The 128,753-nt window shown below is 42.3% G+C and overlaps 1 protein-coding gene, 1 long non-coding RNA gene and 1 other non-coding gene across 3 annotated transcripts; 1 reads left to right on the top strand and 2 right to left on the bottom strand.

Annotated features, from left to right (window-relative positions):
* Nucleotides 1-3,265: 3,265 nt before the first annotated feature.
* On the top strand, nucleotides 3,266-67,988 carry SPAG6 (sperm associated antigen 6). The gene is made up of 11 exons (XM_030322089.1): nucleotides 3,266-3,317; nucleotides 3,403-3,498; nucleotides 22,673-22,839; nucleotides 26,898-27,081; nucleotides 45,026-45,231; nucleotides 46,428-46,601; nucleotides 47,893-48,045; nucleotides 51,420-51,611; nucleotides 59,798-59,914; nucleotides 62,086-62,231; nucleotides 67,005-67,988. Exons 1-11 carry the CDS (start codon nucleotides 3,293-3,295, stop codon nucleotides 67,072-67,074), a joined length of 1,530 nt encoding a protein of 509 aa, XP_030177949.1. The 5' UTR covers nucleotides 3,266-3,292; the 3' UTR covers nucleotides 67,075-67,988.
* Nucleotides 67,989-72,993: 5,005 nt separating this feature from the next.
* Nucleotides 72,994-89,322, bottom strand: LOC115518891. Its single transcript, XR_003970344.1, has 3 exons — nucleotides 89,202-89,322; nucleotides 80,620-80,675; nucleotides 72,994-74,739 (listed from the first exon to the last, which is right to left on the bottom strand). It is a non-coding gene; the product is annotated as an uncharacterized LOC115518891 (long non-coding RNA).
* A 28,180-nt stretch (nucleotides 89,323-117,502) lies between these two features.
* LOC115519524 lies at nucleotides 117,503-117,609 on the bottom strand. The gene has a single exon (XR_003970534.1). It is a non-coding gene; the product is annotated as a U6 spliceosomal RNA (small nuclear RNA).
* Between the last annotated feature and the right edge of the window lie 11,144 nt (nucleotides 117,610-128,753).

A 128,753-nucleotide genomic window follows, 5' to 3' on the forward strand; every position in this document is an offset into this window, starting at 1 on the left:
AGATAATACTTTGAGTCCCCTAATTTGGTTATGGGGGTATGTAGTGCCTTTATTTTTAATTCAAGTATGCAAATATGGAGTTATTTCAGTAATTTTAGACTTGTTGGGAAAATGATTATTGTATTCTATAACTTGAATGATTACATGCAATTGCCAAGTGAATGCCTACTTCAATGCTAACAGTGTTTTAATCCTTTGAGGGAGGGGAGAGGGAGATTTCCTGTCTAGATAAAACCCAGTTAATTTTTCTTAAAGACAAGAAGGCTTTTATTATTTAGGTGATGTAGATATTCTCATTTCTTCACCCAGGTTCCCCTAAGTCCCTTGTCTTTGCTTCCAAAGCACTTATGTGGTTTAGAGCAATTACCGCTCTTAAAACAGGGGCAGGCTGCAATGTATACTTGTTGAATGAATTAACACTTTGTTTACATGTCTTTCTCCTACCTGATTTCATGTGCTAGGAGACAGGCACATTCTGTTATTAGCAATTGTCTGGCACACATTGATACTTAATAGGTGTTTGGCTTGGTAGAGGAACACACACACTTGATTCACCTCCACAATTTTTTAAATGTGGATGTTAATATCTAATTAGCACATATAAAGCCTTAACTTTTAAAATTCGGCTAGGAGCTGAAGAAAAAAAAATATATGTATGCTAAAATTAGCAAAATTTCTTTTAGGCATGGGTGGAATATATTCCCATGATAGTGGGATTTTTCTGAATTCCCTAAGCAGATTTTAGAGAAAAAGAACAGGATATTTAAACTGGCTTTATAATGTTGTGTTTTTAAGTCTAATTTTCATAAGTAAAAAAATTAAATGCAAAAGTGAATTTAAAGTTACACATGACTAGCTTTTTACAAAAGGAGCCACAGGCTTCCAAAAAAATCTTTCATAGAAACACTTTTGCCATTTCTTCAGAGAACATGTTTCATCCTCAATCAAATGTATAGTTTAATAGATCAAGTACAGTGTATATCTGTATTTAAGGTCAGATGGTACTTTAAGAACAGTCATCTTAAATAGCACTTTTTTAAAACCTGAACTATCCTTTTGAACAGTTTTCTTTCTCATTACTTAACTGTTACAGGTGTGTATGTGATCATGGGGCATTCAATTAGCTTTGAAAAACAGAAGGTGTTTTATTTTGAAGTTGAAAAGTGGGTCAGAAAATATAGATTGGCTTTCTTGTCAGTAAAAGTAACCTGCTGCCATATTTTATATTTGAATTGCTGATACTTCATTTATATGTATATTATAATCATTCTGTTACATTTCTCCATTTAATTTTAAAGACTGTTTTTCAAAAAAATCTAGAATAAAGAGCGAAGATCTACTTCTTTAATGTGTCCAATTTCAGATATAAACTAGGAATCCTATACTATGTTTTATTAGAAACAATACAGTTTAACCCAGAGACACTGTTAATGACAGATATTCAGAACCTATAGTTAAAAATAATTTATGTACCATTTGAACTGAAGCTTTTAAACTTTGTAGCATTCCAGAAGTAGACTTGTATACGTAGTATAAGACTTAGACATTTTTTTTCACTATCAAGTTCCTATCTCAACACTTTTAAAGTAGAAATCATACTAAAACAATTACTAAAAATGGCAGCTTTGGTAGCTTAGGAGTTTGAATTATTTAAGGACTGAAACCAAATATGGAACCTTTTAGTTTTACGGGGATTTTTTTTTCATAATGCAACAAGGAACTGAAAACAAAATTACAGTGAAGGTTTTATTTGCCATTTTAATTATTTGCTCAATCTGTTTTCCCCTATGTCTCTAAATGGGAACATACAAAAACTTTAACTTTAAAGGACCTCTTTCCTTGGAGAAGTGTGGAGATCATTGTGAAACTGATGACTTTGGAGTTAGGTGAAGGGATTGTGAGTATCACTGACTTCTGAACTTGCGGAGCAAAAGACCTCCACCTGCTCGGGGCAGAGCAGAGACCCGAGTGAACACACTTACTCTTCTCTCTTATTACTGGTCCTTTCCCTAACTACCTGCGGCTCCACTAAATATCAGGACTGCGTCAGAAAACCCAAGTCAGGGTGAGATCTTAAAGATTATAGAGGACGCACCCCAAATATGAGAACAGCTAAGTCTGCCTACTCCCTTCTATGGATGAGATATCAGGAAGTTTCCTGCCTTGTCACTACTCAGCAGCAGCTGTGGCTATCTATTCCATTGGCACCTGGAGAAATTGTAGTTTCTGATGGAGAAACATTTAAACTTGACACCTGTCATTGAAACATTTCCTATACACTTTTCAGGCAAGCTAGAAACCAGTGACAAGACTAAGTGCTTAATTTTTGTTAAAAGAAACTGGGTAAAAAAAAAAAAATTAAAGTTCTACAAGCTAGGGAAGTCTGGTTAAGATAATTAGAATCAAGACTTCCCAGGTGAAGATTCTCTCTCTCTTTCTTTTGGAGATGTCATTTAGGCAACAAAATGAAGGCTAAATTTAAAAGACAAAGACAAACGTTTAAAAGTCACAAAAGTGAGGAAACCGCAAACTTAGTAGTAACTAGGAGAAAGTCACGAAGACAGGACATTTATCCTACTGTTTTCCCGTCTGCTTTTCTCATTGAATCTCTAGGAGTTGCTCATCACATACTTTTAAAGCAGTATAATTAAAGTTACGAGCATGGTTGGTCTCGACCCTCCGGGAATCCTGAAGCCAGAAATGCCAGGTGACATGAAAGCTGGATTAAAGGGGAAAACCATCCGGCTTTAAGGTTGCACTGACAATGTCTGCATCAGATGACACAAGGTCACACGTGAGACGTCTCTTGACCGTCTAAGCCAAGACGACTCCCCTGGCGTAGCTTTCTGGCCTCTCGGGGTTCTCTTGGGGGCTCTCCCCCACCCCCAACCGGGACCCAGTCGGCGCCGCAGTCTGGAAGCTTCGCGGCTGGGGGCTCGGTGAGCACCGACGCCCGCACTCCTGGCGGACGCCCGTGGCCCGCAGCACAGCGACATCCACGGTGCACGACTGCCACGGCGTCTGGGCGACTGCGGCTCGGCCCCCCGGGGCCCCTGCAGGCGCAGTTCCCCCGGGGCTGGCCGCCGGCGCCCGGGACCGCGGCTGTGACGTCACGCCCGGGCCGGCCGTTGCCGCGAGACGGTCGCGTTCCGGTTCCGGTCGGTTGCCCGGGAGACGCGGGTACACAGAGAGACCCGGCTCCCGTCGGAGGCCGAGGCGTCGCGGCGGTCGCCCCCTCGGCGTCCTCGCAGGCCGGGCGCGGACCGGCCGCGTCGCCGCCGGGTTTGTCGCCATGAGTCAGAGGCAGGTGTTGCAAGGTAGGGCCCGGGGCGCCCCGACGGGGCTGGCGGCGGGGACGGCGGGGACGGCGGCTGCACCGTGTCTCTCCCCCCACCCCCGCAGTGTTCGAGCAGTACCAGAAAGCCCGGACCCAGTTCGTGCAGATGGTGGCGGAGCTGGCGACCAGACCCCAAAACATCGAGAGCCTGCAGAACGCGGGTGAGCCCGCGCCCTGACCGCGCGTCGCTCCGCGCCCCCGGCCTCGCCCCTGCACCTCGAGGTCCTGGTCCCCGCGGTGCCCCCTGGCCTCCCTCCCCTCACCCCGGATCCCGGGCCCCTCGTCGGCCAGTGTCCCCGGCCGCCTGCCTCAACCCCGGGCTCCCCCGTCGCCCCGCTCCCCTGCCGGCTGAGCTTTGGGAGAGGAGCAGGGTGGGGACCGGAGGGCGGCGTCCCTAAGTTCCAACAGCCCACCGCGGAAGCTGTAGGTGGAGGGATTCGTTCTCTTAGCGGGTCTTTCTGGGCGTGAGGCCGAGAGGGCAGAGCCTCCAGACGGGCGCGAGAGGGGCCCGGCGTCCCCCCCTTGCATCTTTCTCACAACCAGGCAAGTGTCAGGCTGAAAGTCAAGGCCGTACGAACTGCCTGGAAGTCATTTTACACGAATGGGAATCCGCCTTAATCAGACCCATTTTAGGCGGGTGCCGTTGCCTGTCACCCTGCCTTTGATCACCTTCGACTTCCTCACACCAAAGGAATTCCAGAGCCGTGGACACATTATTTCTCGTCTTGCATTAGTGACAGAGCAGAGGTTTGCTTGAATAATTTCCAAGACATTCCAAGTAGGCAGAGTGTTAGCTTTGAGAGGTCCTTGTGGTGCTGTCATTCCACCCACCCCCCCAGCCCGAGCTCAGGCAACCCCTAGAAAGAGGAAGGGGGTGGGGGGGGGGAGAGGGAGGTTTGCTTCTTATCAATTAACATAAGCAGATGGAGAAGGTAATGGTGGATTAAGGACGATTCCACCACCATCTGAACTCAAACTAAGGTAGCATTTTATCGCTACTGTGTTGTAAGAAGCGTTCAATTTATAGGACGTGATCTTTAAAATTCATTCAAATGAACACGGAATTAAAAGAACTTTAAGAATGCATTGACAAGGCAAGAGTGTTTAGACATAACGTTTACTCTGGCTTCTTTGAGGGGAATGACTGTTGCACCTAGACGGCAGTTTCTTCTGTCCCTGAGAGGGATTTGGGTGTTTATTCCGTGTATGTTTTTGTAGGGGGAGGGGTTGTATTTGGAATAGAGAAAGTGTATTTGATAATCATGTTTTAAAACTCTTTGTTTTGGGATAATTGTGGATTTACATGCAGTTGTAAGAAATCATAGAGCTCCCCTGTGCCTCAGAAGTGTGTATGGTAGGACAGTTGGCACTGACAAAAGTCCATCAGTTTTATTCGGTTTTTCCCAGTTTTGCTTGTACTTATTTGTGTGTGTGTGTGTGTGTGTGTGTGTGTGTGTGCATTTAGTTCTATAGTTTTATCCCGTGTGTATCCATCCAGATAGAGAACACTTTCTTACTGCCAGGATCATTTTTTTTTTGCCCTTTTAGAACCACACCCACGTTCTTCTTGTCCCTAACCCTGGACAACCACTAATCTGTTCTCCTTTTGAAAATGTCAAAGTTGGTAATCTTTTGTTCTGTGTTTGTTTCATGTGGATTGTCTTCTGCGTGTGTGTGTGTGTGTGTGTGTGTGTGTGTGCGCTTATGAGCAAGAGTATGTACTCCTCAAAGTACCCATAGCAGTGTTGGGCACAGTATTTCATATATACTGACTAATATAAGTTTATAAGAGCATATTATATTTTTAAATGCACTTAAGTTTTAGTTTTTCCCCCCTCTCAGTCCTACTCAGTTGCTTTTGTGAATGGGCACTTACTTTTTACACATATGTAATTTCTGAACTATGTGTATACCATATTTTAGCTAAACTAAAACATTTTTTGAAAGGGAAAATGACTGGCATTATTTTAAAAATTTGATACTGAAATACAGGGGTATAAATAACACTTAAGATACAGAGCATCACATTTTAGTATAACAGTGCCAGGTTATCTCTTCCTGTATGTGTACAATGTAGAATATGTTATGGAATTTAATCATTAGGCTAAGTGATCATCAAAGTATAAGTGACTTAGATATGACATCTTAAATAGCCACCTATTTCCACTCATGGTCTGGCTTATGAAGGAATGGAATACAAAAGGAATATAACAGTGTTTTGAAGTTGTCTGCAATGTTGATAGAATGCTAAGATTGTTTTTCTTGAGGAAAAATATTTTTAACATATTTCATGTTACGTAGATTCAACTTAAGCACTCCTTTAATAATTTTACATTAAGACAGTTAATGGATATTCCAATATATTTATTCTTTTAATTAAAATAATCATAATCTGTAAGCTTTTGTTATGAGCACTTACTGGTCTATAAACCATTCAGATGGTTTGTTCTTAAAAAAAAAAAATCATGGATTTTAAAATACTTTCGAAAGAGCCACAATATATATGCATCACTTACCAAGCTTTTTTTTTTTTTTTCCAGTCAAGTGACTTCATATAAAATACCAATGCATTTTATTCCTGACTTTCACATACTCTCTGCATACCTGAGAGGGTTTTGTTTTCTTTTGTCTTCTCACTTTTCTCCTTTAATGAACTGCTTTACTAAATATGTATCATGGATCCAAGATAAGGTGAAAAATATTTCCCATATAGACATCACGATAAATCAGTATTCACTTGTTGAGAATTTTTGAATTCATTCACTGTGGAAGGAACTTTAAAGGTAAAAACTATCAATGGAGTTTTGTTTCATTTAAATCTCTGATCTTTTTCATTACATCTCTGATGTGCTAATAAGAATATTATGTCCCAAGTTAATTACTAGAGCAAACAAAGGGCTGCAAGGTGTCATCTTCAGAGTATTTGGACAAAAAATGATTTTGATTTCTAAACAAAATTGTTGCTAGAAAAAATGGTATACAATGTGTCTATAACCTAGAGTTACTTTTTCCTTACTGAGATTTTGTTCCTTCTAAATCAGAAACATAGGTGAAAACATTACAAAGTTTAATGTTTGTTATAAAATCTCTTTATGCACCCGCCAACTCTGTACTTAGAACCAATAATACATCTGTACAGCTATTTAAAAATGAATTTTGATACTTCCCCCCTTCTTGAATAAGCAGTAACACATGTAACACATTGTGGGTAGTAGAGATAATACACTGTTACTTCCACCAGTTGTTGAATTTCAGCAAATGGAGGTGATTGTTTAGTTGCAAAATATAAGAAACATATTTTGTGGCATTTGGGAATATCAGGCCACTCTTAGGTTGCTTAGAAATTCTGTCTTTCATGGTAAGCTAATATAAAAACTCCCAAGAAAATTCGTTTTAACCTGCTTAGCTCTATGAACTATTTCTGAAGCAGGTATTTATGTAAGAAAAATTGGGGGTAAAGTTTAAAGTAATACTTTGTAATATTTAACATATAACCTATTGCAAAACAATAAACATTCCTAATCAGGAGTTATGCACGTTTTCAGTAGAGCAGGAATGGAGAACTGCTTGACACTTTAAACAGGCATCTGCCTGAAGCTAATTTGCAAATTTAGGCAATTTGATGGGTTTAGAATTCAAGGAAATAAGTCTTATGTGTTGACACAAAATGATTTTAAATTTCCTGTGTCTGGGGCCAGGCGAAAATGTTCAGATTAATGATTTAGCATCTCAATTTGCTGAGAAGGAAAAGCCTGTAGTAAGCATTTGTAATGTGTTTAAAACAGCCTGGTAGGTACAAGTACCATGATTCTCTGTTCCAAAGGATATTGAAACTGAAAAGATAATGAGTAGAGCGACTTCAAAAACAAAAAACAAAAAGAAAAAAACAAAACAAAACAAAACCCCTTAACTAATCATGCTATTTAAATTTCATGAATATAAAAGGAGTCTTAGAAATGTGAATGCATGATAATTAAAGCACTGATCTTTTCTTAAAGGATAGGGATAGTGGTTTTTTGTGTTTTGTTTGTTTGTTTGCTTAAGTGGAAAACATTTCAGGAACTATAAAAATTCTGAACTTGTGTGCACTTAATAATATGTGTTAATAATACACAATAATATCCTAAAAACAAGATTATTCCAAATTGTATTCTGTGTTCCAAACCCTTGTTCCTTCATGGACATTTATCTGCTTTGTTATGTAACCACTGGTACATAAATAGAAAATAATATAACTAGGGCTAGGATATCATAGTTTTCTTAGGAAAAACTGGATGATTTAAAAAAAAAAAATCCAGGCTATGGATGATCCTATAAGAGTGGGGCTTAGAAATGGCAAGTTTGTGTGGGGAAATTTTATGTGACAAATTAATGTTTTTGAAAAGTTATTTAAATATTTCCTAACTCCTCTTTACATTTCAATGTTTTTTCATGGCTTTTGCTCCTCTGACTAGAACTTTTCCTATACTTCTTCGCCTAATTAATTTCTGCTCATTCTTCATGGCTCTGTTTAGATGTTGATTCCTCAGGGAAACCTTCCTTGAGCCCTTACAGTAAGTTAAGTCTCTTGATTTATGCTTTCCTTGCTCCTAATATTTCTCTTTAATGATACTCATCACGATACTCATCACGATTGATTTAGTTTCTGTTTTCTCCACAAAATGTAAATTCTATGCCTAGCATAATGCTGAGCGTAGAGCAGAGGTTCCACATATTTAAATAGAATGAAAGAAAGAATAATTATTTTTCTAAGTGTTTTCACGTCTCTTAAAAAGTTTGTTGTTATAACAGGTCAGGTAGGTAAAGTACGACTCTTGAGTGTGGATACTTAAGCCCCCAAATGGTCGGATAATTGCCTTCATCACAGACAAAGTCAGTCCTGGCCAAACTGAGACTAGTACATGTTTCTTAATTGTTGCCTGACATTGCACTCTTTCTGCGTACCTTGTAGGTATTAGTAAGCTATTTCTGGCTGGTTCTAGGAGTTCCTAACCACTGTTAAAACAAGTCATCTGTTTAGGCCTTTGGGTACCAATGGCTGTCTAGCAATTGTGTGTAATTGGCTTTGAGGTCTCCTAGAAGACCATTATGGGAGCTTGACTGGAGGCCAGACGCAGAGGAGTAACTTTAATTGAGAAGTACCTAGAAGTCTGAGGGAGTGGGAGTTGGATTTAGGGCTTATGCTGGACTCAGAATGCTAGAGGACCTTTCGGCTTCCTTGGGCTTCTAAGGGAAGCCTTATCAAGCCAGAAGCTCTTTAAAAGCACCCCAGGAAAAGTGAGTAATCCACTGGAGGTTGCAAACCGAGATAGCACTTCGGAGAGCTGTTAGACTGAGTGAGTCCCTGCTGGGATCGGGGAGAGGGAGAGCGCAAAGGAAAGACTTCACCAGAGCCCGAGGTGGTTAGCTGCCTTGGACTGCCTGCTCCCCTGGGCCTTCGGACAACACGGGGAGGTGGAGCACTTGAAGAGGCAGGCACTTGGTACTTGTCGGTTGGTCAATGTGAGCATGTATTTAACACTTGCCTTTGTTTTTTTTATTTGGCCATGCTTTGTGTGAAGGACTTTTACTCCATGTTCACTGAGGTCAGATCTTCCGGGGTTTCTACTGAGATGAACTGGCTCTAGGAGAACCCCAGGGCCACACCTTGAGAAAAATTGGGTCTTGCATTGTGGTGGGTGGGAACGGCTCCTCTGAACATGTCAGACTTCCCTAATTCTCAGGTGAAATCTTGGTTTTGCCACATACCCCATTTTCTGTCGTAAGGGTGCCTCATTTTTAAAGTTACTACTTATTCAGGTTCTACGTCCAGGTGAATTATGTATGTGTGCATGTGTCTTCAAGGAAATTATCTCTGTCCACTTTTCTGTATATTCTATCTCTGTGTCATTAGAATCACCATTAATTTATACCCATAGAGTAGCTTACATTGGTTTTCCATAGAAATGTCTTTGTAGAATTATTCTAATAGAATGCCTTTTTTTTTTTTTGAGGGCTTATTTAAAAATAGATACTTCGAGTTCCCCATAGCCTCTTTAAATCTAAATCCCACTGAAGACATTGTCCATTTTGTTGTTAAAGGTTTTTTTTTAATGTAAAGATGCACTCTTTTATTCAACCAATCTTTATTAACTATTACGTGTCAAGCTAGGCCTACGTATGAAATTTCAGGAAAAAAAAAATTTGTTCCTGCCTCATTTTACAAAGTAGTTCCAGTTTTGCTTTTGCTGCCAGGAAACTCAGTGATACATTTAGAGTTCAGTTGCAGCAGCTATTCCACCCTATGTTTCTGACAAATAGTCCCCATCTCTCTACTTCATGCCTCTTAATCGTTATCTTTGTATCTGTATCTTTTACAGTAAACTATCTCAAAAAATTTGTCAAGTAAGTGGAGTATGAATAAAATACAACAGTTTATCTAAAGATAGACTTCTGAGCTGATTACCTTCCAAAGAGCCCTCTCCAAATATTACCCACGAAACCTCTTGGAACAGACCATTCTTTTATAACCTATTTATTCTCTACTGACCCCATTGATGGACATTCCAATTTTCTGCAGGCAAGTGGGTATCAAAGGTACAAATTTAAAAGAGGAAACACATTGACGAAAGAAGACAAGACTAATCCAGTGTAGGCAGCACTCCAGAAGACTTTCCAATTAGAATAGAATTATATCTATATGGGGTGATGCGGGGCGAGGGAACAGTTTAAATAACCCATCTATTTCAAAAACAAACTATGAACATGGGCTCCTGGGTGGCTCAGTCGGTTGAGCATCCAACTTGATTTTGGCTTAGGTCATGATCTCACAATTTGTAGGTTTGAGCCCCATCTCAGGCTCTGCTCTAACAGTACAGAATCTGCTTAGGATTCTCTTTCTTCCTCTCTCTCTGCCCCTCCCTTGCTGACATGCACACACTTTCTCTGTCTAAATAAATAAACTTAAAAAAAAAAAACTATGAACATATATATTATATATATATGAACATATATATGTATACTATATATATTTGTATATTATATATATATGTTCATCCATATCTTTTAGAATCCATTTTTTTCATTTTAAAAATAGTTTCTAAAAATCACTTGAGGTACAATTTACATACCGTACAATTCACCCATTTAAGTGTAAAATTCAGTGGGTTTCGGTACATTGTTAATTTTTAAAAGTGTTTTTTATTTAATCTCTATACTCACCATGGGGCTTGAACTCACAACCTTGAGATCAAGAGTTGTTTGCTCTTTTGACTGAGCCAGCCAGGCACTCCGGTACATTGTTAATTTTTAAAAACTGTGGTAAAATATAGCAAAACTTGCCATTTGAACCACACAATTCAGCGACATTAATTACATTCCTAATGTTATGCAGCCATCACCACTATTTACCTCTAAACCTTTTAAAAAGTGACTCCAAACAGAAGCTTATTTTGTTTTTCTTTTAACTAAAATTGGCCTTAAAAAGAGAAAGTTGACATTAAATTTTGCAGCTTGTTCATTCATCGTTCAACATTTATTGAGTATCCAAGGGCCAGGTGCATGCTTAGATGCTGGCCATGCAAAAATAGAAGGCAGAGACGATACTTTTAAGGAGCTTATTTGCTACAGGAGAGATATATAAATGCTATTTGATAAGTGTCCAATATATAGACATACGGAGCACCTATGAAGGGTATCTAACTCAAGCTTTTGAAATGAAGGGTGCTTTCATGGAAGACTTCTAGAAGGAGATATTATCCAGCTGAGTTTCCTAGGACAGCCAGATGAAGAGGGGAGAGAGGAAAACTGTGCTCAGGTAGAGGGAATGTTATGTGCAAAGGCACAGAGGCAAGAGAAAAGGTGGTACTTGATGGAAAAGACAAATGTTTAGATCTGGCAGGAGCTTCTTGAGATAATACGGCCGGGAGAGGAAAGTCTGTGGCTGCAGAGGAAAACAGGCCTAATTATAAAGGACCTCGTCCAAAGTTTGGCTTTATTCTGAAATTGGTAGCAAGCCACTGAAGGGCTTTCATTAGAGGAACAAAGGGATCTATTTTGTGTATGTGTTTTTAAAGTGTTTATTTATTTAAAAACATTTTTTTAATGTCTGTTTATTTTTGAGAGAGAGTGTGAGTGATGGAGGGGCAGAGAGAGAGGGAGACACAGAATCAGAAGCAGGCTCCAGGCTCTGAGCTGTCAGCACAGAGCCTGATGCGGGGCTCGAATTCACAGACCACGAGATCATGACCTGAGCCGAAGTCGGAGGCCTAACCGACTGAGCCACCCAGGCGCCCCAATTTGGGGTTTTAGAGAGACGATTTTCACAGCAGTGTGGAGAGTAGACTGGAGGGGATTAAAACAGGATCAGGAAGACCTATGCCCATTTTTGCTTTAGCACTCATGCTGCATGACAGATCTGTAGGATTTGTGACTTCGTAGGAGGGGCAGGGGCAGGTCCGGAGGGAGAGGAGTTCAAGGTGACTCACAGTCTTCTGGTTGCCATTCCTTAATGGCGAAGGGATACAAAAAGCAGAAGGAAATGGTGATTTCTGTAATAGTGGTGAAGTTGAAGTGTCAGGGATATCTATGTGTCCATGCCTGTAGTAAGCAATTTGGATATATATGGCTCTGGGACTCAAGAGAGTGATCTTAGCTGAAAATAGAGGTTTGGATACATGGAATTCGCATGTTCATTGGAAAACTATATGGGGCGCCTGGGTGGCTCAGTCGGTTAAACGGCCGACTTCGGCTCAGGTCATGATCTCGCGGTCCGTGAGTTCAAGCCCCGCGTCGGGCTCTGTGCTGACAGCTCAGAGCCTGGAGCCTGTTTCATATTCTGTGTCTCCCTCTCTCTGGCCCTCCCCCGTTCATGCTCTGTCTCTCCCTGTCTCAAAAATAAATAAACGTTAAAAAAAAAAAAGAAAACTATATTAAAAGCCCATTTGATATTTTTTCATGTAATTATAAACCTGCTAATTCCAATCATTTTATCTCACATATTATGAATTGAACTTGCCATAACTTTTATGCTCTGTGTACTTACTCAGTTCAGATCTCTCATATAGACAGTGGTGGCCATGACCCAGTTAAGAGTCGAAGAGTTGGCACTGGAAGAATGAATGAAATCTTGGTTTAATACAGTCATCAGGGAAGAGAGCTACAAATGTGTTAATGGTGGAATGAATGCAACAGATTATACCCTTTGGTATGACATATAGGTCAGTTTTCATTGGCAAATGGGCTGTGATTGATATTGGGGAGGAGAAACAGGAGAGCATAGACACTAGAGCTATAAAATAGTATATGCCTCATAGAATTGTAATAATGACTGATGGGTTAATATTTTTTTTTAAATTTTTTAAAAACTTATTCATTTTTGAGAGAGAATGAGCAGAGGAGAGGCAGAGAGGGAGACACAGAATCTGAAGCAGGCTCCAGGCTCTGAGCTGTCAGCACAGAGCTCGACGTGGAGCTCGAACTCACAAACCATGAGATCATGACCTGAGCCGAAGTCGGATGCTTAACCGACTGAGCCCCCCGGGCGCCCCATGGGTTAATATTTGTAAATTTCTTAGGGGAGTCCCTGGTACATGGTAAAGTGTGCTTTGCGCCCTCTTAGAAGAGCTGCTAGCTGCCTGTGGGAGTCAGTGGTCTTGGTCCCAGCTTCTTCTCACCCCTCCCCACTTAATGACATACCGGATGTGGGAGCCCTTCACTCACAAACACCTGAATGAACAGTGACTCACCAAACAAAATTCAGAGGATACTGTAGTTATGAGAGTACATTAAAAAGAAGAACATAGCTTTTTCTTGAATTACTTATCATTACAGGTGAATTCTGTGCAAAAAGACTATCCATACATTTCACAATTCATTCTGACCCTTTAAATAAGTTACAGGCCTCTCTGTGTGTTGTAAGGGATATAACATTTAAAATCATAATTGATTTTATAGTTGTAGCCGCAAAGAAGTATTTCGCAGAAAACAGGGCAAAGAGATATGGTACTGAAATTTATGATTTCTTTTTTAAGTGTTTATTTTTTGAGAGAGGGAGAGTGTAAGCGAGGGAGGGTCAGAGAGAAAAGGGGACGGGGGATCCAAAGTGGGCCCTGTGCTGACAGCAGAGAGCCTCATGTGGGACTCAAACCCACAAACTGTGAGATCATGACCTGAGCCAAAGTGTGACGCTTAACTGACTGAGCCACCCAGGCGCCCCTGAAATTTTATGATTTCTTAATCAAATGAAGGAATAGTAGTCAGTGGTATATAATCACAGAGACTGGGAGAAACCAAATCAAGGCCTGAAAATTCTTAGCTCAAAAAAAAAAAAAAAAAAAAAAAAAAAATCAAGGGAGGAACACTTCAATATTTTCAAGTAAAAAATGACCAGTGAAGGAAAATGAGAACATGTTATCAAATGCATCAGTGTGATGGAAATTGCTTGAGTAAAAATATAGTCATGTACATGTAATAACTTGCAGAAGTAAAAACATGTAAAATTGCAAAAATCAGTAAGTGTAATTAGACTTACTCTGTGATAGAGTAGGTAGTGCTTAGTGTAGTAAAATTGTAGTAGAGTCAAGATCACAAGCGCTTCAATAAGGGTTAGTTGTATATTCAGACCTGTGCCAGGTAATTTGATAAATAGAAAAGAAGTATAAAACGAACTCTGCGACTCTTAAATATGAAGAACAAACAGGGTTGCTGGAGGGGTTGTGGGAGGGGGGATGGGCTAAATGGGTAAGAGACATTAAGGAATCTACTCCTGAAATCATTGTTGCACTATAAGCTAACTAACTTGGATGTAAAGAAATTAATAAAATGAGAGCTCTTGGTGTATGGCATTTAAAAATCTGATTGTGGAAATCCTAAAAAAGGAAAACAAACTGCTCTACAGATGTTTATTATTTTATTGAGAAGATAAGACATTTATTCACATAAAACCAATGAGAGAACCATGGAACATGCTACATCAAGGATGGCTGCTGTGCTTTGCACAACTTTAGAAGTGCCTTTTATATCATGATTAATGTGACTGGCATCCCCTGGATTTGTGCAGTACACAGCCTGCCCAGCCATCCATGTTAGACCTTGGAATTATTCAATGTCTTCATTCTCATTTATTTGCTTCCCTGCGTGTAAGTGGTATAAACAATAAGCTCTCCATGGCTTTCCATTTCACTTAGAATAACATCACAAAATCTTATTTTGATCTACAGCCAAATTTGACCTGGCCCCAATCAAGTTTTCCAGCTTTGTCTCTTGCCAGATCAGCCCTCCCACGCAACGTTTCAGGCCAGTATGAATTTATCATGGCCTCTTCAACAGTCTGAGACAATCATGCATCCTTTGTCCAAGCCAGAAACTTGGAAGTTTATCACTGACTCTTCCCTCTTCTTCACAATAATCTGTCTGGTTAATATCTCTTTAGATATTAGGTATTAGATGATATCTCTTTAGATAGTCACTTTTCTCTCTCCCTTTGCCATTAGTATTCTTCAGGCTGTCTTCACATCTGGCCTAGACTCATACAGTAGCTTCCTAAGTGGTCTTCCTGCCTCCCATCTTGTCTCCTTTCATCCATTCTCCCCAGTGTGATTGGTGATCCTTCGTTACAAAGTACAAAAACACTGACGCTAATGTTCGGATTAAATTCAAAACAGTTAAAATAGTTTATTGAGCTCTTAAGTACTTTTGTCTCTGTTAATCTCTTAGGCCTCTTTTCCCAACCCTTTCTTTGCTCCCTCTTGTACTATAGTCATACTGCATTCCAAGTTTTGTCAACATATCAAACTCTTGGTTCTTTTTTAAATGTTTATTTATTTTTGAGAGAAAGCAAGAGCAGGGGAGAGGCAGAGAGAGAGGGAGATACAGAATCTAAAGCAGGCTCCAGGTTCTGAGCTGTTAGCTCAGAGTCTGACTTGGGGCTCAAACTCACAAACATTGAGATCATGACCTGAGCTGAAATCGGACACTTAGCCGACTGGGCCACCAAGTGCCCCCTAACTCTCTTGGTTCTGAGCTTCATTTATATAGTTCCTTCTGGGTAGAAAACTCTCCAGTCCTTCCCTTCCCCACTCCCTCCGGTTATTTCAGCAAAAAATCTGTGATCTGCCTGAGAGCCTTCAGACCTCCATGTAGATGTCCCTTTCCTTGGGTTGCCTTCCTCAAGGCCAGGGTTAGATGCTCCACTATATTTCTGCAGAGCACCCTCTATTTCTCTTAAAAAATTTTTTTTAATGTTTATTTATTTTTGAGAGAGAGAGAGACAGAGTGTGAGCAGGAGAGGATCAGAGAGAGAGAGGGAAACACAGAAGCCAAAGCAGGCTCCAGGCTCTGAGCTATCAGCACAGAGCCCTAGGTGGGGCTCGAACTCACGAACGGTGAGATCAGACCTGAGCCGAGGTCAGATGCTTAACCGACTGAGCCACCCAGGCTCCCCCTCTATTTCTTTTTTAGTTGCATATATCATAATGTTTTATTTGTTTACTTCTCATGACCCTTGTATCGCTTCCTTGAAGTCAAGGACAATTCTGTTTTCAATACCTTGCATGTTTTTTTTTTTAATGTTTATTTTTGACAGAGAAAGAGACAGAGCATGAGTGGGGGAGGAGCAGAGACAGATGGAGACACAGAATCTGAAATTGGCTCCAGGCTCTGAGCTGTCAGCAGAGAGCCTGATGTGGGGCTTGAACTCATGAATCAGGAGATCATGACCTGAGCCAAAGTTGGAGGCTTAACCGACTGAGCCAGCCAGGCACCTCTCTTAATAGATATTTCTTGAATTAATGGTGAATAATCATTCATTCCATAGTAATTCTAAAACACATAGTAGAAAAGCTCAATCTGTGGGGCCACAGAACTTTAAATATTTCTTCACAATGAAAGGAATTGATTAATTAATGAGTCATATGCATGAATAATAATAACATGTTGATGAAAAACATGGTCAACATAGGGAATTGATTCCTTTTACACTTTTATTTATTAAGCATTTACTGGTGTTTATTCTATCCCAACTAATCTGTCTAGCACTTTAGAATCTTTGACCCATTTTAATTCTCACAACAACTTTATGAAATTTGTCACCATTTTACATGAGGCAACTGAAACACAGAGATGTTCAGTAACCTTGTTGAGGACTGAGAAATGGCAGAGCCCAGATTTGAACCCAAACAATCTCCCTCTAGATACATACTTTTAACTACCTGGCTCGACATAGGCAGTCATGTAACAAGCAGGGCAAGAGAGTCCTATTTCTAAAGCATGAAGCTTCTTCTCCATTCTTATTGGACCCCAAACAGAATGCCCCAGTCAGATGGAAACATTGACAGTCTAAGGTGAAGGCTTTACTGTGTATTCGTTAATTGCATGTAGAAATCACTTCTAAAACTTAAATGAACTATAGCAGCAGTTTCATAGTAAATGGTCATGTAGGAAGATGTTTTAGATTACTGTTGGAATTTAAATGTTTAAAGCTTTGTAAAATTTATAACGTTTAACATTTTGTGCTTATGGTAATTTTGAGTAAAGTTGGAAAGTAAAGAATATATATGGTAGAAATCATTTCACTTTAAGTCTAAAAAAACAAGGGCATCAAAGGACACCATCAAGAGAGTGAAGAGACAGTTCATAGAATGGGAGAAAATATTTACAAAGCACATATCTGATAAGAGATTAATATTCAGAATCTATAAAGAACTCCGACAATTCAACAATAACAAAAAAATCCACTTAAAAATGGGTAAAAGGCTTACATAGGTTACATTTCTCCAAAGAAGACATACAAGTGGACAATAAGCACATGAAAAGATGCTCAACATCACTATTCATTTGGGAAATACAAATCAAACCACAGCAAGATACCATTTCATGTCCATTAGGATGGTTATTATAAACAACAACAACTACAAATATCAAGTGTTGGTGAGAATGTGGAAAACTGGAACTCTTCGTTGGTAGGAATATAAAATGGTGCATAGAAAGTTACCATGGAAAACAGTTGATACTTCCTCAAAAAGTTAAACATAGAGTTACCACTTGGTCCAGCAACTGTACTTAGATAGATAGATAGATAGATAGATAGATAGATAGATAGATATGTGTATATGTACAGAAATATACACATATATTTATATGTATGTGTACACGCACACACTATACACACACACATAAAAGAATTGAGAGCAGAGACTCAAATGGAAACTTGTACATCCACATTCATAGCAGCATTATTCAAATAACCAAAAGGTGGAAGCAACCCGAATGTCTGTCAACAGATGCACAGATAAACGAAATGAGGTCTATACATCCAATGGAATATTATCCAGTCTTAAAAAGGAAAGAAATTCCAAAACATGGTGCAACATGGCCGAACCTTGAAAGCATTATGCTATGTGAAAAAAGTCAGACAGAAAAGGACAAATATTGTATGGTTCCACCTATATGAGATACCTAAAATAGGTCAAATAAGACACGGAAAGAAGAATAGAGGTTACCAGGAGCCTAGAGGTAGGGGGAAAGGGGAAGTTAGAGAGTGTTTGTTAGGGGATGATAAAAAGTTCTGGAAATGATAGTGATGATGGTTGCACAATTGTACTTAACACTTAATTGTACACCTAAGAATGGTTAAAATGATCAATTTTGTTATGTATATTTTACCACAATAAAAAAATAAAATTTTTTAAAATTGAAAAGCAGCACAAAGAAGGTGAGAGGTAACTAGGGTAACCAGAAATCTTTACTAGGGCTTAACAATGGACCCAAAGGCCCAGTTTACAGGTACTTGTTTTTAAAGGAACAAAGTTGGGATGTTAAATATCTTTATAAGGCACAGCAGATATGCATATACATTATATACATTTAATAAGAGAATGGGATTTTTTTTTTTTTTTTGGTCTGACATTTCCGTCCCGGTTTACATCTGTAATTGGTGTGCAAAGTCAAAGTCATTAGGCCTGTGTTGTGTTAAAAGGAATTAAAAAAAAAAAAAGAGCTGTGATTATTTTGAGTCTAGTTTACCATGTGCTCCCCTAGATTATTAGTTCCTTGAGAGGAGGAGCTGTCTTTGCTCATATGTGTAATCCTAGCACTTGCCGGCGGTAAACCCTGGTCCATGTTTTGAACCAATGACTGTGGGCAGTCAGCAAAGTTGTCTTTGTTGTTGTTTTCGCATAACTGGATTTGCAATGTAGGTATTAGAAGCAATGTCTAATTGCTCAGACAGTATGGCACTAGAACAAGAAAAATAGAAAAGAAACTCAAAGCGATAAAGTTGGGAGGGGAGGGATTGTAAAGATTTATCCTATAAATTTTAGAAACATTTCACACCGTTTAATCAGCTTTATAGAGGAGACAGAATCGTTTTATAGAGGTTAGAGTATAATATGTGAATTATTTTTAATATTAGATAGTACTTGTTGGCTCCTTCAGTAGAGACCTCAGGGAGGTCATTAGCTGTCACTAGAGACCTTGCTTATCAGAGATTGCAGCCATTATTCAAACTGCTGTAATTTATGCGTTCTAAATTTTCATGCATTCATTCACCAAGGACCAATCACCATGGATTCCTAATGGAAAGGAAGGTAAGGAAAAATTTCTTTTTATGTTGTATGTGCTTCTTTTCTCCTTTCTCCCTCCCTTATTACCTCCTTCCTTAGTTCCTCTTGCATCATTATCTGTGTTTTTAGGACAGACCTGTAATTAGAATAACGAAGTTTCCATGCTTAAGCTGCGTAAGGGATAAAAACATGTCCCTGGGGACTGATGATTATGAGGCACTAAGAGGCAATTCAAGGACTAGAAATTTGGGGCAATATTTTCTCTAACAAAAATGACCTTATTCAAACAAAGATATTTTAAACTTTTATAGGTGTATAGATGTAAAAATTTTCAAAAGTCCCATTGTGCTACTGTCTGAACCAAGGAATATAGGAAAAGAGTGATAGAGCAGAGGCATCCGCATAGAAGCCTAACTTGGATATTAAATACAGGGATAGAAGGAAAGGAATGGTGTGTCAGTTTATTGATTTTATTTTTCCTGGGCCAGCTGTGGTAGAAGGACGGAGGAGAAAATACACAAAGCAAACAATTCTTTTGAATATATGGGCGGCTGAAATACCTGTAGGGGGTAAAATATTTTACTGCTAAAACTAAAAACTGAAAATTTCTGAAATGGGGAGACTTATGGTACAGTAGCTAAATACTATAATAATAAGCACAATTAAATGAAATATTATAGGCCCAGATAGATGAATTCATTCTTTAATTTTTCAACATAAAAGTTCAAAGTTCTCCAGATTTAATTCAAAATCTCTAGGATGAATAAGCCAGTATAGATTTTCCAATTATATTTCAAAAGACAATAAGCCACTGCCTTCACATATATATATCCAAGGAGGAGGAAAAAAGGAAATAACCAGAATCATCAGGAAAAAAATAACATGAAACATAATTGTGATTCTTAATAAAACTATTCTAAAGCATACGCACACTATATATTTTTTGGCCTTGTTACTGTATTTATTATGAAACCTCAAATATATGTTAACAAATTTAGCTTTTTTTTTTTAGAGTATGGCCTTATTTTACTGAAAACCATGCATATTTGTTATTAAAAAATCAAGTTATATTCAACAACTACAACCAGCCCAATTTAAAAACGGGCACATGACTTGAATAGACATTTCAACAGAGAACATGTACAATGACCAATATAAGCACATAAAAAGACACTCACCGTCATCAGTGCTAGGGAAATGAAAATCAAAACTGCACTGAAGCACACTTCACACCTGTTAGGATGGCTATTATTTGAAAACAAAAAACAAAACAAGTATAGGTAAGGATGTAGAAAGAGTTGAATCCTTGTACTTTGCTGATGGGAATGTAAAGTGGTGTAGCTTCTGTGGAAAACGGCTTGGGAGTTCCTAGACAGTGGTGGTGATTACACTAAACTGCACACTAAAAATGGTTAAAATGGTAATTTTTATGTCATGTAGATTTTACCACAATTAAAAAACCAAAAAAAAAAAAAAAAAGTAGGAAAGCAACTACAAAGAGGAGGTCAACAAATTGTTTTAAATCCAACTTTCTAGAAAGAACCCATGTTAGCATTTGGTAGTCCTAATACTTTTTCTGCACTTTAAACTTCTTGTTGTGAGAGATTTCAGAAATCACCTCTATAGAAAGTATAAATTTTTTTAAATGAATGCTTATTAATTTTTGAGAGACAGAGACAGCATGAGCGGGGGAGGAGCAGAGAGAGAGGGAGGCACGGAATCTGAAGCAGGCTCCAGGCTCTGAGCGGTCAGCACAGAGCCCGCCGCGGAGCTCGAACTCACAACCCGAGAGATCATGACCTGAGCCGAAGTTGGACGCTTAACCGACTGAGCCACCCAGGCGCCCCTCTATAGAAAGCATAGCTAATAGTATTAGCAACACCTATGAGCATAGACATGTTGATTTGTTGAACGTGAACTATGACCGAGGCATGAGTAGACGTGCTGTGTGCCTGCAAAGTTAACTAGCCTGAGTAGGACTCAAACTTGCAACTGTGGTCTCATCCAGGATGACCTCACCAAGCCACCCTAGCCAGAAAAGTGATCACGAAATGAAAGTGGAAACTGTGAAAAGTCACGGATCACATCATGACATGTATATGTGATCAGTGCCATTATTCTCTGCTTATGTTATTTGGTAGTACTACTTATCTTAATTTGGTCTAATCCTAAGTGTTATCATGAATGTTTTACTTTTATTCTATTTCAAGTGTTTCTGGATATATATATATAACATTATAAAAGAATATGGAGAATATTTGCTTTTCTAGATCACTGTGGTATGTTTTTAAAAGAAAAGATGTAATTAAAATCAAGTTAAATCGCCTGCTGCAAATTAAGTAAAGTTTACAAAGTCAAGGGGCATTTTGTTCCAGTTTGAACTCTGTCATTACCTTTCTTGTAACCTTAGATGAAAACAGCTTCGGGGCGCCTGGGTGGCTCGGTCGGTTGAGCGTCCGACTTTCGGCTCAGGTCATGATCTCACAGTTGGTGGGTTTGAGCCCCGCATCAGGCTCTGTGCTGACCTCTTGCTCAGAGCCTGGAGCCTGCTTCAGATTCTGTGTCTCCCTCTCTCTCTGCCCCTCCCCTGCTCACGCTTTGTCTCACTCTGTTTCTCAAAAATAAATAAATGTAAAAACAAATTAAAAAAAAAAAAAAAAAGAAAACGGCATCATTAAAGCCCAAATAGCAGTTACCTATTTTGGGTATTTTGCAGTAAGGCAAAGGTAATATGAAGAGTTGGAATATCCAATCAGATGACCAAAATGCAATTATTTTTTATGTCTCTTTCTTCACCTCCTCAACTTTCAGTGCACATTTATTCAGCAATTATCAATGAAGAAAGCCTGAATTTCTAACCTTGCTCCACCATTTATTAATTTTGTGATGATTTCTTAACCTTTCTCAGCCTTCATTTCCTCATCTGTAAAATAGACATACTAATAGGGCCAACTTCATAGACTTTTTATGAGAATTCAGTGAATGGAAACAAATCCTTAAAACAATGTGTGCATATAATAAGTGCTGGATAAATACAAGCTAACTTTTACTATGATTGCTGTGATGATGACATACGTACTGTGTATTCAACCCTAGAGTAAATATTATGAGAGCTAGTAATACAAAATACTTCCTTATCTCAAAGAATTTGTTTCTTTAGAGTAATATCAGAAATCTGAATTTGCATCCCCTCATGAGTGTGAGGCCCCAGCCAAGTGGTCCCCCTAGCTCTCCTGGCTCTGAGATAGATCCTGATAAAATTTCTGAAATACATTCAAGTTTAGTTGAAATCACAGAAAAGACCCAACAGTTGGAATGGGGGGGGAGGGGGGGAGAGGAAAACTACACAGAGATGAAAGGACCTGAACTGAGCCCTAAAAGATAGAATTTACAAAGGCTGGGGGACACCTGTCCCCCCGCCCCTCCCCACCCCCCTACCATGTGCTAGGTAGGCATCAGACTACATACTCCACAGTCTTTCTCTACATTCCTCATGACAGTCCTACTGGGTCACATCGCTACCATTTGCCAAATCAGGGATTCAAACTCTTAACCTAAGTCCAAAGCCTGTCTTGTTTTCATGCTGTGCTGCTGCTTTGATAATTAGAGGTTGTATTACTTTCTGTCTTGGCCAGTTAGAGGCCTCTAAATATCCCATTCGTTTTTAGTTGAAAAATTTTTGTGTGTTTTTACTGATTTTTCCCCCATAATTTTCTTATCTGCACAAATGCTGAATTGTATGTTTGCTTTTTCATTTAAGTTTTGCTGACTTCTGTTCTTTCATAACTTAACTCAGGTGTAATGTCTTTGCTGAGGCCTCTTCTTCTGGATGTGGTCCCAACAATTCAACAGACTGCTGCATTGGCTCTTGGGAGACTGGCTAATTATAATGGTGACCTAGCAGAAGCAGTCGTGAAGGGCGACATTCTTCCACAGCTTGTTTATTCGTTGGCAGAACAGAATGTAAGACTTAAAAAAAATAAGTTATGCGTATTTTTTTTTTAGATTTAAAAGATCTGCTAGTTTGGGCACAGTTGCAAGCTTGTGGGCATTAGAATTTTAGGACATTAATATAACCTTCAATTCTTTGAACTGCACATAAATAATACCTTTAGGGTATTTTACTTTGGAAGTGATGGGCAGTTTTTCTCCCATTACTGTTAATATAAGAAAACAGATTACACAGTTTTTAAATGAATTGTATATAAGGCAGTATTTCTGTGTATGGGAGTCTTCAATTTGTAGGATCAGTCTTAGGTGCATGGCCCCCTAGGCAAATGGAAAGTTGTTTGCAGCAATCCTTACATGCAGATGAAATCTAGTTAGTGGACACTGTAAGAGACAGCTTGGAAGCAGGGGGATAGAAGCATACAAAATGAAGGAGGATATGTGTAATGGAAGGTTTGATAAAGCATTTTATAGCAAGTATGCAAGCATGTCAGTCCTTTTCAGGGTCATCTACGAGTGCCACAATGTTTTCCCTCCTATCTTGTTCTGTACTCTGCCACCTGATAATAGTTAAGGATCTTTCTATAGGTAGGGTCTTGGTATGTTTATTCCATTTTGTTAGTTTCTTATAACCTAAGGATATATTTTTCTTTTTTTAAAGTTTATTTCTTTATTTTGAGAGATAGAGAGAGAGGGAGAGAACATGAGCAGGGGAGGGGCAGAGAGAGAGAGAGAGAGAGAGAGAGAGAGAGAGAATCCCAAGCAGGCTCCGTGCTGTCAGTATAGAGCTTGATGCAGGGCTCTGAAATCAACAACTGTGAGATCATGACCTGAGCCAAAAATCCAGAGTCAGATGCTTAATGGACTGAGCCACCCAGGTGCCCCAGGATATATATTTCTTGACACATTTTTAAGATTCAATTCCTATGTGTATAACCAAAACAAACCATCCAATTTAAAGATGGGCAAAAGACTTGAACAGACATCTATCCAAAGAATACATACCGTAGCCAACCAACATGAAAGGATGCTCAGTAACATGAGTCATTAGGAAATGGAAATCAGAACCACGGCAAGATATCACTTTACCTATGAGGATGGCCATAAAAAAAAAAAAAAAGGAAAAGAACAGAACAAGTGTTAGTGAAGATTTGGAGAAATCGGAACCCTCACACATCGCTGATAGGAGTGTAAAATGGTGCAGCTGCTATAGAAAGCAGTCAAGCAAAACCCAATTACCACATGACCCAGCAATTCTACTCCTAGTTAGATTTCCAAAAAAAATTGAAAACAGGTGTTCAAACAAAACTTGTACACAAATGTTGATAGCAGCGTTATTCACTAGAACAAAAGAATGGCTAGATGAACAAAATGTTGTACATCCATATAATGGAATATTATCAGTCATAAAAAGGGATGAGGTATCGATACAGGCTAGAACATGGATAAACCTTTGCTCTAAGAGAAGGAAGCCAGACACAAAAGGCTACGTATTGCATGACTCCGTTTATAGGAAATATCCAGAATATGCAAATGCATAGAGACAGAAGCAGATTAGCAGTTGCCAGGGGCTGTGGGGACAGGGGAATGAGGAGTGGCTCCTTAACGTGTACGAGATTTCTTGTTGGGCCGAGGAAAATATTCTGGAACTAGATGGTGATGTTTGCACAACACTGTGACTGTGCAAAATGCCACTGAGCTTTACACTTTAAAATGGTTCACATGGTAAATAATATGTGCATTTTATCACAATAAAAAATAAATCCCAATTGTTCACATTTTTGCCTTATTTTTTAGAGACTGGAGACTCATTTCCTGCTTGTCTTATCTCTACAAGGAGTCTCAGAAATTTTGTTTTTCCTACAGGTGTTCCTACTGTCATCAAACACTGTTAGACTTTGTTCTTCCTGGATTCTTGGCTCCTTCTTTTGGGGCAGGGTCTGTGTTTTGGTATCCCACAAAGAAGGTCCTCAGTAGAAGTTTTCTAGATGCGAATGAATGTGCACTAGCTGTAAAGCGACAAAAAAGTGCCAGGGCAGAGGTGAGGAGAAAGTGAGAATGTGAAGCAGTATTCACTTCGCCTACCAGTCCTTTAACTCACTTCTCACAGGGTTTAATCTCTTCTTTATGAGGTACAAAGTCCTCTGGTATAGCTTTTTTTTTTTTTTTTTTTTTTTAAGGCAATTCTTTTGGTGAGGAATGGGAGAGAAGAGAGAGGAATTTGGAGAAGCGGAAATTAGGAGAAAGGGGAAATGAGATCAGAAGGCGTGAATTATAGGCACTGTGGTTAGCAGTGACTATCGATGCCCTAATAAATCTATTAATTAAGTATAATGTATTATTTTATAATCGATAATCTATTTTACAATCAGTCACTGACATAAAGTTGGACTTTATAACACATTTTAATCTCTCTCTATGTTAACCTTTAAGAAACTAAAGAAAGATATGAAGTCAAAACATCCTTATTAACATAGCATATTTCTTTTTTTTTTTTTAATTTTTTTTAACGTTTATTTATTTATTTTTTTTTTATTTTATTTATTTATTTATTTATTTTTATTTTTGGGACAGAGAGAGACAGAGCATGAACGGGGGAGGGGCAGAGAGAGAGGGAGACACAGAATCGGAAACAGGCTCCAGGCTCTGAGCCATCAGCCCAGAGCCCGACGCGGGGCTCGAACTCACGGACCGCGAGATCGTGACCTGGCTGAAGTCGGACGCTTAACCGACTGCGCCACCCAGGCGCCCCAACGTTTATTTATTTTTGAGACAGAGAGAGACAGAGCGTGAATGGGGGAGGGGCAGAGAGAGAGGGAGACACAGAATCGGAAGCAGGCTCCAGGCTCCGAGCCATCAGCCCAGAGCCCGACAAGGGGCTCGAACTCACGGACCGTGAGATCGTGACCTGAGCTGAAGTCAGACGCTTAACCGACTGAGCCACCCAGGCCCCCCTAACATAGCATATTTCTTATATCATCAACATAGGCCAATGTTTGAAAGATAATATGTTAAAGTATACTTGGTATATTTTCTCTCTCCTATCATTTTTATTTTATCTTAATCTTTTAGCCTAAGTAAATAGCAGGCTTTCAAAACAGGTGCTGTAGTCACCTGGTCACTTTCAGTAGTCACCGTAAAGAAATAGAAACTTGGAATCCAAAACAGGGGATTACCTGGGTTCTATTCATAGAAGAAAGAGACCATTAATGTGTCATGCTACCCATGAAACAACAGTGAGTGTTACAGCCAAATACTTCCTATACATTTAAATTTTTTAGCTATATGAAGAAAAATGTTAGCCTTGTGTTTCAGTTTTATTTTATGATTTCTTAGTCTGATAAAATTTTATATAGAAAATATTACAAATATGAAGCATTACTTAAAATTCACATAATACCAAGTCATTTGTATTTATCACTAAAAAATATATATATATATATATTTTTTTTTTCTCAGAGGAGATAAATCACACATCCTCTTGTTTGGCTAGTTTATTTACCAGGAAAAGTTTTAAAATGTATCACGAGTGTTTCACCTTTATGTTTATCTGATGATTGGTAAGTGCATCCCAGACCACGGTTGTTATTTCAGGATAACTTGGGACACCAGAAAGATTAGTTGAGGTCATGAAAGGCCTACCACGCTTAGAGACTGAGGGCAAGTAAAGGAAATGAATTTGTCAGCGGACATTTTTGTTGCACATGCTAACAATCTGAGAGTTCCCCTGGGTCAAACAACTACTTTTCAGTGTAATGCAGATACAGAAAATCTCATCATTTTAGGCATTTGTAGGAAATACAATGTTTATGTTTTATACAATTTCCAAATGCATGTTGCAGGATAAAACATTTGAAACGAAATTTAAGACTTAACGTTGTTTCAGTTTAGCACTGAACAAAAAGCAATCAGGGAACACCAAAAGAGTGACTTTGCAGGATGTTTTTTATCTGTTGTATTCAAAAGCTGTTGAGCTTTATTTAATGTCATTTTATGTTGGTTTCCGTCTATTTTAACTTTTGGTTTAATAACTGCTTCATTCACTCTGAGTTTTATCTGCTTTATCATCGTAGCGTTTTTACAAGAAAGCAGCCGCCTTTGTGCTGCGAGCAGTGGGGAAGCATTCTCCTCAACTAGCTCAGGCGATCGTGGATTGCGGAGCCCTGGACACACTGGTGATATGCCTGGAAGATTTTGACCCTGGAGTCAAGGAAGCTGCAGCCTGGGCACTGGGTTATATCGCAAGACATAACGCAGGTAACGGAGCATATTTGAAAACAGGATTACTAACATTTCGATTTTTTTAGGGAAATCGGGTTTTGCAGTTTTAATGATGTTTCCATACATTATGGGAGATAGGTTTTGAATGATGGCCAAGTTGTTCAGATCATAAATTCACGAAAAACCTACCCATTTCAGTCTTTACTTCAGTCAGCTGAAGAGCAGTGTGAGGATGGAAAGAGGGAGCGGGGAATGAGGAGAGTGAGAGATTGACAGATTCTCAAAGACCTTGGTAAATTGGTTCAGTGAAAAAATTTTAGTTTGTCATCCTTCAGGGGATTTTGGATCTTTACTCTCTCTGATGATAGGGGTGCTCCAAACTAGGTGGGGGACACACTGTGTGAATGAGTAATGTTGAAAAGATATGGACATGATAACTTTCTAGAACATATGTGTATTGAGCCCATATTGGGCAGGAAGGAGGGGAAAGGGAAGTACTTTCTCTCATAAACTGACAGCTTAATGACATCATCAAGAAGGGGCCTGGACCTCTTGTGTGAAGTTTATGCTGACAGACCCGATGGGTGAAGATTATATGGGGAATAAAATTGCCCCCACCACTTTCCAGAAGATGCTAAATAATATGAACAAATAATACAATAAGAAAACACAGTCTGAAACATATGTAAAAATGACCAACTTCTCTAGTAGTCAGAGAACTGCATATTAAAACATCAATGAACATGTCTTTTCCCAGTTATTATTACTTAGGGAGGGGAAAAGAGTAAATCAGAATTACAGCCAAATGGTCAAGAGCACTGTGGCATTAGACAGGATCTGAGTTTGAGTCCAAGATCTACCATTTAGTTTCTGCATGACCTTGGACATGGCTTTTAAGTTTCCTGAACCTTAACTTCCTCATCTGCAGAAGAGGGTACCTAAAAGTAGGTACTTCAGAGATCTGTTGTGAGCACAATGAGATAATATATGCAAAACACTTGGGTCAGTACTTGGCACATGGTAAATATTCAATAAATCTAAGATATTAGTATTAATACTGAAGGTTGGAGAGGATATGATGTTTATGCCCATTGGTGGAGATACTACGAATTGTACAAACCTGTGCAAAGCAGTTTGGCAAGATTAATCTAAGCCATGAAAGAGTTTGTGGTTACTCTAAAAAGCCTGCTTTGGGAATTCATCCTAAGGAAAGAATTCCACAGAATGCAAAAGTTATATTCATGTTAATGTTATTGTAGTAGTATTTGTAATATCAAAAAACCTCAAATATTTGGCAGGAATTTAGTGGTTAAATTAGGGTAGTTTCCCTAATGGAATTTCCTTTGGCAAATTAAAAAGGTAATTATGAATCCTACGTGGTAACATGGAAACATGATTGTAATGTAAAAAAAAATATAAAATTATGTACTGCAGTTATAATAATATAAAAGTAAGTTTTTATGTGGACATAAATTACAAAGAAATACATGTTTGTGTTACTAGGGTGATAGGATTCAAGATACATTTTCTTTGTTTTCCAGATTTTTCAATGTGTATGCATGCATAAAATAATGGCTATCACTTATTGAGTAATTACTGTGTGCCCGGCTCTGTGCAGTGTCCTCCAGATACGTTATCTTGTTTTTGATTACAGCTACCCATAGGGTAGGTGTTACTTTCCCTGTTAGAGGAAGGAAATATGACTTAGAAAGGATACCTGAAGTTACGGTAATTGTGGAACCAGAATTTGAGTCTACATCTGTCTGCCTCCAAAGCCCGTATTAACCACTGCCCGTAAACAGTTTCACTAAATATTTCTTAAAAGAGCACCGAAGAAGAAATTCAAAACAGAAACAGGAAGAGGCTCTCCCATGGTGATGTTTAATTTGGTTCTTAAAATGCTGACACTATTAGAGACAAAAAAGGAAAGAAAATTATACGAAAATAAGAAAGAAAAACTATTGTCATGCCTGAAATGATTCTGAATTCGTGTGTTAAAATTATTTCCTCCCCATAGATGGATTTTGGTTTTCCAAATAGATTCTCATTAGGACTAGTTTTTAATATATGTTGACTGAAGAAACTAAGGCAGTGTTTTAAATTAGAAGCTGGTTATCATGGGGGAACTATATGAGTATATTTAGGTTTGGGGTTTTGTTTTTTGTTTTATGTTGTGTTTTTTGTTTTTTTTTTGTTTTGGTTTGTTTGTTCAGAGGAACTTATGGCAAACGGATTCTAACATGAGTATTTGAAAACGTGATACAAAGGAGCTTTGAGGGACAGCCAGACAGATAACACTCTCAGGCAGGTGCCTATAGACAACCTTTTCATCTCTCCCTTTTGTTGAGTCTGAGGCTAAATGATTATAGTTCATAAATAGGATCTGTCTTAGGGATTCCATTCCAATTTCTTGCTATAATCTGGCTCCCACATGGCATTCCCACTATAATTTCAGTATTTCACAGTAGTTAGGGGCCTGGGACCCAGAAGCTCCCAGAAGAGATTACTGCATAGATTTCTCAGAAGGAAAGGGAATTGTTACCCAGTAGGCAATAAAATAAGTCATCATTCACATCCTGAATCAGTGAAAATAGATGGTGTACCTCTAAATAACCTGATTTCTTTTTCAATGATCTCCTAAAAATAGAATATGTTAGATTGACGGGAGGGCGTTCATTCAGTGTTTTATTCTTAGTATTAGCGGTAAAATGTTTTATTAGGCAGTTCAGGAAATATACACCTTACATGGAGACACAAGAGAAACAAAGTGTACCTTTAAGGGCAATAGAAGGAAAACGCTTTGTGTCTAGGAAACAAAAATAAAGTCAGCACACAATTAGTCAAACAGGCATCATCTGACTTTTTCAAATTGAAAAATACAGTGTCCGAAAGCGCTTCTATGTGTAGATTTGGAAGCATTTTACAGACAATTCAAGGGGAACTGGGATGAACAACCTGAAATGGTGTTTTCGTTTTTAATTCTGTATAAATCCTGTCATTAAATTTCTGTGGGTGAATCACCAGTTATTGAATACACCTGATCCATGTACCTCTCACTTTGAAGGTAAGTTATTTCTTTATATTTTTTCCTGCTCTTTAGTAAAAGCGGAGGTAAATTCTTCTCAGATTGGTTCTTCTTCCTTCTTGCTAGTCTCTCCCACTCTGCAGCATTGTTCCGCTAACACATTTTCCTCATCAGCGTCACCCTCTCGCTGTTTCCAAGGACCAGTCTTGCTTTGGGAGATACAAGGAGTGAGGCACACGGCCTGTGTGGACGGGGAGCGTGAGGGGTGAGGAGGAAAGAACCACGGGTCTCTTGAGGGGCAGGGCTTCTACACGGAAGGGCCCAAAAGGGCACTTGGCCATGCTCCCCGCAGGCCCCCAGGCAGGCCCGGCTTCCCTGCTCCCCCCTGGCGGCCTCTCTCTGGCCTCCTCACTGCTCAGCAGCTTCGTGGAGGAGAGCTTCCCGTGACCTCGTGTCCGGGGTGTGGCAGCAGTGAGGGTGGCACGTGGGACCGAGGTGAGAGCAACAGCCTGGCTGCAAGGGTGAGGAAGGAGGAGCCCTGCAAGCGTTTTATAGGAATGGTTTTCCCCATTTGGGCTCAAAAGTAAGTGGTGAGTGTTTATTTTGGGAGCTTTAGATACATAGGCCGTCTCCCGTAAACTCCCGCCATCTCAGAGCAAACTTTGTTCTCAGGCCTGGCCAAGAGGAACAGAGTACATTTGGTTAGGTGTTCTAGAACACTTGAAGGATTCACATAATTCCTGAATTATCTAGATGAGGCAACTGAAGGAGAGAGGTGAAGGATTTATTCTGGCCAGACAGCAATCGATGGTGGTCTCCCGTAAACTCCCGCCATCTCAGAGCAAACTTTGTTCTCAGGCCTGGCCAAGAGGAACAGAGTACATTTGGTTAGGTGTTCTAGAACACTTGAAGGATTCACATAATTCCTGAATTATCTAGATGAGGCAACTGAAGGAGAGAGGTGAAGGATTTATTCTGGCCAGACAGCAATCGATGGTGGAACCGCGTGGCAATCACTCAAAACCTTTCAGAGATTCTTATTCCTTTTTATGGCGTGAGGAAGCGTATGAGAGCCCATCACTCTTCATCGTCAGCTCCTTGTTGTAGCTGAAAGTCTTGCCAGGTACCTCTGTTTTTAATCCCCCGATGGCTGGTTTCCACATGTGTGACTCCTCTTTCTCCGATAGACTTGACTGACGTCCACAGGGCTAAATCAGATGACAGATTTCCATGCCAGCTCAGTGGCCGTCAGGGGAGGGGACTGCGGCGGCCAGAGGAGCAGCGCTGACAGGAACTGGCTGGTTTGGGCACCACGGAAACGTTTAGTAGATTATCCCCTGTTTGCTAAGCAGATGATATGAGGGAGGAACCCAGACCAAGCTGGCCAGCCTGATTCTTTTCCGTCTTGTGCAGAATGACGAAATGATAAAGAGAGAAAAGAATTTTAAAAATCGAAAAGTTTTGCAAATGCCGCTCACGTCACCCTTCTGTAAATACCCGTAGGCTAAATCCTGTGGAACAGGCTCAGGCAGCAGTAATTTACCTTTGAAAACTCCACGTTAGGGACACATCTCTGAGACAACTAGGGACTTTGTACCGTGAGGGGGGGGGGTGGTGGGGCGAAGGGGACTAAAGCCTGGTAACTAAAAATTATTTTATGTTCACCTGTTTTGTTTCTTAAGTTCCACATATGAGTGGATCATACGCTGTGTCTTTCTCTGACTGGCTTATTAAGAACCACAACAGATGAGTATAGAGAAAGGCAGAAAAAATAAGATAAAAACAGAGGGAGGCAAACGATAAGAGACTCGTAAATACAGAGAACAAACTGAGGGCCGCTGGCGGGGTTGTTGCGCGGAGGGATGGGTAAATGGGTGATGGGCATGAAGGAGGGCACTTGCTGGGATGAGCACTTGTAAGTGATGGGTCACTAAATTCTCCTGAAACCATTATCACACTGTATGTAAACTACGTTGGATTTAAATTTTTAAAAGTTATTTTAAAAACCCTATAGACAACTGTCTTTACTGGTGCTTGTAGATAATAATGTTGATTTCTGTACTTTTTCTTTTTACAACTTATTTTATCTTGGAGGGGTTGAGGAACATATACGCATGGAGGCAAATGATGTATATGGGATTATATGCATTACATGTTACAACTATTTTGATCCTAACATTGATTTCCACAAATAACTTTTCTATTTATTTAAGTGGTCGTGAGAAAAGATAAAGCAAAAACAAATGTCTTGTGTATTTTCTTTTGGCACGGAGGCCAAATGTGTTAAAGTAACACTTTAATTATAGGTTTACTCAGTAGTTACCTAATTTGTTAGTCACTTCTAGGGTTAGTGTGTGTGCTAGTAAAAGAAAAAATAGGTTGTGAATTCTCCTGTATTTTTGTTTATTGTAATTTTTAAAGTTATAAACTCTTGGTTGATAAAACCTGAGATTTTTTGTGCATTTTTTTAAGAATTCAGAATATACAACAATACCATATAATTCTGTAATCTCAGATTCCTGAGTCACTGAGACCTATAACTTCATATATGAGGCTAGCAAACAATTTCTTTATCACCATCACCATCACTATAATCATCGAAAAGTATCTGAGTCACTTATGCGGAATGTTAGCACGTCTTCCTGACTATACAAAGTAAAGTAAGTCAGCTAATATCTTACCTGTAGGAGCTTATGATAAGATAGAAATATTGATATAGATGAGCATAAAGGTCATGCAGACAGCTGGGCACGTTGGACAGAAATGTACAATACGGTCTTAAGAGTACAGATAATACACTGGGTGATTCTAAGTTGGACCAAGGAAAAGAATTACGAGTTATGCTTTTTGTACCATTGCAGAAAGGGCAATGTTTATATCCTTCTTAAGAACATTGTTATATCCAGATAAGCACTGGACAGACTTTGGGCATAGAAATAAGAAAAAGGTAACATTGATAGTACAGTTTCAGGAGAAAGGAAAGCCCTCTACCCACCAGAATACTTCCTCTACCTGATTCCACCTAATATTCTTTTAGTCTGAGGCTTTGTTTTCTATCGGTTGCAAATACCTGCACAAGAAATGTCATAAAATTGCGTGCTGAGTGGATAGAGAGAAGGGTATTTGTATCTTACCAGTTTGAACAGGATATCAGAACTTATTTTTTGGGTTTGAACAAAATTGTTTTTCGAACTTGGTTTATTTTCCAATCACTAGTGTATAAAACCTTCTAACACCTTTTAGATATTGAGGGTAAAAACACTCTTTTATTTACATTTGAATCTCTAGAAGTACATTAGTCATAGTGTATTTGATATTTGCAAGTACTGCAATTAAGCATTTCACAAACATCTACAAGAGTTCACTTATTAAAGGCTCAGAGCTTTGTTAGTATAAGAATTGTACTTTGAGGGGCACCTGGTGGCTCAGTCAGTTAAGTATCCGATCCTTGACCTCAGGGTGGTGAGTTCAAGCCCCACATTCAGCTCTGTGCTGGATGTGAAGCCTACTTTAAAAAAAAAAAGTTCTACTTTGAATAAGTTATGTTCATTATCTTATCTTACCATAAATTTTAAAATCCATTGTCTACAGGGAAAATAGTTACTTTATAATTACCACGTTGTCTGGCTGATTTTGCACAGTTAACTTTTTAGCCCACTTTGCTCTCATCTGTGCCTTTAGATAAATGAAGCAGCTTGCTATAAAGATGTAGTATAAGTTAATTGCACCAAAGCATTTTGCGCGAGATAGGACCTCTGGCCTTGGAAAGCTATTAACTGCAGTTGTTTAACTATTTGTGTGATAATTCTATTACTGGCCATTTCTCTATATCTCCTGTGATTTGACTTGATTTTTAAGTTTATTTATTTTGAGAGAAAGAGAGAGAGAGAGGGAGATTGTGTGTGTGTGTGTGTGTGTGTGTGAGAGCAGGGGAGGAGCAGAGAGAGAGGGAGAGAGAGAATCCCAAGCAGGCTCCATGCTGTCAGTGCAAAGCCCAGTGCAGGGCTCAAACTCACGAACCATGAGATCACGGCCTGAGCCAAAGTCAGATGTTTAACTGACTGAGCCACCCAGGCGCCCCATCCTTTGATTTTAAACTACAGTTTTACCAATATTGTAGTGCATTAGTCACAGGCTACTATTGCATACTTGAATTGTGGCTAGGGCATCTGAGGAACTAAATTTTTATCTACTTCTAATTAATATAAATTAAAAAATTGATAACCAGTTCAAGTACTGGGAATATTTTAGGCATGACTGAAACAACTTGGGTATATAAATCTTTTTCATCCGTAAATTTTTGAAATCTAAATACAGATCGGGTGTTTCTTTCTTTCTTTTTTTTAATGTTTATTTATTTTTGAGACAGAGAGAGACAGAGCATGAATGGGGGAGGGTCAGAGAGAGGGAGACACAGAATCCGAAACAGGCTCCAGGCTCTGAGCCGTCAGCACAGAGCCCGACGCGGGGCTCGAACTCACGGACTGCGAGATCATGACCTGAGCCGAAGTCGGCCGCTTAACCGACTGAGCCACCCAGGCGCCCCCAGATCGAGTATTTCTAGTGAAAATTTAGTAGTTGAACTGAGATGTATCGTAAGTGCAAAATACACACTAGATTTCCAAGACTTGATATGGAAAAAAAAAACAACAATGTGAAATATCTTGTTAAAGTTTTAAAATGCTGACCACATGCTGAAATGATAATGTTTTGGATATATTGGGTTAAATAATGTCTTTCTTTAAAATTAATTTCACCTACTTCTTTTTTTTGCTTTTTAAATGTGGCTACTAGAAAATTTTAAATTATATACATGGTCCGCATCCCTGTTGGACAGTGCTGACTTAGAATTAGCGTGCCTCTGCTTTGTGGTTGTTAAAAGGCAATACAGTGGCAATGCTGTGGTCTTAAAAAGTCATCCATAATTTTCATGTTTTTTAATCAGTGTAACTACACTGTAGTATGCAGTAAGTTGGGAATTTGGAACTAAAAATACCACTTGGGGAGAAGTAAATGACGATTCGACTTTGAGCAGTCACTTACTCGATGTAAGGACTACAATGTACTTTATAAAATGAGTGGCCAGACGGCCAGTCTCCCACGTGGTGAGACAGGGTGGTGGAGACACATACCTGTAAAATAAACAAGATTGCGGTGCATTCGAGGTTGGCTTGTATTAGGTTGACCTGGATGAAACTGCCTATATTCAATTGGTTCTGACGGAACAAAAACAGCAGTTTCACGTGGTGAAGCCAAAAATATCAAGAACCCGAAAAAATGTCAACACTCTTCCCCCCAGTAATTGCACCCCTGGGCCACTCTCATAGGTAAATACGCACATGAACGCACATACCTATGCATGTAGTTCTCTCCTGCTGGGAGATTGGTCTGTGGGATTGGTCCGTGTGACCACTGGAATATGGTGGAAGTGATGGTAGGTTACTTCTGAGAATAGCTGACCAGCTATAAAAGATTGAGGCTTCTTTCCAGGGTCTCTCTCCCTTTCTGTATCCTATTACTTGTTCGGGGGAAAGCCAGCTGCTGTGACCCAAAGACACTTGGACAGCCAGCCTAGGGAAAGGGCCACATGGTGAGGAGCTGAGGTCTCCGACAACCAGCTAGAAGCTGGAGCTTCCCAAAAAACACACTCTGCTGGGTGAGCTCGGAAGCGGATCCTCCCCCAGTTGTGCCCTCAAATGACTGTGACCCCAGCTGACAGAGTGGCAGCAACTTTCTGAGTAACTTGGAGCCATAACCACTCGGCTAGGCTGCTTCTGGGTTCCTGACCCACAGAGAATGGGGCATAGTGGATGATGTTGTTTGAAGCTGTTGAGTTTGGGTCATTTGTTACACGGCAATAGATAACCAATCAGTAACCTTAATGCACAAAGAGGGGCTCACCACACTGGGCTTTGTAATGGCCCAAACCCAAACCCAAATCAAGCAGAACAAATGTCCCAAAGCAGGGGGATAGTTAAGTAAGTTATGGCATGTATTTCCTCGGTGGGATATTATGCAATGATTAAAAGTGCTGGGCTGCATCGATCCTCAGGAATAAAAGTGAGCAGTGGGCACCCACGGGCAGCTTCTAGGAACCACCCAGAGGGAGCCACACCAAGAGCTACGGACCAGGGACCACTTTCACAAAAGCACCGAGGCAACCTTCTAATCACCCAGTATCTCATTTGTGTCCCTCTGCTACCTCCTCTTTGCGTGTTCTTGGAGAGAGTCCACCAGCACCCCAGCAGCCCTTTGCTCTCTGGCCTCCTCTGTCAGCCCGAGCTCCTCGAAGGCAGGCGCTTACCTAAAACTGGGCTGCAGCAAAGAAAGAACGCCAGTGAAGTCTGGATAACAAGATGCACACTTTCCGTGTCAGTTTTCTCTTGGTGATGCAGGATGCAAAATTGTAGGCAGAGTGAAACTACGACCGTGCCTGCAACAGTACGTACCTATCCAACGGCTGGGAAACAAATGAATCCATTTCTAGATACAAAAAGTGTATTTTGTAAAATATCTAAGTAATTTAAGATCAGTTTCTTCACGGACAGAGCACTACAAACCCCCTCTGTATGGAGTGTTTGCCTTCTTCCACTCGGCTGAGTCCTAGCTGTGAAGTAGTTATAAGTCAAACACTAAAAATTGCCAAAATGGGGGTTTTAAAAATTCCTTTAAATCTTATGTTACCTATTAACTTCCAAGGCCATACCCGAGTCTGTCTTGTTTCCCACGTTCTCTTTCTCTTGTCTCCGGTCCTTTTCCTTGCCTTATTTTGAAGCTGCTGGTTATGTTGGAGCCCTGTAAGTGTGCCATCCATCCCAGCTGATTGTAATTTCTTTCTACGGCACCATTAACTCCAGATCAATGGCTTATTTGACTCACTTGACTTTTTAAAGGAGCCAGAATTATTTAACCTTCAAAGCATGTGTATGTGTGTTAACCCTTCATCTCTCAAACACTCAACCCATGTGTACAGTTTAGACCAGTGGCTCTGAAGATTGGAAAGAAGTGGTGTGGAAATAATGAGAGTGGGAAAAATATCATCTGTGCGGTGGGGAAGATAAAGAAAAATCATATGTTAGACCTTTTCATAAAAACATGCAAATTCCCTCTGCACCTTTCTCTCCCTCCCACCTGCAATGCGAGATGTCTGTCTCTCAGCTCAGAATCATAGTTATCATGAGCCTTGTTCCCTATGGAGGGATGTCGTCTCTCTCAGATGCACTGATGAGGAATAAATCCAGCCTCCATGAGGCCCCCCACCCCCAGCCCTCAATGATGCCCACCTCCTCCTGTTCACCTCCTTGCGTTGCCTCCTCCCACGTTTTGCCGGTGAGCCACAGCAGAAGTGACGGTCAGATCATGAAAGGCTACCATCTTGTCTTGGATTCTCCCTTTTGGATCATTCGCTCTGGGAGAGGCCTCCTCCCAAGCAGCCTCTGCAAAGGCCCCAGAAATGGGGAGGAACCGATGAAGGCTTCTTCCAACCTTCCCACGAGTGTGCTTAGAAGCAGCTCCTCTAGACCCAATCAAGCCCCGAATAACTGGAGGCCTAGCTGACTTCTTGACTGCAGCCTGGTGAAAGGCCCCAGCCTGAACCACCCAGTTATGCCACTCCCTGATTCCCCACCTACAGAAACTAGGCCACAGTAGATGTTTCCCCTTTAAGCAGCTGAGCTGGTGTGATTTGTTACATAGCAGTAGATAACTAAGTAAGCGGTGGATTAGCTGGGCTAGACCAAAACCAGGAGAAATTTATTTTACTTTGGAAGTGACGTTCCTCAAATCATACTGGAGTAGAGTCAGTAGATAACCAGCTCTGGCAATTTTCCCACACCGTATTTGCTTTTACTATAATTTTACCAAATTATGAAAAATGGGGGGTGGCTGATTATTACAACATAAGATTAACATAAGTGGTGGCCAAATTTTAAATGTATTTTTAACCTGCTTTATTTAAAAAAAAAAAAAGGTTTTGAAGAGATGATGATACATTTTAGAGCCAGATGCAAAAAAAACCCCTCCTCTCTTTAAATGGATAAACACAGCCACCTAAGTGCAAAGAAATGATCCATGACTTTCTTTTTTTTTTTTTAATGAAACAAAATGGAACTTTTTGTAGGGTTTAGAAACAGTGATTTACAAAAATTTTTTTTTTAACGTTTATTTATTTTTGAGACAGAGAGAGACAGAGCATGAACGGGGGAGGGTCAGAGAGAGGGAGACACAGAATCTGAAACAGGCTCCAGGCTCTGAGCCGTCAGCCCAGAGCCCGACGCGGGGCTCGAACTCACGGACCGCGAGATCATGACCTGAGCTGAGGTCGGCCGCTTAACCGACTGAGCCACCCAGGCACCCCTAGAAACAGTGATTTAAAAGTGGTGTTTGCAAAGTAATTTAAAAAGCAATACAGTTAAAAGAAATTAGTGTCCCTGAGGTGTTTGCCTAATAATTTCTCAATTAGTGTGCTAAATAAATACATTTATTTTTTCCTTCTGGACTGCCTCTGCCTCTTGAGTCCTTTTTATGACTTCACCTGATAGAACGCTTAATTTTGCTCAAACTCTTCTCTCCTGTATCCGCATTAAGAGCAGAAAATTAGTTAAGTATCATGACATATACTTAGATTAATTCTTTTTTTGCAGGCCAGTTTTTAGGGTTTCATCAATTTCTTGGAATTCACCTCTGAAATTTTCATTTCACCTCATTTCCAGCGGTTCTTTTATGACTCCAAGATACGACTTCAAGAATCAAAGGTAGAAACCACATTACCTTTCCACATCCAGGAAGCCCCCCACAGATCGTCTTAGAGGGTGCAAAGTTGAAGCCCAGGGTTGTGAAATGATGGTTGCAGGCTGCAGCGGGCCCACGGATGGATGTGTTTTGTTTGGCCTTCACCAGATTGTCTCACAGAGTGGGGGGAAAAAAAAAGAAAAGAAAAAGTTGCCAATACTTAAAAACCAAGCGGTTTCACGTTAACGATCAGATTTCTGGCCTCTCTCGAAAAATCCCGAGATCTGACAACAGGAGGCCTTTATCCCTACGTGGCAACGCTGGGCGGAGGCTAAGGGATCGCCGCTGCTTGTAGTCAGTGCATAGCCTTTTCCACTTTCCTGCTGCCTCCCCTCCCCGTGTTTTTCTCACCCCTCTGACTTCATTTCTTTTAGTTACCTTCCTGGGCCCTGTGGACACGTGAGTTTACCACCCCAGATCTAAACAAACAACCAGCCGCCGCAATTGAGACGAGTTGAGGGGTTGAGGCCACTGTGAGCACTTCTCCCCGATTTCTCTATTTGACCTGTAACAGCCATGCCTGTTATATACACTGACGGGCGTTCCTGTCCTCTTCTGGCCACAACATAAAGCCATTTCTACTCTTCCGTTCGGCCAGCTCGAGACAGCACTAATTTTACGAATGTTGTCATCCTTGGAAGTCCTCCCTTTATGCTGTGTCCCTTTTTGTTTTAATATTAAAGTGTACTAAGCTTTTTTTGATTTTTCTAAATGAAAGATTTTCATCCAGGGGCGACTGGGTGGCTCAGTCAGCTAGGCGTCCGGCTTCAGCTCAGGTCATGATCTCTCAGTTCACGAGTTCGAGCCCCATGTCGGGCTCTCTGCTGACAGCTCGGAGCCTGGAGCCTGCTTGGGATTCCGTGTCTCCCTCTCTCTCTGCTCCTCCCCCACTTGTGTGCACGCTCTCTCCCTCTCTCTCGCTCTCAGAAATAATAAATGAATAATCTTATAAAAAAGATTTTGACCCACTTAAGTTGTAACACTTCACATCTGTCAGTGAGAGAGGACTACAAGTTCAGCCTTTATTTCGTTAGGAAAAAGAAGAAACAAAACCCCAGATCCCGAGAACAGCACGGAATGCAATTCTTAAGAAAAAGCAACTGTGTAAGAAGCAAGGAGTTCTCACCCCCAAATTTCATGTTGTTAATATTTAAAGAATTGTATGCACATCAGCCACACATATACATGTTACTAGAAATGACCACGAGGGGCGCCTGGGTGGCTCAGTTGGTTAAGCATCTTCGGCATCGGGCTCTGTGCTGCCAGTGTGGGAATGCCAGTGTGGGTCACACTTCTGCCTCTCAGTTTTTCCATGATCCTTTTTTTTTTTTTAAAGTTTATTTATCTTTTAAGAGAGAGAACATGTGCAAGTGGGGGAGAGGCAGTGAGAGAAGGAGAGAGAGAGAGGGAGAAGCCCAAGCAGGCTCCACGCTGTCAGAAGGAGCCTGACGCGGGATGTGATTCCACGAACTGTGAGATCACGACCTGAGTCAAAACCAAGTGTTAGACGCTTAACCAACCAAGCCACCCAGGTGTCCCTCTGCATCTTTCTTTGTATAACTGCTTCCAATCTCGCTTGTTATCTAACGGTAATGATTATGGTGAATGTTATTGCCTAGTAGACGATTTACTTTTTAAAAACTAAGTTTTGAAGGTTTAGTTAAAATTTTAAATGAGGCTATTCTCAGGCACTAAGATAAATTTCTGGACTCGCTGCTTTTCTTCTGGTCAAACCTTTAATGAGCACCTGAGGCTATATAGGTAAGTAGGATAATTAATTGAACCAAAGTTCATTTTCAAATTAGACTTAAAAATGAACCCATGAAATTTCTCCTATGGGAAGTGATTTTTAAATGTACCAGAATGCGCTGTGCATTGGTTACAAAGGCTGCTCTTTTCAGGGTAGAAAAGCACAGGACAAAAGAAAAGGGGAGAAGGAAGTGATGTGGGAGGCATGGCCTGGGACCCCCCGTGTACATTTTCCCCAGCCACGCCACAGACTTGACTCCTAGTTCCGCACTTGCAGGGGTCTGTTCGTGCATTCGCCCCGAGCTAAGTCTGCTAGGACAGAACAGTGGCTTATTCTGCTTCCCCAAGATCCGGCCAAGTTTCTCTCACTCAGTGAGCACTTCATGAACACCTGACGACCAGAGGAAGAGAGGAAAATACGTACATTTACCGAGGAGGAGAGAGGACGGGATTATGCCAGGATGTTTTTGGCTCTAAGCTACAGAATATCAAGTACAAATGGCCTAACCGATAAGGACATTTTTTAGTTTACGTGGCACACAAGTTCAGAGTCAGGGCAGTTCCGGGGTTGGTTATGCAGCCGAACAGTATCATGGAGGACCCAGATGTTTTTCATTTTTGTGCTCAGCCATCCTCAGAATATTGGTGATTTCTTCCGTTATAGTTGCAAGATGGATATAGGAGTTCCAGATGTCATTCACACACTTGCCCATGTCCAGCAAAGAGTCGGTGTTTCCTCCTTCTGTGTATCCATTTATGACAGAGAAAAACCTTTCACAGATGCTTCTAGTTGACTTCTCCTCAGGCCCCGGCTGACAAAGGCTACCGGGTGGACACCAACAGTGACTGGCACAGAAAGGCCAGAGACAGCAGGAGTAGGGAAAGGAGAAGGATACGCCATAGGAAAAAGAGTAGTGACAGAGGCAGGATGAAATCGTCTGTAGTATGTGTAATATGGTACAGTGTGCATCCTCTAGGCCTACTGTGTTTTTTTGATGTTTGTTTCTTTGAGAGAGACGGAGAGTGAGCATGGGAGGGGCAGAGAGACAGAATCCCAAGCAGGCTCCTCACTGCCAACGCAGAGCCTGACGCGGGTCTCGAACTGACAAACTGAGCCACCCAGGTGCCCCCCGGCCTACTGTGTTCTTACCTGTCTAGGCACTGCCTTATCCCTTGTGTATATGAAGGTGGTAGAATGATAGCATTCGCAAATAACGACGTGTGTCCGATCCCAGTTTGTATAGGACCATATCCATTTGGAGACGTGACGTATATGAAGTCTCAAGGACAGGCTTAGTCGGCTCCATCCATGTTGTGGGAAGCTTGCTACCTTCACAGGAAGTGTTTCTCCAGGGCCATCCCTGGCCTTCCTCACATTTAACGTCACTGTTCTGGACAGAATAGAGAACAGCTTGGGGGGCACCGGGGTGGCTCAGTTGGTTAAGAATCTTTAGCACAGAGCCCACTTCAGATCCTCTGTCCCTCATCTCTCTTGGCCCCTCCCCAACTCAGGCCCTCTCTCTCTCTCTCTCTCTCTCTCTCAGAAAAAAAAAACAAACAAAAAAAAAAACCCTAAAACTAAAAAAAGAGAACAGCTTTGGTTGGGATTGGGTAACAAGTCAGAAGAACAGAGTTTGCTTTATTATTAACATTATAGACTTTTATTTATTATTATTATTAACATTTACTATTAACACGATAGAGTTCAGGAAAAGGAGGGTATGGCACTCTGACTAAGTCAAGAAAAGGATAAAATGCATGGGATTTACAAAGATAATCGACTTTTTAAAAAAGAACCTCAGTGTTTATTAACGCTTTACCGCATATCGTTACTCTTAGGAAACATTAAAAAAAGAAAAGTGAACATTCACATAGATGAACTGATCCTTCTGTTGTCTCAAAACAAAACGTGCAGCCCATTACAGACCTTCTCAACTTACAACAGGGTTATGTCCTGACAAATCCATTGTGAACCGAAAAGATCCTAAGTCGAAAACGCGGTTTATTTATTTATTTTTTAATTTTTTTTCAACATTTACTTATTTTTGAGACAGAGAGAGAGAGAGCATGAACAGGGGAGGGTCAGAGAAAGAGGGAGGCACAGAATCCGAAACAGGCTCCAGGCTCTGAGCTGTCAGCACAGAGCCCGACGCGGGGCTCGAACCCGCAGACCGCGAGATCGTGACCTGAGCCGAAGTCGGCCGCTTAACCGACTGAGCCACCCAGACGCCCCCGGAAACGCGTTTGACACACCTAACCTACAGCTTAGCCTCGCCGACCTTAAACGTGCTCCGAACACGTACATTCGCCTCCGGTTGGGCAAAATCATCAGACGCAGAGGCTACTTTGTAACGGAGTGCTGTCTCCCGTAAGTTAGCGAGCACCGCACGGAAGGCGGAACACAGAAGGGTCGCGTGGGTGCAGCGCGGTTGTGAGTGTATCGGTTGTTCCGCCTGGTGACGGCGCGGCTGCCCCGGGAGCTGAGGCTTCGCCGTCCCTGCCCAGCATCAGCAGACAGCCTAGCGCCTGTGTAGGTATCGATGGCCTGGGAAAAGCTCCGAACTCAGAATTCAAAGCACGGTTTCTGCTGAACGTATATCGCCTTCACACCATCATCAGGTTGCAAACTCTTAAGCCAAATCATCCCAAGGCGGGACTGTGTATACATTCCAGGTGCTCTTAAATATGTACACATAAAGTTGACATTACTACAGCACCTGATTATTTGGACTGAATCGAATTAAGTAACATGTTACTAATTAACTTAATACAAAAATTCTATACATAAATCACATACGGTATCACACTTTACGTTTTCTTTCAATTTTCCCCGGGTGCGACAGATAACAGTAATCACCTATTTCACCTGCTGTCTCCATTGGTCTTCAGGTAATTGCAGTAGAATCCCAGAGAAGCTTCTGGGGAATCTGTTATATCGGGAGGTTGATATTTCAGTCTGTTGCTGTTGTCCTTTTTTTTTTTTTTTTTTTTTTTTTAACCATCTTCCTCTTATCTGCCTCTCGTTCTTGAGATTACATATTAACTTCCCATTGTATTTCATATTTCATGTTAGATTTTTAAAATGGAAACATGTTTGCTAATCAATGTAGTGTTAATTTGTAGAAGTGGGTCATGTGCACCAGAGTTGATGTGCGTCTGGCACATAATAACCTTCCATTGATACTCATCTAATGAGAGAAGGAATGCATCATTTATATAATATTGGAACTTCTAGGATAATTATAATAATTGAAGGAAAACAAATATTGGACACCGTAACCTGTATTTTCTGACATTATTTCCTTTTAGAAAATGTGATATTACCAATCTTTTGAGAAATTAAACACCGTGTGTTTTTTTCTTAATGAAAGACTAAGTGATATGCTAAATAGGTATCTTAGCTTGGCTATTAAGACATAAATTACCAAGGCACTACAAATCTGGGAAAATGAGAACATAATCTGAAAGGAAGAGATTATAGAAATGGGTATATGTGATTCAGTAAGAGAGGCCATGAATACGACGAGAGGAGAATCCGTAACTATGTATGGTGTTTTATACTTCTCAAAAGACATTTTTTACATATATATTATATATTGTATATTGTATATTGTATATTATATATTATATATTATATATTATATATTATATATTATATATTATATGGGTCTGCCTGCTTGTTTCCCTCACTCTATAATTTAAGATGGGCTATTTTTACAGCTGTTTTTCTTGGACACACAAGTAAATCAGCATGTATATTCAAAAGGTTTTACTTCTGACATGCAAAATGGTTAAGAGAAATGCTTTCCTTTGTGTAAACATAAACATTTATGTATTAAAGCATGTTCAGTTGTAGATCTCATTTTACACGTACAGTGAAAATGCATCTTTTAATTTTGAACAAGTTAAATTCTTTTAAAAAGTACTGTAAGATGAAAGGAATTTAAAAATTGACATTATTGGCACAAGATTCATGTTAATGTTTACTCATGTAAATAGCACAAAATACTGCCTAATTAGTGTGGTTGGTAAATTTTTGGTACTTTAATTTTCTCTGTTATTGTAAACCATGCATAAAATGCTTGCCTATTGAGAAGTGAAGAATTGTCAGAGCTTAAACAGCTGACATCTGCTTACTCTCTTAAAAAAAAAAAAAAAAGAATAACAAGCCATTTCAGCCTAATCTACCTCAAATGTGTTCATGTAAATGGAGGTCCATCTATTGACCTGTATTCTTTTCAGCTCAGGATTGGTCCACATGGTTTATGAAACCGGGAAGGCTGATTTGAAATGCAGATGTCGACACAGTGAAGTACACCCTCCCCTTTTTTCTTTGCTGTATCTGTCAGGGTGAAAAATGGCTTGCACAAGGGTCAGTCACCCATCCTCACTTAATTACTTTTCTTGGACCCACAGAACTGTCACAAGCTGTGGTGGATGCGGGAGCAGTTCCTCTGTTAGTACTCTGTATCCAGGAGCCAGAAATTGCTTTGAAAAGGATTGCTGCTTCGGCCCTCAGTGATATTTCAAAGCATTCTCCCGAGTTAGCACAGACCGTAGTGGACGTGGGGGCCATCGCTCACTTAGCCCAGATGATCCTGAACCCCGATTCCAAATTAAAGGTACTTGAAAATAAAGTTCAAACAAACAAACAGACAAATCAGGCTTCTGATTCCCTAAGAAAATGGAAATGGGAGGAGCTTAATATTATACATTTAAAAATAATTAGGACGTTATTGAAAACAGATATGGGTATGTTATGTATTTGGTCTTTTAATATGTGGACCTTCTGCTGTAGAGATTAGACGATAGACATATCTGGTTAAAATCGTACAATGCCGTAGACTGCACGTAGCATCAGTATGAACACTATTAAATAAGGAATTAATTACACAACGACTGAATCTCAGGGTGGGCAGGGCCCAAAGGTTTTCTAGCCCACCACTATTATGTTTAAGTTTCTTTTTTTTTTAAATTTTTTAATTTTTTTTTCAACGTTTATTTATTTTTGGGACAGAGAGAGACAGAGCACGAACGGGGGAGGGGCAGAGGGAGAGGGAGACACAGAATCGGAAACAGGCTCCAGGCTCCGAGCCATCAGCCCAGAGCCTGACGCGGGGCTCGAACTCACGGACCGCGAGATCGTGACCTGGCTGAAGTCGGACGCTTAACCGACTGCGCCACCCAGGCGCCCCTATGTTTAAGTTTCTTATGAAAATTGCCGTGTTTATCTCAGTCATTTTGTTTTTACTTTCCTTCATTGTATCAAGATTTATTTCCATGTCTTTTTTTTACAGCTTTCTACGATCTAATTTTCAGTGAATAGTCACTAACTATACTTTCATATTCTAGTAGTTATTTTCTATAAGATTTTAAAATCTTAGTTAGTGTTAACTCAGTCCTGGAAAGTTCTTTGAAACGGTATCAGCATGATGCCCCAAATAAGATGTTACTTCGGCTTGATCATTTTTGTCCTACATTACCGCCCGTGTCATAAATTAATAATGTGAGTGTTAATTCAGAAATATTATTCATCCAAAGGTCATATTCTTTGATCATCTGCATGGATAAAGAGACTTAAATAGTCCACAGAAGGATGAAGACATTTAACTTGGAGATTAGGGAATTTAAGAAATGGAGTATTTAGGTATAAGAGAATAGGAATTGATTGTCTCAAGACTCCTAAATCTAAGGTTATATTAGAAATGTAGTTGTCTTTTCCCTTTTATCCAGGAATTTGAGTGTAAAGCTGTTCAGATCGGAACTCTGCAACAAGCTCTGTGTCACGTTTTGTTTTATTTTGGGTTTCGCTCCACAGCGTCAGGTCCTTTCGGCTCTCAGTCAGATTGCGAAGCACTCTGTGGACCTGGCAGAAATGGTGGTTGAGGCAGAGATTTTCCCAGTTGTACTCACCTGCCTGAAGGACAAAGATGACTACGTGAAGAAAAATGCTTCTACTTTAATTAGAGAGATTGCAAAACATACACCGGAGGAAAAAAAAAAAAAAAAAAATATATATATATATATATATATATACATATATAATATAATATAATATAATATAATAATATATCTATTTATTTATTTATTTATATTTATTATAATATTATATATTATATATATATATATTTTTTTAGGGTTTTAAGCTACAGGAACACGTAGTTCGTTTTTATGTAAAACATCAGTTTGTTTACAGGGCCCGAGTGCTGTGCCACACGATCTGGTTGGGTGAGGGCTTCTCATCCTCGGCGCTATGGACACGTTGGACGGGGTGATTCTTTGTTGCGGGGGCCTGTCCTGTACCCCATAGGATGGATGTTTAGCGGCCTTCCTGGCCTCTCCCCACTAGATGCCAGTAGTACCCCTACCCCCATCACGACAAAAATGTCTCCAGAGATTGCCAGATGTTTCCCAGGGGACAAAAAAGTGCCCCTAGGTGAGAACCACCGGGTTATGTCAATGGAGTTTGAGCCTAAAATCTCAGTTTTTTAATAATTTCCTGCTTTCCACTTCTAAATTGTGGGGGCCGTGGGCTTTTGACATCCAGGCCATTCTAGGTCAGCTGGGAGTAGTGAGAGACAGTGTGCCTCTGGGTGTGAAGAGACCGCCAGGCCCACAGCCTCGAATCACCCCTCTACTAACTGCTTGAGTTCTCAGATGCTGAAGGAGTAAAGACGAAGCAAGTCCGGGTAGATTCTCACGTTGTATTTTCTCCCGTGTATATTTTGACTCATCAATTTCATTTCACTAAACTTAGTTCAAGTCCTCATTCTTTTTGTCACCTAACATCTTCATCTGGTTGAGATGTTTCAAGATTGAAGACTGGCAATCAGCCAGTGATCATTGCTAGCAAAGGGGGGATAATTAGGCTAGAATATTTCCAGTCTGACATTGTCTTTTGGCTTCCGGTGATTAATGTGCTCCAGACTCCCGCATTGTGACTGGGGGTTTCCGTAGTTAGCTAGTTATGAACTAGCCCTAGGCTTAGTGTCTAGGTGAGGAATTTTGACATCCATTAAAATCAGGATGAAAGGTGTGCTATCGATGCATGAAAAATTGAAGCCACCGAGTGGCTCCTCACCACGAGTCTGTCTGCACTTTTGAAACTGCGGGATTATTGTACTTGTACGTTTCCTTAATGAATACAATAATCTCACTAAATACTTCAAATTTCACTAGATGTCTTTTAGGTCCTCCCTAAAAAAATTTGGCGAGACTAACGTCATATTTACAGATCACCTTACGCTCCACGGTCACGGTGATTGGCTCTCCTTGTCTCCTAGCTTTCCCAGCTGATAGTTAACACAGGAGGAGTGGCTGCTGTGACTGACTGTATCGGGTCCTGCAAAGGAAACATAAGACTGCCTGGCATCATGATGCTCGGCTATGTCGCGGCTCATTCTGAGAACCTGGCGATGGCGGTGATCGTCTCCAAGGTCTGTGCTTGTGTCATTTCGTCTAGTTACTGCAGGGACGTGTTCTAACACCGAGCCACAGACACATGCTCTCCCACAGAGTATAAAGTATAACTGACCGGAGTAAAAGAACTACCTGAACAAATGTTTTCGAGGCTCATGAATAAGTGTCCCAAAGCAACGCTTGAGATAAAGTTTACTCTGCAGGAGTTTACAATTTTAGCCAGTGTTTAGTAGCAACCAACTATCAACGCCTCTGAGTATTGGTATTTTGTGCGTTTAAATAGTCAATGTACTGGGCCCCTGGGTGGCTCAGTCGGTTAAGCGTCTGACTCTTGGTTTCGGCTCGGGTCATGATCTCACGGTCTGTGAGTTCGAGCCCCGTGGCAGGCTCTGCGCTGACAGTGTGGAGCCTGCTTGGGATTCCCTCTCTCCCTCTCTCTCTGCCCCTCCCCTGAGCGCTCTTTCTCTCTCAAAAACAAATAAGCTTGAAAAAATATTGAGTGTATTTGGATCTTGAAGGATTGACTACACATTTACAGACACTTAAAGCACACTTTGATTTATGTATAAAACAACTGTTATAAACAACATTCCTGATGGTCGTCTTTATTATTCTCTGACGTCTCCACATTATCCTGTTTCCCGTCACTTGGGTAGGAGATGACAAGACTAGGTCTTCCCTTCTTTACCCGCCTTCTCTCCGTCAGCTTTCGTGAACTAATTTCTCTTCTCAGAGGTAGGCAATTCACAGCACACATCAGATAGTAATGTTTTTGTTTCCTTGCTCTCGGGATTTGGCCCGATCTCAGCTTGGTATTGACCCACCACGGAGTGTCGCCTTGGCACGTAGTAGGTGCTCGAAAAATACTTCTTGAATGAATAAATACCGATCTCCCAAAGAACGCTTCAAAAGCTGTATGCTTACAGTGTCTCTGGCAACCCTCTAGGGTGTGGGTTTCTTATCAGCATAGAAAACCTGCTGCTGTATGTTAAACAGAAGTGCGGATTTTTTTTTTTTTATCCCTTGCTAATCCTCAGAATAAAGAGGAACCTCAGATCTTTATTTTCTACCTATTCCTTGATAATTCTTTGCTCCCCTCCCTTTTTATCCTGCACTTTTCCTTTTGTTCTTCTATTACCAAAGACTGTGATAGCGACCAGAGCGGTGGTACCGCTTTCTGAGGGGTCACCGTGGGGATATTATTGGGATTTTCGATTTGCAGTTCTTTGCGCAGAGTCAGGAAGCTTGCACATAGGAAAGCATGAAAGAAGCCGTTACTTTTGCTCCCCGTGTTTCTTCCCCAAACTAACCAGGAGGCGCTCCCCTCCTTTGGTCTAGGGTCGCCGCTGTCCTCTCCCACCTAGTTTGCCTTTCAGTCAGTGAAGAGCGGGGTGGAGGCAGCCGCAGTTTGAGGCAAACCACCCAGAGCCGCGTTATCCTTGCCTTTTCCTCCGCGGTACAGGGCCTAGTAACAACTCCCATTCAAATAACACTTGGTAATTTTCAAAGCACATTCATAACAACCGAGGCCAGTAAGTCAGAATTTGGGGGGATGGGGAGAAGGTGCCCTCTCTCCCTCTTGCTGCTTCATTCGTGATGTATCCCAGAAGTATGGGGTTTCTGGAAAGGTTCCTCACTCTGCAGACAGATCTGACCTTTTTCGTATTGGCAGATGCACATTTTTAGTTGTAAGAAGGAAGCCAGTGAAGAGATATGGCAGGTTTCTTCAGGAAATTGGTCTTACTAATAACCAAATTTAAAGGCAGACGAGGGACGCCTGGGTGGCTCAGTTGGTTAAGCACCTGGCTCTTGGTTTCAGCTCAGATCGTGATTTGTGAGTTCAAGCCCTGCATCGGACTCTGTGCTGACAGGGCAGAGCCTGCTTGGGATTCTCTCTCTCTCTGCCCCTCTCCTGCTCATACACTCATCCTCTCTCTCTCTCTCAAAATACATAAATGAACTTTTAAAAAAATAAATAAATACAGGCAGACAAAAAGAAAGTATACATGATTATTTGGTCTTTGCTCTGGTAGCCTGACCATGTGACAAGATTGGCTTTTATGATACTAAATTTAAGGTGATAATTATCCTTTTTTTATGACTAATTTTTTTTAAGTTTTATTTATTTATTTTGAAAGAGAGAGAGAGAGAGATAGAGAGAGAGAGAGAGAGTACACGCACCAGCAGGAGAGGGGCAGAGAGAGGGAGACAGAATCCCAAACAGGATCTGCACTTGTCAGTGCGGAGCCTGATGCGGGGTTTGAACCCATGAACCGTGAGATCGTGACCTGAGCCAAAATCAAGTGTCAGATGCATAACCGACTGAGCCACCCAGGCGCCCTGAGGTGATAATTATTATAGTCTCAAATGAGTTAGGAAGTTATGCCTGTACAGAATTTGGAATTATAAATTGATTTGGTTATTTGAGTCTTCCTTGGGTATATAAACTATGGTGTCTTTGAGACCCGTTAGTTAATTCTGCTTTGCGTATCGAGATAAAACTGAAGCCTGAGCAAAATATAAGCACATGCTATCTGTATAACAGAAGTAATCAGGGGCGCCTGGGTGGCTCAGTCGGTTAAGCGGCCGACTTCAGCTCAGGTCACGATCTCACGGTCCGTGGGTTCGAGCCCCGCGTCGGGCTCTGTGCTGACAGCTCAGAGCCTGGAGCCCGTTTCAGATTCTGTGTCTCCCTCTCTCTCTGCCCCTCCCCCATTCATGCTCTGTCTCTCTCTGTCTCAAAAATAAATAAAACGTTAAAAAAAATTAAAAAAAGTAATCATTTCTACTTTGACATTTAATCATGTTAAAATGGAAAAAACTATCGTTTAAAAGTTAGCCAAAATAAGTGAAAATTATTTAGTATTCAGGAAAGTTTTTAGTGAAGGTACTTCATCTAAATGTTACTTAAATGGAATTCTGGCTCGTTCTTGTAATTTTGGATCTATAGTAGTTATTTTGTTGTCAGATCTATTATACTTGGTGAAAGGTGATTTTTTTTTTTAAAGGATTCTAAATTAACTTTTTAAACAAAGGCCAATAAAAGGTTTCAGAACCCTGAGCACTTTTATTTTGTCACAGTGGAATCTGGTTTTGCCCGTAATATGCTAGCCTGGGACATCTGTTGTTTGGTTAAATGCCTATTTGGGGAGGAATCGCTAGCAGAGATGTTCTTAGTTTAGTTGGATTGTTACAGATAATTAAGGTAAATTAGTTCTAGTCATTTTATCGACTTGAAAAATGACAGCCCCTGTGATGTGCTCATTTATCGAACCGTTGAGGAAAAAAAGGATCAAGGCCAAAATGATGCCTTCTCATGTTTGGGAGACACGGGAGACTCTTTAATCCCGCTCTGGATTCATACCACTCGCTCTTTTGATGGACGCTGCAGGCTGTGCCCCAGTTGTCGGTCTGCCTGTCCGAAGAACCAGAAGATCACATTAAGGCTGCGGCCGCCTGGGCCCTAGGACAGATTGGGAGACATACCCCGGAGCACGCGCGGGCCGTTGCTGTCACAAACACCCTGCCCGTTCTGCTTTCGCTGTACATGTCCACAGAGAGTTCAGAGGATCTTCAGACAAAAGTAAGCGCTTCCTTTTTAACAGCTGGATGAAAATTTGCTAGACCTGACCCATTCTTAAAAATAATGTCATTTTAAACGTGTTAAGTTATCATTAGGGATCATGCTGTTTTTATTAATAGGTGCAGTGTGGTTTGTAAAGTAAATGACTGGGTTTTGCATTCTGCATTCACGTTGACTTTTCTTATGGAATCGGAATTGAATAATAGGATTCTGGAGGTGGAATTGGTTAGAACTTTGGTCCGGTTAACATTAAAAAATTGAGTCTAAAAGAATTTAAGGTGCTTTCCAAAGGTATAATACAAGTGGTCAGAGGGTATTCCTGAAGCCATGATCTACCTCTTCTAACTCCAAGTCTGCTTGATCTTTTAATTATATGTTTTATGTTTGTTCCTCAAAAGAAAAATGTCCATAAGATGCACTAAGTTAAACATTTATATATCATGCATTAAAATTTTTTTTAATTTTTTTTTTGAGAGAGAGAGAGGGAGACACAGAATCCGAAGCAGGCTCCAGGCTCCGAGCTGTCAGCACAGAGTCTGATGCGGGGCTCGAACTCACAAACCGTGAGATCATGACCTGAGCCAAAGTTGGACACTTAACCAACTGAGCCACCCAGGTGCCCTAAATCAAGTATTTTTAAAAAAGACAAGCTTTCTGAAAAAATATTACCAGCTACTAGAAAGATTCACAAAGCATGAGTTTCATTAGGATGGGTTAATAGTTTTAGAATTTCAAAGAAAGAAAAAATGTTTCCAGGATAGTCCCTATACTTTTCTGAAAGCAGTTTGCAGAATTGACTTGGACTGAGGAAAGTGCACAGACAAGATAATAATTCAAAATAAACTAACGATAGTAAGTTAAATTCCATTTAAATTTTAGTTAAAACAATAAATTAACAAATCGGAAAGCATGTTTGCTGAAGCAACTTTAGATGGTGTAACAAGGCCGGAAATTTACTTGAACTACACAGCTGAGGGGTTCTGAAAGTTACAGAATCACTTGTTGGCTTTATAAACTTATAAAAGTGAATTTATGTTTCTTTGGTTATATTGACACGTTATTTCACTACAGATTCATTGAGGGAAGTTTACTTCTAAGACTAACAGTTTTTCAATTTTTGTAAGACTTTCCAGATCACAGCAATGATTTAATAGATTCAGGGCTTCCCTTACATTTCTCCAGCGTCGAGTAGATGCTGGCTGGCAGTGCTTGGTAGAGAGGAAGACTGACAATATGCCAAGGCCTTTCCCTGGCTAACAGTTCTGTGATTCTTTGGCTTTCTGGTGAGAAACCACAATCGCCTTTCCAGGTTTGAGTTGTCCAAGTACAGCTGATTTACATATGTATCATTTCAACTTATGTATGTAGTTCTCTTTTTGCCTCATATTTTTTTAACCCATCACCATGCTTGCCTTTTCTTCCTCCCTCTTTTCTCTCATTCGCACCTCCACTCCCCCCTCCCCCCCACCTCCCTCCTCATTTCTTACCCTTCCCACCCTGACCTCTGGCGGTCCAAAGACTACGGCCTCCCCTAGCAGGGTCTCCACAGGTACAAGCTGTGCCCGAAATGTAATAATATAATAATAAAATAATATAAATTATTTATTTATAAATTATTATTATTTACTTATATTTATATATTATATATTAATATATATTTATATTATAATTTATAAATTATTATTTATAAAATAATAAAATAATAATAATATTTTAAGTTTTAGAAATAAAGGCATATGTTAGCTATAGACTGAATAATTAATCGTGGAGTCAAGAGTAATTATAGTTTGAGAAACCCTTATAAATAGTGTCTTAGCACTGTACACTTTTTATATGCTACTAAGTTTATATAACTTGGTTTTTAATGAATCGTTATCATGTTAGGTTGTATAAATATCACTAGAGTAAAATAAGTTTGAGAACTTCACCTTTTGAAATAAGATTGTTTTTATTGTGTGTAAGTTTAACAAAATTAGTTTTATTCAAACATTCAGGTTTACTAATAGAAGTTAAGGTTCCTTTTGTCTATGTTTGATACAATATTTATTTTCAGGAAATACAGTGGGTATTAAATTAAAAAGTGCGATCTTTATCAATCATTATCCTGTCAGCAATCTTTCCAAGGCTTTTTAAGTCCATCCAAATATTTTCTTATTGTAGGGACTTGGTTATTATTTTTGCTTCCCCAAGGTTTCTTGGATTCTAACCTTGGTTGTTTTAAGGGCTTTACAATGAAAGTCCAAGTCTGTTTGATTTGACATTATCTCAGTAGGGAAAAATGTATCCAAGAGCTTTAGGAACCGTCTAACGGTATTTCTCATTTGTTACTCTGTGGCAGCTTTCACATTAAAGGCCACGTTGAAGTTCATTTTGTCCCAAAGGCAGGTCAGCTTCTGTAAGCATTCTCTAATTGGTTCTGATCCAGGAGAACCAACGAGCAGTCCCTTGGAATCGCTCGCATGTTTTCACACAGAGCCTTCTATCTGCCTGCACCTAAGTTATTTCAAATGCCGTGTTAAAAGCTGAAAAAAATAATCTAACTTTTATCTAACAAGCTCACCTACATACATTTTGAAACTGTTCACACAGTTGCCTTTTCATTTGTTTTGATTTAGGGGCATCATACTGAAATGGTCCATCTTAGGTTGGCATCTGAGTAGGTTCATTCGATTACCTTCGTTACGAAAGTATTTCTAACATGACTTAATTATTGTGTTCTTCCCATCACAGTCGTCTCCCTTCGTTTTTTAGCAGCTTTATTGAAATATAGTTCATATGCCATATAATTCACCCACTTAAAGTATACAGTTCAATGGTTTTAGTACATTCACAGATGCAATCGTCCCCGCAATCGAATTTTAGAACGTTTTCATTCTCCTCCTTAGCAGTCACTCCATACCCTCCCTGCTTAGCTCCAGGCAACCATTAATTTACTTTCTGTCTTTGGAGATTTGCCTCTTCTGGACACTTCATTTAAATGGAATTACACAGGGGCGCCTGGGTGGCTCAGTCGGTTAAGCATCTGACTTTGGCTCAGGTCATGACCTCGCTGTTTGTGAGTTCGAGCCCGGCGTCGGGCTCTGTGCTGACAGCTCAGGGCCTGGATCCTGCTTCGGCTTCTGTGTCTTCCCCCTCTCACTGTCCCTCCCATGTTCATGCTCTGTCTCTCTCTGTTTCTCAATAATAAGTAAACATTAAAAAAATTTTAATGGAATCATACATTGTATGTGGTCTTTGGTGCCTGGCTTCCTGTCACTTAGCGTAACTTTCAAGGTTCCTCCATATTGTAGCACATACCAATATTTCGTTCCTTTTCATTGTCAAATAATATTCCATTGCATCACCATACTACATGTTGTTTACCCATTCACCAGTTAACGGACATTTGGGTTGCTTCTACTCTTTTATTATCACGAATAACGCTGCTGTGAACATATTGTACAAGTTTGTGTGTGGATGTATGTTTTCGTTTCTCTTGGGTATAAACCTAGGAGTGGCATCTGCGAGGTCATATCATAACTCTTTTTAACACTTTGAGGAACGGCCAAACTGCCTTCCAATGTGGCTGCACCATTTCCTATATTCCCACCAGCAGTGTATGGGGTTCCAACTTTTCCACATTCTTGTTGAGACTGGTTATTACCTTTGTTTCTTCATTATAGCTCTCCTGGTAGGTGTGAATTGGTATCTCAGTGTGGTTTTGATCCGCATTTCCCTGATGGCTAATGATGCTGAAAAATCTTTTGATGTGCTTATTGGCCATTTGTATATCTTCTTTGGAGAAATGTCTAATCGGACACTTGGCCCATTTTTAATTTGGGCTGTTACCTTTTTATTACTGAGTAGGAGTTCTTTATATATCTCAAATACAAATTCTTATCAGAGGTATGATTTACAAGTATTTTCTTCCATTCTATGGGTGGTCATCAGTTTATTGACAGTGTTTTAATGGGGTTCGGTTTGTTTTTTCTGTTGTTGCTCGCCCTTTTGGAGCCCAGTCTAAAAAGACTTTGCCTAACACAAGGTCATGAAGATTTATGTTCCCCCTTCCTTTTAATAACTGTGACTCTTTGGGCTACAGTGCTTTCAGAACAAAATTAATTTTTGAATAAGAAACATTATTCATTTTAGGCAGTTTTCATTAATGATCATCCATTAAGGAGAGCAACAATAATTTCTGTTATTTCTTTTGTTTTCTGTGAAAAACAACTGAAGTCGTATCAAGTATTGACAATTTCATCTTGTTAATTACTATTCTTATGTGTATTGTGAAGAGATTAAAAAATAGTATTGCTAGTCGCTTACTGTGGGTTTTACAATAGTTTTTATTAATGTGGACAGAGTCAGCTTTTAGAGATGACAGAAAAATGAATGAATATAGACCTGTACATGGTATGCTACTTTATAGGAAAACCTGGCTCAAACCCAAGTTGCCCTAAATAGACAGTTCATGACTCCTTCTCTGATATCATCATATATTATGTATATTTAAGGACAAACACTAGCTACTAAATGCTGTGACAATTAGAAAAATCCATAATCTAGTATTATTTCAAAGTAATAAATTACTTGATTTACGGAAATAAAAGAGTTTGTTTACACCATATACATTCTCTATAATTCAGAGTATGAAGTTGTATGAACTATTTTATTTTGTTCACTGCCATAAATAACCAAACATAAGGCATATTTTCTTTTTTAATCTTTTTAAATTTTTTTTAAAATTTATTTTTGAAGTGGAGAGAGAGACAGAGTGTGAATGGGGGAGGGGCAGAGAGAGAGGGAGACACAGAATCCGAAGCAGGCTCCAGGCTCTGAGCTGTCAGCACAGAGCCCGATGCAGGGCTTGAACTCACGAGCTATGAGATCATGACCTGAGCCGAAGTCGGGCGCTTAACCGACTGAGCCACCCAGGTGCCCCCATTAGGCATATTTTCTAAAGGCTAATCAATTTTAAACCCAACATATGACATGATCTTGTGTGTAGAAAATCCTAAGGAATACACACACACACACACACACACACACACACACACACACGCTGGTAATAAACAATTTAAATATGAGGGGTGCCTAGCTGACTCAGTCGGTGGAGCGGGCGACTGTTGATCTTGGGGTCATGGGTTCAAGGTCCACGATGGGTATAGGGATTATAAATAAACTTAAAAATATATGAAATTAAGACAATAGTTTCATTCACAGTAGTATCAAAAAGAATAACATACTTAGTCATAAATTTAATAAGAGAAGTATAGATTTCTACACTGAAAACTACCAAACGTTGCTGAAAAAAGTTAAAGAAGGTCGGAATAAATGGAGAGAGACCTTCCATGTTCATGCACTGGAAGATTCGATGTTGTTCAGATGGAAACACTGCCCAAATTGATCTATATATTCAATACAATCTGTGTCATAATCCCAACTGGCTTCCCCTCTCCCCTGAACTTGAGAAACTGATCCTAAAATTCATATGGAAATGCAAAGGACCAGACTAGTCAAAACAATCTTGTAAAGAGACTTATACTGCCCAATTTGAAAACTTACTACAAAGCTACAACAATCAAGATAGTATGGTAATCAAGATATATGGTACATATATCAATGTAACTGAATTCTGAAAATCTGAAATAGACCCTTTTACGGTCAATTGATTTTTCACAAAGGTTCCAAGGCAATTTAATGTGAAAAGGATTAGGTCTTTTCAGCAAATGGCACTGAGACAATTATTATATCCTCAAACATAAAATATTAATTTGGACCCCTATCTCATACCATATACCAGAATTAACTAAAAATGGATCGTAGATCTACATATAAGAGTACAAAACTCTTAGAAGAAACCTTGGTTTAGGCATTAATTTCTTAGAAATGACACCTAAACACAAGTGATAAACAAAAACATTCATCTTGTGGTTTTTATCAAAATGGAAAGCTTGTATGCTTTCAAAGACACCATTAAGAAAATTAAAAAAAAAAACAAACAAGCCACAGACTTGAAAAAATAATTTGCAAATAATACATTCAAGAAAATACCTGTATTCAAAATACATAAAGGGCTCTTACAACTCAAAAATAAGAAGACAAATGACCCACTTAAACAATGGGCAAAAGATCTGAATAAACATTTTACCAACAAATGACCAATCAGTATGTGAAACAACGTTCAACCTCATTAGTCACTACAGAAATGCAAGTCAAAACCATAATGAGCTATTAATTCACACCCACAAGAACGGCTACAATTGATAAGACAGTACCAAGTGTTGATCATTATTTGGAGAGTCTCGAACCTTCGAACCTTCTTACATTACTGGTGGAAATGTAAAATGTTGCAGTCACATTGAAAACCAGTCTGGCAATTTCTCAAAATAGTAATGCTATCACATGGATGAACCCCAAAAACATTACACTTAGTGAAAGACACCAGACTCCAAAGTTCACAGATTTTATGATTCCACTTACATGAATTGTCCAGAAAAATAAAATTTATAGACAGGAAGTAGGTTAGAAGTTGCCCAGGGCTGGTGGGGGAGTCACTACAAATGGAATGAAGTTCCTTGCTGGAATGATAAAGATGTTCTAAAAATTAGGTTGTGGTGAGAGTTGTACCGCTCTGTAAATTTACTAAAAATCCATTGAATTATGTACTTAAAATGAGTGAATTTATGGTATATGTTATATTTCAATAAGGGTTGTTAAAAAATCTAAAGCCCAGAAATTGACAAGTTAATAAAATATTAATTAATATACTTTCTAGAAGTATGGAGTCATAAATCAAGTATACTTCTTGACAAAGGGTAGTAAAGTTCAGTGAATTTCTAGGATCATTAGACTCTTTTCTAGAATTCTCAGTTAATAACTCGATAGTATATCACCATGGTTGTGATCTGTGTTACACAATTAGTAGACCTTATCACCAGTAGCGGTTAAGTTAAATTTGTCAGCCTGATAAGGTCACCATGATCCTAAGACAGCTCACAAAGATATAACTAGTGTGTCGGGGACTGAAAGTTTAGTCCCAACTTACTTGTGGAAGACAGTTGGGTTGCGTTTCTTACCTTCCTTGCTTTATTTCATCTAGTTTATGAAACAACGTTTGAGGACAAACGTATGAAGAGAGAAATTATGCAGAACTGCTTAGCCCGGGGTTCTGGGAAACCATAAAATTAACAGGGCCTTTACTGATAGCACAAATGTGATGAAAGTTTTTCCTGAGTTTACAATTTTGCCAATTGTAAAATTCATGATGTGAGAATCAGAACGCTCCTTGACATTTCAAAAGCACTGTTAAACATTCAGTAGTAGGATCGCAGAAGACCAGGTTGGCTAAGGCCTGAGGGAGAATGGGTGATCGGAGGAAGGAAGCACAAAACCACATACAAGCAGGTGTGGGATTCCAGGGGGAAACAGCTGTGGGCCAACCTGACTGGGGAGCCTTCCGAAGTGAAGGGGGCAGGCTTTAATACAAGGAAACAGAATCACAACCAGCCGTGGCCTTAGAGCTGGCCTCAGGGATGCGCTACAGTCACATCAGGACCCTTCTTCAGCCACACTTGTGTCACTGTGAAATACAAAGTGCTGGGGACAGGGGGGAAGTACCTGTTCTTGAGTTTGTGGATAATACCCTCCCTGCTGCTGAGGGGACCTCTCCCGTATGGTCGGGTCGATCTTTGTGAATGGGGCAGTTTCACATCTGCAAATGTTCACTGAATTATGCACATAGAACCTTTCTGACTATATACCTAGAAGTCATGAAACCTTTTAGAGAACACAGAATGTTTGATAATCACTTTCTACGATGAACTGAGTGTTTTCTACTTGTTGGTTGGAAGGAATAGGACATACTGGTGATCTCATGGCTTAACATATACAAAGTTTTACACGAATAAGATATAATACATATTAATTTAGAGTCTATAGCTTTATGCTTAATTTTACTTTGCTCATAGGTTATTTTAAGAGATCAGTAATACACCGCACATTCTAAAATTTAACATGAAGGCAACCGGCAGGTAGGTGAAACCCACGCCAGATAGAAATTTTTCTGACACCCATCTTAAACAATGAAACACCTGCAGGTTGGACTGGAAATTCACTGTATTTTCAAATTCTAGGAACATGAGCCATGAATTTTGGTCAAGCTCTGATTATTACTTTGGTCTGTATTTTGCTTTGCATTTCAATAGAGTAAGAAAGCCATAAAGAGTATCCTACAAAAATGCACCTATTTACCGGCCCTTGAGCCGTTTCTGTATGATGCGCCCCCCAATATCCTGAAGCACGTGGTTGGACAGTTCAGTAAGGTAAGAGATGCTCTCTTTTCTGAAAGTGGGGGAAGAACATTTCAATGACTTGTTAATTTCTTTTTCCCCCGTTGGGTCAATGTCTCCTTCCGAGAGATGGGGGCAGGGCTTTACTCCTTAGTTCTCACTGACTATCGCGACAGGGAAGGCAACACAGGTTAATAACATTCACATAAGTCAAAAAAGATTCACACACAAATAATTCATACTTCCTCCTTCACATTTTCCTCACAGCCTCTACTGTCCTTTTTAGTGTTCTTGGGGAGAAGACAGTACGTCAACATATAAAAACCCCATAATACAGACAGTTTATAGTGATAGGTAATTTAGCAATTATCCTGGTGTCTGTTGGTCTCACTCATCGGGGAACACCGCAAAGATCTTCTAAAGAAAAATAAAAAGGTATCTGAGCCACGTATGACAAAGTCCGTGCACTCTTCTGGAGACGCTTTCAGAGCGTCATTTAGAGTTTATTGACTCATTTTACGAACGGTTTTAACAAATATAGCCACCATATTTCTTAGATCACTGCGGATTAAAAGTAGTAAGGTAGAAAGGTCAAGCTGCTGGACGTGGGCTTAGCCAGCAGGACTGACTGCTGCTAGCAAAGGCCGAGAAAGAATGATGGTGTTCCCACGGCCATCGATGGCCAGGATGGTAACTCAGGCTGTAAAGAACTGATTAAATGGTGCTCAGGAGATTTCATTTAAGAAAATGGGGTCTCTGGAAGTAGCATCCCAGAGTGGTTATGAGCTCAGGCTCTGGAGCTGGAGGGCCCGGATTTCCCATTTACCAGATGTAATATCTGTAGCAAACCCTTGACCTCCCTAAACCTTAGTAGGCTTACCCATAAAACAGGGGGTAATAAGAGTTCCTGTTTTATAAGGTCATTGTAAAGATTAAATGAGATGTTATACGTAAAGAGTTTAGCTTAATCTCAGGCACATATTAAACACTCACCCCCCCTCCCGCCACTGAAAGCCACACGATTTTTTAAGAAATAAAACACAGAAGTGCTTAAGGTTGACTTTCATAAACTAATGCACATAGATGGGGGCCAAATTCCTCTGAATGGTTACAAAGCTAACGTAAAGGAGGTACTACTCTTCGCATACTAGATTTCTCCAAACAATGACGAACGAAAACTATATATTGTTACAACTTTTAAACTAGGTCCTGTACCTGCTTAGGTCTAGTTTAAGGTATTCATCTGAAAGACACTACTATCTTTTAACAGCCTTCAGTTCTCTCTCTGTCTTCCATGATCTCCAACAGCTTGGCTGACCCTCAAGCACCTGAGTCACCGGACAGCAGAAGGTTTCACATTCCTCGGGATATGGTTGTGTGTGCCTAACACTTATGTTCTGCTTCCGCTTCTAAAAAATAAGCCAAATCCGTCCCCCCCGCCCCGGGTACTAGTTAAGAAACTGAGCAGCGATTTTGATCAACTAAAAGGGTAAGGGAGTGGGTTGCTGAGTGGCCCATCTACAGAGTCATCAGCTCTTGAGAAGGAACAGCTGACATGATCTCTGAACGTTTTATTTTATGGTCTAGTCTTGAAGGCGACTGAGTGAGGTATTCTAGTTTTATTGAACTTGCTAAGAAAATGAAGACTGACCTGAACTGAGTTCAAAATAAAACTGAGTTCAAAATCCACTAAACCAATGGGATTTGTGGACGTTAAAATAAAGACAAGTACCACATAGCATATACTCTTACAAAAATGTGCCTTTGGGAGTATTTGCTTCAGCCAGAATTTTGTGTTCTTTTCTTTTTTAAGTTTATCTGTTTATTTGTGAGAGCGAGAGGGAGAGAGAGAGAGAGAGAGAGAACCCCAAGAAGGTCCTGCACTGTGGGGCTTGAACTCACAAACCGTGAGATCATGACCTGGACTGAAGTCAAGAGTCGGACGCTTAACCGACTGAGCCACTCAGGTGCCCCTGTGTTTTCTTAAGCAAACGATACCAGAGCACTAGACTCCTAGGAACTGATACATTTCTAAAAAGACTACATTTTACTTCTAACCGGCAGCAAACTTACGTTCATTATGTTACAGATATATTGCACGTAAATTCTCTTTTACATTTCCTCAGCTATATTCTTTCTTTTCACTAGCAATAATCCCACTTGGAAAAGGAAAGCTGACAATTTTACGTGCTTGACTTTTCAAGGTACTGCCACATGACAGCAAAGCTCGACGACTTTTTGTAACAAGTGGTGGACTGAAAAAGGTTCAAGAGATAAAGGCAGGACCCGGCTCTCTGCTCCAAGAATACATCAACAGTATTAACAGCTGTTACCCGGAGGAGATAGTAAGGTGGGAAAAACGGACTTTGAGAAGTTCAAAATTATAATGTGGGCTTTCTGTTTTGAGGGCTGGATTTTATATCCACCGTGTCAACACGTGGTCTTGGAATTACTACAGAAGACCAACGTGTACCTTTAATTCTACCTTGATCTGTTTTTCCCCCTCAAATTTAATAATGTTCTGATTGACACACACACATCTCCAAGTCAAACTGGAATGTCATTTGAGACATATCTATACTAACAAATGCTTTATTAAAGAGCACCCAAATGCAGAGTCCAAGTTAAATTAACAGTCTTTAATGTGAACTTGATTTAGAAAGGGCCTATGGATTCTGATTTTCATGGTTTCCTGCATATTATTTTTCTGCCTTAGGCTCACATTTATATTAATAGGAGTCTAACAAATAGGAAAGAGATGTTGAGTGGTAAAAAGAAAGTTACTATCTATATTTGAAAAAAAAATCATGTTTGTGATTTGCAGGTGCCTCATAGTAATGTAGCGGTTAGTTCTCTTCAAGATTAATTGTTTTAATAAGATTGATTTGTAGAGCATTAAACCTAAGCCTCAGTCCTTTTAAGTCGAAAGTACTATACCACTAATACCAAAATAAATAAGAGCAAAGTTACCAAGAAAAGACAGAATGATTTAAACAACTGAGTTTTGAAAAATGCCCATAAACATTCAAGAATGTTTATCTGTATTTATCTGTATTTGTCTAATATTTGTCTACACATTTATCTGTATTTGTCTAATCCTACTTTCATTTCTTATTTTCTCTACTTAATATTAGAGAATATAAATTTGCAATGTTTAAACCAATGTTTAATATACTTCCTCCTATTTAATATCAATATGTGGTAACACTCATTGTAAAATCACAAAATAATTTTAAGATTAAAATTTGTCTTCTTTTCATATATATTCTTCCAGTAAGTTCTTTCCAGGGGTACAATTCAGGTACTTTTGTGAGCTTTATGACTGCTTGACTAAAAGAGTTCCAGTAAGCTAGCTTTAAAAATATTACTATTTAAAAAAGTATATCAAAGGAGTAGTATATCATAAATGTATCTCTACTATATATAATATACAAATAAAATAATATACAAAAAGCTAATATAACAAACAAAATATGTGTGTAACCATTAAATGAATGAAATATGAATATCTTTTACCAGGAAAAGAAAATAAAAATAATTTGCATACATTCTTTAAGTTTTGGATAAAGAAGATGTGGTGTATGGTGGTAATATGCAATGGAATATTACTCAGCCATCAAAAAGAATGAAATCTTGCCATTTGCAGTGATGTGGATGGAGCTAGAATTTATCATGCTAAGCGAAAACAAATACCATACGATTTCACTCATGTGGAATTTAAGAAACAAAACAGATGAACATATGGGAAGGTGGGGGGAGAGAAGAGAGGGAAACAAACCACAAGAGACTCTTGTTTTTTTTAATTACATTTATTTATTTTTGAGAGACAGAGACAGAGCACAAGGAGGGGAGGGGCAGAGAGAGAAGGGCAGACAGAGTCTGAAGCTCCGAGCTGTCAACACAGAGCCCAATGCGGGCTTGAGCTCATAAACTGTGAGATCATGACCTGAGCCGAAGTCAGTCGCTCAACCGACTGAGCCACCCAGGCGCCCCTAACCATAAGAGACTCTTAACGACAGAACAAACTGAGGGTTGATGGAGGGAGGTGGGTGGGAGATGGGCTAGATGGGCGATGGGTACTAAGGAGGGCACTTGTGATGAGCACTGGGTGTTGTACTGAATACATAAACAAAATTATAGAAAGATGAAGGAAAAAAGAAACTAAAGGGCCCAAAATGGAATGACCTATTAGAATTAACCAAAAGTAAGGTACTTTCTTGAATAGCAGTCTTCTTTTTACTCCTTTCTGGAGTCACTTTCCAGAGCACTAAGGGAAAATGAAAACTCTGTCATATTAGAATGTAATCTGGTGCTTTGTCAAAATACCACCATAAAATTTTAACCTCCCATTCTATTTAGCTTATAATACCATTGTAAAATTTTAACCTCACAATATTAACCTCAAATCTGTGATCTGGGATTCCATTTTAAAAATTAGGCAATTATCGGGGCACCTGGGTGGCTCAGTTGGCTAAGCATCCAACTCCTGATTTCGGCTCGGGACGTGATCTCGTGGTTGTGGGATTCAGCCCCGCATCAGGCTCTGTCCATACTGAGCATGGAGCCTGCTTGGGTTTTTCTCTCTATCCCCCTCTCTCTGCCCCTCCCCAGCCTGCATTCTCCCTCTCAAACATTTTTAAAAATTGGCTAATTACCATGAAGAATTCTAATTAGCTTCTTCATGTTTGTTATATTTTGTTTTTTTTTTTTTTTTAATTTTTTTTTCAACGTTTATTTATTTTTGGGACAGAGAGAGACAGAGCATGAACGGGGGAGGGGCAGAGAGAGAGGGAGACACAGAATCGGAAACAGGCTCCAGGCTCTGAGCCATCAGCCCAGAGCCTGACGCGGGGCTCGAACTCACAGACCGCGAGATCGTGACCTGGCTGAAGTCGGACGCTTAACCGACTGCGCCACCCAGGCGCCCCATGTTTGTTATATTTTGTAAAGAATTAGGTTCTATAGAACTTAAAGGTGTTCTGTAGATGGACAAATATAAACTTGGAATGGTTTTATTTTTGTAATCGTATAATTCTCAAGAATCATTGGGTGACTATTTTAGAACTAATTATTCCTTATGATACAGATTATCAATGGATACGTTCTTCCAGCTGTTATTAGCCTAAGCATTTGTTTCGTACTGCCGTATTTAAAAATCTCTAATGAAGGTAGTTGGTGGGATGAGAAGGAAGCAGCTCAGGGCTAGATGTTGGAAGGCCTGAGTTCTAATCCTGGCCCATTCCGCCGCAGGAAGGTATTTTTGGAACTCCTCTGTCTTCGGGATGTTTGCCTAGACTAGACTATATTATAATCAATATAAAAAATTATGAATGAGCTATTTCATTTTTCATGCTAAGTTTTTGAAATCTGGTGGGTTATTTTATCACTTCCAGTGCATCTCAATTCAGATGCTAAATTTTATTAGATGTACTTAGCTGTATTTAGGTTATATAAAGCTTACAGTTGAAAAAGTAGATTCATAAGTTGTTTCAAAGACACCTGAAAGTTTCATGTAAAATAACCGGAGTATCAGCTTTTACGATTAAATATAAAAATTCAGGTCCTCAGTCATGCTAGCCATATTTTTAAAAAATTTCTTTACTTATTTTGAGATAGAGTAAGAGAAAGAGCATGCGTGCCCACGAGCAAGCAGGGGAGGGGGCTGGGGGACAGAGACACAGGGAGAGAGAGAATCCCAAGCAGGCTCCATGCTCAATGCAGAGTCCAATGTGGGGCTTGATCTCAGAACCATGAGATCTCGATTCATGAGATCACGACCTGAGCCGAAATCAAGAGTTGGATGCTTAACCGACGGAGCCACCCAGGTGCCCCACACCAGCCACATTTCTAATGCTCAATAGCCACATGTAGCTAGTGGCTACCATATGAAACAGCACCATTTTTTAAGTTTTGGTTTTCTAAATCTACTTCTTACCATTAATATAAAAAGTACCTATCTTGTGTCTGACCTGTTTATCAGGCCTAGGAAGGTGAGGCCTGTTTTAAAATTTGTGACTAACTCCGAAACAGTTGTGACTTCCCCAGTGTAAGAGTAGTTCAAAGAGACCCACTGTTGAAGGACAATTTTTTTCAAGGCCAGGATGCCTTGAGAGAAGAAACATTTTTGAGGATAATTTTTTATGTATGCATGTGTCTGTTTAATTATGCCTATAAATACACTGTTGAGAAAATACTGTTCTGTCTTGTCCACCTTAACTGGACAAATTGTAGAAGAAATTAGTGTAATATAAATTGTGAGTTTTTAAGTCACGCCTCTGAAGATAGAAGATAACGAGGACAAAGCAAATCTTGAACATCAGATTTTATCTGGAGAGAACACCTTAGGAGGTTTAATTATTTTGAGTGTTTTGGAAAGTTTTGAATTACATTTACTTATTTTTTTTTAATCTGGTTATTCTAGAATGCCTGCCAAATTTTATTTTACATACTTTTATGTGCACGTAAATTCTTTCCACAGATACGAAGCATACCATAATGCATTAATCAATATATTTAATACTTTCATAGTATGTATTTTACAAAATGTTCAATTGGCAAATATAAACTTTAGTACTACAGATGCCCCAAATCAATGAAAATGACCAATTTCCTAAGTATGTATGATAGGATATTTGTAAACCACTTATTAAATAGTTCTTTAATGTGAATTATAAACCCAGGAATTTTTGTCTTTACGGGTCACCATATCTGATTAAAACATACAGTGAGAATAATCTGTCAGGCAATCAGAATGCAGACAATGATCAGTAACGACAGACTGTATTGTGTAACTTACGAGAAAACCTATTAGCTGTCCTCACTAAGGCAACATCAATCATTTAACATAATAACAGTCTCTATAAGAAGATGCTATCACTGGATCCAGGTATCTTGCTTTGAAAATAGTTCTGTGCATTAATAGCCCCTCAGTCTTGTGAGTTGGTGTTTTCTTCCTTCACAGTCCCTCATCTTACGCACAAAGCATTACTGGGGCTTAATTATTCAGGGTACAGTTGAGGTTTCACTGATAGAATTCGTTTAGATAAATATCTTACATTGAATCTTTTGTGCCTACTGTGATGAACCCTTTCACAAGTATCTAATAGAAAACTTTCTTTTTCAGGTATTACTCCCCTGGATATTCTGATGCACTTCTACAGAGAGTGGACAGCTATCAACCACTTGCCAATTAAGCAAAGTTCTGTTTTCGTACTCTAATTCACAACAGGGCATTATGAACGGTAGCTGATAACGTTCTTGCCAAATATTTGAACTGAGCGCATTCCAGATTTATTCAGTGTGAAATACCTTTGGATAATCTTTTCTAAATTTATGTAAAAAAAAAAAAATTAGTGGCCTGAATGAGGAATGACTATTGGTCACTTGCTTAGGACTTGCTCTAAGGGTGAACTGTAGAAAGACATTAAAGGGTGCTAAGGCATTTGTTATTTTTCCATTAACCATCCCCAGCCCCTAAACACACATACCTCCAAACTAGATATAGGTGAAAAATGATGCTGAAAACTCTTAGCTATCCTGGCCAGTTCCTCCCAGACACAGGCAAGGAAAGTGGCCTTGCAGATTCCTCAGGAGGACATTGAAGGGAGATGTCAAAAGAGGAAACTGATGACAGAAGTAGAAGGCACTTGAAGAGACTCTGATGCTCTTTACCTAAATGCATTAACCAAACACTTGAAATCTATGGATAACCTGTCAGGTTTTCCTAACAACTTAGGAAACTCTCCTCCTCTTGATGCCAAATTTTCTAAGCTCTTTTTTCGCCTCACTGAAACAGTTCCTTTACCTGTCATGGGGCTGGAGGAAGTCCATATTAAGCATTATTCCACTGCAGACATGTTTCCCATTTCATTGAAGGGTTTCTGAGTCCAGCCCTGCTCGTGAATAAACAAGGAAGCAGGCAAGTAAAATGGGTCCTTAGTATACCCTGTCCTAGCTTCACTTTCCCCCCAAGTTTTAAAAATCACATTTCCAGGGATTTAAGAAATAGTTTAAAAAGAATACCTCCAGGCTTGGACTTTGCATGCATTTTCACTTAGGGAGCTGAAAGGGGGTGACAGGGGGTTTCAATAAAATTTTAAAAACATTAGAATTGTCCTCTGCATGTTTCCCGCAGTGTTAATTCTGAACTTGGGGAATATGTAAGTAGGCTTAAGAGTCTTGGTTAGTTGGCGTGTCAGTGTGTGTGTCTGTGTGCGTGTCTCTGTCAGTCTGTCTTTTTTTTTTTTTTAAATTTTTTTTTTCAACGTTTATTTATTTTTGGGACAGAGAGAGACAGAGCATGAACGGGGGAGGGGCAGAGAGAGAAGGAGACACAGAATCGGAAACAGGCTCCAGGCTCTGAGCCATCAGCCCAGAGCCTGACGCGGGGCTCGAACTCACAGACCGCGAGATCGTGACCTGGCTGAAGTCGGACGCTTAACCGACTGCGCCACCCAGGCGCCCCTGTCAGTCTGTCTTTTGATCTAAAAGGAGATTCCTTACAGCGATCTACCCTGGAGGCCTGCAGAGGAGGTGAATGATAACCAGACAGCCCTTGGGCCACCGTGTTCCCAACCTGGCCAGCTTTCAGCTTTCCATCTTGGATTCTTTCCCCCCGCCCCCCAAAAAGAACCTATCCATTTAATTTTGGTATTTTCTGGATTCATCTGTCATCATTTCCTAACAGGGCATAACTTTGTTGCATCTTTTTTTTTTTTTAATTTTTAAAAATTGTTTATTCCTTTCTGAAAGAGTGCAAGCAGGGGAGGGGCAGAGAGAAGGGGACAGAGAATCCGAAGCAGGCTCTGTGCTGATGGCAGCGAGCTGGACGTGGGGCTTGAACTCACAAACTGCGAGATCATGACCTGAGCCGAAGCCGGTCGCTTAACTGACTGAGCCCCCCAGGAGCCCCTGTTGCGTCTTTATAAACTCCATCATACCCACGATGGGCCCATTTCTCTTCGCCTTATATCATCCTAGGATTGCTTGCAGTTTGACTTTTTAATACTTTCTGGGGTCTACTTTGTTTCTTTGATTTATTGCATAAGAAAATAATTTTTATTCTCAGTTGTGTAGGTTTCCTTTCTCTCCTTCATGCCTGACCAGCTTCTCCTGTGAACCTGTCGACCACCTGAGAACATAAAGGTAGTTCTCATCTTTCTTCATTAATACCATTTTTCTTTGATGGCCATGTTGGTAATGACAAAAACCAGCGGGTCTGGGATGAAACCCCCTCAGCAGTTATGGGAACGGTGAATTTCCTATCACGTACTTCCTGCCACTGTGTGTTGATGTCGGTTTTCACTTCATACATCATTTCATACTTATCAAAGAAATAACACAGTTAGTAGTGTTTGGATACGTGCTATAATTTTATTATATGCAATCTGGAAAATACATGCTGTGAAATGTTTCTTACTATAAAACACTTAAAATTAAGCTTGCTTTATTTTTAGAGAAGTCTATTATGAGACTTTTTTTTGAGAGAGAGTGCACATGTGCAAGCTGGGGAGGGGCAGATGGAGAGCGAGAGAGAGTCTCAAGCAGCCTCCACCCCCAGCACAGAGCCCAGCACAAGGCTCCATCTCAGGACTGTGAGATCATGAGCTGAGCCAAAAGCAAGAGTCAGAGGCTTAACCCACTGAGCCACCCAGGTGCCCCACGATCATGAGGCTTTTTAAAAACTAAAAAAAAAAATATTTTCTATTTGTGCTAGAGCAAAAGAATACCTCTCATTGGTGGTATTCTCTTTAATATTTTAGCCCCTGGTTTGAATTTTGTCAATTCCTAGTCTCTGGGCAGAGCAACCCTGTCTCACTGCTCTCTCTGCTGCAGTTTATTTAAAATTCAACTATCATTAGGATATTTCATTTAGCTTATACGACTGGCACTTTAGTTTTAGGACTTCAGGTCAGGAATGGAATGCTTGAATCTTATTATTGGTTGAAATCTATTGTTCATACAGTTTAGCTGTTGTGAAAATAGGTGCATGATCAGTGGTGCTGAAAAGAGATGTTGAAAATCTGGGTTCTAGTCATATCTGTTAAATAGGAAGGGGTGATAGTCTTGCTCAGCTTACTCATAAGATGCTTATGAATTAACCTGCAATGACGCATGTAACAATATTGTAAACTGTTCCGTTCTGCGCAAATTGACATGTGACTTAAGGGGAACTTGACAGCCAATAACAGATTACACATTTTGGCTGGCAACTGGGCACACCAGGCCCCATACTTTTTAGGTAAGCAGAGTTGACGCCAGATGATTTATGATTCAAAAAAAACTACATTGCCTGCCCTCGTGGAGTTTACTAGTATAAACACATTTGCCCAGAGGCAGGAAGTAAAATAGGCATGAGACACAGGCATATTTCATGTAAAAGCAAATGACAACCTCATATTTACAGGAGGTCGACCTGTGGTTTTTTGGGGTTTTTTTTTCAAGTTTTTATTTTAATTCCAGTTGGTTTTGACCTTTTCTTCTAATCTTTTCCTCTCAAAACTACCCCCTGAAAGAAAGGATTAAAGATCTGCTCATTTCTAATCTTGATTTGAGGTCCTGCACAACATAAACCCTGACCTTAAATTCCTCGGGGAGGTCATCTCCACTCCAAGATGTCAAGGTCAAAAAGTGACCTTGAAAGAATGAAGGATTTGTCGGTTTTCAAATCACCAACTCTTTAAGTCAGGTGCTGGCGAGTGTTGAGGCCTGTGTATACTGTGGCTTATTTTACCACAAAATTCACTGTCTAGAAAATATTGATTTGTGGCTATTCTGTTTCAGAGATTAAAAAGATTAAATGACACTCACTACTATAGCTGTTGTATTTACCAGTTGGTTAAGGGACTCCGGGCTTTCAAAATACAATTTGTCTATGCAATTATTTTTCTAGTAATATGAATCCTTTTGTTTTTAAGAAGACTTCGTAGGACATACAATTAGACAATATTCTGTGATACTGCTTTAGAGAATGGTAAGTTTTATTGTATATGAGTAAGTAATCTTTTTAAAAAAAATTAGGCAATAGAGGAAAGGAAAAAGCAAAAATATCATTCCAAATCTCACATCCCAGAAAATAATTGTCATTAACAAGTGGACATAGTTCCAGATACCTCTCTGAGCCTTTGTACAGATATAACAAATTTCGAAAAGTGTATTCATACCATCCATGCTTTTTTTTGATTTCAGTGGGTGTAGGGAAAAGGTCTCCTGCTAAATTAAGGATCAATATAAAGTATTTATAAATGGGCTCCCTTTATTAATGATTGACTAGTATTTGCTACAGAGATTTTATCTTTTATATTTTTTGGTTTTCTTAAAAGACCTTGTTTTTCATAACTGATTCTATGAAACATACCATGAAGTTTAATGTACGTCTTTTTCCTCTCCAAACCTGAAGCTATGAGTTTGTGAATGGTATACAGATTTTTTTTTTAATTTTTTTTTCAACATTTATTTATTTTTGGGACAGAGAGAGACAGAGCATGAACGGGGGAGGGGCAGAGAGAGAGGGAAACACATAATCAGAAACAGGCTCCAGGCTCTGAGCCATCAGCCCAGAGCCTCACGCGGGGCTCGAACTCACGGACCGCGAGATCGTGACCTGGCTGAAGTCGGACGCTCAACCGACTGCGCCACCCAGGCGCCCCGGTATACAGATTTTAAATTGAATGCTATTTATGGCTTATCACTTTTATAACACTGGGTCAAGAATATTACACTAAAAAGATACCATTTTGCAAGGTGGGTTTGTGTAGATACTTATACATTAAATAAAGCCTGTAATTTTTCCCACGTATCTAGAACTTGTGGTAATGCACTTCTGCTAAAATTTATACTAAAATACAAAATGTATACTGATAAGTATTTGATAAGTATCAAAGTATTTTTGGATATAAACAAGTCCAATCCTTTGAGAACTACTGTGATAACCTGTATCAAGCTCTCTGTCCTCTGCAGCAGGTAGTTTAAATCCTACACAAGGAATTAAAATTCCAAGAGAATGTCGCGGTTCTCCCACTTTTCCCTTCACTAACTCAAGTATGTCCTTTCTCTTGGACGAAACGTGCCCTGCTGTCTTCCGTCCCCAGGGGCCCCCAGCACTGCCGAAAGCACGAAGTAGCAGCAGCGGCCGGCTGGGCATCAGGGCAGCACAGCTCTCTGGCCACGTCTCTTCAAGTCCCTACACCTTAGTGTCCTGAAATGCCATCACGCAGAGCACAGGCTCTGGAGTTAGAGACCCACATCAGAATTTCGAAACTGCTACACCCTAACTCAGTGGCCTTCAGCGAGTTACCAATGGTACCCATTTTATAGGATCCCGAGGATTAAACAGGGTGAATGAGCACAGGGCCCGGCATGTAGTAAGCGGTGACGCCACCACCTATATGGTGTCTTTGTGTAACAGAAAAAGGTGCACGGTCCTCAAGATACTTTACTTTCATCTGGCAGAAATTGTTGTAATATTCTGATTTTTAGACCAAGACACTTTACTGCCATCTGCTGGAAAATTCTCTTAATAAATATGCAAATCCATTTCTATGATGTGAACCACATCCCCTTAGATGTGCTGGTGCCCTGTGTAGTACACAACCTGCACAACTGTGCGTATCAGTGCTCAGTAGATCATATTTGCTACTATTCTTTTCACTTTTGTAAATGGGGTTTAGAAGACAAGCCAAGATAAACAATGCTATTGTATGAAGCAATTCATTTCAAAAAAAACCAAGGAGTGAAAGTTTATCTCTATAAATGTAAATCTCTAGTTACAAAGCCTGGAAACATTCGGGCTTACTACTTCCCTCACTTCCCACTTTCCGCACAGAAAACTATGTTCTACAGTAAAATATGCAATTTAAGTTAGCAGAGATACTAATTAAGCCATTATTTTGGCATTTATAAAAACCAAAAGAACAAATAGGGGATATACATATACAAAATGAAGGTATGTTTTGTAATAATCCATATAGCATTTAAAAAAATATTTTTACATTTATTTATTTTTGAGAGACATAGAGCACAAGCGGGGGAGGGGCAGAGAGAGAAGGAGAGACAGAATCTGAAGCAGGCTCCAGGCTCTGAGCTGTTAGCACAGAGCCTGACGCGGGGCTCGAACTCACAAACGGTGAGATCATGACCTGAGCCGAAGTCAGATGCTCAACCGACTGAGCCATCCCGGTGCCCCAACCCATATAGCATTTTAATCTTGATTTTAAAAATTGGATCCAGAGTATTATATTGTTATTGCAATATGGCAGACCTCTGGAAAGCAACCCTGCTGGGGCTCTGTTCCCCTTTCTTCATCCCGGAACCTGGGCTGGGATATAATGGGTGACTCCTAACCAAATAGCCTTTATCGAAGGGATCATTGTAGGACCTTTTTGTACACCAAAGGCAAAAACGTGGCTCATTTTCATACCTAGCAGTACAATCATGAAGAAGACCGACTACCGTTGGGTGAGGGAGAGTTTGTTGGTAATGAGAATACTCTCCCAGAATACAGGATTTATCTCCCTGGCAAAGATCCTAAGTGCTAGCACGGCTCTTGGAAGCTCGGAGAAAGCAACATCACATACCAAGTGAAGTAGAAATGTTGCACTGGCCACGGCCGAAGATACCAAATGCCTCGGGGTGGGCGTGTCAGAGGGTGTACCTATACAGGGCTGGAAAACCCACCAGCTGACTCTGTCCTAAGAGAAGCCCAGAGGACACGCCATTTACCATACTGGTAAGACATGCGTTGTTAAGAGGGTCACAACCCGCGAGAATCTCAGTGGTAATGCTCTTCCATATGCCACGGTTGACTGGTGAAGACTCTGTTATAAAACTGTGCTCCTCAACAGGGATGATGGGATCCCGAAATAACAGAGGCCAGGTGAATACTTAACCGTCAGAAGCAAGGTGTGTGCAATTATCGCAAGGGGTTGCAAAACTGGAATGGCAACCAGGGATCCCATGCATAGACATCAGCACAGTTAACAGAACTCAGTGTTTCCAGAGGCAGTCAATAAAAAGTATCAATTTGTAAAATAAAGATAGATAGAAAAAAAAACAAAAACAAAAAGGATGGTCAGTAGGCTTAGGGCAGCTTGGTCACAGACACTTACCCAGTTTCTCAGATCAGGAACCAACTGACAGAGGACAGGCTGGTCGCTATGAGGATGGAACCTGAAATACCTCACTAAGTCTACTCAGTAGCTATTTCCCCCCGCATTTCAAAATACTGCCCCGGCCCTTTTACTGGGTGACAGAGCACTGCAGCAGGTCGAGGCCCCGGTGCAAGGAGACCTGCCCCATCACTCAGCAGGCCCCGTGATATTAGAGGGACCTGTGGTGGGAAAGTGTGCACGGTTACTGGTAATCCCAGAAGAAGTGCAGCATAGGGTCCCGGGACTTTGGAGCAAGGACACATCCTCTGTAGCAAAGAACTTTACAGCATTTGAAAAGAAGTTCTTCTAGATGAATGGCCCTGATTGAGACAGACCAAATGACCACGGGACATCAAGTAACTCTGCAAGCAGAGATCATCATGAGCTGGGTTCTGCCAGGCCCAGCAGCAAGAATCCGTCATAAAGTGGGAGTGGAAGACGCAGGGCCACGCATGAGCAGGAGGGCCAGAGGGCACACGTAGGCTTTTCCAGTTGTTGGCCCACAACTCCGCGTCGTCCACCACTACTGCTCCGGCATTCACGGCTACGGGGTCACAACTAGCTCACGACTACGGCTGCATGGGGGTGTCTGTTATGGCCAGCTGACGGAAGAGGAGAAAGGCCAACCTTCGTTCCTGGATGAGCTGGCTCAGCGTAAGAGTGCAAGCCAAGAAGAGCTACTGTCACACTGCAACTCTACTTGGGGTGACCCTGAAAGAGAGCGGTGAGGAGAAATTTCTGGCGAGGCACTCGGTTGTCCGCTTTGAAACAAGAATAGTTCGAGGTAAGAACATACACAGGCTCATAGACAGTGGTAGGTGGGGTGGCAATTCGGTCAGAGGCTTGGAAGGAGAAATATTAGAATATCACGGATAACGTGTGGACCCAGGTTTGAAGAATTCTGTGTCCCATGTTCGTGCATAGCAAAGTGCCACTATCAGAAAGACATCAAACAACATCCGTGAGTCAGCCATGGCCATCTGCCAGTCTCTCTAATCAGCTGCTGTATTTCTGGCACAACGGATACTTCAGTGGAGCATTCATCGTGGTGGGGGTGGTGGCTACGAACAGGGCTTTGGCTCACCGGGCCTTGGTCCGGCCACTGCTACTAACAAATGTCCAACCTGTCAACTGCAGAAACGAGTGCTGACTCCCCAATACAGCACAATCCCTCAAGGTGACCAACCAACCATTTGGAGGTAAACTGACTATGATGGACCTGTTCTACCCTGGAGGAAGCAGGAATTCATCTTGACTAGGGTTATTATATATTCTGAGTTTTCCTTTCCTCTCCACAGGACCCAGCCAACATCACCAACTGGGAATTAAGAATGTTTGATTTACTGACACAAGATCCCATACAATACTGCCTTGGGCCAAAGAGTACACTAGTCTAGTCCCATACTGCATCACTGTTAAGCCACTGGCATTACAGAATGGTGGAATGGCCTCCTAAAGACAGGGGAGGCACCAGTTTGGAGATGATACATCTTGAAGTTGAGATGCCACCCTAAATCAATAACCATTATGTAGTTCCCAATAGGTGGACTGGGTCCAGGAACTATGGGGAAAAGTAGGTGGCATTCCCAGTGGTACCCTTGGAAAGTTTGTGCTTTCTGTCCCCCAAATCTTAGGCTCTGTGGGACAAAAGGTCTTGTTCCCAGAGGGGTAATACTTCATCGTGGACACAGAGTCCCACTGTACTTTACAATACAGCTACTGCTCAAAGCGCTTCAGTCTCCTTATGCCAAGAAACCAGCAGGAAAGGAATCACTACACTAGCACGGATCATTGGTCGTGATCATCAGCAGAAGTGGAGCTCTCTCACAGAATGCAGAGAGGGAAGAATGTTTGGCACACAAATGACCCAATGCAGTCTCCCGAGGCTCCTGTGCCCAGTTTTAACAGTAAACAGACAAGAACAGAGGCCATGATCTAAGATGGGCATAGTGACCAGGTCCGAAGCCACTGGGAGATGAGGGTCTGGGTCACTCAGGCAATATGCCTGGACCAGCATGGGCCCTGGCTGAGGCAAATCTAGAACGGGCGGTGGAGAAGGAGATAAAGTATTGATTAGTGGAGGCTTGAGACCCGCTGCCGCTGTAGCAACTGTAGTTTCCCCACAAACCTTTTTATAAGCTTCCCCAGCAATACAGGCCAACCAGAATCCTTGGAGTTGGGTTATAATCCTGGTTATTAGGTGGGTGGACTTGCTCTAAGAAGCAGTTGGTGGCACATGAAAAGATACTCAGCATCATTCATCATCAGGGAAATACAAATCAAAACCACAATGAGATGCCACCTTATGTCTGTCAGAATGAGCAGAAGCAAGAAGACAAAAAAATAACAAATACTGGTGAGGATGTGGAGAAAAGTAACCCTCGTGAACTGTGATGGGAACATAAACTGGTGCAGCCACTGTGGAAAATGGTACAGAGCATGATCAAAAAATGAAAAATAGAATTACCATATGATCCAGTAATTCCACTAGGTATTTACCCAAAGAAAATGAGAACACTAATTTGAAAAGATATATGCATCCCATGTTTATAACAACATTATTTACAACAGCCAAGATATGGAATCAGCCCAAGTGTCCATCAGTATATGAATGGGTAAAGATATGGTATTGTGTACGTACACACACACACACACACACACACACACACACTGGAATATTATTTGGTCATGAAAAAGAATGAAGTCTTGGGGCACCTGAGTGGCTCAGTCAGTTAAGCATTTTTGGCTCAAGTCATGATCTCATGGCTCATGAGTTCAAGTCCCACATTCGGCTCTCTGCTGTCAGTGTAGAGCATGCCTGGGGTTCTCTTCCTCCCTCCTTCTCTCTCTGTCTCTCTGTCTCTCTCTGCCTCTTCCCCTGTCTCTTTTGAAATAAACTTTAAAAAAATTTTTTTAAACTTAAAAAGAATGAAGTCTTGCCAATTACGACAACATGGATGGACCTAGAGAGTATTATGCTTTTTTTTTTTTTTTTAAAGGTGGGCTCCATGACCAGTGTGGAGCTCAAGGCAGAGTTTGAGTTCACAACCCTGAGATCAAGACCTGGGCTGAGATTAAGAGTTGGATGCTTAACTGACTGATGCTTAACCTACAGGTCCCCCTGTAGAGTATTACGACAAATGAAGTAAGTCAGAGAAAGACAAATACCATACAATTTCACTTACATGTGGAATCTAAAAAACAAATGAACAAAGCAACATACAGGAAGCAGAAACAGACCTATAAATGCAGAGAACAAACTGATGGCCTCCAGAAGGGAGAAGGGTGAGGGGATGGGCAAAATGGGTGAAGGGGAGTGGGAGATACAGGCTTCCAGTCATGGCATGAAGAAGTCACAGGGACGAATGGCAGGGCATACGGAATATAGCCAATGGTATTGTAATCGCGGGGTATGGTGACAGGTAGTAGCAATGGTATTGTAATCGCGGGGTATGGTGACAGGTAGTAGCAATGGTATTGTAATCGTGGGGTATGGTGAGCACAACATAATATATACAGGGATCGAATCACTATGTTGTACACCTGAAACTAATGTAACACTGTGGGTCAACAATAAAAAAGAAAAAAGAAGCAACTGGATCTGAACAGCACAAGGGATGAACTATAACGGACTCTAGTGTTCCACCTATATATTGCTCCCTCTTCAAGGCCAAGGGCCTCCCTTCTCCAGCTGCCGCCATTTTCCGGTCAGACCTTTCATGTCCTTACCACAAATACGACCGAGTTAAATCCTCAACCCGCAACCAGAATGAGCCTTAATAATTTGCTGAATCTTAAAATTAACACCTTAAGTTGAACCCCCTCCCCCCACCAAATTTAAGAACACTCAGGCAACTGGTTTAAACTGGAATCGAACCAAAGCAGAACATCCAATTTTCTCAGGTCTAAACCCAAACCAACGTTTCAGACGCTTGGCACAGACAACCACGGTTAGCTTCTCTTTGGCCTCAACAGCTCCTGCTAATCAGAAGCTTCTACTCAGATGGGGAAGAAAACATCAGTCCTCTATTTCCCAAAGTAATTCCACACCCGCCCGACAACATACCCTCCGAATCCCATCATACAAATACAGGACACGTGGCTGTGCTCACCTGTAAAGTCACCTCCGTTCTCATAGGATTTAGCCCAATGGAGGCTCTGAACATGAGCAGTGAAATCTTAACCTCATTTACAATGAGATGGCCTCACTGCTTAGGCAAAATCTTTGGGTTTCTCATCCACCGTTGGGGGTGGGAGTGGGGTGAGGGAAGGAGGGAGTTAAAAAAAACATTGTTCATGGGGTAAATTATTCTTAGCAGTCTTTAGATGGCTGTTCACACAAGAGATACAGGTCTGGGTTTCAGCACCATCAGGTCAGGCAGGAACCACTCATCTTTGTATCCAGCGTATCACTTAGCACGGCTGCCTGGCACCCAGTAGGAGGTCAATAAATAGTTATTGCAGAGTTCCTTGAGCCATCCTGGATGCTGGCACCAGGGACTTGGGCCAGGACACTTTAAAAGTAGCCTGCCCGAGCAAGAATAGACTCCCTTCGAGCTCTGTCCTGTCAGGGCTGCTGGCTGTCACTTCACTCACACTGGGCATCGGAATCTGGCTGTAGTCCAGTCACTCAAGTTAGCACTGCCTCAACTAGTTCTTCCTGGGACTTTATGTATTTATTTTTTTCATCTTTATTTACTTCGAGAGAGGGAGAGAAAGAGAGACAACAAGCAGGGGAAGGGCAGAGAGAGAGAATCCCAAGTAGGCTCCGTGCTGCCAATGTGGGGCTTGATCCCGTGAACGATGAGATCATGGCCTGAGCCGAAATCCTGAATCAGATGCTCCACCGGCTGAACCACCCAGGTACCCCTCTTCTTAGGACTTTAAAATGATAGTAAAAAGGGCCGGTTTCAAAGGAATGAATAATTTTCAGAGTTTATTAAACTGCCCAAGACTGAAAACATACGGTGTGTGTGTGTGTGTGTGTGTGTGTGTGTGTGTGTGTGTGTGTCTCTCCAACTCTCCAGGGAATTTCGGATTTGACAGAGAGACAGTGAGTGGCAGGTGGCAGCTGAGTCACTGATGGCAGTGCTTTGCAGGAACCAGTGGACTTCCTGGGCCAACCCTCCCAGAGGAAGGCGTGGTTGTTCCACTCTTCCCTGGATTCCACGAGATCCTAAGTATCCTTCCAGTAAATTTACACTTTTACTTAGGTTCCCTCCAGCTGGTTTCTGTTATTTGCAAACAGAAGAAATGCACGTTAGAGGAAACCAGCGTCTCTAAGATGGCTGCGTGGAGAATTATGGCGTCGCTGAAGAAAGTGGTGGGAGGTGGGAAGGACAGCTGAGTGGAGAGTTCGGGTGAAGGCTCTAAAAATAATCCCCTTTCTTCAGCTACAGGCAAGGGGGCTGCTGATGGAGCCGTGCAGAGGACTGCAAGGGGCAGTGCCGAGTAAGGGTGGGTTTTAAATACTCATTTTTTTAAAAAAAGCTTATTTATTTTGAGAGAGAGAGAGAGAGAGCAGGGGAGGGGCAGAGAGAGAGGATGGGAGAGCCCGATATGGGGCTCAATCTCATGAACCTGAGACCTTGACCGGAGCTGAAATCAAGAGTCAGATGCTTAACTGACTGAGCCACCCAGGCGCCCCTAAATATTCATTTTAAAAGCTGAATGCCTCCTCTTCCTCTCTTCTCTGCTTGCTCCAACCACTTGTTTTGAGTCTCCCTCCCTCAGCTTCTTTTCTTTCCAAGGTGCTAACTGCCAACAAAAGGGCCGTGGAGTCTTTTGATTCCAGGATATTTCTCTGAAGAATCAGCCATTTTCAGGGAGCCCAAGAAAGGAACTCAAATGGTGACTTAATCCTCGTCCCTCCTCTCCACCTTCCCAAGTATCTCATCATGAAAACGTCAGAAGTCAAATCTTGTCTCTGGCCCAAGCCATCTACTTAGATGAGCTTACTGGATGCCACTGGGAAGGAAGGGCTAGATTGGGAAAGGGAGGTGAGTTGTGAATTTAAGAAACTACACCAAATCTAATGTGGGAGGAGGGAAGGAAGAGGAATCTGGACCATTTATTTGCAGCATGTCTTACTGACAGTTAAATACGGTGGTTTGTTCTGTTTTCTGCCACTCGAGGGTTATTTAATTAAATTCATGACCTTAGATGCTAACCAGCCCCACATCTAAAATAATCGCTTCTCTGTTGGGGAAATGGAAAGCCGGGACTGGTCTTTCCCCGGCCGACAGCTCTCCTTTCTGAGTCTGGGTTCTCATCTCCACTCTCCTCCCCAAGTAATTTGATCTCTGTATTTGATCCCCATTTAGTAGTACACTTCTCTGAACAGATGTCTGAGTAATTAAAATCCCACATGGGCACACTAGCCTGTGAGTTACATCTATTTAATAGTCAGCTCAGAAACTTTTCACCCTCGGCTTTTCTCCCATCCTGGTGTCCTAGGTCACTGGCCTTTCGCAGGCTTCAAATACTAGAGTCCAAACTGGTTGCGTTTGTTTCCTGCATTCACAGAGCCTGTCCCCATTTTCTGACTGAATTTTCCTCGCAGATCCCTGCTCTCTTTCTCCTTCAACTCACCTGGATTTTCTGTACAGTTTTCCACCAGCATTCAAATTCCCATTAGATGAATCAGCCTACATTTCATTCATGCCAGCACCAGCAATAAAAAAAAAAAAAAAAAATCAGAACAATGTTGTTAGAACCATGGATTAAGAGCACCTTTTATTTTTCCCCCCTGAGGCATAGCCAAATATTTCAGCCTGAACAATCCCCCATTTTTTATTTTTAACTATTTGAGATCAAATACTGGAAACCTGTTTGGTTGCTACAGGTCACCGAAAGATTTTGATGGCCAAAAAATTATACAAGAATGTGTGTTTGGAGTCGGAAAGAGAAGTTAGAAGGAATTATCACATGGAATTTACTCACTTTTGAGAGACGATTTAGATGCAGATTTATTTAAGAAAATGTAATGACAATGTTCTTATGATGAATCTTATGATACTGATATAACATTACATTAAATTTTAGGTTAATGCTGTAATTTACAGTAGGTAAAAGAATTTCCATTGTAGGTGATGGTGCATATTGCCTTTAAGAATATTGTGAAATGAGTATGTATTTCTCTTTTTTGATACCTATCAATTCAGACTTGAACACAAGCAGATAAATACTTAAAAAAAATTTTTTTTAATGTTTACTTTTTTAAAAGAGAGAGAGACAGAGAGAGGGCACAGAAGGGGCAGAGAGAGAGAGGGAGACACAGAATCTGAAGCAGGCTCCAGGCTCTGAGCTGTCAGCACAGATCCCAACGCAGGGCTTGAACTCAAGAACTGTGAGATCATGACCTGAGCCGAAGTCAGATGCTTCACCGACTGAGTCACCCAGGCGCCCCTGCCCCTGCCCCGCCTCCCCGGCAGATAAGTGAGTAGGTGACAGTCATATAGCAAAATAATTCTTTATTTTTCTGCTTTTAAATAGACTTCCAGGGCATTTAACTGGATTATTTTATTAAAGTTTCTCAGAACATGCATGTTTCTTGTCCAGTTCCTTTGTATTCACAACATTGCAGGAAAAAGAAAATAATGTAATCAAAAAGCAAGCAACAAGTTCAGAAGTTAACCAATACTATTTTGCTTATATAAGGAAATTCTAAAACTATCTGTCTACACTTTGTGGTCATGATTGTACTTAAAACCTAGGTGAAAATCCTATCGTGCAACGGACGCTTTGTTTGGCGATTTCCACAACTCCTAGCTTGTTACCTGAACTGGCAAAGGCCAGGTACATAAACAGAGACCTAAATTAACAACAGGATTCTTAGACAAACGGTGACGTGGAGTAGGGAGCTAGTCTTGCAGGAAGGGTAGACGAGTTCCACGTGATGGATGTGATTTCTTTCCCTGTTTATCACCTCGAATCCTTATGAACCTGATGGCTCCGGAGCTAGCTGGGCTCAGGATAACCTCCCCTGGCCTGTCCCCAGCCCCCTTCCCATCCATGCAGATTGTGCTTCCTCTAAAAGTTCAGGCCATTTCTTTCCCTGATCCAAGCCTTCTAAGGCTTGTTTCCCCTGCAGTCATTTCTTATCTCATGCCCATCCAAGCTCTGCTGTCAGCTTCTTTAAGATCACTGGAAAAAAAAAAAAAAAATTACTAATTCCAATAACCCATTTCTGGCTTCCCACGGCCTTAGTGTAAACTGGGGAGAATTTTTCTTGAGCTCACAAAGTTGTGAGGGTCAAATGAGCTCCTGTGGATGAAAGGGCTTTCTACATGGTTACATTGGCCACGGAGCCTGGGCTCCAGCTCCAACTGCCGGGTTCAAATACCATTTTCTAGCTATGAGAACTTTAGCAAGCTACTTAACTTTCCTGCACTCCAGTTTCTTAATGTGAAAACCGGACATCATAGAAGTACCTAAATCCTGGGGTTGTTCGGTGATGGTTACAGGAGACAACTCCTGCATATTACGAGGTCAGAACATGCTTGGAACAGTCCCGGTTTTAAGCCCCAGTAAAGTGTTAGCACAAATGCAGGCATCAGCTAATTCCACACAGCTTCGTCTCTCTCCAGCCCTGGGCCTTCGGGACCTGTCCTCATTTAGGCACTGCGGAAAGCCAGGCTATATCCCTTGGGCATGGTCCGAGACAGCTAAGGATGGGGCAGGACGTAAGAATCCTGAGCACACGTGTAACTGGCAGGCACTTTTAACTTTTGCCCCTTTCTTAAGTCCTGTTCACTCGCCTTGGCTTCTCCTCTGATGACGTTATTTTGAATGATTTGTTTATCTTGCTATTTCAGTTGCTGCCTATTTGTACTTAAAGCCACAAAGATAAACCCTTCCTACTCTAGAAAATGGGGACAGTAAAAGTATCTATCAGAGGAGACAGGGATGCTTTTGAAAAAGAAACTGGAGCAAAAAGCATTTGTAATCCAACTATCATCACATGAAATGACGTGGAAACAAACAAAACATACAAACAACAAAAACCTGGCTTTCTGAAAATGGGATGATTCTTTCAAATGAACTTTCTTCCTCAAAGTGGTTCCATCTGAATCTGTAATACATAGCACATAACTCATAATACAATGATGCTACTGTCGCCTAAAGTGTTGGGATTTTCTTCTTTGAAAAGGCTTTTAAGGACCTTTGTGCAAATACTAACTGCCACTTTATGATGTTTATGACAAATACCTTTCTACTTCTCAACTTATTATTTAGTACTTTTATCATTTTTGACATATAGAAGTTCTCAATGCTTAAGCAAATGTATCTATATGATATCTTCATTGTTTTGTGGTTAGCTTTTTCCATCAAAAAAAAAAAATCACTTAAATATCCACTTAGATTTTTAGTTCATTTATAGCTTCATTTCACATTTGTCTCTTTAATCCATCTAGGATGTATTTGTTTAGTAGGAAGTGACCATCTAATCGATATTTTTTTTCTCCCAAGGAATAGATACATTTATCTAGAAGCATAATAGATTTCTCAATATACTCAAATATTTTTGTTTTTGTGGTTTTTTTTCTCTTTTTTGGTATAGATCCCTTCTAGTTCTTGTTTATACTATTTATATGTAAATGGGGTCTTTAAAAAAATGTACATATATCCCAACAGGTTATTGCTGGATCACTGGAAAAGTTACTGATTTGTAACTTTTAGAAGTTATTTAAAAAAAATTTTTAATGCTTATTTTTTGAGAGAGAGACAGCGTGAGTGGGGGAGGAGCAGAGAGAGAAGGAGACATAGAATCCGAAGCAGGCTCCAGGCTCTGAGCTGTCAGCACAGCGCCCGACACAGGGCTTGAACCCACGAACCCCAAGATCATGACCTGAGCCAAAGTCTGATGCTTAACTAACTGAGCCCCCCGAGTGCTCTGGTAATAGTTATTTTTAATAAGAACTTTTCAATCAAGTCTCTTGAGTTTTCTAGACAAAAGTATCATCTGCAAATAAAAGTAAATTTTCTTCTGCTTTTCAATATTTTACCTATTATTTCTGTCTGTCTTATAGAACTATTTTAGCATAATTTTAAAGAACAGTATTAATAGCAGGCATCTTCATACCTCTTGTCATATCATTAAGTACTGAAAATTTAAAAGACACATAAAAGTAGACTGAATACTAAAATGAACTCTCATGTGCCCATTACCTAGCTTCAACAATTATCAACATTTTTGCATACACTTTTAGTGCAATTATAAATTAATCTAGCCTTTCTGGATGCTAATTTGGAGATATCTATCCAAAAATGGGTCCAGCAATTCCACTGCTAAGCATTAATCCTATATCACCAATGGACATAGATTTTTTTTTTAACGTTTATTTATTTTTGAGAGACAGAGAGAGAGAGAGAGACAGAGCGCGTGCTGGGGAAGAGGCAGAGAGAGGGAGACACAGAATCCGAAGCAGGCTCCAGGCTCTGAGCTGCCAGCACAGAAACCAACGTGGGGCTCGACCTCACAAGCCGCGAGATCATGACCTGAGCCCAAGTCGGACGCTTAACCGAATGAGCCACCCAGGCGTCCCGGGTATAGATATTTAAGAATGCTCACTGTAATTGTATATAATTGTGAAAAACTAGAAAATAGACAAAGTGTTCCCCAATAGGTGAATAAAAAATTATGGCATATTCACATAATAATGCCCAGCTTTATGAAAAATTTTGGTAGACCTATATGCTGATGTGGAAAAATATCCAAGGTACTTTATACAATGAAAACAGCAAGTGCAGAACAATATGTAGAGTATGATTCTGGTTTTTTTTTTTCAAAGGGGATGGTCAGATACTTTTATGTGCCAGGAAACTTTCTGGAAGGATATGTAAGAAACTGTTAATAGAGGTCACCTCGGTGAGGGAGAATGAAGAGTGGGAATGGGAGGTTGAGGAGTTAACTCTACATTTTCCCCTCTTCCTTACAATTTGGATGTCTTACCATTAGCTTTATTATTTTTATAAAACCTTATTAAAGGATATGATGTCGGCTATCGATTTAGTATTTACTAAGACGTTTTTAAAAATTTTGTTGTTGTTTTAATCAGAAGTGTTAAGACTTTTGGGGCGCCTGGGTGGCGCAGTCGGTTAAGCGTCCGACTTCAGCCAGGTCACGATCTCGCGGTCCGGGAGTTCGAGCCCCGCGTCGGGCTCTGGGCTGATGGCTCAGAGCCTGGAGCCTGTTTCCGATTCTGTGTCTCCCTCTCTCTCTGCCCCTCCCCCGTTCATGCTCTGTCTCTCTCTGTCCCGAAAATAAATAAACGTTGAAAAAAAAAAAAAAAAAAAAGACTGTTTAAAAAAAAAAAAAAAAAAGAAGTGTTAAGACTTTTATCATCTATTAAGATAGGATGTTTTTCATCTGTGACCTAAATGTATGATGTTATTTCTATTATTTTCCTATTATTAAAATTCCTCGCATTTCTAGAATAAAAGCTACCTGATCATGTTAAAAATGAACTTCATTGAATTTATTTAACTTTTTTTTTTTTCCTAAGATTTTATTTTTTTTAAGTAATCTCTACACCCAACCTGGGGCTTGAGCTCACAAGCCTGAGATCAAGAGTTGCACGCTCTACCAACTGAACCAGCCAGGTAGGTGCCCCTAATTTGCTCATATATTCAAGAAGAATTTGGTATTGAATTTCATATGAGTTTGTATTTTTTGAGTGTTTTTGTAATATTTGATAGGCTTTACAATAATTATATTTGCTTCATAAAATGGGTTAAATTTTTACATCTTTATGCATTTAGAAAGTCCTTCGAAATTTGCAATGATTTGCCTACAGGGCTGAGCCTTTTTTGATTTCTTCTCCAATTCTGATCTACTTATTTTCTTCTATTTCTTGATTCAGTTTGGGTGATTTATGTTTTTCCAGAAAAAAATGTATTAGCTCATAGCTAACTATACATAGTATTTTCATATAATTAAAAAACAAAACCAAACATTTTTCCATAGCTGTTATATCTTCTTTCTCTTTTTAAAAATTTGTATCTTCTTGGGGCGCCTGGGTGGCTCAGTCGGTTAAGCGGCCGGCTTCGGCTCAGGTCATGATCTCGCGGTCCGTGAGGGCTGTGAGTTCGAGCCCCGCGTCGGGCTCTGTGCTGACAGCTCAGAGCCTGGAGCCCGTTTCACATTCTGTGTCTCCCTCTCTCTGACCCTCCCCTGTTCATGCTCTGTCTCTCTCTGTCTCAAAAATAAATAAATGTTAAAAAAAAAAATTTGTATCTTCTCTTTATTAAATAGATTTGCCAGATATTTCTCTTTCTTCCTCTTTTTTTCCTAAGAAATTACTTTTAGAATTGATTCCATAATTTTTTGTTGTTTTCTAATTCACTGATTTCTCCTTCAATCCTTCCTTAATTCTCCTTTTCTCAAAGTTTAATTTTTTATAAGTATTACTAAGTTCACTTATTTCTATTCGTTCTTGTTGGATTTCCCCCTGCTAAACAGCGTTACTAAGGTTGGTATAGTTTCAAATGACTTTTGGGTATTTCTAACAATTAAATCTACTCTTAGAGGAGGAAGTTTTTCTATCACTGATGTGATGATGTCATTTAAAAAAATGTGACTCCGTCCCTTGTGGCAAATTTCTAAAGAATTTTTTAAATGTTTGACTAATGGAAATGCAATTGCAGCAAGCTTGTGGCCCATTCTGAAGGGGCCAACACCTCTTTGTACATATAAAGCCAGTACATTTGCTTTTGCTAGAACATTATCTACCCTCATAAATTTGAAAAGAATCAAGTGACAGGATTTAAAGAGTAGCTCTCACCATTTGCTTAATGGGATGTCCTCTCACACTGCAATCTGTAACCAAAGGTATTTTTAAATGATTTTTCGTTTTGTGAAAATGTGTTTAAACGCCTTCCGCGTCAGCCTGGTTTCCTACTTGCTTGTCATTGAAGTTAGTGTCAAATAAAACTGTAGATTTTTCAAATGCAAAGGTTAAAAAGTGTTCACGTGAAAGGATGACAAAGTGTTCTCTGCAAAAATCAATCCACTATGATGATGTAGATGAAGGCAGAACATTTTTTTAAAACAACTTTTAACACTCTGATAAGCCAGATTATAAGCAATGAAAAGAAGTAATAAAAAATAATGTGCCTAGAGAAACGTAGATTTGCAGGTGTGACCTTTGCCAACATAGGTAGCAGATCATCAGATCCACGTGTTTGTAGATTATGTAACAGTATTTAAATGGCCAGGAAAGGAAGAATTTTGTGGTCAAGAAGGTAGAAATGTCCTTTTTAAAGGATGAACCTGGCCAGTCCCATCTCAAATAACTGTTGACCAAGTTACAGATGGTTGGCAAGGCAGGTCGGAGGAAACAGAAAGGTCTGACAGAGTTGCAATAAACAGGCCAAAAGCAAGTGGCTGTTATCATTAAAAATGCAAACTTATTGAAGTCTTCAATATTTAAAATAATGCAAAGAAAAGCTGTTTTGAAAGCATTCCTGAAAAAACTGCTTTAAAGGCTTTTACATAAAATTTTAGGAAAGACAGAACATGGCTTTACGAATAAACCAAAAACATATAACTAGACACACCCCCAGTGAACAATTTTATGATCATGATGGAAAACATGTTTATATATATGTACACATACACATACACGTAGGTATATATATACGTGTATACATACGTGTATACATATATACATATACATACATGTATGTATGTGTGTGTATATATATATATTTCTTTTGCACCTACTTGCATTTTAAGTTTTTTAAGCCTCCAAATGTTTAAAACATATAAGTGACTGTACTCTAGGAATTTGCTCTTGAGACATTAAGGAACCACTAAATGAAAAAGCAAACTTTTATCTCTATGGACTTCAAACAGAGGCGTGTATATATAAATTTATGTATTCAGTATTGGTCTTAACTGGTTGCCTTTTAAAGCAATTTAGGGTTAACAGGACAGTAAGCCAGAGCCAAAAATAACCTCAATTTTGTTTGTTACTGTGGCTGTGAAATTTTCAGTAAAGCACAGACCTAAAGCCTAAATGCTGCTGAAGGATTACCTAGAAAGCAGAGCCTGAGGCCAAGTTTAAGTGCTAAGATTTTATTAGGAGGTACAATCCCAGGGCAGCAAGGGCTGGGGGAAATGCAAAGAAAGCAAATACAAGGCAGCACATCACTGGGCTGAAAACAACTTCACAAGAAAGTACAGCTGACTGCTCAGTCCCAAAGGAGGGCTTCCAGACAAACCATACAAAGCCATCCTATCTTGAGATCTTCTATGGAAAAATAGGAGTTTACATGCTGCCTATTTCTTGCTTTCTGTCCTTTTTGGTGCAAGTTTGCCTCATGGGGCTCTAATGCCCCCACTCTCCTGGGTATGCCACATGACCTCTGCAGGCTATTGCCTGGGAAGCAAGAGCATGCTGAACCTCAAGGTTTTTCACCGGAATCTAGGACTGATGGGAGGAGCCAGAACTTCCTACCATCAGAACCCGGGCATGAGAGAGGCAGTGCTGAAGCCTGACTCTCAACTAGAGGGCTGCTGTCCCAAGAAGCCACAGAAGCAGAGGCCAGGCCTTTGCATTAGAGCAAGAGGCTAAGCGGGCCGGGGGCGGGGGGTACTGAGCAAATCTGGGGAGTTGCAGAAACTGGGTCTGGTACCCTATTCCTAGTGGTGGTGTTCACTGATTCTTAGGGGAGGAGGAGTCCCTCAATTCAGAGAGAGCACACATTTTAGGTCTCAGATTTTGTAAGCCAACGTATCCCTTATTCCTCCACTCTCCCTAGACACTACTTTAACTCTTTTCTCCCCCTTTCTTGAGGTGTAATTTGAATATAATACAATTCACCCATTTGGAGGCTACGGCGCGATAAACGCCAACTACCTGTCTTACACCCACCATTCATTCCTATGAAGATGTGGGATTGTTCCATCACCCCCAAAAGTTCCCATCCGCTCCTTTGTTCCATCCCAGGCAACTGCTTTCCGTCGCCACAGTTTTGCCTCTTCTAGAATGTCACATACAGAATTATACAGACTGAGGCCATTCGTGTTTACCTTTCCCCCCACTGCACAAGGTTTTTCAGCTCCATCCATGTTGCTGCATGTATTAACGGTACGTCCCTCTTGCCTCTGTTTTGGAGAACTTCCCATGTGTGCTAAGGGTCGGGTATGTTTACCTGCATTATCTCACCTGGAATGCTCACAACCATCCTGCTTCACCGTGGAGGGGCCCAAGGCTCAGGGAGCCCAGCCGTGGAGTCTGGGGAGGGGCCCCAGGCTGACTCCCGCCAGTCGGTCAGCCCGGCGGCTCCGCACAGCACGCTCCGGAGCCCGACCTGCGGCACCTGCCGTCCAGCTCCAGGGGGCGGATGGGGCCTGGCCTCGCACAGGCTGGGGCCGGACAGCTCGGGACTCAGGCCGCGCGGAGGCTCCCCGAGGTCGGAGCCCCCGGCGCAGCCGCCGGCCTCGGGGGAGCAGCCGGCCGCCGCTGAGCGGCCCGCCGCGGCCACTTCCACGAGCGGAGGCGGGACCGCCGCGGAGTTCCGGGGGCGCGGAGGGGCGGCCGCAGCTACCGCCACGACCGCGTCACCGCGCGGGCCGCCGATCGGGCCGCGTGCCTGGGCGCTTCACCCCGCGCCCGCCCCGGCGTTTCCCTCCGCGCGCGGACGGCGCTACTTCCCGCCTCGGCCACCGGGCGCGGGAGCCGGGTCGTCGGCGTGGGCGCGGCGCCGAGCGACGCCGCCGCGCTGCCTCCTCCGCCGCCGAGGGGCGACGGCGAAGCGCGCGGGCCTCCGCTTCCAGAGGTGGCCGCCGCGGCCCAGCCCCCAGAAGGGAACGGATGAGGTCGGCGGGCCGCGGTCGTTTCCCCCTCCGCGGCCGCGTCGCTACGATAGTATCTGGAGACTTCATCTTAGGGACGCAGTGGAAACAAAGATGATGGTGTTTTGCCCTGTGGCGTGGAGCGGCCCGCCCGCCGCTATTGTCTGGCTGCCTGACGCGCGCAGCAGCTCTATTTTTCTTACTCCGAACGTGGTTATTCGGGGGCAGCAGAGGGACTTACAAGGAGGCTTTGTCTGCAGTAAAAGAGCTGTTGCGAAACGGCCTCTCCTGAATGGCCGCCCGGCCGCCCTCAGCGGGGACCGCGCAGGGGACCGCTGGCGATTTTTTTTTCCCCATATCAATTAAAGAAAGGAAAAAATCTGCATTTTCCTCCCCACCTTTTTCATTCGAATTGGAGCCTGAGTGTCGGCCGCAGGAAAGAGCTGCCGGCCGCCTTAACTTACTTGATCTCCTTTAATATTTTATTTTTTTATCTATTCTAATTGTTTTTTTTTTTTTTTAATGTAATCGAGTGCTTTTTGAATCCTTAAACGGCCTCTGCTGTCTCAGAAATAATGGAATTGGAAAGCTGTGGAGGTGGGCGATGCTCACACGGACGGACGGATGGTTTGTTTTGTTGAACCCACCCTGGTGCCTCCGACCAGAAACAGCCCCGGGTGAGGGTGTGGAGGGAGGCGGGGCGGGGGGGGCAGGGCTGTGGGAGGTTAAAGTTTTTGGGGGGGGGATCCCATAATCGTGTGATTTTTATGAACATCCACTGCAAATGCCAGGTGGGAGAAGGCGAGAGGCGACTAGACCCAAGAAAGGGGCTTCCGGTCCGCCACCTGCAAGGACAAAAGAGGGAAGGAAGTAAGAGTATTTTTTGATAGCACCAGAAATTTACAACTTCTGCTTATCTCCCATACCCCTCCTTTTCTTTCTCCTCACAGCATTTATAACCACCTGATAATGTGTATTTCACATATTTATTGGGTTCTCTCCCCACCGGATACAAACCTAGGAGAGCTGGGGGTTGCTGTGTCCTGTTCTTCCCTGGAGCCTAGTACAGTACCTGGCAAAGTACTGGAGGCTTTGTAAATATTTACTGACATCGGTGATTAAGAAGCAGACGTGACACATTTTTTTAAAGACACCGGGAAGAGGAACACGAAACCAAAAGCCGCCCGACACGCAAGGAGCATCCATGTCTTCAAACCCGCTCTTTCCGTTGTGGAACGACAATTGATAAGGACAGCCAAGACAGAGTCATACCGCCGTTCCATTTTCCAAAGAAGAACAAGAAAATAATTGAGCTCGCGCTTCCAGGGCGCTCTCCCTCCATTCTGGGGATTGGTTGTGCGAGTGAGGGGAGCCTCCCGAAAATCTGTGGGGAACATGGAAGTCCTTTTCTTTTCCTACATAACCCTCGGCACATGCTCACCTGTCTGCTGAGCACGACACGGGGCTTTGGGACATTCAGAACAGGAGATACGTGTCAACGTTCCGTAAATATTTTTCTGTTCCGGAGTGTCTAGGTCATGTACAGTACACATGTGGGGAATGTGTTTCACATGAAAATTAAATCCCTTTTTTATACCTGAACATCCTTTTTATACCTGGACTAAATCCTTTTTGTACCTGAACATCCTTTCAAAAAATGGCCCCCCAGGGGCGCCTGGGTGGCTCAGTCGGTTGAGCGTCCGACTTCAGCTCAGGTCACGATCTCGCGGTCCGTGGGTTCGAGCCCCGCGTCAGGCTCTGGGCTGATGGCTCAGAGCCTGGAGCCTGCTTCCGATTCTGTGTCTCCCTCTCTCTCTGCCCCTCCCCCATTCATGCTCTGTCTCTCTCTGTCTCAAAAATAAACATTAAAAAAAAAAAATGGCCCCCCAGGCTGCTGATTCATAACTGATGGATTCTTTTTGAAGGAAATGAAAATGGAGTGCTTGAGAGTGAAGAGAAGAAGACTAGCCAGTTCCTTTAAGGAAATAGACCGTCTCAACCTCCTTTCTTTGGAACTTTGATTAGGAAAGGACCACACCTTGGCTAGGAAAGTTTATAATACCTGTCAGAGTATAGCGGACGGGTTGGAAAGTTCTTCTTAAAGAGTAAGTTTGGGATCTTCTAATTTCGGTGCCTCAGGCATCAACTAATCATGGCATCCTGGTGAGCAAGACTGGAAGTATCCTGGGAGATCATTCATGCATTTGTTCAACAAGTATACTACATTTTTTGAATGTTATGTATCAGGCATTGTTCCAGGTGCTGCAGATACAGCAGTGGGGGAAAAAACAGACCAATTTCTCTCCCCTGTTATATGTTGTTCCACTTCCAAGCCCCTTCCATCCTTTCACTACATCTTTTAAAAATCAAGTCCTTTTAAAAACCTAACTTTTGGCCAAAGGAAAAAAAATCCGTCTCTCAAATTTTCCTTTTATGGCTATCGTTTTTTAATAGTTTAAAAATGACTTTCCTGGATTCCTTCAATCGGCTATTATACAAGTGAAGATAATTACTATCCAATCAGCTTTCACCCTTCTATGAGAATGTTTCCTTCACCTAGCCTGCCTGCACCTGACCAGACCAGTCTTATGGTAGCATATAATAAAACAGGATATGGAGAATAGCAATATTAAAATTTTAAGAACACAGGCGTTCCTTTCCCAAATTGTGTTTTTTAAGGAGTAAACTGAATGTTAATATAGAGACTCAGAACATGAACGTATAACAAGGTTCTAAGTGCGTAACCGAGTACCAGCAGGAATTTCAAGCCTATATTATCATACTTGTACTAGCTCGGCTTTTTTGCAGCAATCTTCTCTAAATGTTCTTCCTTTCATTCAGACTAAAATGCTTACTGGCCCAAAGGTTCCCTGAAGACTATGCCTTAACTACTAACTATGGCCTTCCCTACTTCGCACTTAAATGTGTTGTAGTTCAAACACGCTTAAACATTCTTCTGAGCTATCCTATATTCCTGTTCATTCTCTTCAGCCTAAACAGAGGAAGCAGAGCTCTCCATCCTCCCCATCTTTCCTCACCTTCCTCTACCGGTTGCTCAAATCTAGGGGTTGGAACTGTCCCCAACATGCTAGTGACTCTCAACCCTGGTTAGCATGGTAGAATCATCTGGGAGGCTTAAACAAATACTGGCTTCTCGGGCCTACCCCTGACCAATGAATTAGAATCAGTGGGAGGAGAGTTCCAACACTTGCATTTTTATAAAGCTCTCAGGAAGTGTGAATGAAAGCCAGTGTGAGATACAGTGCAGTGGGCAACTCAAGGATCTAAGGCAGTGATTCTCAAACTGTAACACTTCGCAATCACCCGCAAGAGCTTGTTAAAAAAAAAACACAGGTTGCTAGGTCCTACACCCTGAGTTTCTCATCCAGTGGATTAGGGGGAAGGCCCAAGAATGAGCCCTTCTAACAAGGTCACAGGTGATACTGCTGCTGCTGATACAGCCCCCAAAACAAGGGCGCCATGAAACAAAGAAGAAAAACCAGAAAGGTTGAATTTATTTCAAACAAAACTACGAACTTCACTGTCATGGTGCAAATCAGAAACTTTGGGGGCTTCTTTCCCTTTATTTTATGGTTTATATGATTTTTGATTTAGAATTGTATTTGGGGAGAGAGATGGGACTCCCCTAATTCTTTCTTTGCTAGGGGTGGCTTCTAAAAGTCTTAAGCCTTATAGTTAAGTCCCCCACAAACCAATACATCTCTTCCTGTAAACCTCAGCTTTCACCCTTTCAGGAGAATGTTTCCTTCACCAGATTTTGCCTGACAAGTCATAGTGGCCCACGACAGAACATTATATGACGAATAGCAAAGTAAAACACACACACACACACACACACACACACACACACACGGGCACATCTCTCGCTTCTCCTGACAAGAAGCCGTAAGGCAGAGTGTTGATCTTGTCTTCCAGGTGATAGGTAGGTGAATGTATCTTGCACGTTTAATCCTATAACAGAGAACATGACACTTGGAGGGCATACAAATACCATTGCAGAGGGCCTTGTCAGAGTTATGGAAATGAAAAATCCTTTTGCTTTCAAATAACTTTCCCATCTGTTTTGGCAGTTTATCTTCTCTCTACCAGCCCATGAAATATTTTACATGGAGAAAATCAGGTGCAGGAAGCTTGCAAACTTGCCCCGAACCATACAGCTCATTAGGTATGAGGTGAGTGCTCTCAGCTCCCAAACTCTGCATTCTTTTCTCTAGAACATGCTGTAAATCAAATGCCAGACAGTGGATCCGAAGGGAAGAGGGAAGGAATTTGAGATTTTTTTTAACACCGCAGAAGTGAAATCTAAAACACCACCACCAACAAAACACCCTACAGTTTTCCAGTCCATCGAAGTAACAGGGTTAGGTAGTTAGAATTTAGTGCAATTTATGATACTTGAGGGAAGAATAACACGAAAAGGGAGCAAGACAGCAACATGGATGGACCTCGAGGACATTATGCTAAGTGAAATAGGTCACGCAGAGAAAAACAAATATTGTATGCGCTCATCTGTGGAATCTAAAAACAAAACAAAACCCAAAAAACCCAAGTTCATAATAGAGAACAAAGTGGTAGTTGCCAGAGGTTGGGGGTGGGGGGCAAGGGATGAAGGGGGTCAAAAGGTACAAACATCCAGCTATAAAATAAGTAAGTCCTGGGGATGTAATGTACATCATAGCAACTATAGTTAATACTGTATGGGATATTTGAAACTTGCTAAGAGAGTAAATGTTAGAAGTTTTTATCACACACACACACACACACACACACACACACAACACACACACAAATCTGTAACTGTGTGTAGTGATGGATGTTAACTAGGCTTATTATGGTGATCATTTTATGTCACAGTATATACCAATATTGAATCATTACGTTCTACACCTGAAACGAATACAACGTTGTATGTCAATTATACCCCAGTTAAAAAAAAAAAAAAAAAAGAATAAAAGAAGGTTTCTGGGTGGCTCAGTCAGTTAAGCATCTGACTCCTGATTTTGGCTCAGGTCATGATTTCATGGTTTGTGGGTTTGAGCCCCATGTTGGGCTCTGTGCTCATGTTGGGCTCTGCAGCATGGAGCCTGCTTGGGATTCTCTGTCTCCCTCTCTCTCTGCCCCTTTCCCACACTCTCTCTCCCATGTGCATGTGCTGTCTTTCTCATAAACAAACAAACAAACATTTTAAAAAAAGAAAAGGGGGAAGAGAAGTAGAAACGATTAAAGGTAAAATATTTGCATAGCTAGCAAATAGTCCTAGAGTCTGAAAGAAATCTGATGCACCTTTAAAGAAAACAGGGCAGCAGTCTCCATCATTTCCATTAACTATCGCTGTGTTTCAAGCCAGCCCCCAAATGTAGTGGCTTAAACAAAGACCATTTCAGGGGCGCCTGGGTGGCGCAGTCAGTTAAGCGTCCGACTTCAGCCAGGTCACGATCTCGCGGTCCGTGAGTTCGAGCCCCGCGTCGGGCTCTGGGCTGATGGCTCAGAGCCTGGAGCCTGTTTCCAATGCTGTGTCTCCCTCTCTCTCTGCCCCTCCCCCGTTCATGCTCTGTCTCTCTCTGTCCCAAAAATAAAATAAACGTTGAAAAAAAAAAATTAAAAAAAAACAAAAAAACAAAGACCATTTCATTTGCCCATGATTCTGTGGGTTGAGAATTCAGTGAGGACGGCTCTTCTCTGCTCCATGTGGTCTTTACTGGGGCACCAACTGGTGCTGGCGATCCAAGGTGGCCTCATCCACGTGTCCGGTTCTTCTCCACATGCCTCTCTCTCTCTCTCTCTCTCCATGTGGTCTCACATAATTCAGTGGCCTCGCTCAAGCATTTTCGCATGGCGGCTGTCTTTCAAGGGTGCGAAAGGGACCACACAGCGTTACTTTCACTGTATTCTATCGGTCAAGGCAAGTCAGAGGGCCAGCATGGATTCAAGAGACTGGGAAGTAGACTTCACTCTTGATGCGAGAATGGTCCAGGCGCATTGCAAAAAGGATGTGGTTATGCTGAGTGAAAGAAAACTGACACAAAAGAGTACATTATGCATGATTCTTTTTATGTGAAATTCTAGAAAAGGCAAACTGATCTAGAGTGACAGAAAGCCATCGCTGGTTGCGTGGGGCTGGAGGGTGGTGACTGACAACAAAAGGGCATGAGGGAACTTTTGGGGATGAGAGAAATGTTTCATACTTTGTGGTGGTTTACACTTGGGTGTATACATTTGTCAAAATGGGTGCATTTTAGTATAATTATTAGGTAAATTATTGTTTTAAAAGGTCAGGAAACGGGAAGTAGAAGAGACTTAGCGATTATCTTGAGAAACAGTCTGCTGTACCTGACAACCGAGATCTGAGATCTGATAGAACCTTTGAAGACCATCGGGTCCATGGCCCAGCAAGGCCCGGAAAGAGGAACTCGCCGAAGGATTCTCTGCTAATTAGTGACAAAACCAGGATCGGAACCCAGACTTCTGACCAGAGTCTTCCTATCGCTTGTCCCACAGCCTCTTAGAAGTTTGGGGTAAAGGATGCCCTGGACCTCTGTTTCCCTGAGACTCACATGTGAGTATGTCTGGAAATGAGAGCTGGACCATGAGAGCTATCAGCATCCCTTAGCACTCCAGAAGGTTCTAGGGTCCAGTAGTCAGCGTCAAAAGTCAAGAGCGAGAGTTCTGTGCTCTGTTTCTAGTTCTGAGGGACTATAGACAAGTTCCTATGACTATTCCATAAGTCGCTGTCTAAAATAAAGGTAGATGAAGCAATATTTATAAATAGAACAGAACACCATAGGGGAAAAAAGAAAAGAGCTATGTCACAGCATCTGTTGTCCGCATAGTATCTTTGGGTTATCTAGGGGGGTATTGGTGGGAAAGGACAAGGACAAGGAGAGCTATGGCACAAAATGAAACATTATTTACTTAGGTTTTTTCTAAATTAACAAACCCACCTTTCAGGCTGAAGTGAAAATTATTGCTGGCTTTCATAAAGTGCTCCGTAGAGTAAGATAGACTTGAAATAGTAATGCATAGTATTGCAACCTATAGTCATATGCAAAAGTCAAAACATACCTAGAAAATTTGAAAAAGTGAATACAGTCCATTGTCTATCTTTAGTAGACTGTCTTTACCCAGAAAAAAATGACTTTAAACCTTGTCCAAAGTGTCCCAGACATTTATCAGATATGCTTATCCAATAATGCCCTGTATTATTAAGTAATACCCTGCTGATCTCGAGCATTTACACAGAGAACTGTGGACTTCCACTGTGGATGGAATCCAGACTTCTCGCTCACATAAAGTCACATTTGCAATTAGTTACCAAAACACACACACACACACGAATGATTCAGCAACAGAAGTTTTTTTCAAGAGAACATCACTCTGATAGATTTCTGAAGCTTGGGTTTTTCTTCATTTTAGTTTGGGGTTGTTATTTCCCCGTTTTTCGAATATGTATATCTTTTTTTTGTAGGTGTTTTATTTTTTCTATTTTTTATTTTAATTCGGGTGTGAATCAGACTCTGCTCTTATATTAATGGGGCTGGGTGATGGAGGGAGCGAGAAGAGATGAGAACAGTGTGCTAAGGGGGCTGAGGAAATGACAAGAGTAAACTTCACCCACCTGACCGTCTTCCCAAAGACTGACTCAGAACGCGTGTACAAAATATTATGCCATCACTTCACGCCAAAGGCCCCAGCCACGGGCCAGGCTGGCTGGGCACCACCCAGAGTTTTCTGTGAGTGCTCAGATCCCCTGACCTCTCATCTCTTATCTCCTCTCTGCTGCTCTTGGCATCTTTTCCATACACTGCTCCTTCTCCCCTTGGGCAAGATCAACTCTGTAAAAGCCACAAACTTCTCCAGAGACTGAGGAGGTGGGAACTAGCAGCTGATTTTCCTGAAGTAGAAATAGGGGGAGCGAGTTAAAGATATTTTATCCAGTTCAGGAACACGGCCCTCAGTGTTCCTACCTTGGCCAGGTAGATCTTTGAGTTGTACTTATTTTCTTATACAATTTTCTACCTTCACCGGTGCTGATGTGTTAGATTAGAAATTTCCTCCTCTTCCTCTTTTGCTACGTTTTTTACCTGGAAAACTCCTACTCATCTTTCAAAACCTAGTTCAAAAGTCACCTCCTCAAGAAGCCTTCCTGAATGAGCTACTTGTTACCTCTTTGGGGCTTCTTGAGCAGCTATTTCACACTTTTTAAAAAACACGGAACACATTGATTCAAATTCTGTTTGTATGCATTTCCTCCATTCTCATCTAAATTCCTGAGGCATCTTTGTTTCCATGACAACCAGTGATGATGGACACATAGTAGGTATTCAGTAACAACTGAATGAATAAAAGGGGATGAAAACCAAAGAAACCACTTAAAAAAATCATACATATGGATCAAGCTTCCAAGTACCAATTTACAGAAAATCAAGGGCAGAAAAAGATGCCAAATGCGCGCCCCCCCCCCCGGCCCCCACCTGGATATAATCAGCAAAATTCTGAGAGAGGAAACTCTTTAGGACAAAAAGCCCGGTTTCTTGAAAAATAAATTGCAAGGGGGCGGTGGGGGGGGGGGGAAGAAGGAGATGGAGGAGGACCAATAATTTATAAGAGACTTAAAAGATCTAGCAGGTCACTTGCAAAGCACGGACTTCGTTTAGATCTTGATTTTTTAAATATTAAATTATGACAGATATGAAACTTTGGAAATCTGATCATTGATGGGATATTCGATGACTTTAAGGGCTGATTATTAATTGTTTTAGACGTGATAATGATAGTGTGTTTACTTGCAAGGAGAGTAGACATTCTACTTTAGAGATAAGCACTGAGATGCTTATAGGTGAGGTTATATAATGTCTGGGATTTGCTTCAAAATGCTACAGGACGGAGGAAGTGGATGAGAGTGTGAATGGGCAGGGGTCGCCACGGGGTTGGTGGTGGCTGAGGCTGAGTGATGGACGCAGGAAGAGTCACCCATATACCTCTTTTTATGTATGCTTGAATGTTTTTTTATTTTTTTTTAACGTTTATTTATTTTTGAGACAGGTAGAGACAGTGCATGAACGGGGGAGGGGCAGAGAGAGAGGGAGACACAGAATCCGAAACAGGCTCCAGGCTCTGAGCTGTCAGCACAGAGCCCGACGCGGGGCTCGAACTCACGGACCCCGAGATCATGATCTGAGCCGAAGTCGGCCGCTTAACCGACTGAGCCACCCAGGTGCCCCTGTATGCTTGAATTTTTATTGCATTGTTTAAAAATAACACAAAATTCTTTAAAACCTTTAATGTTTCACATTCACATCGTATGGTACAATAACTACGTTAATAACAATTAAAACGATGATTCCTCACCTCAATGTGAAAAAGTGGTAAAATTTAATGCGTGCATGTGTGCGCTTTTATTATTTATTTGTGCCAGAATATAGTCCAAAGGAACATCTTTATGTAAATAAAAATAGGGGCGCCTGGGTGGCTTAGTTGGTTAAGTGTCCAACTTCGGCTCAGGTCATGATCTCGCAGTCTGTGAGTTTGGGTCCCGCGTCAGGCTCTGCGCTGACAGCTCAAGAGTCTGGAACTTGCTTCAGATTCTGTGTCTCCCTCTCTCTCTCTGTCTCTCCCCTGCTTGTGCTCTCTCTCTCTCTCCCTCTCTCTCTCAAAAATAAATACGCATTAAAAACTTTTTTAAGATAAATAAATAAAAATAAGTAAAACCCATTAGAAAAACAGCCTTTGTATTTAGACATTCCCTTTCTTAGCCAATTGTTAGAAACGCGTGTTTTTTCGAAGGGACATGTATACTAGTAACTAGTTGAATCTATCAACTAATAAGCTGAAGTATTTTACTCTTCTTACCAGGTGCAGACAGCGTTTAGGTACAAAGCAAATTTGGGAAAATGGCTTCCAAACACAGTCACCAGCAGGGTTAGTAAGAAGTAGATTCTGAAGTTTGTTCATTTCTGCAAAGTCCAAAGTTCGATGAGTTAAACAGTGAGTTTCCAAGGGTGCTTATCGGTGTGGTTAAACAAGGTGTGGTGATACCCACACAAGCAGTGCTCTTGAAAAACAAAAACCAAAAAACATAAGCTTAATCAGTTTGCACCCTACGGGTTACGTAGGAAGAATATTTTATTATCTGTATCTTCAACTTGACATGGCCCGAGCTGTTTTTTCTGATAAATATCTTCTAAAACTTAAACATTATGCATCAAAACTTGTGTTTTCTTTTGTCGGACTTGCCCAATGTAATCTGAGGATGAGGGGTTATTATCCTGCGCTTCGCCCCCCCGCCCCCAACCTGGAACTCTCACCCGGTGATTTATGGACACTGAATCAGTTAGTCCTCAGGACCGAGGGTTGACATTAAGTGTGTACGTTTGATCGATATAGCAATGGTATATGCGCAAGTTTAACTTAAATATTTCTCAGTTTAGTTAGAACGATTTCTGTCTTGAATGTATCTTGAGTTTTTTTTTTCTTTTTATGGTTTGCATGAGTGTTGCTGTATAACTGGGAAGTGGGGGTGGAGGGTAAGAACCGACATTTGTTGAAAGTCTGCTATGTCGGTGAACATGTTTTTCAGATGTTCTTTCATTTAATCCTCCCAATTCACGGTCAAGAAGAGTTTTACTGTTTCTATTTTGTAGAGGAGGACATTAAGGCTCAGAGAAGATAAAAAAAAAAACAAACGAACTTGTCCAAGGTCACTGAGCTTATAAGCAGTGCAGCAGGGAGATGAGTATTGGTTACCCTGGTTTATATTCTTTTCCCTTGTGACCTGTTTAATTATTTTCTCCTCAAGGTTGTGAGCCCCTCAAGAACAGTCTTTCATTAGTCTTTGGGGCCTTCATGGCTTCTTGATCCTAGTGGATGTTTAATAAATATTTGTTAGATAATCTCAACAAGTCATCCAAGTGTCAGAGTCATAGAGTTGTAACCTCCTTAGGCCAGGAGCCGAAAGTGCTTGGCCCACATTTTCCATGCTTACCCTTGGAACTGATTATGTATGCTTATCCAATAACCACTTAAGAAAAATGTTTGTGAACACAGCTGAAGGCTTAAAACTACACAAAGAAGGGGCACCCGGGTGGCTTAGTTGGTTAAGTGTCCTACTCTTGATTGTGGCTCAGGCAGTGATCTCACAGTCTGTGAGGTCGAGGCCCAAGTCCAGCTCTGTGCTGAAGGCATGGAGCCTGCTTTGGGATTCTCTTTCTCCCTCTCTCTCTGTCTCTGTCTCTGTCTCTCAAATTAAATAGATAAACTTAAAAAACAACTACACAAGGAGAGTGGGAAAAGGAATGATGCCAAAGAGCAGGGTCAAGCTTGAGAAAAAGTGATTTAAATTTGGGAAATGACAAGCCAACCAGAAAGGTTGATGCAGTTTGGGCTTCACTACGCAGTCTTGCTTCAGAACAAGTGGAGACATTAACAAGCCATGGAAGAAAATTCCTAGAATACTGAGAGTAAGTGGCAACACCCGAGCTTCTGGAAGACAGAATTTTCCAAGATAAAAATGCAACCAGACCACTCCTTTGGACTCCCTTCCCCGGACCACTCCTTTTGGGACTCCCTCCCTTCTGCCTGACTTCCTGTGGCCGTAACGGAGTGTTTCCCTGAGGTGGCCTTCTCCACGGTGTCAGAGCAGCCTCATCAGAAATGAGGCACCTGATTCAAACTGCCTTCTGATTTGACACATATGATGGTTAATTTCATGTGTCAACTCGACACATTAAACATTATTTTGGGTGTGTCTGTGAGGGTGTTTCTAGATGAGATTAGCACTTGAAACTGTTGACTGAGTAAAGCAAATGGCCTTTCCCAGCATGAGTGGTCCTCATGCAGGCCAGTGAAGGCCTGCATAGAACAAAAAGGCAGGGGAAGAAAGAATTCTCTCTCTGATGGACTCTCTTTGGGCCGGGATGTTGGTTTTCCCCTGCCTTCAGACTTGGAATCAGGCTGGAACTACATCATTGGCCCTCCCGGGTGCCCAGCTTGCGGGCTGTGGATCTTAGGACTTTCCAACCTACCTAACTGCGTGAGCCAGTCAGTTATGATGAATCTCCCCTCTCCACCCCATCTCTCCATCTCTGTCTCTGTCTCTCTCTCTCTCTGTATATATCCTGTTGGTGAGATGTTAAATAATAGCTAATAATATTATCTACTCTTTACCGTATGCCCAATGTCGGCCAGGGGCGGTACTAAAAATTTTACACAACTTAGCTAGTTTCATCCTCAGAGAACCAAATGGAGCACCTGAGGCACAGAGAGCTGTGATTTTGCAGACGGAAGTGTCAGAAATTAGTCTGCTGAACTCCAAATCCCAGGCGTGTTCTCATAGGTTTTTACACCAGGGAAGGATGGCCGGTAAGTAGTATCAGGGAAGGAGATTTGTGTTTAATGAGCTCCTGTGGCAAAGCCAAGAAAGTGAATTCACTTTAAGGCGAGAGTCTGAATTTTCAAAGAAAGGAAACTCGCTTCTAGGGAGGTGGAAAGTGAGTAGGTGAAACCATTGGAAATTTTGGCTCACTGTTTCTAGCACGTGTTCCTCTATACCTAGACGTGTGCCACCTCCCTGTTTCAGTTCCTCCCCGATCCGGTCTGCCGTGCCCAGCGTGGCCGGCCGCCAGAGACATCCTTCCAAGACATCAACGTGGCCTACCGTAAACTGCGTGAGGGCACGTCCTGGGTTCCTGACAAGGCTCTAACATGGGAGCAGCTAGGCAAATATTTGTGAACTGTTCCACGGCTCAGGGTGTGTGACGTCCAGGGGGCATCCTGAGTGAGAACCAGGGCCCTGTTCGCAAGCTTCTCTCTTTCCTGTTGCCTAAGGAGCTCAGCCAGGAACGTGCCGGGCCTGCTGCTGCGATTATGCTGTTCGAGGCCCTTCTCGATTCTGCTGCAGGCTGACGGACCTGGCCCAGTGTGAGGACAGGATCAGCTTTTCCCCAAAGCATCATTCATAAAATCCTTCCTTTTTTTCTTTTATCAAGACATTCAGCGGGAGAATGGCTAACATGAGAAAGGTATATGATACCAAGGGTCGGTGAGGATGTGGAACCACTGGAATGATCCTACTCTGCCAGCAGGAGTATAAAGTAGTGAGACCACTTTGGAAAACTGGGAACACCTGCTAGAACTAAACACATATAAGCCCTATACTCCGAGGCTCGGCAATCTGACTCCTGCGCATATTGCCGACGGAAGGGTATAGACGTGTACTAGAATCCTCCGACCTGCGCTAATCGATTAGCCTCAAACTGGAAGCGATCAAAATGTCTACCTCCAGCAGAATGGATAAGAAAGTTGTGGCGTCTTCCTGCAAGGGGACACTTGACAGCCACAGCAAGAAACTGCGGCTGTGTGTTTGTCACCTGTTGGGCAAAAGAGGCCAGGCACAAGAGAATCCACACGGTATGATTCCATTTCCAGAAAAGTTGCTGTTTATATTAAAATAGAAGAACATTGGGGCGCCTGGGTGGCTCAGTCCACTGAGCGTCTGACCTCTGGGTTTAGCTCAGGTCATGATCTCATGGTTCGTGAGTTCAAGCCCCACATTGGGCTCCACGCTGACAGCACAGAGCCTACTTGGGGTTTTCTCTCTCTGTCTCTCTTTCTCTCTCTCCCCCTCTCTTTCTGCCCCCCCCCATGCTCTCTCTCTCTCGCAAATAAACTAAAAAAAAAGAAGAAGAAGAAGAAGAAGAACATTTTCTAAAGCTGAACTAGTCTATGGTGGTAGAAATCAGGATTGTAGGAGTGCCTGGGTGGTCCAGGCAGTTAAGCGTCTGACTCTTGGTTTCGGCTCAGGTCATGCTCTCACAGTTTCATGAGTTAAAGCCCCGTGACGGGCTCTGTGCTGACAGTGGAAAGCTAGCTTGAGATTCTCTGTCTCCCTGTCTCTCTGCCCCTCTCCCACTCCTGCTGTCTCTGTCTTTCTCAAATAAACCTAAAATAATAATAGTAATAATTAATTAAAGAAAGCAGGATTATAATTATGTGGGGGCAATATCGGGCATGGTGGGCCCCGGGGTTTTGGTCACCTTCTGCTTCTTGAGAAAGCTGTTCATTACACGGGTTTGTACACTTTGTGAAAATTCATCAAGCTGTGCACTTATGATAGGTCTACTCTTCCGTATGTATGCTACAGATGAATACAATTTACCAAAACAATGGGCAACGAGTGACACTTTAAAGAAAAGTCTTTACCATCACAAATTAACTCTGACATTGCTTCTTTGCTAGGGGAAGTGAACTAAATTCTGAAATCTTGTAGCACTTATAATATACAACTATCACGATGTTTTTCTGTGTTATTAGAAATGATTTGTCTCAAAGATCTTGTACAGAACAGTAGTTTTCGGTTTAGAAAGGAACATACTTGCTAGCATTTTTGTAAGAAGCATTTAGTGAGAAGCATGTGAGTTTCATCAGCCTGAAACTGCTTTTAGAGTTTTACTTCCTTAGAACGAAACTTATTACCACTCTGCTCGGGAACAGTAAACAGGTCCGTTTCTGATGGCAAATAACTGATAATTTCTAATCTGTCAGTTTGCTAATAAAATGGGAAATCGAAAAATTCCTGGCATCAGAGTGAAATGATAATACACAACTTCTTTTTTTTTTAATTTATTTTTATTTTTTTTAATACACAACTTCTTAAAACCACAAGTAAACAGATACGCAAACTGTTCCCTGACACTGTAGGTCTTGGGAAGCAAACACTCATTTTGACATTTCTACCGATGCAAGGTGCATCACAGGTGCTCAAAGGGAGCTGTGACTTTAAGGCAACAGACTCAGCAATGCTCTAAATTCAGACTCTGACCATAGACCGTTGTGTGATTAAAATCAATATGCTAAGTGTGAAGTGAAAATGGCCAAAATGCGGCAGTAACTCAAAAACAGAGACAGCACTGAAATCCAGCCCGTTTAAATGCTCTTCCTCTCCCACCAAGTTGAACTGGAAATCTGTTTTCAGAAGCTGATTTCTCTCTTCCGTGACTTACATTCCCCTCCTGGGATATGTTGGGTACTAGAGAAACCAACTTCGATTTCAAGATTCCAAGTCAACTTTTCAAAAGGGGTTTCCTTTTAGCTCAGGGTTTCCAGAAGTAGCCATAGTATGTTCCTTCTTGAGGGCCTCAGAAATAGTACCAGTAGGGATAATAACCACCACCACAATCATAATAACAACTGACATTTACATGATGTTTCTCATGTCCTAGGAACCTGTTTTGGTCAATTCGGGCTGCTCTCGCAGAACACCATAGACCAGGTGGCTTAAACAGCTAACATTTCTCACGGTTCTGGAGTCTGGGAAGTCCAGACCCAGGTGCTGACAGATCTGGTATCCGGTGAGGTCCCTTCCCAGTGTGCAGATGGCTGACTTCGCCTCGTGTTCTCACGTGATAAAGAGCAGAGAGAGACAACAAGCTCTCTTATGTCTTTTAATAATGGCACTAATCCCATTCATCAGGGCTCACCCTCATGACTTAATTATCTCCCCAGAGCCCCACCTCCAAATACTCTCATATTGGAGGGTAAGATTTCAACATGGGAACTTTGAGGGGATACATTCAGCCATAACACAACTGCTGTAGGTATTTTCCATGTATGGAACTATCTAATCCTGCCAACAACTCAGTCAGGTCACTATTAAACTCTCATCCTCATTGTCTCATTTAATAGGGGAGACAACCGAGGCACAGACTGGTGAGAAGGTTTGTCTGAGGTCATGTCGCTGGTAGGGGAGGGAGTCAGGATCCTGGCTCTGGGCAGTGAGTCTCAACCTCGATTACACTCGATTCACCTGGAGAGCTTTTGAAACTCTGATGCCTGGGTTTCACCTGCACTGTGCCCCACCCCACCCCTGACCCCAATTCCAGGGTCCAGTTTACTGGGTCAGAAATTTTTTTGAATATTCCTTGGGCAATTCTAACGAGGTGCCAGGGTTGGGGGCCTCCGGTCTGGGCCTGGCATCTTAGCAGCACACTATGCAAGCCGCGAGCAGTTCCTATCACTTCCTCTATAGTCCCCAGTTGTGCAACAAACTGGTTAAAGGAACAGTCTTGTGAAGAGAATAATGACAACCCATGGGCATCCAGCTAGCCCCAGGGTTTTAGGCAAATGCGTCAGGACGTGGTTTTTTCCTCTGCAAAGCAAAGGGCTCGAATTGGATGATTTCCTGGTTCCTTCCAGTGCTATGAGTCTATGAAATCAATATATTAAACCCTTGATTATCCATGAGTGGATGATCCACAGAAAACGTTTAATCCGAGGACTAGCTTCCCTCAGTCAACCTTCTTATCAGTTGGTGTATGCCCAGGGAAAGCACATCAATTTGATTTTTGGCCTACGCAGAACATAATGAGCAAGGCAAGAATCACGTGTGTTTGCATATGTGTACGTGTGAAAACCATTCAAAAGATAAATTAAATGATTTGGAGGGATTATCTGCTGTTTTGGATTATCCACATCACTGCCCCCTCCCATAGCGTTGATAATTGAAAGTTGCCTGTAGTCTGATTGCTGACAGCAGAAGGATCCGTGTTGCCAAGGAAGCTATGGCTGTGGGCCAAGGAACGACCTGATTAATTATCCTTTTCTTTGTGTTGCCCCAGCTCTCCACGCTCCTCCCTCCCCGGAGCGGTGTCCAGTTTCAGGTGGATGGAAGAGAACAAGTCCCCTAAATGAACAGTCCCTATGTCCCGAGGCAGACAGTACATTCGAGCGACTTTTCATACCCCCTCAGGTCCTCCGCTCATGCCCCACTTGTTGGCTATACCGAAGACAGTAATTGAGTCAAGGAGGGTCTAGTCACGCTGGCTTTCCACGTGGAGGGCTTTGGCAAAAATTCTCTTGCTCCTTCAGTCGTCGGATGCACGCGGAGGTGGCCCAGAACGGCACGTCGGCGGCTCCAAGGTAAGAACAAACGGACGTGGCCAAGAGGCGAACTAAACCTTACCCCCCAGTGGCTTTACGCCGGCTGGGCCTAGAGGAGTCATTACCTTCGGGGTTGGCGTTTGGAGGCTCATACAGAGTTCTCACGGCCCTTTCTAAAACGAGTTTTAAACGACTGGCTTTCCTAAAGTGTTAAATGGACGCTGGGCGTTGACTGCAGGGCGCACACGTGGGTGGCGGGGACTGCAGTCCCCGCCCCGCGCCACCTGAAAGGAGCGGGCAGCACGGGGCGACAGCCCGCTGAGATTTCTGCACAAGCATTTCTCCACGGCCCGGGCTAATGTCAGGGCCGAGGGCTACGTCGTGCGGTGGCAATTTGTGGACTCCAAAAGCTTTCCGTGTCCACGACTCAGTGCTGTCACCGAGTCCCCCCGTCGAGAGGCCATGCCCAGGGATTTACAGCTTGTGCCATCAGGGCCCAGCTCTGCCCTGGTCTACTGGGGCTTCCGGTGCCCGGGCTCCAGGGCTCCAGGGCTGGCCTCTGGGCGGTGTCAGCTTAACGGTGGGAAACAACCCCAGGAGGAAGAGGATGGACCCACTCACCGCCAGAAACTCTCTCGGCCCACAGGCCTTCCCGTGATGGCCGGACCTCAGGCGTCTGTGGCATCCGAGGCCCTGCTTGGGCTCAGCGGTGGTAATTATTTCGCGGAGACCCGGTCCGATCTGACATACATTTCAAACAAATCTTTTAAGAGAAGGGTCCTGTCCTGGAGGCAGCCGGAGGGGGAGAAATCCCCTCTTAGAACTGGAGCTTTGAAGTGACTTCCGCCAGCTTTCTTGCTCTGAGCTTTTCGTGAATACAGTTGTAAATTGATTTGGGAGTTTGTCCTCATGGGCTGGAAAACGCGGCTTTCCTGCGTGGGGTGGCTCGGTGAAGCCACTACTTTAAAACCGTTGGTTTATATGTCGATTATATCTCAATTTTAAAAAAATGGTCACAATGGTAATAAAATAGTCATGATGATAATAAATAAATAAAACCATTGGAGTTTCCCAGAGCGCCCCCCTCCAATGAGATCTTTTCAGATTTGTCCAGAGGCCAATAAATAGAAGATGTTTCTGTTCACAGAAACGGCGAGTTCTTAGAGGCTCGGACAGTGGTTTAGGCATAGATTTGTGCCTAAACCACATAAACAGATTTCTCTGGTATCTAAGCCTTGTGGATACTGGATTTCACTATCTGTACGTGCCTATAGATATAATTTAATAGCTTGTCCTACTACCTTTCTTCCAAAGAATACTTCAGCCTTTAAAAAGCACATTGCTTTTAAAACAATAATATAGCTTTAAAGAGAACTTCAGCCTAGTCTAAAGTTGTTTTGCTGGTCTGTGCATTCCATAGATATACTGGGAGGTGAGGTACCAAACTGATGTTCTCTTTATCTACTCACTAAATTACTTTATGACTTTACCTACCATTCTAAGAATACTTGTTGGAGAATACAGAGACCTATTAAGTCTTCCTAGTCATCTAAGGAATGTAAATTAGAAGATGGTGATTTTCCACCCGTCACATAAATAGGCACATTAGCAAGGAAATTAATAGTGCCCCATATTGTTGGTATGACGTCTAGGAACATATTCTGATACAGAATTACTTAAAAAATTTAAATTTACTTAAAAAATTAAAATTAAAATTTTTTAATGTTTATTTAAGAGAGTTATTATTAAGAGATTATATTATATATATATATTATTAAGAATGTTATTATTAAGAGAGAGAGAGACAGAGCACAAGCAGGAGAGAGGCATAGAAAGGGGGGAAACACAGAATCCATGCAGCCTCCAGGCTCTGAGCGGTCAGCCCAGAGCCCGACGTGGGGCTCGAACCCACGAACCGTGAGATCATGACCTGAGCCGAAGCCGGACGTTTAACCACCTGTGCCACCCAGATGCCCTCAGAATCACTTTTAAATAGGATGAAAAGCTTTATGGGCAAGTTACTCAGCACTATGCCAATTTATAGTAATAAAAAATGTTGAAAAAAATCTAAACATGTAATTACAAGGGAATGGTTGAATGGCCATCTTGCATTTTAAAATGGCTCTAATGGAAAACACTGAGCATGTGTATGAGATATAGCTAAGTGAGAAAGAGGCTATAACACAGGGTATGGAGAACCAACCACATCTATGGGGTTTTCTGTTTTGTTCTGTTTTGTTTTAAACAAAACAACCTATGTATAAAATGTGTTCCTGGAGATAATCCCCACTCCCGTCCTTAGACAAAAGCCTGAAATTTAAGGCAATTCCCAGCTAGGCACAGCCTCCCTCCCACCTCCACGGTGGTTTGCTATTGTCAGACCAGCCTGCTCTCCAATACATCCTGCCTCCAGGCCTTTGCATGTTCTGCTCTTTCGCCCAGAAAATGCTTCTCTGTTCTCCACATCAGTGCCCCCCGCCCAAGTCCTCCCTGACAAGTGTTTTCTGCACAATATAGCTAATCAGTGAAGGCCTTGCATTCTGCTATAATTTTCCATGTGCTTCCTTTTTTTTTTTTTTTTTCATGTTCATCTAGGGCAGAAGATGAAATGTCCTAGGAAGCATATGATTATCTTAGCACGTTTACTAAACATGCCCTGAAATGTATTTCATGAGCAAACCAAGGAGTTATGGGTACCCAGATCCCTTGCTGCAGGTTCCAGGGAACCTTGCAATCGGTGCCTCATGATCCGGCCAAAAGTGGAGTAAAGTCGTATTTGAAAACATCTGAACTCTTGCATGACAAGCTAATGTTTGTGACTGAGGGCGTGGTCCCGGCCCCGGTAGTATCAGAGCCAGTGGTCCCGGAAGAGGAAAAACCTGGAAACAACGCCGCTCCCTCATGAGCCTGTACTTGGGATGCTGCCCTGGTCTCCCCAAGTTCTGCCCTGGGCTTGGTGCTCTGTGTTTATCCCCAAACTGGATCCTGGCCCATCCTGGACCCAAGGTTGGTGGTAAGCAAAGCATGGCAAGTGGCTTTCAGGCAGTCAGGATAACATAACAAGAATGAAAATGCTGTTCAAATCTTCCATGATTAGAAACCTACTGGTCAGGGGCACCTGGATGGCTCAGTCAGTTGAGCGTCCGACTTCGGCTCAGGTCATGATCTCACAGTCCGTGAGTTCGAGCCCCGCGTCGGGCTCTGTGCTGACAGCTCGGAGCCTGGAGCCTGTTTCCGATTCTGTGTCTCCCTCTCTCTCTGACCCTCCCCCGTTCATGCGCTGTCTCTCTCTGTCTCAAAAATAAATAAACGTTAAAAAAAAAAAAGAAAGAAAGAAACCTACTGGTCAGAGGCTGGGTTAGGATGCATGAAAGTGACTACAGAATGTCCCTCGGTATTATTTCTGACAATACAAAATCAATTTGCATTTAATACATTTTAAAATAATCAGCCCACCCATATTAGTTGATATTACTAATGAGAGCCGAAATTGAATCTTAATGTGGTTCCTGAGCATATTCAGCAGAGGTTTATTACTTCTGAAAATGCTTCGTGTAATCACGGTGCTTTATCGTTGAAAATGCCAGGTTTTGTGATACAAATATATTAGATTCATAATTAAAATGGTGTTGTCTGTTAACGCTACCGCAGCATTTTCCCCAAGCAGGCACTTAAAAAAAAAAAAACAAAAAAAACTTTCAAGGATGAGCGAGCTCCTTTTTTAGGAGAGATTCTTCCCTCCATATGCTTTATGTATTAAGATGATCGATTCAGAGAACAATAAACTTTAAGAGTGAGAGTTAATGAGGCCTCGCCCAAACCGTGAAAAAGTCTCTCCAGGCTCCGCCTCTCTCCTGCGGGTTCAGAGTGGTATGGATTGGGAAGCCCCATTAAGCCGTGTGGCCCGAGTCATCACAGGAAAAATATAAAGATATAATGAAAGTTCTTTTACAGGTTGGTCACAATAGTTCATTCTGCGCCTGATTGTTTGGTTTAGGGAGGGATGAGGAGTCTAGTCCTACCCCCCTCCCCCCCGCCACTGCCCCTCCCCCATACCCACAGGGCTCTGGGGCAGAAGAGGATTTCTACTCATTCGCCGTAAGTGGCCAATCACAGGGGGTCTGCTGACAGCAAAGAGTGAGGCAGGAGTGGATCTGGGGTGGAAGAGCAATGGAAAAGCACCGGAATATTCCTCCAGGTGTCTCTTCCCTTTACCTGCTGGGTGGTCAAAAAACTACAAAGGGTTTTAGGGTATGGTTCTCTTGAAAAGCACCAGTGCGTTGCCCTCATGAAGTGAAGCATGGCTGCCTGGGTCCCTCTAGCCTAAAAGGAGCCAGACTTTTGGGTTTCAGGGAAACCAGGCACTGGCCCTTAAAGGCTCATAATATCCTTACAGTCTTGTATAATCTGTTTTGCCCTCTTCGGTGTAATTTTCATGCAAGTGTGTTATTGGTAAAATGGAATTGACTAAGGCAGAGGCGTCCAGCCTTTTACCACCAAGAACTCTTTCTATTGCCTTGCACGATGGAAAAGAGACGTGTCATTTATTGGTTTTCCACTTTTTAAGTTCAGAGCATCTGATCAGCAGTATGGCCCACACTGCTGACGTACTTCTTACCTAATGCCACAGGTCATGACTTTATTTATTTATAAGAGAGAGAGAGAGCAGGGGAGGGGCAGAAAGAGAGGGAGGGGCAGAAAGAGAGGGGGATGCGGGGCTCCAACTCACCAACTGTGAGATCATGACCTGAGCCAGGCGCTTAACCAACTGAGCCACCCAGGCGCCCCATCTGGGTCATGGCAATTTAATCAGACACGGGGACTTTTACAGCAGGCCTGCCCATGACTATTGTTAGATTTTATGAAATGTTTAAAATAGTCTAGGGGCGCCTGGCTGGCTCAGTCAGTACAACATGTGACTCTTGATCTCGGGGTTGTGAGTTCGAGCCCCATGTTGGGTGTAGAGTTTATTTAACATAGTCTAAGCACTCCTTCACTGCCATGAAGACTCTCGAGGCTTGTTGAGCAGAACAAAATCTGGGGAGGAGGAGAGGCGGGAGCAGCTGATGTCCGCGCTGGGGATGCTGAGGACTCCTCGAGTTTCCTGTGACGGTGACGGAGCGGAAAGGTAGGGGCTCTCACGGTGCGGAGCTGCTGAGCGGGTCTGTGTCCAGGAGTGGGAGGAGTTTTCCAACAGGTGGAAAGGGAAACAAGCTAGGTGCGCCCGGGCACGTGAAGGTTAACTACAAGAACAACACTAAGAGATATACTGTTTCAGATCAAAATGAGCACAAGAAACACCCAAGAACAGGATATAATGAAGTGCGCCCTTCAGACCACAGGTGACAGACATGCGGTTCAAGATGGGAAGGACTCTTTCAACAGGCGAAAGCCACACTATTGAAGAGGTGCCAGGTGCCAGACATTGCTTTAGGTTCTTTACGGGGCCAGGTTTTCTTGCAATAGCTTTGTGTGGATCACGGACGCCGTTCCCTTGCCTTGTCTCCACGGACTCACGGCCAAATGCAGGTACAAAGGGGACTGTAGGCAACAGTAGCAACCGTGACAACTACAGAAACATTGATGGAAACAGGTAACCCATTCACTGAGTGCCTGACCAAGATCAAGGACCAGGATTAGCCTTTTACCTGAAATCAGTTCAGTCTTGAGGACACCCCGATTACAGAGGTGCCATTGTGATCATTCCCATTTTGCAGCTGGAAAAACGGAGACTCGGTGACTTGTCCTAGGCCACCAAGCTGGAGAGAAGAGTCTCTGAGACCCAAATCCCAAGTGCGTCTGACTTCAGAGTGCTTGTTTATAATAATTAGGGTAAATAGGAAAGGAAAAAAAACCAAAGCGCCGCCTTCACTAAAATTTCCGTGGAACACAGAGAGCCAAAAAGGCAGTCCCAGTGGCCGTGGAGGTGGAGGCCTACTTATACTTAACACGGAGCCTCAGCTAGCCCCATGGGGACAGAGGCAGGCTCTGTTTGTCCCACTCCCCGCCGTACATGACAGCCTGCTGTGAGCTGGGGCAGGAGAGAAGGCACATTGCACAACAGACATGGAAACCAAGGAAGACAGCTTCCACTCTCTCTAACCATTCCTTCCTCCCCAAGTGTTGGAAGCGTCTGGAAGGAATCTGGGGATCTGAGGGGAGGGCCAGAGCTCCCGCTGAGTGAGTAACACCGTGTCCCGAGAAATATGAGACGGTGACTGTTGATTGGACACTGTTTTTACTCCCGAGCCGGTGGACCTGGGAATAGGGCTTACATTTACGGTATATGAATAGTCTGTATGTGTGATGGATGGGCCTTGCATCTTCTACGTAGGTATTTTCCGAGTTGGAGTTTAACCTTCTTTCACGAGAAGATTTGACCTGTTTCTTCGTGTAGGATGTTGCAACGTGGGGCATGAATTTCGATGCCTGTTTTTGACGACGATGGTGAATATGGCTAAGAGATAGGGATCTTCTTCACGAAGCTCTTTAATTCCAGAGGACCCTCTTCTTAACAAATCCTTGGCATGTTTTTCTTAGAAATGAGGAAGATGTTCCACAGCTATTTTTTTTAATTTTTTTTTCATCGTTTATTTATTTTTGGGACAGAGAGAGACAGAGCATGAACGGGGGAGGGGCAGAGAGAGAGGGAGACACAGAATCGGAAACAGGCTCCAGGCTCTGAGCCATCAGCCCAGAGCCTGACGCGGGGCTCGAACTCACGGACCGCGAGATGGTGACCTGGCTGAAGTCGGACGCTTAACCGACTGCGCCACCCAGGCGCCCCTCCACAGCTATTTTTAAATCTTTGGGTTAAGTATGTTCACCGTGTGTCGGTTCCTTCGTCTAATACTGACACATCTTAGATTTAGTAGGTTTGAACCCCATCTAGACCATTATCTGTCGTTTGACTGCTTGGCCATCAAGTAGATTGCTTTACGATCTGATCTGATGGTTAATAGACTACCAGACTAACCAGGGACTGCAAGACAAATGGTTCTTAATGGGCGTCATGGTGTCGTGCTCTAGGACTTACCGTGGCTCCCCATTGCCCTTTGAGTCCACTGAGACTTTTGGCCTACGCTTTTATTCCCCTCCCTCACGCAGGATCCTGGCTACAAGTGCTGCGTTTCAGGCCTCGGCCCCTGTCTGCCCAGGGGCCTCGACCCCGTGGGGAGCTCACGAGGCAAAATGTACTTCACTTCTCATAGCCAGCCCGCTGTGGCAACCAAATGAAGACACGCTCAATCACTTTGTAATTAACACACCATTCAGTGGCCTGAAGGGCACCACACATTCTGAAAACCAAAGGCAGGCTTTGGAATTACCGTTTTCAAGGGTGGAAAGGAAAGAAGGAGAAATAAAAAAGCTTTAAATGAGGACTGTTTACATTTGCCAGCATTTCTACCTGTAATAAAAAAGAAAAAAAAAAAACAAACAGAACAGAAGCAGCCTCGTGAAAAACAGCCTGTTCAAAACCACTGAGCTATATTAAAATACACACCAGCACAGACGTTCTGTCACTTTAAAAATGTTTTGAATCCCTGATGCCAAGCAGGATGCTGGGGGCTTCCGGCAGCCAGCACCAAGTGTTGGGAAAACATAAAACAACAAAAAACAAAAAAACGCCCTCCACGTTGACTCAGCCAAAATAAACATTCCATTACTCCCATAATAAAGACAACTTCTCGATCGAGTGGATGAAATTCCAGGTAGCTCGCTTTCCAGGTCGTACCGTGTAGGCAATTTTTCAGAGACACTTCCCAGCCGTGTGCGTAAGAAAGTGTTGAATTCAGTTGGCTGAACGGAGGTTAAAGGAGAAAGACAGCACTGGGAGTTAGGGTACGAGGTGCTATCCGGGAATGTGTTGGACGGTTAAACCCAAGGGCTCGGGTGCAGTGGACTAGTTGTTTCCTGACAATGCCCAGAAGCTTCAAATGAAACTAATTGCTGGAAATGTGAGAGGACTGTGGCCAGGGCACATGCTAAAAAAAAATCTCAGGGGCGCCTGGGTGGCGCAGTCGGTTAAGCGTCCGACTTCAGCCAGGTCGCGATCTCGCGGTCCGGGAGTTCGAGCCCCGCGTCGGGCTCTGGGCTGACGGCTCGGAGCCTGGAGCCTGTTTCCGATTCTGTGTCTCCCTCTCTCTCTGCCCCTCCCCCGTTCATGCTCTGTCTCTCTCTGTCCCAAAAATAAATAAGCGTTGAAAAAAAAATTTAAAAAAAAAATAAAAATAAAAATAAAAATAAAAAAAAATAAAAAAAAATCTCAGGCTGGTTTGTAGAATGTTTTATTTTTTTAAACACTTGTTTTTAATGTTTATTTATTTTTGAGAGAGAGAGAGAGAGAGAGACGTGCAAGCAGGGGAGGGGCAGACAGAGAGGGAGACAGAAGATCCAAAGCGGGCTCTGTGTGGACAGCAGAGAGCCCAATGTGGGGCTGGAACTCACAAACCGTGAGCTCCTGCCCTGAGCCAAAGTCTGACGCTTAACTGACTGAGCCACCCAGATGCCCCTGTAGGACTTTTTTTAAAAAAAAAAATTTTTTTTTTCAACGTTTATTTATTTTTGGGACAGAGAGAGACAGAGCATGAACGGGGGAGGGGCAGAGAGAGAGGGAGACACAGAATCGGAAACAGGCTCCAGGCTCCGAGCCGTCAGCCCAGAGCCCGACGCGGGGCTCGAACTCACGGACCGCGAGATCGCGACCTGGCCGAAGTCGGACGCCCAACCGACTGCCCCACCCAGGCGCCCCACCCCTGTAGGACTTTTTAAAAAGAAGAAAGGAAGGGAAGTGGGAAGGAGGGAGAGAAAGGGAAAGGGAGGGAGGAGGGGAAGAAGGAAGAGGAAAGAAGAAAGGAAAGGAGGAAGGAAAACAGGGAAAAGCAATGACATTAGTGACTTTGTAACCCACAGCTTCCCAGTTCACAGGTTCCGCAATCACCCATACATTCCTCAGATTTTATCTTGTCTCGTTCTTGTCAGAACCTTGGGATTTTAGAGTTTTTATATGTGTTTTCTTTTCTTTAGCAAGGAAATGAACACATAGAGATTGAACGACTTTTCCAGGATGACCCGGCAAACAGGTGAAGGAGTGGGGACCACAGCCAATTTTAATGATCAAAGCCGAGAGAGCCTGTTGTGCATTGTGGAATGCGCCCACGTGCCTCTTGCCGGGGTCCCTCTGCTCTCACGTTGCTGTTCAAGTCCCCACATGGGATGTTTAGAGAAGATCTTTCTGAAGGCAGGGGCATGGACTTACTGATGCCCAGACGTCCTTGGCCACATCGTGGCTCACTTGTGATCCTAAAAACGCACTGTGAGCCTCTCTGGAAACAGTCCCCTGTGCAGGAAGTGGGGATTGGGCTCCATTTCTTGTCCTTGAGCAGTTTTCATTCCCAAATGTTGGGAAAGGTCATAAAAGAAAAGAATGGTCGCGGATGGTCTGTCTTCCTAGGGAGATCTCACTGCTTGACAACCAGGGGCCTTCCCCCCCTGCCGGGGGCTGTGTGGACTGCACCGGAAGTCCAGTCACAGAGAGCTCTGAATGTAGGTGACTTCTTCCAGGAGTCTGTACCATAGGCTCCCCATCCCCTAATCTTCTGGGCTCCAAACTCGGTTGGCATCTACACCTCTCAGTCCCTTACGGTAAGCAGGGGACGGAGGCTGGGGGGGAGGCTTTGGGGTAGGTTTCTCTCGCTGATACTCAGATCACCTCCTGAAGGAAACCTGCTGCCATTTTGGCTCTACAGTTATTTAATGTGGTGAAGAGTTGCTGTAGCAACATGATTTCTGCACCGGGTTGACATAAATTCATGCTTGCCTGATTTGTAAAGAAAAATTGGACATTTGATCTCCACCAGAGAATTTATACATAGGAACAGACACTAGCTATGAATCCCAACCTTATTATTATTTTTTGACTTTTTTGTATGGGTTAGAACATACACAAGAATAAAGACCCGTCTAACTAAGCTGCACGTGCCTCTTGCCAGCCTCAACAATGATCAACGTACGACTAATCATGTTTCATTTTTATACTCCCTCCTTCTCCAGCCCTTACCCACTGTGTTATTTTTACATTAATCCCAGCTATCACATAATTTCCTCCACAAATATTTCAGTATGAATCTCTGAAAGCTAAGGACTCCATTTTTAACAAATGATTCTCACATGAATAATAAATAAAATCTAGGCATAAAGGAAGGTTTCAGAATATAAATTCTGCCTTTCTCTCAAACCAAATTATTTAAACTGAATCTGTTCCCTTTCATTAATATCTCTACTTCAGACACTATTTATATTTTGGCTTCAATTAGAATCGCACTATGTAGCAGGCAAAATTCCAAGTACTTTACATAAATTATGCCACTTAATGCTCACAACAGCCTTGAATGGTCAATACTAATATTATCCCATTTTACAGATGAGGAAAATGAGGCACAGTGAGGTTAGTGACTTGGCCAACATCAAACTCTTAGAATGTGTGAATGAGCAAACGCATCGTTGTTCGTTCCCAATCAGAGTTAATCTCACCATCGAAATGACTGTGCAGTGAGCTTACAATTTGTAGCTTATCAAGCTTGGCTGTACTTTGCATTTCCATACCTACTCTTTTTTTAATTATTTTATTTTATTTTTTTTAATATGAAATTTATTGTCAAATTGGTTTCCATACAACACCCAGTGCTCATCCCAACAGGTGCCCTCCTCCATGCCCATCACCCACTTTCCCCTCCCTCCCACCCTCCATCAACCCTCAGATTGTTCTCAGTTTTTTAAAAAAATATGGAATGCTTCACGAATTTGCGCGTCATCCTTGCGCGGGGGCCATGCTAATCTTCTTTGTATCATTCCAATTTTAGTATATGTGCTGCCGAAGCGAGCACTAGTCTTTTTTATTTAAAAAAAATTTTTAATGCTTTATTTATTTTTAAGACACAGAGAGACAGAGCATGAGTGGGGCTGGGGCAGAGAGAGAGGGAGACACAGACTCTGAAACAGGCTCCAGGCTCTGAGCTGTGAGCACAGAGCCCAACACTGGGCTAGAACTCACAAACTGTGAGATCGTGACTGAGCCTAAGTCGGCCACTTAACCTACTGAGCCACCCGGGCGTTCCCCATTTCTGTACCTACTCATAAGACTGGACATTAAACCTTACTGAGCAGACACAGATCACTGTGAAGCATGCTAGGTGCTTTAAGACTTCTCGGGACAACTACCGATCTTATTTCCATAAGTGCATTTTCAAGTGTTCTGTATATTCTGTGAAATCCTAAGCACTCTGCTTCAATGGAAACTACTTGAGAGGCAGTGCCGAGAGGTACCCACCATGCTGGATTATGTCGTCCAACCACCTCTGGCTGTGGGACGGAGGGTAAGTAGCTGTTCTCCAGGTCCTGGTGCTTCCCTAGCCCCATCCAAACCTTGCCACATTGTATTACAATTACCTCCTTATTGGTGTGTTTCCTTAGAGGTTCCTTGAGGCCAGGAGCCAATCGGCCATATGTTGGTTTGGCTGTTGGTTCTTTTTCTGTATCTGAGAACTGACCCTGGCGGACAGTAAATGCTCAGTAAGTTTTTCCAGATCTTATAATTTCCTGAGGAGCACAGGGAAAGGGAGAGAAAGTCTCAAGCAGGCTCCATGCTCAGCACAAGCCCAATGCCAGACTCAATTCCATGATCCTAGATCACGACCTGAGCCAAAATCAAGAGTTGGACACTCAACCAAGTAAGCCATCCAGGCACCTGTAATTCTCTGAGTTCTTTCTCGTTTTCTTTCAAATCAGGCAAATAACGATGTGTCCGGCCGTGACGAAAATTCAGAATAAATAAAAGCAGCCCCGCAAATCAGAGAAAATACAGATTTTTAAATCAAGGGGAAAGATGTTGCCTGATTTTCCAGTAGGTCTGCCCACATGGACATTATTCAACGTGCAGTTTTCCAGTGCCTTTATAGATCTAGTCTTTGGAGTCTATTGTGGGAAAAATGAAGGGTCTATTATGTGAAGTTTAACATTCGATATTTCAATATTTAAGATTCTGAAGTTGAAGTGTCATTACTAATAGTTATTTTAGGTTTGTAAGAGGTAGGCAAATGAGAACAAGGACTGAAAAGGTACAATTAAGGTCAATATTAATCGAATGTTCATGTATTTCCAAGTTATCCCAAAATATGTTCCTCACGTTTAATAATACAGTCAGAAGATCATCCAAATTCCCTGAAACTGCTCTGGTTTTAAATATTTGCCATATTGTTCCCACATGCATTTTCCAGATCAGATGCCAGGATTTGGTTTGGAAAATATAATGTACATAATGAGCTGTTAACGGTATTAGACGTGTGCCTTGGCTTCATACTTGTCCTTCTTAACAAGCTTCTGCTTTCTAAACGTGAGTAGCTCATATGATGTGTGCTAGAATTACATGCAAAATGAATTTTTGAAGAACACAACTGTGTAGTGAGTGTAGTTCAAGCTGTTTCCTGAGAAACGAGAATAATCCCCGGCAAGCACCATGTAAAAAAATCAGAATTCTGGTCACCTGCTCTGCTCTTTTCACTTAATACAAAAACATAGGAAGCAATTTAACACTTAACGTGTATGTCACTCATCAGCTACTTTCTGCATTTTTTGTTAAGGAAGATTCTAGAAGTGGTATTCAAAAAAATTTTCTTAATGTTTGTTTATTTTTGAGAGAGAGAGAAAGACAGAGTGTGAGCAGGGGAGGGGCAGAGAGAGGGAGACACAGAATCCGAAGCAGGTTCCAGGCTCTGAGCTGTCAGCACAGAGCCTGACGCGGGCTCGAACTTAAGAACTGTGAGATCATGACCTGAGCCGAAGTTGGATGCTGAACCGACTGAGCCACCCAGGCACCCCTATAAGTGGTATTTTTAATACTGAAAGTGACGTGTGTTGGTGCAACTCATGATTAAAGGATCTGAAATTCCATTTCAGCTGACTTTTTTGCTATCATTAAGAAATTGCTTAATTTGGTGTGGCTCACTTTAACCTGCCCCAAATGGGATAATATATGAGGGTTTCCCACAGGAAAAGATGTTGAATCATCACTACAGTAAATGCTTAGGAGATACAGACACGTGTCTATGCAGTGATTCAGCATTCAGCAAATATTTATTTGATAAATATTTATGCTTCTGCCTAAAAAATAGCCATGGATGTGATTGCAGGTTCTTGAGCCCTTCCCTTCCTCACCCCATACCCCTTGATTCACTCTGGAATTTTGTTGTTGTTGTTGTTTATTGGAAGAGAGAGAAAGCAAGTGGGGGAGGGGCAGAAAGGGGGGGGGAGAGAGAGAGAGTCCCAAGAAGGCTCCGTGCTGTCAATGCAGAGCCTGACGCGGGGTCTGATCTCATGAAGTGTGAGAACATGACCTGAGCCGAAATCAGAAGTCTGGGGCTTAGCCAACTGAGCCACCCAGGCGTCCGTGGAGTTCTTTCCTTGCTCAAGGGAAAAACAAAAACAAAAACAAAAACAAAACAGGCAATTGAAAAATACATATACTGAGTGTGCAAAAAATTTTTGGCTGGAACGCCTGGGTGGCCCAGTTGGTGAAGCGTCCCACTTCAGCTCAGCTCATGAGCTCATCACGGCTTGTGAGTTCGAGCCCCACATCGGGCTCTGTGCCGACAGCTCGGAGCCTGGAGCCTGCTTCGGATTCTGTGTCTCCCTCTCTCTCTGCACCTTTCCTGCTTGCACTGTGTCTGTATCTCTCTCAAAAATAAATAAACATTTAAAAGATTTTTTAAAAAGCTTTGGAACTGCAGAAGTCACAGTGACGGCCTCCTGAGCGCGGAGGGGAAGTTTGTCTGCTGCCCGCTCACAGGCCTGTAGGCTGTGTTGACGCCAAAAGCCTTGAGAACAAAATGCAACACCCTCCCCGGGTCCCCTGCATCCCCAAGGTGCTCTCCTGAGCTCGCCCCACGCTGGAAAGGCTCTAACAGCTTTCCTACAGGGCACAACCTCCCACTGGCCTTTGGCCCTAGACCCCCTGTCGGCTGGACGAGGAGCAGGGCGGGATGTTGGCCAAAGGTAACTTTCTGCTAGATTAAATGCAACCCCTGTCAGAAACATCGACAATTGTGCTCCGTCTCGCAGTGGAGTTTTAGTCTGCTAGTTCCGGAGCCCTCAGAGAGGCAGCGTTTACACATGGCGTTTCACTAATAAACTTGTGATGCTAGAGCAAGTCATTGACACAGGGCCAGTCTAGTTTTCCAGTCTGCAGTGTTCACCCTTCAGGTCTCTTTGAGAAACATTTGGAGGACGGTTGGAAAAGTCAACTGAACCACAAGCCAGAAAGCGCTGCCTTCATCAGAGAGGGAAAAAGGCTTATGTTGCTGCAGCCGTTACAGTTTTCGGGAGAAGCGTAGAGGCAGGTTTCAGTTTTACCTAAAGTTTTACCTAAGAAGCGACACCTAAAACTTTGTGTTTGTTTTTTACTGATGAAAACTTACAGGTCCCGGAATAGGTAAGGACCATTCCTTCTGGTATCATTTATCGTAAGTGCAGCCAAGATTCTATGGACAATAGCGAATCCTGGGGTGGCTTGTTGGAAGAACCTGACTTTGAGAAGTAAAGCAACCCAAGAGCTAACAACTTAGGCTAACAATAGTTGGCTCCAAAGTGGTTAAGTGAGTTATCACTAAGAGCTAAAGGTATTGAGACTATTATGTCGCAGGTACTGTGCTAAGGACATTACATGGCTTACCTGATTGAATCTTCATAACAAGTATGAAAAGTGTGGTGTGGTATCCAATTTAGAGGTTATGACCTGGCCCGAGGCCAGGCAGCTACCAAGAGGGAAAGCCTGGCAGGATGCAAATTCCCCATCACCCCAATGGCCAGCCTCTCATCTGCCATGCCACATTATCTCTTCGAAGTTACCAATTATTCTCTCCCTCAACACCCACCCCAGTCAGGCCGTTTGAGTCAGTGAGAATGACTTCTTTGTTCATAGGTATTAGAACTTCATATTTTGGTTAGCAGTGTGCCAGGAAGGATAAACAAAGGAATTGGCAGGGGAGATATGTATTTTTTATAATCCATTTTCACAATTCTTAAAACTCCTTGAGAAATTTTATAATAGTTAAACATAAATTTTTTTTTAATGTTTATTTACTTTGAGAGACGGACAGAGACAGAGCATGAGCTGGGGAGGGGCAGAGAGAGGGAGACACAGAATCCGAAGCAGGCTCCAGGCTCCGAGCTGTCAGCACAGAGCCTGACGTGGGGCTCGAACTCATGAACCGTGAAATCATGACCTGAGCTAAAGCTGGACGCTTAACTGACTGAGCCACCCAGACACCCTGTAATAAACAGTTTAAGCTAAATAAGAGAACTACCGATAGTTCTGTACATCCTTTATTTAGGAGCGGAATATGTGTTCAATTTGGTTGTAAAGTGGCTTTCTCCAGAGTGAGTGCTAATTTCCCACTGAAAACTGTAAGTCTATTTTTCACAGGAAATTATCCGGGCCTAAAAGGATTGAGATTATAGGAATGATCATACAGGACACCCTAGAATATCTTGTAGCAGTCTTTCATGTTCCCAAGTCAGGTATCACCTCTCCATCCCATTTTCCTACTGTTGTATCTTCCCTCTTCTTAGGCCATAGGGATTTCACCCCAGAAGATTGGTTGGCTTCTCAAAGTCTGGTTTTCCTTTGGAGTGAACATTTATTGTACCTTCTAGAACTGGGAATTGCATGTGACGGTGGCACCCGTTAGCATGTCTTCTTCTCCACCACTTTGGGTAGATGGCCCCTCATTCGTACGGACACAGGGACGGACTCTGACTGGCCCTCCCATCGACCCTCACACCTGCAGAACCTTGTGACTGTCTGTAGACTGGGCATCTCTATGGCCACGTGCCCTGAACACCTCAAACTCTTGTATCTGAAATCAAATAAGAGATCTTCCTCCCCAAACCCGCTCTTTCTCCAGAATTCCCTCTTGGTCAATGGCTCCACCATCCATCCAGTCCCCTGAACAGAAACCTGGGATCTTCCTTCACTGTCTTCTCTCCCTTGTTCTTCACATCCAACTGGTAACCAGGCTTTGCCTCTTCTCCTTATAGAACCAGATCCCTTCTCTCCATCCGCAGTCCATTCTCAGCTCAGCTCTCCTCGTTCCTCAGCTGGATCAGGGCCCCGGTTTTTCCTCAACGCTCACATCAGGCATCTTCTCTGGGAGATTCCTCTTGCCTATCCGCACCCCTCGGTCAGGGCTAGGTGTCCCCAGGTGTTCACACAACATCTCCTGCATATCTGTCGCGACACTTAATCTGGGAACCCTAACTGTATGTTCAATTTTGTATCTTGCCCACTGCACCCTAAGCATCTTGAGGGTGGGGACTGGATCTTATTTATGAATAATAGCCAGCGCCCAACAGCGGCTGGCACTTGCTTACTGCTCGCTGATGTCTGTTGAGTAAATGGAGACATTACAGTCGATCCAGTCTTTGGTGTTGCTGGGGGAATCTGGTCAGGATCTGTGTGTGATTACATAGGGGCTTGGATAGGCTGGCCAAGAGTTGCATTTCCTTTTCGTTTGTAACTCTTTTGTGATAATGAACAAGAACACGGCAACGTGAACCATTTAGCAGAATGTTAGATCCTAGGTCAGAAATAAGTGCTTCTTGAAACAGGACAAACGGGGCACAAATTTAGGGATTCCGTTTTTAGGTTCCCCGAAGTAACACCTCTGTTTTCCACATTCCTGAAGACCCAGCAGATAATATACTACGTATACATACAGCATATAATATACTTCAGTAGCTGGTCAAAACTTAGCAACAACAAAAACAGTGATATTTATCATTTGCTGAATGTTCCTTATGCGCTTCCCATTCTGACTGGTATGTATATCTCATTTATGTTTTTAATGTTTATTTATTTTGAGAAAGAGAGAGGGGCAGAAAGAGGGGGGAGAGAGAATCCCAAGCAGGCTCTGTGATGTCAGCATAGAGCCCACCTCGGGGCTCGATCTCACGAAGTGTGAGATCACGACCCGAACCGAAATCGAGTCAGATGCGTAACCAGCTGAGCCACTCAGGCACCCCCGTATATCTCACTTAATCTTCCCAACAATTTTATAAAGTTGGCATTATCCTCATTTTACAGTTGAGGGCACAGAGTTAAGTGACCTGCCTAAGGTTACCTGCGAGCTTGTGATGGCACCAGGTATGGACCTGGCTGTCTAATTTCAGAGACCACATTCGTTCGTCTCCACTGCCTGAAACACTGCGGATGTGACTCAGTCAGGCTGAGCCCTCAGCCAATGAGTGACAGCTGCTGACATGCGATTCACACGCACATAGCAAAACGCAGATCTTTGTTTCTGACATCCTTGCCAATGGTCACAGCTCACCTAAACTCAGGCAAATAATTTCAAATAGCACCCATGCTAAGTTCTTTAACCATTTTGTATTTTCTCAGCTGTAATTAAAGGTGGACTTCATTAGAAAGGCAGTACCCCTCAAAAATTAATATGCTTATCAGAGTTATCTTTCTAGATTGATATTTGTTCATATTATGTGGTTTGAGTAGGGATTGAGATTTTTTTTTTTTACAATGGGCAGAAAATATATTTGATGACACAGACTTTTTAAATCTTCTTTTGTTGTGATAGAACGATAATCATCTGCTTGTTGTCACCCACACTTTTTGAGCGGTGTTCTACCCTCACTGACTTGGGTTTTACTTGTAGACTAGGGAAGATAACACGAATTGTGTTGGCACAAAATGGTCTGACCTGAAAAGCTGTGTTAGTCAAAAACTGCTTCTGAGAGGCCGGTCCTGGAATTATGGACAGAAGTGTCCTTGGATGTGATCAGCTCCAACTAAATGTGGTCCGAAGGTCTTTACCCCACTGGACAAGTGTGTGGGTTTCTCAAAAATAGTTGCGCATGAATGGTGAATGGCAAAGAGGAGAACTGTGACTTTAAATTTTACATTTTCTCTCTCCTATCCACACCTCTGTATTACCAGCCATAAATACGTGAGCCACTGAGCCTGCCAGATAAAACACCACAGAAGCAAGAGGAAATTAGAGTCTATTAATTGAATGCTTTACTCACTGATTTAAAATATATATGTCTGCACCAAGTTCTCGGTTATAGAATCCATGTTCACAATGGTGTAAGACCTTTGTTTCCTTTTTCCTGTTTGCTAACATCATTTAAAAAGATACGTTTGGGGGTTACATCATGTGTCAAATTCTCAAGTGTGGAACAATTTTTTTTTTTTTTTTACAATTAGGAGAATCAGTGATCTATGACAAAATTGCTGAGAAACAATTCCCCCAAGAGCTAGGCATGAATGAGTGCATTAATTATTGCTTCGATATTAAGAACTTAAAAACAAAGTGTTTTTAAAATTGCTAAGCCACCCCCAGTAAGCTTCCCAGACTGACTCATCCCCCCAATTTGTCTGATTTCTTAAGGAGCATGCCTGCATTGTACTCTCCATAGAGAAGAAAATGTTCTAGAACAGAGAACAATTAGTAGCTTAAGTTGTGTCCAAAAGACTATTGAACTAAATGAGCAACAAACCATTAAAAATAACACTAGGCTGGTACCTCTTTAACATCCTTTGGAACTGCAAATTTTAAAATATTAAGGTAGAGTTGAAAGGCTGTGGGAAAATTTTTTAGCAAATTGTGTATCTATACAGATACATTTGCAATATTTGTGTGACAAGATTTCCAATATAAGATGTGTTCTATATGCAAAGGTGGGTTGTGTCAGGTGTATACAATTGTTGAAACTCATAAAACTATAATGTGAGGTCTCTGCTTTCACTACAGGTAAGTTATCTCCCAATTTAAACAAATCTTCAAACTTTCAAGGTCATCAAAAACGAGTCTGAGAAACTGTCACTGCCTAAGGAGACATGAGAACTAAATGTAATGTGGTATCTTGGATGGGATCTAAGAACAGAAAGAGGAAAATTGTTAAAATGAAGAAACTCCAAATGAATGAAGTATGGCGTTTAGTTAATAATAGATACCAGTATTGGTTCATTAGTTGTGACAAATGTCCCACACTGATGTGAGATGTTAATAGGAGAAACTGGGGGCTGAGTGTGGGAAAACTCTGCCACTTTTCGGCAAGCCTACACCCATTCTAAAATTTAAAAAGCTTAGTTTAAAAAATAGAAACAAGCAGGATAAGGGGGTTGGGGAATGGATAATATGGCAGTTACCCAAGACACTACTGGAAGGTCAAGAAAGTGAAAAAGAAAATATCGGTATACAGTATCGATTTGAAGCAGCCAGTGTAAATATGCCCCAAACAGCAAGCGTTTTGTCTACCGGAAATCAGCATCTAATAGATTACCCTTCTATCAGACTGACTTTCCCGTGATAAAACTGAAGATTGTCATCATGACCACACTGTTTTTTCAAACTGGGCGAACGTCAAAAAGAGCTGTACACGGAGCAATGGCAATGGACTGGATACACAGGATTGCTTTTAGTTCTGAGGTCGCCTCTTCCTCATTGTAAATGATCCAGTGCCACGGTTCCGCGCTGCTAAACGCCACCATCCGTGGGTGAACACACGTTCTTTACGTGGATAAACAGAATCATTTCGTGCCTGCCAGGCGTGCGTGTGTGTATAGAGAGAGATGTGTGAAGAAAACTCGCTTCCACTGCTAGCTACGTCTCTTGGTTAAAATTCGCCTTTATGCTGTAACCCCAAACCATCATCATCAAGTCCCGTCGGGCCCCCTTTTAACAAACAGGGAGTCTCCCTCGTCATTTATTGGGGTCAGTGCTAACCCGCCCCCGGAGCGGCTCGGACGGGCCGAGCACATCCGCGAAGCGCTGTCTGGTGGCGCCACATCTGGGCCCGGGTGCCAGGGACAGGGTACCCACAGGACCGAGCAGGAGCCTTCCTTGGAGGCGCGCAGCTCCATCGGGAACACGCCTTGCGACTACAAATTCCTCTTTCTTCGGCTAACAGCTCTGGGCCAGAGGCTGGTGGAGAGGCCCCGAGCCCACGTAGACCGAGAGGACGATGAGGAAGACCAGGAGCAGGAAGAGGCTGGCGGCCGCGGCGGCCACAGCGAAGAGCTCCATTCGCAGCGCAGCCTCGGGCCGCGGGGACTCGCCGGCTGCCTCGCGGCGCCGCGTTGCCATGGGAACCGCAGCTGCGCGCCCGCGGAACCGCGCGTTTGTGACCGGAGAATCCCCTGGCTCCGCCGCTGCCCCCGCCCTCGGGGCGGAGGGACGCGCCTTCCCTCCCCCCACCCACGCCCCCGCCCCCGCCCCCGGCCCCAGCACCCCTGCGGGAAAGCAGAAAGCAGCGGCGTGTGCGCCCTGCAGACCCTTGCTAAAGCGTTGCCGCGTGTCTGGGAGCGCGGCCGCTGGCCGGGAGCCGACCGCTCCGAGCCCACGAGCCCCGAGGTCGGGCGCGCAGCCCCGGTGGAGGCCGCTGCGCCGGCCCGCGCAGCCCCCCTTCCCCGCCGCTCCGGGCCGGGGGCGCGATCCCGGGCGCTGAGCGCTCCTCCCGCGGGTCCAGGGTTTCGCCGACGCCCCCGCACCTTTCAGGGACCCTCGGACGCAGAAAGAGGCCCGATGTGCGCGTTTTTGCGGAACCTCCCCGGAGCGAGGGCCACATTTAATCCCTCGCCCCTGCCCTACAGGCTCTCAAAGACGAGGGAGGCAGCATAAAAGAAATCCTGCCCGAGTCCTAATTATTGGAACACTTCCTAACACGCCGTCTGTCCCAGGAACTGGAAACATATTGCAGGAAAGCAATGTTTGGGTAATTAATAAAGAGCAAATAACGGGGCTTCCGAAACGCTCGCCGCCCTGGACCCGGCGGGCGGCCCTGCGAGGTGCTGGGCGCCGCTCGGCCGCCCTCAGGACGCACGGACAGAGAGGTTCCCGCAGGACGCGGCCGCATCCCCGCCAGACTTCTCCCCGCTCACGTTATTAGCAGAAACGCAGAAGGCGAGCGACTCCCATTTTACCCACCAAACTTTCTTCTCCCGGGTCACCGGTGAAGCTTCAGGCCCAGAGACACCGGGCTCCGCTCCTCCCGGGCCTGCAAAGTCCGCCTCGAGGGAGCGGAGTCCTGTCGCTCCCAGCGATACATATTAACAAGCTGAGAGGCTCGGTGTAATGATCTCGTTTTAATTGCGACTCAACCAAACATCCAGCCCGCTGCCACTCAGGCCCCCTAGATCGGGATGGCTGGGCCTGCGATGTCAGGAGATTCCCTTGGCTCTCAGTGGTTCTTTGTATCCGCCGCCCAACATGGAAACCATATGCTGAGCCTCTCTGCGAGTTAAAATCGCCCTCTGAGAGATTCGAGCTGACGCCCTTTGGCTTTTTCATCGGTCGCCTGCATCCCGGGCCGCCTCGGGGCTCCTGCGTCTCTCCTTGCCACGAGGGGACCCCGCCTCTCTTCCTTCCAGACCACCTGTTACTAAAGCAATCGCCTGAGGAGCTCGGCACAAAGGAGTGGCCCCTGGAAGGGGTGGGATTCGCCCTGACTTTGACCCGAAGGCACCTGTGGCGGCTCGGGGCGAGGCCTGCGGGTGGCAGAAGGGTCCCAGAAGGGCGCTGCGGCCCGGCCTAGCCGGTGCCCCTCCATGTCGGGGGCTCTCTGCCCCACCGCCCCGCCAGCCCGCTCCTGCCCCGAGGGCTCCCTCCCTGTGCCCCTGAGCTCCCCACCCCCACCCCCCTCGCAGTAGACAAGGACGCGGGTTCCGAGGGAGGGGAGGGCAGCTGCTCTGGGCCTCAGGGCCCTTTCCGGGGGTTGGAGGCTGAGGTGGGGGTCGTGGGCTGCTGCAATTCTCTGCGCTTTCTTGCCCCGCGCCCCAAAAGCCGAGAGCGGGGGGGGGGTCGAGGGACGCCTGGGCGCCCAGGCCCGCGCTGCCCTGGCCCATTGCCCGAGGCCTTCTTCGCCGGCGGGCTCACAGGCGGGAGGACGCTGGGGGTCACTTGGAAGGGGCCGGGGTGCGGGCTCCCGCCTCCCGCTCCGTAGGCTTCAGTGACACCGGCCC

Source organism: Lynx canadensis, chromosome B4, assembly GCF_007474595.2.
Source record: "Lynx canadensis isolate LIC74 chromosome B4, mLynCan4.pri.v2, whole genome shotgun sequence".
In the NCBI taxonomy this organism is placed as follows: Eukaryota; Metazoa; Chordata; class Mammalia; order Carnivora; family Felidae; genus Lynx; species Lynx canadensis.

Coding starts and splice junctions, on each gene's coding strand:
- SPAG6 (XM_030322089.1), top strand. CDS start 3,293: ATGAGTCAGAGGCAGGTGTTGCAAG. Junction 3,318..3,402: donor TCAGAGGCAGGTGTTGCAAG/GTAGGGCCCGGG, acceptor CCACCCCCGCAG/TGTTCGAGCAGTACCAGAAA. Junction 46,602..47,892: donor TTGCAAAACATACACCGGAG/GAAAAAAAAAAA, acceptor CTTGTCTCCTAG/CTTTCCCAGCTGATAGTTAA.